Genomic DNA, 121,811 nt, shown 5'->3' with positions numbered 1-121,811 from the left:
TATATAAAATTATTTTATTCAGTTTTTGTATATTAAACAAAACAGAGGTAAGTAAGATATTATTCTTGTGTTCTTGATCACCTATTTAAGTAGAATTAGTAGTTTAATTATATACTAGTATCAGCAGTTCCGAGATTAGTTTGTCTTCTTTATTGCTAGACTTAGTAATTTCATTAAAAAAATATTATAGAAACTTAACATATAAGATATCTGTATCCTGTTTAGTTTACTAAGATAATCCGTTTGAGGTGACTCTGATAATGTTTTTGTTTAGCTAGAATATTCTTATAAAATAACCAGATGATAATATTAGGTATAAGCAGTGTTTATCATAAAATAGATATACCGTAAATTCTGGGTGGTAGTGGGACACTGATAAGCGAAATCCACGATATCATTTAATCCAAGAAAAGTCTTGAAATCTTGTAAACAAGTTTGTGCTTGCTTGTGCTGTGCTAAAGCAATCTATATATGGGTATCTTGGAAGATAGCATTAAACACATTTGCGTTTGTAGTGGTTAGCTATAATCAATATCACATGCTACTTGCGAACTCAAACTCAAAATAACTTTATTCATACAGGTAAACATGAACACTTATGAACGTCAGAAAAGAAGTTAAATTAATTGTAAATTTACATTTACTACCAGTTCGGAAGTCAAGGGCGTAGAGCGGGCAAGAAGAACTGGCAAGAAAGTTAGTGGCTAGTAGATTTATTTGCAACAAATTCTTAAATGAGAGGGAAGGGGAACGAAGAGTCAGTCAACCACAGGAGCTTGTGCGTCGACCATGTGTCTTAGTAGCGTCGTTTTAACGGTTGAGACGTGAAGAGATTTGTTTATATTATTTTGTCCTAAAATGATTTACAAAACCTACCCGTCCCGATCTATATTCTAACATGCTCATCTCTAGACCAGTCAAGCAAGTTAAGGTAACACTTAGTGGTATGGAAACAAATAGTATAAGAGTTAATAGCTTTATTATTTAGGTTACTTTAGAAATTAATTTCTTAACGTACTTATGTCTATATATACCTAATATATTCCAAAAATCGAGATTCAACAAAACCTTTATCAAGGCAAATCACTTAAAACAATTATTTCTAGGGTGAGCCATCTGTGGGTACGCTTTCCTAAGCGAGGATGCAGAGACGAAACAAGTGTTGTAGTGTGGTGATGGATTGACAGGTACCCCATAATGTGGGTTGACTGAGCATCTGCTCGGTCCGAAACAGGGGTTTGGTGCGATAGAGTATCCTTGGACGGTGAAAGCTCCAGGCATGTTGTTTGGTCGGTTCATTCTAAAACAAAAATACAACATTAAAGTCGTTTGTTTGTAAAATAACTATTTTTTATTGAGAGTATGTAAAAGAGGTATCTAAATAGTCGTCAAAGCCAACGGTCTTCCTTAATAATTCGATGCAACCCAGCAATGAAACACTACTGCCACTACTGGCGACGGGTCACGTGACTATTATCAATTTAAAATCAATAAATATTTTGGCTAGAAATACTGCACGAGCAACAACCTTCTTCTTCTTAAACACGTGATATAATACTTTACATGGAAGACCCTTCATAAAGTCGAGCCTCTATTGTATAAATGTTTAAAATGACCTACTGAGACGTATGACAAAATAAATAATGAAGAAATGTACTTACGTTATAGTATTTATGTAGGTAAGTGATTGAAAAGGGGATGATACCAATAATAGTCTTGATCGAAAACCACGCGTAATCAATAGTTATTCAATCTGTAACTGGCGATATTTACACAGCGGCCACATTTATATTGAAGATTTATCGGATTATTATCGCTATCAGATGCCTATTTCATAAAAAAATATTCTATTTTAAGAACAAACTTTGATATCAGTTCTAAAAATAACTTATTTTCAAAATAGATGTTTATCACGCCTTGAACACGTATCGAATGTTCTTTATTATATAGGTAGACAATTGAGAGTTTCTGAACAACAACGAGATCATGCAGAATTCAGAAGTGGATACTCAACTCTCATGATAATCATGTTTGGCGGCGTCCATGCGTCAAGTTGTCTCTCTCCCTAAAATATGGCGAGGAGGCCGATGGCTGGCCATGCGTGATACTCGTGAACTACTTGTGGTGACTGGTCGTACTTGAATTCGTGTATGCGGTGATGTTCGTTATTTTTGACTATGTATTTGCTTGTTGTTCCCACGAGAATGTAAGTGCGTGCTCCTATTTAACCATGCCTCCTGCTGATGTCATGTGAAACTTTGTGTGATGGTTACAGCTCCTTACAAACGTTGTATAATACAAAAAAGAAACATGGCGATTAAAAGCCACTTCTTCTCTTTCGTTCTACGCCCTTAATTTGAGAACTGGCAGTAAATGTAAATTTAGAAACATTTAATGTATATTTATTTTTTATTGACGTTCATAAGTGTACATTGTGTTACCTAAATGAATAAATGATTTTTGACTTTTATTTATAAACAAATTTTGGAAATAATGAAATAATATTTATAACATTCCTATAAACTGCTGTTTTATAGACTACATCCTTCGAAGTCATAGAAAATAGATAACAAATATATTGTATAACTGAAATGGCGAGACTGTGCCTTTATAGATGGGTGGCAAAAAATATGCGGAAAAACTAGTTTGACCTTTTTCTCTTTCTGAGGCCCTTTCCTATTTAGCCACTTCCTTAAAATCTAAATGTTTACATTTCATTCAAAACCTTATATATTCACTCAGGCTAAGCGCGCTCGGGTTACTTTTGTCACCATTACATTAGTGTTTGTCATTGTCACGTCATGTTTCTAAAGTGCAGTGCGCTCACAGGTGTGACAGTGACAAAACTTTTTTGAAATCGAAGCGTCATTTAAGATTAAAGAACTTCGAAGAGACGGTCGTTGTTTATGAACTCATCAGACTTAAAAGAAAAAAAAAACGAAAAGAATACTGGGTACACCCTCTTTGCATTCGCAGGCAACTAAGTGTAAAGCTCTACATCATGTTCTGTAAAGTTCCAGTACATCCAATTATTAGGTAATTTTAAATGATATTTATTTTAACTAAAAATATATAATAACTAAAACTATTATTATAAATTTAAAAGCAAGGACTTATTTAATTATTTCTAGTGTTGCTACTGTATTCCTGGCAAATGTAATAATCTTTCATTATAGTCATCAAACTCTGAAATATATAGGAACACGAAATCTATTGTCTATCGATCGATGTATCGACCACGCCTCCTTTGTGAAGCCTGACAGTAGGCTAAGTGAAAGGCTTCCGAAGATCCACCTTGAGAACTGCTATTGTAGCACGTTCTTAGTGAGATTTGTTTTAGATCTGATAAGAAGTTAAGTGAGCAAGGATTGGCAAATACGTTGTTGTTATAATTTTAACGTAGCAAAGTATCATCAAACTGATGTTAAATTTAAATGCTGTGCGATATATTTGATTTAGATTCGTATCTATTCCAAAACAAAAAATAAAGGCGTTTGAATTTCGGAAATGATTATACAGTTTTTATTCAACGATTGATTCACCTAAGATATATATAAAGAAAACAATGCGAAGACGTCAAACTGACGTAAAACAAAATTCTGCATAATATAACTTATCGTTGATGATTATAAAAGTATCATATTCAAAGTTAAAATTTTATTCATTCACGCCACATACACATGACGTATGTGTGGCACATACATGATCGCTTAAGAACGCTTAAACCTCGGTTTACAGGCCATTGATAGTTCAATATCATGAGCAACTACCTCAGAGATCTATTCTCTGGCTAGCATGTTTTTTTAATAGCCCTATTTAGAAGATGTGTGATGTAGTGGTGTTGGTGGGCAAACACGCCTATGCCCTAAGCAGTCGCGTACATTCGAAGTCTTAAAGATAACACATGTCCGAGTCGCCTTTGAGCATTATCGTGTAAATAAAACCATAAAATATGGAATAATAATTTTATTTTATTACAAAAATGTATATTATCTAGAATCTATTTCTTTGGTATCCTTTATATCTCTTTCGTTCTGTTTATTACTTGTTATTTCGGCATCTTTATCAGGTTCGTGTTTGTGTCTTCGTAAACGCAATTGTCGGCTACATAGATAAGAAAATAGTTGTATTATAGCCAATGAAATTCCTGGTAACAACCAGGCGTCGGGCAAGACAGGAACCGTAGTAGAATATAGTAACGAGTACAGGGGAGATGATATGGTCTGTGTTGCGCTTTCCAAAGCGCCAAGGACGCTGTAAATTTTACCTGTGAACAAACATATAAAGATTATTTTGGCGATAATAGCAAGACGATTATAGGCTCCTGAAGATAAACCACTCCTTATATGGAAATTGTATTCGTTTTTACAACAAACTCCCAAGCGAAATTATAGAATTATCACTAAATAAATTCGAAGCCCTCGTTAAACGTAAATTAATGAATAAAGCTTTTTTTTTAAATTTGACGACTACTTAAATGATCCTTATCCTTGGGATTGATTTGCTCCAGTTAAAACAATTTGTATGACTCAAAACTTAGCGATTAAAAAGATTGGCGGAAAGTTTCTTGCCTGTTCTTCTTGCCCGCTCTACGCCCTTGACTTGCGAACTGGTAGTAAATGTAAATTTACAATTAATTTAACTTCTTTTCTGACGTTCATAAGTGTACTTATTTACCTATATGAATAAAGTTATTTTGAGTATGATTTTACGTTTAGGAAAGCCAATGACATAAAAACTAGTTTAATAAGACTACGACGTGACCTATTCAACTTAATTTACGTCATTAATGTGGGAAATGGCGATTTCTAGAAATTTAAATAAACGACGGAAACGTTCTTTGGTTTTTAGTCAAAAGATGTTTATTAAAATAGCCGATTCATATCGCGTTATCAAGTGACTCAGTTGTTGACAACAATTCATCCAAATATCTGTTTTTATTTAGAACTGTTTATACGAATTATTGATAAAATCTTAGGCCTTCCAAAAATTGTACAAATCACGGTAGTTATAGAAGTATTATCCTCATGTCTAATTAATATTCCTGAAAGTATTTAGTCAAGTAGATGCCTTAACTTAAGTAGACATTTGTCCCTTTACATCACAGCATGAACATCATTCAACTCTCATAAGTAAAACTGTGAAATATTCTTAAATTTAGATTTTATTAAACCCCTTTGTCGCTTTGTACGTGCTGTTTGCAACAACTATTATATGTTCGTACGTTTAACGTTCTAGTCTACATTGGCACGGTGTATGATCTTGATAAATAAGCGCTCCCTAACACAATCACCAATACCAATTACCTACGTTACAAATCGCAACGAAATAATTATTTTTTATAAGTTAACCTATTAATTGGGGCTATTGTGCAAAAGGTTGTGGTAAGTATATTATATATCGTAGCCAACTAGCTTAATTAGCCGTTCAATCAGCAGTCTCTTTACTAAACAGAACCGTTTAACTAACAGCCTGAAAGACATTTAGCCGTAGCGTTTGTTACAACATTTATTAAATTCGCTGGCTAATGCTTAGGCCATTCGTACGACCATGTTATAGAAATAAAAAAATTGAAATATCTGACATAAGAATATTAGTGTTCTTACACTAACTCTTAACCACTACACTGTTCCATATTATTTCATAAAAATTTGGAAAATATCGATTTGTTGTTAGCCGACCCTAACGAACGACGACGAAAGAAAAGGAACTAAATAGAAACAAACAGGATAGGCAAATTTGACTGACATAAATGAAAAGTCAAAAATCGTACATACCTTGTTCGTTGGGTAGAATTTGCTTGTTAATAATAGGTCGCTGCACAACTTGAGATCCTTGGGAAATGATGCCGATTATTGGAACTGTGAACAAAATAAATAAATTAAAAGTTGCATTTTATATAAAGAAAAAGCAGACAATCAAGCTTAATTTCATATCGAAAATCTTAACGAATTATTATCAACTTAATTACCAATCATTTTTGGAAAAAATGATTATATTATTAGATGGCAATTTCATATTTGTAATAATTGCAACGCTACCCGAAGTTTAAATAGTACTTTTATTCAATAACTCGATTGAACTCGATCTAACGATAACTCGAGGAAAACGGGCAGCCTCTTCACCTGATGTTAAGTCATAAGCCCATGGACACTCACATTGCCAGAAGGCTCGCAAGTACGTTGCCGGCCTTTTAAGAATTGGTGCGGAAATACTTCAGTGGGCAGCTGGATCCACATGGTGGTGCACGGCAAAAATGGAAGGGAGTTTTTCTAGCGGAAAATTGAATCTCGGAATCTCGAACGTAAAAATGTTTTATTCTACAACTGTTACAACTCGATAATTAAACGTATAACATCTATAGTTTTGATAGAAAAAGTAATCGCTTTAATAATAAAAATTATGTTGGTTACATATCTAACTCATACTTATGAAAAATAATAAGAAATAGTTCCTAACTTCTACAAGTCCAATAGAAATAATACTGCATAGAAACATTTATCAGTCGTTAAACCACATTGAGTCTGACGCATGATATTTTTTATTGATACAGCAAGTCCATATAGAAACTATTGTCTTTGTTATTGGTAATAAAATCATTTATTATGTTGATAATACCCAACTTTTTTGCAGTATATTTTTAAAATCTTTAGCCCATATAAATTGTAATAGTTTAATAAAACGTGTGAGTATATTTTAATTCACGTTTTGTAATAAGGCAATCTCTTATTAAAGTATGTGTTGGCCTTGTGCTATCAGCTTCATCCGTCGATCGTAGGCTCAAACCCCGGCTGCTCATCAAGACTTTCTACATGTACGTTGTGTACGTACGGCACAGACTACTTGCATATTGCAACAAACAAATGATCACGAAACTGATGCAGAAATCTGAGGTCTAGGTCTAGGTTGTAAGCGACATTTTTAAAGCTGTTATTATGGATAAAGCTGGATACTTAAACAAAGTGGAATGTATTTTGCTAAAACTATTCTATAACATTTGAAATTTGTATTAAATTGCTAAAGACTACTTTTGTAAAATGTTAGTTATTAACATTTTACAAAAATATAAATTTACTAATGATTATCCTAGGATAGTAGATAGAGGCGAAGATCTACCCTCGCCTATTTGACTGCAGATCAAGAGGTCTCAGGTTCTTCAACGGAATCTTGTTTTTCAATGGTATGTAGTATGACAGATTATAAAGAATTTCGTTGTTTTGGCAATATGGGCTACTTTTCACCGTTTGTCCTACTCCGATATCATAACTATATTCTTTCCTGGTATGAGAAAATGGTATTTTTGCGTATTCGATTTTTGGCCCCAATATTTTTCCACCTAAGGATAAGTACGAATCGCTTTCCTGCTTAGGGTACGCAATCCAAAACTCCAATTCCGAATAGATAATGCATCGTATGTGCGGACACACTTGCAATGTAACATACTGCATTCATGGTCAGACTTCATTAGCCAATGGCAGCTTTTATTATACAATTATCTCCTCTCATCAAAAATTATCACCAATTTTTCTTATCAATGATTTCGATATAATAAATATTGATGATATAGGTATGCTGATAATGTTAGTTTTTTGTACTGTTTATTATGATTTACAGCAGTGTTTACCAGTGGGGCAATTTGATTGTTAAAGGGGGGGTGATGTTATTCCAAATTTATTACAATTATAGGAAACTCTTATACATTGTTTGTTTACGTTCGAAATTAAGTAAATATATAACGTTTTCGTCATTAATAATTGTTTTAGGGTTATTAGATGTAAGAGATGCCTATCGTTATTTGTAAGACTGTATTATAGTGTTAATGCAACAGTTTGAAAAACTAAGACTTCTGATTATGTAAAAGATAGTCATAATGACTCAAATACCTATAAAATAATTAGGGTTATTAGTAGCAAATATTTTTAATCATTAAAGTATGAAAGCGAATGTAAAATAAACATTTATAAGACAGCGAAAGAAATATCTAAACATTTGCTTGTCACAGCGCCTTGAATAAGTGCAATTCACTTTCAATGATCACTACGCATCAAATAGTTTCAGATGCTTTGTACGTTGAAATCTTCGTCAAACTCATGGTGAAGTTTTAACAAAAGTACTAAACTCTTTCTGTCAAATTGCGTATATACGCTGTAAAGAAAAGAGACAAAGGATTTAAGACATCTTAGCAGTCCTATCTACCTACCTAACCTTTCCATCTCAAGCAGAAACTTTCTGATATCTGGGATTCTACCTAATATAATCACAATCTGGAAGTCTAGGAACAAATGGAACATTCAACTGACCTGTCCAAGATACCACAAAGTCCATAAGGAATACATATGCCGACGGCAAAACGACTTATTCTTCAACGCGATTTGCCTTTAGACAACTGAAAGAAAACCTTTATACTATAATATCTTGATCTACTGATTCTGATAGTCAAAGTATCCAGATACAAGCTCACGAAATGTAGAAATGATAGCTGATTTAGATTTCGTTTTTCCAGAAGCCTTACTACACATTTTGTTATTTTATTTTATTTTAAAAGTCACACTAACGAAACACATACAAGCACTTACAGAAAACACATCATGTACAAAATCAAGATACATGCATGTGCATCAATGACAAGTGTGCACAACATTTAAAGGGAAAAATACAACGACAAAGAAAATAACATTAAAAGTAAAAGACTAACTAGACCAAAAAATACATTTTGGCATGACTGTAAGCTTGCAAATCTAACCCAAACACAGCTGTCAAAAATGTTCTAATACGGAGTGTATTATACGCACACACATATTACGCATGTGTCTGCGTGATTAAGATTTTCCTCAAAGATATTTTTATACATAAATTTTATTCCTGTTATTTTAAACATCCACCATCAACCACACACTCCCACTCCATAGTGTGGAGAACGACTAGCGTTAGATCGATTTTGTCACAACCATACTTTTATTATGAATACAATATATTACATATTATTATTATTAAAATGAGTTCTATATGAATACGAAAGCTTGATTGCGCGAGTATTAGCCTAAAGCATCTCTACTCCAAGCACAGAGAAAACACGATATGTCACAGACAGACAGATGAAACGTCACTTTATCCGCTTTCGACAAATTAAGAAACACTTTAATTGTAGTTAACACGTCCGGTCAAATCCTACGTACGTATCTATATATTCTATGTATTGTTATCTACGTATACTGATACGAATAAGAACAAATGTGTGTGACATTCGTTTACACATTTCAATTTAAATTAATTTCAAGAGACGATGGCACGACTGGAATTGCAAGAGACGATGGCAAGAGACCGGACGGTATGAGTTTGATTCCATGGAAGATGGGCCGGGTGCTGGTATGGGATGCAACCTGTTCAGATACACTGGCCCCTTCCCATGTACATGGAACCAACAACAGAGCTGGTGCGGTTTGTGATGCAGCTGAAAGAGCTAAATACAGGGGTCTAGGGTTCGAATATGATTTTGTCCCATTCGGTGTCGAGAATCTTGGTCCGTGGGGTCCTAACGCTATAAGGCTTCTTAAGGAAATATCAAAAAGGTTAGTCGACATCACAGGAGACCGAAGAGCTGGCAGCTACCTCGGACAAATATTAGTCTAGCTGTTCAAAGGGGGAACGCTGCCGTAACGTTGCCTAAAGAGACTCCTTTTAAGTATATATTAGTTATTTTATTTTAAGGTTAGTTATTGCTTTTATACCTGTATCTTATAATTAATTATAGAAAGGATATATGTCTATAAAGAATACTTACGTATAAAAACAACAATTGTAGACTTAGCAGCAAATAGACCCGACGTTGCGAGTACGTAGGAAATGCAGCTCACAGTTCCGACCATTTCATCGGAAAATCTCAGGCGTCGCTTGAGTATTGTCAAAATAAGAAGAGTACCTATACATAAATATCAGTTTCATTAATGCGAAAAAGGTAAATATGCCGATATGAATAGTCAATAATGCTAGTATAGATTATTATATATTGTATTATTACCTAAAGGATAGGAGTGTCATCTGATATTAAGTGATATGAAACACACTGCAAGGGTCTCGTTCCTTGATGCTTTCTACTGACCACATTTTAAACCAATGACTTAGACCTCATCCCATCGACGTAATACAAACTAGTTTCTATCTACATTAAGTAAATTTTAGTACAGGAAACTTTAATTTAGCAAACATTGGAGTTATGATGTATACATTAATGTTTATTTTGAAGAAAACGTCAATAATAATATTGTCTTTTGTTAACATAGCTTTTACACATTAATAAAAACACTTTTGAACGAATTGAAGCTATGTATTATTATTAAAAACTAATTATTTACATAATTTTGAATTTTAAATTTTTTCCGACGTTTCGCGTGCTTTTCAGCGTGCGTGGTTGCAGTGACCACGCACGCTAAAAAGCTCGCGTATACGTTTTTAATAATAATACACAGCTTCAATCCGTTCAAAAAGGGTTTTTATTAAACGTGAATAAGTTATATCAGTTTCAAATTGTCAAAGAATAATTGTGTTAAAAACAATTATTCGTTGACTATTTAATTGATATTTAAAGTCCATAGTCACCTATTTAATAAGGGTTAAATAATATCTACAGAGTGAATACTAAGTATAATGTATTGTGACTGTAGCGAGCAAGCACTGAATGAAAGTATAGAACGAAGCTAGAGCTGTAGTTGGCCTATACCCAAGAAGGGCGACTGAACTTTAATATTTTCTGTTGTGGTGTAAATATCTGTTTTTATAAGAAGGTACAATAAAAACTTAATGCAAAAGTCATCAGACCCACTAAAGCGAGCACTTTAGAAATTTTCGTAAAAATTCTTTGAATTTATTTTAATATTTCGACCGAAGTTGTAGTTTTAAAAGATACTTGAGCTCTTAGCGTAATGAGCAGGTGTCGTAAGAACGATTCAACAAGTTACCTAAAACTCACTTGACCCGATAACTTCGGCGGAGTTATACTTAAGCAATACACGAGATTTAAATTAGTATGGCATCATGTTTATATTATTTGGAAATATATACAGGCTAATTTTAAAACTAATAATACGATGAATTTGTAATATTCGTAAAGTATTGTAGAGTTATTGAGCTAGAGTTTGCATAAACAAATACTTTACTAAAATTACTTATCTTTTATAAATAACAGTATATTTTATAACATAGTAAAACGTCAATCGTAATAAAACTATTCGTAATATTTTGTACTTAGTATGGAGTTTAAAAAAATTAACAATAAATCTGATATTCTATGTAGAATTTGGTTGTTAATTAATAAATATAAATTAAAATATTTGGAAGGCGATTTGAAAGACAGATATAGTAAAGATTATATAGAAATATATTTTTTACACATCTGGTAGTCTATGTCTATATACTAATCTCATCAGTTTCGTCATTGAGCTTTAATAATATGTCGAACTACAAATAAAAAAAGGTTTGCTAATGAAACTGAATTTAAGTTTGTTCTAGAATATCAGTCTAAATTCATAAACCACACATAATCAACCAAATATTTTTTCTTATCCAGCAGTATTCTCGTCCAGTCAACTTTTCTTATAGCAGTTTAACTTAGAACAAAAGAGAATAAGCACTATTAGACATCTTTAATGTATACTCACCGGCAAAACTGACCACATTTCTATAAGCCAAGAAGGAACCGAATAATATATCATCCCAGTGGAACTTGTACCTGTAGTACATATACGCCAATAAAACCTCCGCTGAAAAAATAAAAAAAATTACTTAAAAATTCTTAGAAATGTATAAAATTGGCTCTACAATATTTCGGCGCCTGACGTATAATTTTGGTCAGATATGCATTTTACGATAATATGGTTGAAAGTCCAAATTGGACCTTAAATGTGGTTTCGGATCTGTGCGATACGAACTTAGTCTAATGTAAGACAAATGAAACCCAGGCCTGTCTAATGAGTTGTAAAGAGTGCTTTCAGTCCAACCTGCTTTGGGGTTTTTTTTTAATAACTGACCATCTCGAGATGCTTGGCTTTCATCATAAGTGCTAATTGCTCATTCCACATTAATTAATTTAATTAAGAATGATGGACCCTAATATGATTAACGACATTATTCCTCTTGATACTACGTGTTTGCTTGTTGTTCCCACACTAAACAGCTTCTTATTTTACCACATGTTTCTGATAGAGGTGGAACGTTTGGTTAACATTACACATTAATAACAATAACCGCTGAAACACGGGTCAAGGAGCAAGATAATTTTGTAAACAGATCTTGGCAATTTAAAAGAGTAACGGAGACTTTATGTCTAGTTGTTCTCGTCAGTTCGACGCCCTTTGAGAAGTGACAGAAAATGCAAATTTAGAACTACAGTGTAAACTCTATATCGACACTGAAGCGACTCCTAATTATTAGTCATGGTCAACAACTGTCTACGTGCAAGCAATCCCAATTTGTAAACAAGAACGAATTTCTAAGAAAGTTCACATGCATGATGCCGACAGTGGAGTTTATTGCGGTAACTTAAAAAGTACTTTATTACTCAATTTTTGTCGTTATTGAGAGTGGATGTAATGCTATGTAGAGTGTATCATTGTATGGAAGACAAGCTAAACCAACCAAAGCCAATTGATTTCGAGGGGCGATACATGGAGTTTACACTGTACTATTATTATTTCTTTACTCACCGGACAAAAGCATTCTATCTCCTAAAGCGACAATCAACATGAGAAGGATGATCATTCTCCTATTTCCCTCTCTTTTTCGCACCAGACACTGGATGGCGTTGAATGGTAATCGCCAATTAAATACAGAAACTTGGTTTTCTGTATTCACATTAACATCTTTGATTTTTAACACCACATAGATCAGCGATGCTATCTGAAAACACATTAAATATAGTTAAAACAGTTAAAATCTTAATAAAGTGTCAACACTGACATTTTCTGCATATATCAAAATATCAATGGCGCTTCATCCTTTTAGGCCTGAGCCTCAGATTTCAGTATCTGTTCCGTGATATATTTCTAATTGGAGTAGTTGATCAACCTTCTGTGCCTGACACACTTAAGGCATAAGCAGGCATGAGCCATCGAGCGAGTGCTAAATGCAGCTGGGGATCGTGCCTTTTTTTATAAAATAGGGGGCAAACGGGCAGGAGGCTCACCTGATGTTAAGTGATACCGCCGCCCATGGACACTCTCAACGCCAGAGGGCTCACGAGTGCATTGCCGGCCTTTTAAGAATTTGTACGCTCTTTTCTTGAAGGACCCTAAGTCGAATTGGTTCGGAAATACTTCAGTGGGCAGCTGGTTCCACATAGCGGTGGTGCGCGGCAAAAATTGCCTTGAAAAACGCTCACGACCTACGCCTACGACCCCAGGGATGAGAGTCGCATACTGAAGCCATTAGCTCCACACAGTTGAGACGAATATATTATAGCTTTAATAGTTATAAATAGGGTAGAATTTATGAAATTCTCTATTGACTATATCGCTCATGTATGAGCGATGTGATCAGCAACCATCCCCAAAGTGTAAGGAGAGCTAAATCTTCCTCACCTTTAGACATTTTCTTCTATATAACACCTCATGTTAAGTGATACCGCCGCCCATAGATACTTACATTGGCAAGGGGTTCGCAAGTACGTTGCCGGCTTTTTAAGAATAAGAAATACCGCCATCTAGTGACGGTCTCAAATGAGCATACCTGTAGTACAAGCACGAGAGGGAATACTCCGTAGAATCCCAGCTTCCGGTACAGCAAGGGTCCCCCAATAGAGCCGATGACGTGTGCAATTTGAACTGCGGCGCGATGCGTTCCCATTGTCCGCGTTACGTCACGTCCTGTTGCGTGACATACCTGCAATAATTGTGGTTTGAGGTTCAAAGGGGCATCAAGTGTTACAGAACATAGGAACAGATTTTCCTCTTAATCAGCAAGCTAGTTCCAATTTTAATTTCGCTTCTCTGATAACTCTGTAGTTCCAAAAACTTATAACAACTCTCGGTCACACTTTCAAATACTGAGTGGTTTTTTTAAAGAACGGGGCAAACGGGCAGGAGGCTCATCTGATGTTAGGTTATATGGCCGCCCATGGACACTCTCAATGCCAGAGAGCTCGCGAGTGCGTTGATGGCCTTTTAAGAATTGGTACGCTCTTTTCTTGAAGGACCCTAAGTTGAATTGGTTCGGAAATACTTCAGTGGGCAGCTGGTTCCACATAGCGGTGGTGCGAGGCACTGTATGTATAATATAGATGTTGTTGCATACTTAAGGATGTTGGATTAGATGTAAAATTAAGACTATTTTTTCTTTATAACAATTGTTTTAAAAAAAGCACAATGTATTACATAGAAGAGCGTAACGTATATTTATAAGGAACTGAGTATTAGGGAAAGAATTCAGGTGCTAAACAGTGATAAGTGAAAATGGTACACAAGAACAAAGTGTCTTTCCCGACATAGTAAGTGTAAGTCACAACTTAATACATTGGACACTTTCTTATGTTAAATATCTTTATTAGTAAATCAGGTTAGATTTAAATTAGTTATGAGTCTAAAAGTTTAAACACATTTCCAGAACTTACATCACCTATATGACTGAAGGCAGCTGCTAGTAGCAAGCCGAAGTTCCCACCTAAAGATATAGGTATCTGTACTGTATACAGCACTTGTAGTGTTGAGGCACCAGGGAAAGTCAGCATGAGGAGTAATCCTGTCGTCATAACACACATCCCCAGGAGGGGTATGATAAGTAGTGGTTTTCTCCTGCCACTACAGTCACTCCATGGACCCACGAAGAGCAGGACGATGGTAGAAATAAGAGATCCAACAAAACTTCGACTCACATTAACACTGGATACAACTACTTGACTGGCCACCTGGAATTTAAAATAAATTCATCACTCAAAAGAAATAAGTTGAACAAAAGAGTCGTTCCTATGTTTTGCGGCCACAATATCTAGTCTTTAGTTTCTGGCTTAGTTTTGAATATATTTAAACTTAGTCAATAATTTCTTATTAATATTTTCATTATTCGAACATTAATAGTATGACGTTTACATGTAGCTTTGTTCTGGTTATCATCGCTTTGCAAAGGGTTTATCAAATTTTAATGATAGAATATACCTCTGCAGCCCTGAACTCCTCTCCTACGCCATTACTACATATCTCAGGAGACTTTCCTAAGTCTACAGTACACGCTGTTCGCAAGTAGAAATTTTGTAGAGATGTCTGGCCAAGGTTGATAGCTATCATGGCTCCAACCAACGCTGGCTCCAGGATAAACTGCCATCCCTTTGTATTTGAGGAGTTTTCTTCTGCTTCTGGTTTGCTTTCTTTGTTCACATTCAATGTGGACGGGCTGGAATTATAGATTTTAATTTACAAAAAGGTGGTTATATATGTTATTTAGAAGAAGTTTAATTACAAACACACGCACAGAAGTATTACAAATATAAAGATATATTTCGAAAGTAAAACGACTATAATAACAAATGTAACATAATTCATACTTTTAATAATATATAATAAAAAAATGTAGTCTATATTTCATTGATAGCCAACACTTTCAATAAAATATACAAATGCAATGTTGTTTTCCAAAACATATTAATTAACTATTTAAAAGAATATCAGATATTCTACCCATGATATAAAACCCATGGTAATTTTGGAATAAGTGGCCTCCACTTTCTTTAAAGGTCACTCACAATTAAGGTCGACGTAGGTAACGCAAACGACCCGCGAACATACATGCCTCAAAATTTTCTCTACCCTTTTGATGTAATTCCTTAAAATTCCCTTTTATATTTTCATAAAGTCAATCAATACATAAAAAAAATAATAGAGAGACAAAAGACAAGTTTCATATTTGAATTCACTGTGCCCCGTCTCACGTTAATTCGGCAATGCTAATGCCTCGCGTGTTCTACTTTTACTTAATAATATTAGTATTAACAAAAATAATAGTACAAATCACGTTTGAATTAAAAATCGAGTTAGATCCGTGTCGCAACAATTATGTTGTTTTATCCGACTGTGGCGAATTAACAAAGATGATTGTACTATAAGCTACTTTCTATAACCACTGCATAGCTGTCCTCGGCCATTATCCAGTCTGGAGTCTGGAATTTTGAATTATGTTAACTAAAACCGATTGAAGTCAGGAATTTTATATACGCATGTAATAGAATATACAACACAATCATTCAAACCAACAAGTGTGAAATGCCAGGTTATTGCCGTATTGCAACAACTGAATATTTATTTATTAGTATTTCTTCAAAATACCTTAACTTTTCTAACTCCTGTAGTTCCGTACCGTCAACCATATTTCATGTATTTTTTAACTTTCTACACACATATTTCACACAACTAATGATATTCTCAGACGCGTGTATTCAATATCGTGATATTTCCACTAATGTCACAATGATAAGATATGGCTGTTTGTATGTCGGAAACAATGAAACCGGCTAAACAGTGTTAGATCAGAGAAATAAAGTGCAGGGCAGAACCAAGAAGGTGAAATTATACTGTTTAAAATTACAGTAGGTGATAGATCGGTAGATATGTATTCCCTAAATTAATTTTGGATAAGGGTAAACAGTGAAAATAGATATTGAAAGATAACGTATCTTATCTGTCACACTAGAGCTGCATAGTAGTCTGTAGCCGTTAGCTCAGGTTTGGAACCTCATCAATAATAATAATAAAAAAGCCCTTTTTATGTCCATATCCTTCATTCCATTTCAAACATTGTTAGTATTTACTTATAGCTAAAAAAAGCTGATATTTCTATCAAGAGCAGCACACCATCTTTTTTGTTTGTCCATTGCCATTTTAGTTCCAAAGCTTGTGCATAGGTACTTTGTGTATTATTACTAGTTATCGCCTAGCGCTTTGTGTTGATCTAGTCTTCAATACAAATCATTGTATATCAGCCAAATTATAAAATCATAACTATTTATACAACTTTCGCAGGAATTCCTCTTTATGGTGAAAATGAACACCAAGTGCTAACTAGAGCAAACATTACTTTCCAAGTTAACACAGAACTTTATATACGTACTCGATTTTTTTGTCGTACAGAACGACGCATATTCAACTTGAGTACCAGTTTATAATGTTTTTGATGGGATAGTTTTACCTTTACAATATTTTTATTAAGACAGATAATTTTAATGCTAAAATCAAGACACGACTTATTTCCTAGTCGCGATTAACAACAACGAAACTTTGGTTCGTAATGTTTTGAATAAATTCAAAGAAACATTCATTTCTGTTATTTTTATATTCTGTAGTAACATCTACTACTTTTACACATAATAACTGTATATTTACTGTCATAACAATTTGAGAAGCACTAGTTTGGGATATCGGCTGGTTAAAGGTTAATCGAGTCAACCGCCAATTGAAGTACACAGTCGTGTTAGCGTTAACGTTGCTACCATACATTCGCAACTTTTTACACTTGCTCATTTTTATAGGTTAATGACCAGAAAAGTAATCGTTAAACATACATGATAAATTGCAAGATAATATTGCATTAACATCGACTTGCAAGAAGATCAGTGCTTACTTAAGTTTATAAGATAATGTTTTTATTAAAACATATATGTACCTAGAAGGCATGGATGTTTCATTCAAAAGATATTTTGTTCATTAAGCGCAGGACTACTAAATTTAAGTTAATTTGACAATTTACTTACTGTGTTATTTCATTAATATCGTTCGGATCGTTTTACTAGTGTTAAAAAAACGAAAAACCAAATGGGGTTTAATTTATTGGCCAAAAGCATACGTGATGCAACCGACTATAGACCAATCACAATCAAGCTGTGGTGGAATGATGGTGAACAATTCCTCCAACAGACATAATATTACTGATTCAGTATTGAAAACACACATACAGAAACACAAAATAACAATAATCAAAGATAAAAAAATAAAAAAGAATGAAAGATAACAATTTTTTTCTTTTAAAAGAACAAGGTAAGTTTTCAGTATATGAGGCGTGTGTGCTGTGGTTGTAATTGGCCCTGGCCTACCATTATGCTGAGGAACAGAGTTGTTCCCCAGCGCTGGTCATTCTGCCAGAGACCACAGAATCGCCCAATCTAAAGGGAGGTTTCTCAACCAGTCTCGCGAGTAAGACCTGCTAGTCCCAGTGATTTTTATAAAAATAGAATCTCGCTGTTGGCGTGAAGGGCCTTGACAAATGGGCAGAATCCCGCGACTAGCGCAAGGGCGACTCCTGCAAGATTCGGCTTGGGCCGCCAATGTGTCCCAGTGGTTAAAGCAGAGAAGTTTAATATATCCTTAGCAGCATAGCTTTAATAGCGCGTTTCAGGGTTAACGTCATAGCAGTGTTTGTGGCGGTAAAATGTAGGTGTCGCTACAAAGCGACATGCTCCCTCATCAGCCAATCACAATGAAACGAAACGCGCCGTGTATATTCTTAATTTGCCGTCCGATTTTAAAATATTAAATCAAGGTGTTAATTTGATAACGATGTATGTCACTGAGTTTCTGTTATCACTTATCAAAGAAACTTGACGATTATGATAATTATTATTTCGTTCGTCGACGTCATAATGTATCATGCCCCTACGTGATCGACATCACATACCACTTGATGCATTGAAAAGAGTAACGGCGTTATTTGTTTAAATTTAGAAAAAAATATCATACACATTTATGTATTACTATATTTTTTTGTAAATTTTTTTATACATACTTTAAATTTAGTTATTATTAATTATTATTTCTTATGTAATTTTGGTATATTTCTTATATAGTTTGTGTTGCCTAGATTATCAGTGATAAGACGTTGCAGTAATTGATAATTGTTTTGTTAATATGCTGTGTCATTTATTATTGTGTGTATGTTTTGTTTTAGTAAAAGTAAAACAATATTTGAAAACTTTTAACACTTCGACCGCCGTTACTATAGTTATATTTAGCGAAGACTAAAATTTAGAAATGTGTGCCCTACATGACACAAAGTATGAAAATAATTAAAGAACTGCATAGATTAACAGACGTTTTTAATTGTCCGAAAGTCACCTTCGTGGAAATTGAAGTACAGTAAGAAATAGTTCCTCTGTAAATATTTTAATCTTAGTTTTTAGTTCTGTGTTGTTTTCTATGTGTATGTATTGTTTGTATGTGACATAAATATAGTTGCCGAATTGGAGTAATTTGTAATGGTACTTATTTTATTTAAAAAAAACTTTGTTAATGCGCAGAGGCGATGAGAACTTGGAAGAAACTGATCGTGCTTAGTAACACAAGTGCAAAAGATCACGCAATCCTAAGCCAACCAGATGTTCCGATCAAGTGGAAGAACTATCGTCCTTAAAACTAAAATAAGAGAGGCGCTGGGCAGAAACCGCTGGAAACAGATTGTCCGCTCCAGATGTTTCCTTAATGACATGAGCCGGTAGCTCACTGAAGAGAGAAAGAGAACACTTTGACTTAGTTGCGGTAACTAACATTTGTATTATAAGATTAAATTGCTTATTAAGTGATCTAAGAAGTAGTATATATGTCGCAGTAAAGTAGTTAAATCAGAGAGTTAATTGAATATCTAGACAATTAAAAATCGATATTCAATCAGGTCACTAAAGTTCCGTCAGACGAGTGAGTAAACGAAACGTATAACGAGTTTCCTAAACGTTCCTAGGCAACAAGACTTACCTAACCTAACTTACAAAAAAGCAAAACACAAAATTTCCAAATCATGGCGGAGTCTTGTTTTACCATCTCGTTTTACATTGTTAGTCAACACACTGGCTTTCGGTCAGACAGATAGTTAAACGTTTTCGATGCTGCTTTATTTAAATCAAAATGCTAGCGACTTGATTGAATATCGACATTTAATTAACTGTCTAGAGATTCAATTAACTCTCTGATTTAACTACTTTACTGCGACATATATATTATAATAACTTGGTTCCGTAGTATCACCCGCGTTGATTTGTTGTATTTCTATAATAATAATTATACTCCATTTAGCATAAAATCATAATTTATTATACATCTAAACTTTCCCCAGAAATTACACTATCTATATCTCTATATTTATCTAATATATCACTATATTTGTTAAATTAATTATCATTCATCACAAAAAAATATCATCACGTATTTAATTTATAACAATTAAAAATTTGTCTTGTAACAATTTAAAGTAGAGAACTTTTGTCAAGAAGGTATCTAATAGCCACTTCTTCCTTGCGTCTCTATCCTTATGAGTAACATTATTGTTAGCTTCTAGTTCATTCAAACACACAAAAAATACAATACATAGTATATGCGTTGATTCCTACTAGGTTTTAGAAGATTGCATTTCCTCAGTATAGCGTTGGTACTCTGTAACTCCATAACGATTTCAATGTTGAGTTTTTGTTCTGCGCAATCTCAATGCCACATCGAAGTTATGAATAGAAAATTGTGTCGGTTTATACAAAAACGAAGTTATCGTTTCGACGCAGTATCTTGTGTTAACATAGAAACTGATGCTTTCCTCGCTCAACGCAGAGATAAGCAAGGAAATGCTGCCCGCGTTAAAGAGTACACTGCCACAGGGACCAAACCTTTTTTAATTATTTTTATTATTACTGTAGGTTAAGAAAATAATAAATACTGTATATACGATTGTAATGTTTAGATTTTAATAAACGATTTCCGCAAATAAATTGTTAACCGAGATTAATATTTCCGACCTCGTTGATAAATGGATGTATTTTAAATTATTAATATCTAAGTGATATTAGCAGTTATATAAATGGAACTGTTGGTTATGTAAAATGTTGGCTATTATATGTTGTAATTAGACATGTGTATTAGTATGTGATATGTCGGACTTTGTATGGAAAGGACCAATGGGAAGAAGACGAGAGCATCCCAAAAGAAGGCGAATAGAAGATAAAGAAGCGTAGGCAGGAAAAGAAAGAAATCCGTGGATATTTGGAAAAAAATATCAATTTGGCATGGCCAACAATAAGTAAATATTGGGCTTGGGCTAACAATAAGTAAATATAACTTAAAAATAACAGTAAAGAAATAAATGGTACTGAAGGACGTTAGGTTAATAGGATAACAAGAAATAAATGTATATAACAAATCGTAAATAAACGGGCTTTATCAAAGTGAGAATTCATTGCTCCAGAATACGTGATTCGCAAGCCATAAGCGTGAATTGAATTTGTTAAATATACTTTCTATAATAATGATTATAGTAATAAGTCACACAGCGAACGACATTGTATATTGCTCATCGCAGCCTACATACACCTTTGCATTTTTCATGGTCGTGCCAGGTCTAAAATTATAGTCTTGTATCGCGCGCCAATAGGTATAAACGCGATCATTATAATCTCATACAAGTGTTAATTCGAAATTCTAAGACCTTGATATTAATTACCAATATATAAAACGAGTTTACGTTTCAGTTAATTAGAACGTTTTCATACATTTTAAATGCGTTATTTCAGTGGTTAAATAATTGTTGGAAGTGTGTGTTGTACAGTGAATTGTGATTGGAATTTGGAACCTATTTTTAAATGGATTGCGCGGATAAATATGGGTAATTTTCAATTAGACTAAATACAAGTAATAAATTCCATTTGGTTATATATATTACTGTATTCTTCATTCATATTTTATTTAGACATTTTTTATGAACCCAATTGTGAGCTTATTGTGAGCTTTACAGGTAGATATTTATTTAATAGACATAAAACATTTATTTATCACAATTCTTATAAATATACTGTTTTGCATAAATAGTATTTTTAAATTACTTTCTGTTTCGTTGACAATTTCCTAAAACCAATTATTGTTTCTTAATTGAATAATTCAATAATATTGAATTACATTACATTAAATGTAATGTGTCATTGTAATTCTCGGCTAAGGTGGTATGCCACAAAAAAAGGTACACACGCCGATATAAGAAACGAAAACCAGTGGGTTTATAAAAACCACTGTGCATGCTTGGTCCTTTCAGACAGACATTATGTATTTCTCAAAGACAATAATTAGAAGCGAAGAAAATTTATTGAAGATTTCATACTAATTCTAGTTCAAAACTCATATTTGCTATGCTTTTCTATCATGCACTTGTTCATACAAAAATTTTGAGTCGCACACAATATAAACATACTGCCAATTTTTTTCATTGTTTCAAATTGGTATGACGTAGTCTTTATGTGAATTCTAATTAGCCTCCTTATGAGGTATGGCCTTCAATAGACCATAATTATTATTGGAAAATTATTATGATTTGCATTTTGTTATTTAATCTATAAAGGTTATACGCAATAGATTTTGTCCTATTGTACTCTATGGAATCTACAGACTATATTTATCCGTTGAATGAACCATTCCAAATTGAAATGAATAATTTAAAAACTTTATATTTACAATTTGAATTTAGATTATCTCCAGTTTATAGTCTAGATTAATATCGTTGTTGTGTATATAATCTGTTTTGTCTGTATATAGTTATTTGTTTTTATTATTATTGTTGGTAAATATTTAAAATATTTTTTCCTATGATAGAATTTACTAGAGAAAATATGTAAGGCGGTGAATAATTATTATAGGGTTATGGTATGTTTACAGATATATTGTTAACCTTAAGAAACAATTAGAGAACATAAGGTAACGACCATTAAGATACCACGACCATAAAAGAAAACGAAAACGCACTATATATAGCCTTTCAACTAAGTTTCCGCATCGAGAGGAAGTAGCTCTTTCGTTCCGTCAATGACGTGACGTCATAGCATCATAGTATCGATCCCTTTGCCTTCGGTTATTGCGCTTGGAGTAGGACAAAAAACTTCTTTGCGCTAAATTAAAAAAAAATAGAGAATTTCAAGTAAATATAGAGCGGAATAACTATTGTATCACAATGGCAATACCTAACTATAGATATTATTGTCAGCAGCGTTAGTGATTGCCCCATGGAATAAAATGATGGCGCATGCGTGAAAATGGCGCCGACCTCACTGCAGGGCAGTACAGTAGTACAGGGCCGGTCATTTTAAGAACCAGTAGAAGTGTGTTTCTTGATTTGGTTTTTGTATGCTAGTACACTTTTAAAAAAAATATTACGTAAAAATATATTTCGACATGGGAATTGGACTTCACTGTATTAGAACATAACTGTAATTAAACAAAATTATTTTCTAATAACAGCACATATTTTATCATCGAACTTTTATTCGAAATATTTTAACAACATATTTCTAACAGAAGTTCGATGACCATGGTAAAAAATCACAATTAAGTGAAAACTAATTCTCACTTCTATGAAAAAAGGGAAAATATAAATTTGTAATATAATGTTAATGCCTTAACGAATTAATAGAATAATTTCTAACAAAAATTAACGGCCAAAGTTGAGGAAATTATAAAGAAAATAAAGCAATTGAAATGGCGCTTGATCGGGCACATGGCGAGAGATAGAACGTTGAATCACGAGATGAAAAAAGGAAAAGAGGAAGACAGAGCAAGAGATAGGCATACAATATAAAGAGAATAGGAGGCACAACTTGAATAAGAAGAGCTATCATTAGAAAATAATGGAAGCAGTTGGAAAAGGACTATCAGTCACAGGACACGCTGATCAAAACTAGCACATCTGATGTATTAGATTAAGTTACGTTATGTATACGTTATAACTAAAACAAATGTTAATATATATATTATACTGGGTATCAGCAATAAATGCTTAATAATTATTAAAAAAATCCATCTAACTTAATGCATTGAATGAAATAGGCGTAGGGACAGTTTGAATTAGTTATAATATCGTTTAAATAAAGCAGGAAACATATTGACTGATAAATACGGCCCTGTCTGCCATTTGCATTCGGCAACTCTCGGAGGTTCTCGCGCATTTCCGTAGATCACTTTCCAACCCTCGTAGAGATGCCTCTACAATGTTACGGAAAATCGTTTTAACATTACTCCAGTTATATACCACTATTAACTATTTTTAAGTGAAAATATGATTATATAGGATAGGATAAGTGTAGTTTATGGTTGAAATAAGTGTCTGTGATAGTTGTATTGTGCTTACGATTGCGTAGAACGCTTAAGGTAAGGGCTCACCCCTTCAGTAAAACCATTTCATCGCCTAAATATATTCTTTTTTCAAAACCACGCCTTCTAGTGGTAAAGTCTGTGATTTCAGTACAAAGTACGTTCTATGCCAAGTCGGAAAATGTCTTCCGATGAGTGAGTAGGTATACTATATCGCGGTGAAGTGATACCTTAATCTTGGTTTCAGACAAAACGCCATGAAAAACGTAGAAGACGACGATGACTGAGAAAGAAGTGAATAGGATGCTGGGTAAGTTTAGTATATTTGGAGTGTGACCTCCTTTACGTAAACCTCTTTCACAGAGGCAAATAGTATGTGGTTATTTCCTAAAAGAACTGCTATTGCTAATAACGTGTAATTCCTAGGTATAAAACATATTATATATAGTAGATTTTGTATATGTGTAATTCGATTACGTAATAATTAATTAAACAAAGGTTAATTAAACGTCTTTATTACTAGAAAATGATTTCTCGAAAGCAGTTTCACCCAATTGGTTTTAAAGGCCAGAATTGTCATTCGAAATAATCTAACGATGTCAAAAAGCTGTTGATTGCGACTCCACCTACATCTGCTTATGTACATTTCATAAACTGTGATGTCATACAGTTATTTTTCAAACATTACGCCTTTTCTCTCTGTAATCGGCAGCTCATGTCTGAGCGTCGTGGTCAGCAAGAAAGTGTGGAGTGGACTTTCTGTTTCCACTGGTCCAGCGCGTCTCTCACGACAGTGTACAGAGGACGATGAGCCTTGCATTTGATCGGTCCATCTGGTTGGTGAATGACCACGTGATCTTATGCCTTCTGTGTTACCAAGTCCTCATCGCCTCTGCGCATTGTTATTTTAGTTAAAGGAACAGAAGACTTATTACATAAAAATACAGCAATTTCAGATGTGAGAAATAAATATAAATTCTAAGTTCTTTTGTTATGTGTCGTTTGGAATAGATTTTGCTAGTTTATTGGTAACGTACTTAGCCACGCTGTATAGCTACATATATATACTATATACTACGATTACAGCCTAATTATTTTATTTAATGAGCCAAAAATAAAGGAAACCTTTACTAAGCTTAATCACCATTAACTTTCAATAAACTTCTCTAAATAGTGTAATGGTTGCAATTCGGCCTTTAATGCGTAATTTCCTTAAATCTTAAAATAGGTAAACCATATCTCCCAAAGACAATTGAGGCGAAAACAATATGTGTCACAGACAACTAGCTTAATTAGCCGTTCAATTAACAGCCTAGCATTTTAACTTAACGCCGTTTAACTAGCGGCCTGAAAGATTCAGCCGTAGCGTTTGTAACATTTAATAAACTGGCTGGCTATTATTTAGGCCGGAGTGGCCATGTGGCAGAAATAAAAGAGATAAGACATCTGTAAAAAAAATATTTCTTTAACAATTACATTATTTGACTCAATTGAATTGTCACTCCTACTTGTTGTGTTTCATTAAACTTGGGAAAACACCATCAAAGTTGTGGTTTGCTGACTCCATATTGATAGTTTGAAGAATTTTGTTTCGACTTTGAGAGTGGCAGAACTAAATTATTAACAGTCAAGCTAGACGAGTAATGAAACGTCATCGATACAAGTAATTTAGCTAGCTCTGTTCAACTGTCGAATATCTTTCAGGCCGCTAGTTAAACGGCGCTGTTTAGTTAAGAGGCTAGGCTATTAATTGAACGGCTAATTAAGGCTGCGACATATGTATTTTGATGGTCAATAACAGTGTTCATAGAAAATAAAAACTTTTATGACTCTGTCATTTACTTATGTGGTTTTTGTTCTCTTCACTAATCGCAGTATTTTTGTTTGTGAACTTCGATATCAAAGATTAAAATTACTGCTTTGACGTATTTGGAAAGATTAATCGAAGAAAAGTATGTGTTTGAATGTATGTCACGAATTCCCTAATGGGCAGAAAGAAAATTGAATCATAGTTTCACTAATTAATATTTATATAATACAAGGAAATAAACAAGTAGAACATCCTTAAGTTTCATATAAATTGTTTGATTATGTTTTCCGGTTGTTGTTATGTACAAAGTTATATTATATTATAATTCTGCTGTTTTGAATTCCTTTAAATGTTTTATATATAAATCTTATGTGTACTTCAACTCCTTAACTGGACTGATGTTGATGATTTTTTATTTATTGTCTTCAAGTGGCTTCGAATAGTTTAAAAATAATGATTATTTTGTTTATATTGGAGAATGGTTTAAACGTCCAATAAGCTTGTTTTACAGCAGAGCTCCTCACTAAAATTAATACGAATTACCAAACCAATAATTCAGGCAAAAATGAACACAAATAATTCCTACAATATCCCAAGTGCTTTTTGCGAAAACTGAAAAGAACGAAAAATATAATTAATGAAGTTTACAGGGTAAGTCCGCAGGTTTCAGATGAGGGCGTTTGCCTCAATATATCCCTGACCCGATACGAGCTCTATCTATTCAAACGTATTTGCGATGCGCTACATTTTACGTAATCAAAAACCCGTTTTAAAACTTATCATTCCATTTATTATACTTACTAAACCTTAATGTAGGTCGTCAGCAGCCCAGCTGACTTTACTTATTTTTAAGCCTTACCCGAAACAATTGGCATTGAGCCTAGAATCGAACCCATGGCCTTGATTAGAATGTCAATTAATTACCTTTATCAATAAAATTCTCAGTTATTATATAGCGTCATCTGTTTTTGTTTTTGTCTCGATAGGTTCACAAGTGACGTGACTTCAATATGTCAAAAATGTATTGGATACAGGAGTCACAACGTTTTTGAACGTTTTCTATAGCGAATAGAAAAAGTACACACATTGTGTCTGTACTAGGATCGTTTAATAATAGAAAGTGACGTACGTGCTTGGCGCATAAATGTCATAGCATCTTTCTTGCTTTATTTCCTGTACTTATCAATACAGGTTTTTATTTATTTATTTATGTATTAACACTTCGTAGGAGAAATAATAACAATTGACATAATTAAATGTTAAGCAGGGTAACTGGCCTTATCGATTACGAGCGATCTCTAACTGGCAACCAGCATTTAGAATAAAAAAACATCTATTTCGTATATTAATTATTTTACACGTAGTTTATAGTTAAATGGAATCATAAACTTAGTCCAAAGACGTTGAACAAATTTACGACTTATTTACCAATGATAATATGTTTACGAAATAAAATTTAAATTGTAGGTACTACATATATATACTAATTGAAGGGTTATATTACGTAACCTAATTTTGTTTAGTATGCATGTGCCTGCTTAAGAAACGATAAGCGAAGGCGCAAAAGGGTCTGTTGGTTACGATTTATAACTCCCGATTTCTATTCAACACCAATCGGTATTGACATGGTTAACTTATTATAACATTTACGATATTTTTACAAAAATTTATCGTCGGGGTTATTGAATGTTCAATTGTCCTATACGACTAGGACATCAAATTTACCGGTAGTTATTTACAATTAATTCTATTAAGTGTGGGTGACAAGGCAAAATACAAAATACCATCCGTATCACCTCGACGTCCGTCGTTCCACGACTGAGCGTTTCTTGAGGCAATTTTTGCCGCACTCTACCACTATGTGAAACCAGCTGCCCACTGAAGTATTTCCAAACCAATTTTACTTAAGGTCCTTCAAGAAATGAGCGTACCATTTCTTAGAAGGCTATAGGCGGCGGTTTGCATCCTGTTACATAATAATAAGAAAATAAGTACAAACAATAATTCATAGATTTTCTGTATGGAATGTAATGGGAGTCAAATAACGGCACCAGTACAAAATAAGAAGGCCCCTTCTAACCGTAACTATTCCCTCCATTGTCGTAAGTCGAAGCGATAGATTACGAGCAACTAATCCTTTACCGTTGTAAACCTATAAGGGCTGAAGAAAACAGTTTTATTGCATGTAATGTAACTGCTAGTCGCGACTACTCATTAATAAGTAATTTTCTAGGTCCGACTGTGCCTAATAAATACGGACGGCATTATTATCCTAAAAATATTGTCTTATGGGAATCTGAATATTGCTCCTGTGTGTTAAATAATTTAAGGCTAACTTCGTCATCATAATAGAGATTGAAATCTAATGGTCTTGCACTTGGAAGACAAGTGCGTATGAATAAAGATAAGTGTAAACAACGATATCTTATCAAACTTGGATAATCTAGCAAAAGATGATCGCGGTCGTGTTGTGTGTGTGCGCAAAAATCATTAGTTATGTGAAAAGTGCTAGTAAAAAGTCGGATGAATATTATGTCACTGGATTTCAAAGTACGTATGTATATATCAAGAATTATGGCGTGGTTACAACTTACATCCATGACCTTGTTTGTATGCATAATTTTTAATCCTTTTATTAGCTCTAGGTCAACAGTTTACGCCGTTTATGTAGTAGTAACTTGTAACTAACAAGTTATCTATCATTTATATAACACGTTTTATATGATTACGAAATACGATGTATTTCAATGATTTACCGTAGGGGCATTAAAATTAATGTGACAAAAACAAAAGTGGAAAAAAACTAATTAAAATATTGATGTAAGCGACATCTATAATTACTTAACGTAATAAGCTATTGGTATTGTCTACTTATAGGTCACTGACTATGATGGATTCATCATTTTAATTTTTTTTATACATACTAGATGGCGTTGTTAACGTAAAGTTCATTGCAACTCCCAATTAACAAAATAAAATGTTTTTGAAATTTTTAAATACTTAATCAAGGTCTAATTTAACCTATTATTTAAATAAATTTATAATGTCTTACTACGGTAAATATTTAAAAAAGAAAATTAAACTATCAATCATGTACAGGTCATTCACTTTACAACATACACTTTTTTGCGTAATAAATGGAGGTATGTTATGTTATAGAGATGTAATAAACGGAGTAAGTATTCAGAAAATTTCCCGTTATATAGCTGTGGCAAGCCTTTTTCGAAATAAACATTCTACATTAATTCACAGGCATGGGTTTCATATATTTTAAGATATTAAAAACTATTTAGGTATCTACTAATTGGCATCAAATAAAATTTTTAAAACAGCAAGACAGGTAAACGGATTTTGAATTAAACAGTATTGAAGTTAATGCTTTCTCTTAAATAACTTGTGTGCTTAATCTTTTAAATTATAAAATTGAAAAACTTACGACTTGTTTAGATTATTCAAAACAGACGATTCTTCCATTTGGCACAATTAATATCATTTTTGTAATCCAAGTATGACAGTGTGTACTGATACCGATATTAATTGACTAGAACACAAATTATTGCAAGCATAAGTCAAAACAAAAAAGAAACACGAAACTTGAAATGCAATGCCCCCGCTTAGCGGAGTGAAGTTGGAACGCATGCGTACGTCAGTTTCGCGCACAGCGCTTGCGCGTTTGACGTTTATACGGCGGTGGTGTAGACACGATCCAATTAACAACGTTAGTTTTCTTATTTTATTATATTGTATTCTTTACTTTAATATATCGTACAATTTATGGTTTGCTTTGACAGTCATTGATAGAAGAAGATAGTGTTACATGATAGCAATAATGACTAATAATGGCCTTACGTCAGAAATACCAAACAGCATATAGAAAGTGTTTCAGTGTTCCTGTGATGTTTATTCAACAATAAATTTTATTTAATTTGCTTCTTTTTTAAATTAAATTTTCTAAAGTTTTAAATTATCTCGCAAAGTGCAAAGTATCGAGTTTGTACGGTCGCAGTATAATCCCGATCTATTTATATATCATTCGGCATTCCCGTAGCTCCCTGATTCTGTGGATAACTTCATAGCAGTGTATCCCGCTCACTCACTCGTATGTTGCTCATTCAAGCGGAGCGAGTGGCAAAAGGGTCGTTTCGTTTTGAATTAAGAATTAGGGATACCGTGCAGCTGTCAAAGGAAACTATACAATGTGCGATCGGTTTAAAATTGATACTGTAAAATTTTAATCATATGTTTTGCTTCACAGTTTCTTTGCTTGTGTTTGTCCTGTGCAAAAACAATGTGAAAAGTGGTTGTTAAATTATATTTCTTAGTAACTCGTATCCTTTTGATCAAATATAAGACGCGAAATGTGGAGATGTTTTGATATAAAAGTGGAGAAGTGTTGTGATGAAGTGTAGTGTCTTAATTCGAACAGTCATAAAGGATACATTGTGAAAAGAAAATGCGGATCAAGGCGCAAACAGATTTTCGCCCGAATGGTAAATATTGATTATAATAGATACATATTGTCCGTGTACCATTTTTAATTCCGTCCAAATGTAGGTTTATAATCAAAAGGTGGAAGGTACTTCTTTGTTCAGAAATATTGTTTAAAGAACGCTAGGGCCCATGAGTGAGACTAGATACCTAATACTATTTGCAGGGAGAAATTATCAGTACCATGGACCTTCTAACTCGTATAATGCAGGTAGCCATTTGTACTGGTTTCTTGGACCTTGGACTTCTGCCAATGTCGAATGTTTGCAATGCACATGCGAATACCTAACTATACGCCCATCAATAGATTACAAATTTTATTATGTACCGACGCGGATTATAAGGGATAAGGTCTTTAGGATTATCTTAGTGTCCAATGCTACTACTGTTTTTCTTTGAAATTGAAACTAGCAGTCCTCGTTGATTCGAAGATTTTTCTTGAGAAGTGCTAGGAGCTATGATGCTAGGAGTAGGTAGTAAATATATCGATTTATTGTATGTATAATCCCCATTCCGTTCCCGTTCAGGGTTTTAATTATAAAATTGATGTTACGTTGATTGTTGCTTGAAACTCCGTGTTACCATTAAAATGATAATGACTCATTTTTCTGGAAGCGTGCTCAATTGACGTTTAATGTACCAAATAGAATACATAGTATGGTATGTCAATTACGACAAGATTGTCTTTATAATTCTTCAATTCATGCTAAATAAAATATTTCTAGCATTAGTCATGGCGTTGTCGTAATTAAACATGCCAGTCTAAATTTCTGCCCTTCACTGTGCATATAAAAGTTGTCCGTCGGCTATTATACGTCATAAATCATTATATGCCAGGACATGACAGGAACATTTAATTCAATTCTAATAGGATTATATCACAGCTATGAATGAAATTATAATTGGAAAGTTTCGATGTTTTGCATATTATTATTACTTTATGAATGTTCGTACCGCGTATTTTTACTGTCTATATATATTTAATTTATAGTCTTTAACTCAACTACCATTTTTAATCTATTTAGACACGTTACCGTTTAAAAATCATAAAGCGAGCTACATACGACACTTATAAACGTTTATTAAATGAATAGTGATGTTTTTGCTTGAGACAAAATGAATTTGAAAAGTTGCTAATAAAGTTTGGCGACGGTCCATTAGCGAATATGGGCAAGTTATCTTGCAAGTCACTGTCGATTAGCATTTAGGTATTTGAATGGTTTTGCATTACTTACGTACATACCTTTATTTAAGACCTATTCGTATATAGACGTATACGAATCTATCTATCTTTGTTATCGCGATGATTTTGTTAGATCATAACAATGTTGATTTTACTCTTTACAGAAAACTTGAAATACATTATACAATACATACCATTTTAATAATATAATATCAATGAACAATTCAAAGAATGTTGCGCAATATCGGTTTTATCATTTATTATTAATTTTACAAAAACTATGTTAAAATACAAGAATTGTGAAACTTCTAGAACTAAAAAAGCCATAACAATTCAACAAAAACAATTGAAAGAAAGTCGCTAGTTTCTGAAGGCAGTATTTATCAGCCTGAAATGTAACCGGAAATATATATACACCAATAAAAGATGAATTGGGTATCCTTTTAACACTTAGAAAACCTATTGTTTGGACTAACAAGGTGGTTTGTTTAACAAGACTTTCTTTTGTGCTCAATACAATGAGTGGAACAATCGCTTCATTTCACAGCTCCAATGGTTGTCTTTTTATAATATGGGCTACTAGAATTTTTTAAATTTAACTCAAGCCTCAATTTATCAATTAATAGAGTATTGTAATAATATGTGTGTTTACGTTTCATTAATGGCTTAAAAATACGTGTTTTTCAAATGTTATAGATGAGTACAGCAATGTATACTATTACCGAAACATATTTAAGGAATGTTCGAAAAGCATTTGGTAAATAATATTTTATTGATAACCGTACTGTCAATTGTAATATTAATAGGTTTCCAGTATTAACGAAGTCCGTACTTAAGTTATTTTATACCCAATGCGTCTGTGTATAAATGTATAAACACATCTAAAGGTACATATGAGTGTTAAGTCCATACAAGTGCAATATGCATTAATCGTAAGCTTCAAGACGGATATCGATGTGATATTGTCTGGGGACACGACCCCTCGAGTCGATACCCTCTTTTAATAAATTTACTACGATTTCTATTGACCCTTCGAAGACGCTATCTTAGACGGCATCTTATGCGTCTGAAATCAGCTCTGAAGAATATCGTTGTATTTATTTTGTATCATATATTGTAGAGGTAATAGGAAGTAGTAATCTCGGGAAGTAATTAATCGATTTTATGTACGTTTAATGTAATTTTGTTTATATATAATAAATGCTCAATATTTTTGATATTATTTAGTTGTCCCGTTTCTACGTCAAGTACTGTAAGAATTGCTTGAATACAACCATAAATTTTATGCTTTATACTTAGTGATATATTTATATTAATTCTTATGCCTTTGTGTTTATCTATGTCAGAAAGTCGAATGTTTTTGATTTGTACTGTTCGACAACTTTCATAGCATGAGAGTACTCGTGAGACCATAACCCCCGATTGGGGAATGGTACAGATGTTTGGAAGAAAGTTTTTCTAGAAACTGACCTCCACGTGTGTCAATCATGGGCATCACTTTTCCCTCATACAAACATACGCCTGTTTACTTATTATGTCATGCAACACCTTCTTAGTCGTGCGTCATTTATTACGTAAAAATCCAATTGTTCATCCGATGAGCTGTTACACTTCTTAACTTTCTAAGATGCCATAGAAGCTAAATGAACAATTTATGGAACAATCAACAAAAATATTCGTCTGTAAGGTTTTCCAAAACCAATTTGGCCTTCATTTTATGAATTCAACAAATTGAAATTATACGTATTGGTATTTATTATTATAAATAACTAATAGTGGGATACGTGAGCAGTGTTGGTTATAACGATGCAAGATAGCAAAGGGAATGTGAACTCGGGTCGGGTAGGCGTTGAATTACCAATGGAAAATTTAAAAGTAGGTACCCATAACCGACGAGCATTGTGAATGTCATGAAAGTGGATGACGCGTGAGCGGTATGTTTATCAGGACCGTAGCAAGTGGAGATCTGTGTTCTCTGCCTTTCGCTTCGGGAAAAGGCGTGAAGGGCTGAGATGTTTTAGTGTATAGAGTCTTGCTACACCCCTGGGCTCTGAATGTAGTCCCAGCCCCACAGTCCCACATTCCAGGCATCCATGGCGCTGGCATGTGTAAGCGCATGTCCAAAACAAAAAGCATTGTAACGGTGAAAGAAATCTTTGAACCAATCCATAAACATATATGTATATACAAATCCCCCATCTTAATAATTTACTATATATATATAGGCACTACGTATTTATTCGAATATATAAGATGTAGCTATAAGGCAAGACAAGTTTATAATTTAATTCATGATTAAGAGTAGTAATTTAATTCAAATTAATTGCATTATTTACGAAAAGACTAGTTTGCTGAAGTTTGCTGTGTTGGTTCTACCCGGCTGTGAGCCAAAGGTATGTTTATGTGTGCATTACACTGTTGTATGGTGAAGAAAACATGGTGAAGAAACTGACATGTCTTAGACTCAATAAGCCGACGTGTGTCAGACACAAAATGCTGCCTATTAGAAAAAACAAACAACACATTAGACCTAAACATTTGTTGAAGCACTAACAGTTCGATAATTGTTTACTACAAGGTACTTGTTGTAATGAAATGAAGTTAAACCATTGTTCACTTAGTTACAGGAAGAAAACTATTTCAATCTATTTCGGTTGCATGTGCAGACATTGGAGGAATTGGCGAGACTAGACGTAGACATCCTGTCACCTTTGATATATACCTTCGTTATACTTCTGTGGTGTAATAAGATAAAAATCTTTTTAATTTTTTTATCTTGCTTTATTCACATTAGCAAAAAAAAGGTATTAAACACATTGAAAGTATTATCATAACGCATTTAATAGTTAAATAAAGTTTATTAAAATATCACAAAAAGTATTTTTACATAATCAGAGAAATTGTCGTTTTTTCGCGCACACCGCGCGCGCATGGTAAAATTTACTCTCTTCATTTTTCCCTAACGCACCAATCGAAGTATAACTGCAATAAATCAGTGGCGCAACAACCTTTCCAATCTGGGGATCAGATTTCTGTATCTGTTTCATGATCATTTGTCTAATAGGCAAGTAGGTGATGAGCCTTCTCTACCTGACACATGCCGTCGACTTTTTGGGTCTAAGGCAAGCCGGTTACCTCACGATGTTTTCCTTCACCGTTCGAGCGAATGTTAAATGCGCACATAGAAAGTCCATTGGTGCACAGCCGGGTATGAACCTATTACCTCAGAGTTGCACTGGGCCAACTCTGTTCGTTTTATACTTCGGCCGTAACTTGACGCAACCCTAAACATTAGTTAATAAAATGGTCAGTTTAGAACGGTTAACATGACGGATCTATTGTAACGCTTGATTATTGTGTATAAATATATTATTGGATGCTGTAAACCAATCATAATTAAGTCACATTGAAACTTTTCATCATCGTGATATTCGTGCTTGCTGTCCCGTCTGAAACACATAAATAGGGTTTTAGTAATATTTTGATTGAACAATAGACCATTAATCGTGTGAAATGAAAATACTAGTGGTGGAAATTGGGGACAATTCAAACGTATTGCATATGCATCTATTATACTATAAATCCAGCCAATAATATTTGACCTTACAACACAGGTATCGTACAAAGATAGTCTAATTATAATTATTAGATCAGAAACTCGTGACCGTAAGCCATTAATAATCCTGAAGTCAGGAAGCTTAAAAGGTCAAAGGTCAAGTAGGTCCAACGGTTGTAGGTCCAAAAAAGGCGCTCCTAACCGACAAGGTGTTCAAAGGCCAGGTGAAAATTGCATCTGCTCAGTGCATAACTAGTACTGTGGTCGTCATATCAGATTTTGTAATAAATGTTTACCTCGTAATATAAAGAACGTGTTTCGACCTTGTCGCGTATTAATTTTTATTTCATGATAACACTGATTCACTTATCTTTCTGAGTCATACGGTGGTGATGTCTTTATTACTCAAATGGGTAAGCCGAGACCCCATTCTCAAAATATTCACCACATGAGAGACATATATGAAATAATATGATATGATATTAGGTTAATTGGGGTCCCTCGCTATTGCAGTTCAATGTTTGGTTGTGCAGGTGTGGACTGTTTTTACGTCACGATGCGCAAGCGAGCTGTATCTCTGGTAAGGCGCGTGCTCGAGAGCCCTTACAGCATGCTGGCGGTAATAGCGTAAATGCTAGGTCGCCCCTACATGGGTCATAACATTATCTAAACTAACCTAACACAATAACAACTTTATGGCCTTATGATTGTCTGATTCAAATAAATTAAATTATAAAAATGCGTGGCTGTATTCGCGTAGTTTAATGTTTATAAAATGTACGTTAGACGGAGATAGGAAGATAAAAATAAAAACAAAACACGTCTGTACTCACTCAACACCACAGGGCAGTTTTATAAGTATTTTCATAACTTGATTGCAGCATTTACAAAAATCACTGCGCGACAGTGAGGCAATAAAACAATGATTGAAATAACACAAGATGGTCACGCTTTGGCAACACGGAAATTATACGTGACTTGATGAATACTTAATGCATATTTACTACATAATACATTTGGTTACAACAGGTCCATTTGTTAGTTTCTATATTTTCATTTATGTATTTCTCCAATGGGATACATGCCTCTAATAAATTGTTGCAATCAGTATCGTAAGATGCATATAAAAGGGATGTCTTATAATTAGTTAAAATAAATCCATCTTCAACGTCTTTATTAGTCTGTGCAGAACCAGAACTCGTGTAGCAGTATTGATTAATATAATTCTTATTTGCTAGGCCATATTACGTTCAGGGGCGGATTTACAAATTTCCAAGGTGTAGGCTGTGCTGTTTGTGCCGCCCTCGCCTCTACAATTATCCAATCATATCATAATAATCCATCAATTATTATAATATTATATTAATATAATTAACAATCCAATAATTTTTGTTTGATTTCTATTTGGTAGCAAAACCAACCTCCTCAGCCTGCTGGTAAATCCTCCACTGATTTAAGTAAAATGATATGTTTATACTTCTTCTTGCTAAGCTCTACTTATTGTAGACTGTTGAACTATAATGACATAACGGTATTGTCAACATAACAAAAAAGGTAATTCAGGAAAACGGCGGCTTCAAATCCCACGGCAGTTCTCTTTTCGCACCGACTTGAGCAAGATTCATTGCGTATATATAGTTAAGGGGGTGGTTTCAAGTGGACTATGGAGAATAGTCTACTAGAGACTACAAATAGGCTAAAATATAAGTAACATTGTAAACAGTACGCTGTAAGATATGGGGGATCTTAAAATTATTATTTCTGCACTATGCACCAATCGTTTGTGATGAGTAGGGATGGTGAACTGTTCCTCCACCCTAAAGGGAGAATTCTCAACCAGTGTAACCACTGACTGGACGGCCCGAAGGCCCCAGTGGAAGTTCTATATATCATTAGCGGCCGGAATAACTGTATCAGCAAGTTTCAAGGTATGATGTCATCGCAGTTATCGCAAATGACGAATGTATGAATAAAACAAAAAAAAATATATGAATCCTAAGTTAATTTGTTTTTTAGAGCTGCTCATTATATTGCGCTGCCGACAACAACCAGCCCCAATCAGTTTTCAATGGCTATTCAATGTAAAACCAAAGAACTGACACAGTTGACATGTCTAAATTCGAAAAATAAATGTATCAATCATTTGTAAATCGTTATATATACATATATGTATTTTGATACATCAAGCCTTGTATACTTCTGATACTTATATAGACTATCTAACTTCCAGTGATAAGCAGAGAATGAATCTAATAAAGCATAAATCATAAAAATTGCGCAATATGATGCGACCGTGTGATAAGCAGATTTCCTTATTAAATGTTAGAGAAAATTTGAAAAATTCAACCTCAAACTTGAGCCATAATTACTTTTTATCGCATTAATTCCGCCAACGTATTCTCCATAGCAGTGAGTCAGTCGTGGTGAGAAACTCCGTAATATTCTTCTACGTAAGATACGGCGATAATTCTTATACGCCATGACATTGTTGCATATTATATCACTAAACTAAGCTTAGCCAAAAATATATTTAATTTTAGTGTAATCTTTCTTTATTATTGCGTTTAAATTTAAATTATATTTTAGTAAGTAAATAATAAGTATAATTTATAAATTCAGAAAAAAAAAATTTTGAAGTATACAACAATAACATTATGCTGATTAAGACAAAAAATCAATACCTATTTGACTCTTAAAGTGCATGAATGAATGCGTGGAAAGTCTTTAAATATATATTTAATATGAAAAATATTTACAAAAGAAAACGCCATAAAAATGAAGTACATACCAATAAATTTAAAGTTACGCTATACCTTAATTTATTTCCCTAAAAGAAATTAACAAGAATACTTGTTTGGCAAGTTTTCCTGACTGGGGTGCCGCCCCTTGTGTTTAGTCTGCGTCATAATTCACCACAGTTAAAAATATACCTTATTAGCGTCTCCTAAGACACATTTCTGAAAAGAATATTGTTATGATTTTTGCGTTTTTCTATTGTAAAGTGGCCTGAGTCTCGCGATGTAAGTACTACGTACACGCCTATTGCCTCAAGAGTATAATCATACTTCTTAGACCAATATGAATATTATTCTTATATTCAAAAGCTTAGCTGTATTATGATAATTTTTTCATGTGATGTATTTGTCGCAAATAATATTGAACAAGATTTATTTCTGGATAGGTAAGGATTAGTAATAAAATCCTTTTAAAGAGACCTCCATACATTACAAATGCATGAATGTCTCTATACTAGAAGGTTTCCTTTGGTTGGTCAAAAATTGGGTTAGTCAGTGGACGTCGATAAGTTTATCGAGGATACTATACTGGAACCGCTGGGATCAGTTTTTTTTTAATATAAGGGATCGTAGGTTTGCAATTGAAATATAATTATTAACAATGACGACTGGTTCTAAGATAGGACCTGGCCCTTCCTTTGGTGAAATGCAGGTTAATGCTTAACACAAAAATGTATATGGAAAATAGGCTGTTATGAAAACAGTTCCTTACTTTGACTGGCGACACTTGGCTAAATGCCAACTTTGCAATTACTCCCTCTGCGACGGACTGTCGAATGGCAATAAACTGTAAACTCTATCGATGAAGTTTTCGCCATTTCCTGAGTTTTATGAATTTAGAACGCCGTCTAGGAACATTGTAGGATTTATAAATAGACAAGAAAGGCATTTAGAGAATCGGGAAAATACAAAGACAAATTGTATTTGTCAAAGCAATTTGACGTGTTTATGTTTCTCACTATCCTGCATTAAAAAACGTAATGTAAAGCAATTTATCGAAAATTTATTAATTGGAAAGCTGTCTTTCGTGTTAATGGATTTACTACTACTAGTTGAACAGGTTAAATTAAGATTATTATCAAGAAAAGATAAAATGAAATTATATATACTGACAATTACCAATATTAAATTCCATATAATAAGTTACTTGACATCTTTTAAGTTTTTGATCGCCCTCAGTCGAGTTTCACGCGATTTCAACTTATGAATTATATGTTGTTTTTTTCTATGTTATTACGATATAAAATATGCTTAAATGTTTCTATATATAAAGCAAAATGCAGCAGTGCATTTTCTGACGTCATTTGTTTCACAACTGAAAGGAAATGCTAGAATCTTTCAATTAAGCTGACACATGTCATGTTAAGTGCGCGACCCAGTTGTTACGTAATAAATAGTGACATTTATAATAAAAAATAGAGTAGCCTGGTATTTAAGAGCGCTCCCAAACCGAAGGGGCGTATTTAGCGCTGTCTCGACACTGAATCTTAGGGTGAAAGCGCAATTAATTTACTATAATCCAAAAATATTCATCAAACTTAGGTATTGAATAAAAAATGTCATCGCTTGGAGGTTGACCGCTTCCAAAGAACCGATTGTCCAAATCTGACATCTTAGTAATTTAGTATTAAAATATACCTCAGATCTATACGTGTTAGAGAACGTAAGTTTTATTGTATACTAGCTGACCCGGCAAACGTCGTTTTGCCATGTGTATTATTTCCAGGAAACTTTTTTTTAGTTCAATAAGAGTAACCTATCTAGTATAATAAAAATAGAGGTTGACCGTAGAGGGATGACAATTAAGAGTTATATGTATTTTTGTATACTGTAGCATAAAAAATAAAAAGAAAAAGAAATATCTAAAAAATAAAATTTAGAGTGGAAACCCCTTATTACTTAGGGGTTTAAAAGGTAGATAGTAGCCGATTATCAGACTTACTGAATATGTATAAAAAAATTCATAAGCATCGGTCAAGCCGTTTCGGAGGAGTATGGGAACAAACATTGTGACCCGAGAATTTTATATATTAGAGATGACAACTACCAAATTCGCACCAAAAAAATCTAATTCTTATCAGCAGATTGCTTCAAATCGCTTTAATTTCCTTGAAACAATTTATATGACTGCAAAGTCATAATTTAATTTCTGTCCTCAATAGTCGTATTTCAAACCTTGAAATACGATCTGACGTTAATAAGTTGCTCTCATTTCAGTACTTTGAAATTAAATTTTGTTTTTATTATATTTTTAGGTTGTATTATTCAGAGAGCAGCTTACTTATGCAACTTATGCTTAGATGAGATTCCCTATACCCACCGTGGTTAAGTGTTATGGTAAAATTTGGTGGGAAACTCGACTAAAGTTACGCATATAAGCTTATTTAGATACATACTTGTCCTAATACCTATTTGAAGGTTACGGAACATACTGCATACAAATAATATTGAACAAGATTTATGTCTGGTTAGGTAGTGCCTCCTAGAAATAAAATAATACCTATACACTAATTTTTTGACAATAATAAATAATTAATTTTGCTGGAAGCCTCATACATCGCTGTAAATACAGATTCTAATATGTTATATCAAACGAGCAAACTTGGAATAACGCGGTATGAAAACTCAATAAATTGGGATTTCCCAGGAGTTAAATACTAATAAGATTTCAGCTTTTGAGTGAGTTTCTCTTAAAATCTCTTATCAAAACATCTTCGCTAACTCTCGAAATATAATTAGATTGAAGCACTTGAGTCTAATAATAGCACTAAAGAATTCGTGATAGCTCGCACTAACCAGACGTAGTGTGAATATTATAGAATGCGTATCTTAGCTATAAGAGATATATTACGCATATATGTTACTCTTTTTTATAGGTAGCATCATAAATCTGGTATTTTTATATACTACTTAACTCCTTAGCGTTAGATCGCAGTTCGCGTTCGATTCCCGGCAGCAAATGCTATGCCTTAACGGTATTTCTAACAGATTATAAATAGTATATACTATATTGTAAATTATATTATATTTTTTACAAATCAAAAGCAAAATAATCTAATATAAGGTTATAAATATTCCAGAAGTCATTAAATTATGAAATCATACTGTTATATATTATAATAAGCTGTACATAATTATTAAATAATAATAATCCACTGATTCTACAGCCCTATATGGGTCTTGGCTTGATTGCATCCGTTTCTTCGATCATTTAGCTTTTATTTAGGCAGGTGACATGTGTGCCTGACAAGAGTGATCTGTGTCTGACAAGAGTCGTAGGTTTTAGAGTTTGAAACATGCCGGTTTCCGCACGATGCCTTCAATATATGAGCAATCGCTAACTGCGAGCATATAAATAAATCCATTGGTCAAACGCAATGCTCTAATAAAACACTAAAATCAATTTAATAATAATAAATATTTTAATTGTAAGAAGCTGGTATATTTATATCGATCAATTATGAAAATCCGCGCAATCAGCCACACAAAAATTGGCATGCAAATGTCACATTAATTTGCATTAAGTCGTATAATAATGACATATGTCATAATAGTAAGCTATTTATAATTATTTGTTGTCAAACTTACTATATATAATAGTCGTGTTATACATTTCCTGGCTCTTTGATAATTTTGGCTAGATTTACCGTCTCAAAAATTATCTAATGTTGCATAACTGTTATAACTGATTATTTAAATGGAGCCGAGAAGATTCTAATTATCCGTTGAACGATTTGGGTGTCAATTTTCCACTTTCACTTTTCACGTAATTTATGCTAAACACGAGCCACCTGTTCCGAACATCCTTTGATATTTTAATATTTATGCTAAGTCGATAGAGTTTTAATGTTAATTAGGAGATAACCTATATTTTATTGCAGTCTTGTAATCGAATTTATAAGGCATACATAATCGAAGTTAATTATATCGTATAGAAATAGTTTTAAAGCAAGTAGTCCCGTATAAGTTATACATAAGAAATCAGAGTTTATTATTATTGCTATATATCATGCTAAATAATATATAAACAGTTGCGTCTAAAAATAATGAATAAATAGTTTTTTCACGTCACTCCTAATGGAGTTTTATTTTCAATTTATTATGGAGATTTATCAAAAACACCGTTTTTTATTAATTTGAAATTATATTTTCATAAGTATTATAAACATATATATTAATATCGACCTATTCTAGACGTTCATATTTTGACTTGTGTTTTTATTCTAGAAATTCAACGTGTCAGAAATATTTATTTATTTATACTTGGTTACTATATTATATACATAATTTTATAAATAAAAAACAAAAAGTAAGTAAACAGGCGGCCTTATTGCTAACAAGCAATTTCTTCCAGGCAACCCTAATATGGAACAATAAAAAAATAAACACCTACAGCGGTTAAAGTAAAAGAAGTGCATAATTAATCAACAAGAAGAACTCAAAATAACATGCAACTATAACTAAAATAAAATGAATTCCAAAGAAACAATATAAATAATAATATGTATAAACAGACATGTATAATAACTTATATTTAATTAGTGTTTTGAGACCAAAGACTCAACTGTAATATTTGTAATCTTGACATCAAGAGCAAAAATATGCTTGTTTTTATTATGCCAAGTGAAGTTGCCAAGATGCGAGACGTAAACACTGTTTATTTTTAAAACACACAATTATTTTATGAGATTCAAAGATAAAGCGGTCTGTTGAGTTGCGAATATTGAAGCTATAATGATAACAGAATTATAAGTTTCGATTAGGACATTCGGGCTAATAAAAGTTTATAATACAAATAAAAAAGACTATAATATAACTCTGCATTAATTACTATATCGATCTCAACTTCTTCCCTTGCAAAAAAATCAGTACGGCCGTACCATCTTATTCTCGAAACGCTTCAGCCAATTTATTTGTTAAACTTTGAGTATATATAAATATAATTTATATAACTATACAGTATTTACAATTTTCTTAAGCTACATAGTAATTATAAACATAATTAAAAAGAAAATTTTAATAGTTTGGTCCATGTGGCAGTGTACTCTTTAACGCTGGCAACATTTCCTCGCTGTATGTTGTTAATCGTTGAGCGAGGAAAGTAACCAGCTCTGGAGTCACCGGTATTGTCTACCAAGCGGCAACCTCAATCTATAATTGTTTAATACACAACTCAGGGAATATACAATCTAGTAGAGAAAATATAAAAGATTTTTAATATTGATATGGTTACTGTCAGATGTTGTAAGGTTAGCTTCCCTTCCCAGAAGTCCCTTCAGTAGGGACTGAGTAGAATGAATGAATACCAGAAAAACGATGCTGATGTGGATATATCGATATGTTAAATAAAATTGTTCAGATTAATACCTGTAGCTGAGTTTCATCATCGGACGTCGAGGCGAATTACGAAATTCCACCCGTATCACCTCGACGTCCTGCATTCCAAAACTGAGCGTTTTTGAAGGCAGTTTTTGCTACGCACCACCTCTATGTGGAACCATGTACACACTGAAGTATGTCTAAATTAATTCGGCTAATATCCATCAAGAAAAGAGCGTACCAATTCTTAAAAGGCCGGTAACGCACTCGCAAGCCCTCTGGCATTGAGTACCCATGGACGGCGGTGTCAGATAACATCAGTTGAGGCTCCTGCCCGTTTTTCCCTGTTCTATAAAAAAATAACTAGGTTCACATGCTCAAAATATCTTTGTAGTACATATAAAAGATGCCATGTCATCTGCGTTACAGAGCTGTATACGTTCTGGGTTTGCATTTCTACATGTGTTTATTTAGAATTCCACACACAGCAAGATCGTGAATTCTTGAAAATTTTTACATTATCTGTGACCTTCAATAAACAAGGTATAAAATTTTGGAGATTGGTAAATCATGTGATAACGTGTTGTTTACGTTGCTATAAATATGTCTTATGTACATATTTCACCGAAACTGACCTAGTTTCATAAGACAAACAATCCTACTAAACCTATATTGACTTTTTTATGCGACTATTATATTGAAATAGTGTTGGCCTAGTGGCTTCAGCGTGCAACTCACATCCCTAAGGTGTAGGTTCGATCCGCGGCTGTACACCAATGGACTTTCTTTCTATGTGCTTATTTAACATACGCCCGAACGGTGAAGGAAAAACTTGCGAGAAAACCGGCTTGCCTTAGACCCAAACAGACCGGCACAGAAGGCTGATAACCTAGTTGTGACCTATTAGATTAACAAATGATCATGAAACAGATGCAGAAATCTTAGGCCCAAACCTAAACAGGTTGTGGCGCCTTTGATTTATTTTTATTATATTGAAATAAGATCTCGTGTCTTCCAAACCAGGTTATAAACAAATAATATAATAAATTTAAAAAATTCGTTACAATATATTTTAACTTAACTAGGCAACCTATATGTTTCTTATCTCCTAGTTCCTAAAACTGTAACATATACTTCTCGGAACATACCAAAGCTCATTCAGAGAACGTTGATTGACTGACGTAGTTTATAAGTATATGTTTAATACATAACCAATTATTGCACTGGGAATGATTCCTTACTGATAAAGATGGATTGTTAACTATTAATTATTTATTAATGAAATTCGATTGAATACGTCCTTCTATGAATAGTAGTAATCGTATTGAACATTTAATTTTTAAACGTTTTTTTGGTTTGTGTGTCAAAAATAGTCAAGAAATTATAACAAAATAAATAAATAATTACTTGCTTGACATTTTATCTGATGAATTTCGTGACGTTATAGCGAATACACATCTTAGTACCTACTTACTGAGATTGATACGTTCATACAAATAAACTTCAGCTACACAGTCAATTTCGAAATAACAGTAAAAAATATTCTATAATTGATCGATTCGTAACTTACAACTTTTGAGGTCAAGACTCGACTCCAAAGTAAATTCTTTGGCACGACTAAACCTCGTTTTTCATCACGCAATTTTGCAAACATTATTTTAACGATTGTGTAAATTTTAATTGAATTAACCAAACTGTGGAAACATGACCACTTTTTCGTATTTTTGTCTCTTAAGGATCGTTTTAGATATTTGTGTCCATCGCGGATTCAGTAATGTTTATTTAAGAGTCTTACACATCGTACACGCTCGCCACTTCGTCATTTTGTTGCGTTTTTTTTCTGTAGTTCCAGAGATGAGAGTGTATATATGTCGCCGGTATATAACAAAATCCATTTCTTTCGTAGGATTCTAAACGAGAGATAAATTGTAATATTTTACGCCCACATTTTCGCCAATTTATCAATTTGCGAGGTGTCGTGGTACATTTATAAATTAAAGGATTTCCATTCGTAAGATTCGACATATTCAACCAATTAAAGCGCACATGCCGTTTGGTAATCGCTTACTTATTATTTTACGCGTGATTTCGGTAAGTTTATCTATTTGCAAGAATACGACAATTTATCTCTCATTTATAAAATTTCTACGAAAAAAATCTACGAAATTTTTCCTAGGAAATGTCTACACTTGCGGATTTTGTTATATTCCGATGTACACACATATATACTAAACATACTCTACATATTAGTATAGATAACTAAGCTTTAGTAACCTTGACAGTTCTTTGCTTCATAGCTACACACAATGGAATCGTCTATATATACCTACACGATTTTTCGACTTGGATAAAAAATTTCTTACCGACCACATTAAGATAATATGTCTGCAGTATTGTGTTTCTAAACACCGTATAGATTACAATTACACCGCCAATCTCATGAAGATTCAAGCGATTTTTTTTTCTTCACTTAGTAACCGTGAGAATCGTTGATCTGTGTTCTTTATTCATGGCAATCAAACGTGTATTTAATGAGGTTCATTTTACTGTTAATTTGCAAAGCGTATTTCATTTCCTGTTTGTAAACCGCTATCCGACGAAGCTGTTGGCCAAATGGCTTGAGCAGTCGCTCAACGCCTCAGGGCGTGTGTTCAATGGATCTGTACCGATGCATTTTATTTTCAAACCAACTCTTAATGGGAATGCAAAGATCGCAAACCTCGCTGAAAACCGAGGAAATGCTGGTTTCCTCGTTTTAGACCAAACCAAAAAAAAAATATGTCCAATGTTACCTACATGAATAAATTATCTTTTGGTTTTGATATATATATTATTTATTAACACATTCATGCCTTTTGAATGGGATGGGCAGAGACCACGGATCTCCACTTGCTACGGTCCTTACATACTTGTCTCGTTCATACTCAACTCGTCATCCACGTTAATAACATACCATGCTCGTCAGTTATGGGTTCTTCACCTGCCTTTTCTTATAAGTTTGTTTATATACCAAAAAACCGTACTCTGTACCGAAAAAGTACAAGTTGCTACACCTAAATACCAGTTGGAAAAAAGTCTATGTTTTTTTTTTTAGTTTAAGCTAATTTAGTACGATTTACGTGTTAAACATAACATTGGCGTAGCTGGGTTTTTAAATATAGTTTTTGATTTAAACATTTTTATCTCATACAGAAACTGCTACAGGAACAAAAGCTCTATCAAGGGAGCCTAGAGCTTCACAGCGCAATGTAATTATATTAAAAGAATAGTTTACCAAGTATCTATACAACTTTTAGTATGTCTACATAGTCTATCTAAATACGTATCCATCGTGTGTATCGCATTAAACTCTAAGCAAGTTACTTTTGCTGACGTTGCTTTGCTATTATTGGAATTCTGATTCATCAGACACGAGATGAGACATCTTATTTGCACTATCATATACGGCTATTTTGAATGCATATTTATTAACAAACTGTTATTTTTTTTTTCGTTATCCGTTATTCGGTAAAAATATTACCTTTATATTAATATTTCTACGTTAACGTTTTATCTCTAAATTAAAAATGATTTAAAACATTTCCTCTTGTAGTATAATTAAGTGTCACAAGTCACAACCTACTTAGCAAGTCTATTCATTAGTGTAGGGTTGAGAAAACCTGTGTGAAAGATAGACTGATAAGACGGTTTCTCAACCTAGATACACACATGTAAGTACTTTAAGTACTAACTACGACATATATTTCTCCTTTCATAATAAGTAAGCACTAATAAATAATTGCAAAGGCCGTGAACCCATCTCACATTACGCTGACTGATGGGACGCCTCTTAAACCTGTTCAACATAGCTTTAGAAGTTTCAAAGTCCAGAAAATATGGAATTTACATCGTTGGTTAGTAGATTGAACTATATATTGGTCAAATAACCGATTAGGTATAGTATCTACATCCTCATATTGTCTACTTCTTTCTTATCTTCTTCTAGTGCCTCTCCATTATTGGGGGTCCTGTGCCAGATGCAGGAACTTTTAACGTTACAAATCCATGATTTATTCCTTCTACAAACTAATTAATTGAAGAAAGGCTGGTAGTTGTCGTGACAACACGTGGTCCGGGCAACATTTTGTTTAATGTTCTCAATGAGTGTTTTGGATATTCCTCACAGCGCACCTCAAATATTTTACCCATTTTAAAGTCTTCTTAACGTTTGCCGGTAAAATATATTAATCCATCAGAAGATAAACGTTATCTTATAAATACGTCAACGTTATGAACACGTTAGGTCGTTACACTGTTTCTTTAGTCTTTTATCATTAATCTTTTCACTCGTCATTAGTGCTTGACAGTTACAAATAAGTTGTTTAAAAAAGGAATGTTATATCTGCTACATTGTATTAGTAAATTTTCTATTAATGTATTCAATAAGCAAGCTTTTAAGAAAATTACTAGTGTTAGCTTCTAATATTAATTTAATTAAATTCTAAACATTTTTATGAAACATATTCTTAATAATCTTGCTACAAGTGCGCATGTGCAATAGTTACTCATTTGACTCGTTCGGTTGTTTACGAGTTGTTACGAATTGACTCGACCATTTTCCCGAAGTGGGATGGTCGAGTCGGAGGAGGGAGTTGTGATTATAAAAGAGGTTGTGATACATGCGCACGGGCCTTTTCTTCGTACAAGTTTGAAGTTATACAGTTCACGTAAAATCAGTGAACTAAATTATAGTGAATTAAGTCATCATTGAAGTGTTTAATTTCCTACCCTAAGAACTAAATCAACTACCGCTAACACTAGACATTAGGCATTCCGAATATGACTTTTAAGGTTTAAGTAGTTAGATTTACTTTGATTATTTTTTAATAACTTTTTATAACATATTTAGCAGCAATTTCTAATATCTATTTATAACCAATATGGATAACGAGAATTTGGTTGACTACAACTACGCCGTACTATGATGTTCCTGCAGGATATTTCAAGCGGTTAGAATATTGAACAAAGTATGAAAGTACCGACTGCAGCGTCATCTAAGCCGGGGCGCTACCCAAACACATACAAAATACATTCAAATCGGTCCAGCCTTTTAAGAGGTGATCAGTGACACAAATTGAAACGTTATATACATAAATATACTAAACTTAACTTACTTTCACCAAAAAACATAGATCTTTAGAGAACCCGCTGAAATGTTCTTACTTCATCAAATATAAAATACAGCTTCGCAAAATACATATACTTAGAAATTATAGGATGTCCTCTTATCCGCATGGTAGGCGTCTCCGAAGTAGTCTGATAGCCTAGACATAAATTATGGGTGTGCGCCATTTTATCTGTGATCACATGCCATGGGCTATAATAATTTTATGCTGTAGCTATTAATTAAGTTATAGCAGATATAATCTTCTTAATAAATTATGGTTTGGTGTCTGGATTGGTGATAGCAGTATTGTAAATAGCCTTTGGGTGTTTGTCATTTACAAAAAGAACATAACTAATTTAAGACGTTGCAAGCATTAATTCTTATACGTTACTTATATTACAAAAATAAAAATCAGTGGCCCTACAAACTTTTAAGGTAACCTTTTAAGGGCGTCATATTTCTGTATCTGTTTCATGATCATTTGTTAATCTAATAGGCAAGTACGTCATCAGTCTCCTGTGCGTCAGCACTCTGTCGGCAAGCCGGTTTCCTCGCGATGTTTTCCTTTTTCAGCGTTCGAGCGAATGTTAAATGCGCACATAGAAAGAAAATCCATTGGTACACAGCCGGGGTTCGAATTCCATGAGGTCGTAGGATGAGAGTCGCACGCTGAAGCCACTAGGCCAACACTGCCATCGTTTTACGTTACTAGACTTATAAATTATTAAGAGAAATAATTTTAATATTAAAAAAAATGTATGGTGCAGTAATGTGTTCTTCTTTTATGTGTATTTATGGATAGATACATAAATGAGCAGTATTATGCTTCATCCCCGAGGCTTGAACCCCGACTCTGCAATAATTGACTTTTTATTGAGAAAACCAGCATTCCTTAAAACTCAAAAAAGGCGGCATGTGTATGGCTCAAAAGACTGGTCACCAAATTACCCCTAAAAACGAGGACTAAACAGATACCAGAAATATTAAACCAGGACCTCAATTTTTAATAAATTAATACTTTACATACTTTTACTGAAAGTATGCTAATGTTAATATTTCATATATAATAAACAATTGAGCAGAATGTATCTTTATATATTGTTTTATTGTCTTAACAATTCTTATTCTATACCAAACCTTGCGCATACTAACATAAGTTCTTAAGTTGCTCGCTGAAAAGCCTTACCACAGAATGCAATAATACATTAAGCAACTGCATTTTATCCTGTGATCTTGATGGCGGATTACGAAGTGGTAATGCATCGACCATGACGCATTGGCTACGGTATGTGCAAACTGACGGGTCGGGTGAAATTGCCCAGCTCAAGTGTAATCGATAGTCATAGCGATAATACTCTACTAAGATGACTATGTATAAATAAAAGACATTCATCCCACAGCTCATCCTTCATAGGCAATTGAGAAATAGGCTGCCCGACTCCATACGCAAGGTTACCTCTCTATCATCTTTTAAAACTCTTCTGTATAAACATTTCTTAACCTTAATCCTTATCAATCGTGACTTGTGTCTCCTTTTCTTTAGTATTGCTATTCGCTATTCATGAATCTGTAAGATTAGCTTTTTAGTTTTTAGTTTGTTATTGTATTTTTTTTATTACTTAAGATTAAGATTGTAATTTTTATGTGTGTACTGCTTTTACTTATGCTACTAATTCTCACTATATAGAACAATTTTGCTCTCGTAAGACAGTTCTGACACTACAAGGCTAGATAGTGACTCTTTATTTCTGAATACAATCTGGGGTCATGTGCCCCAAACCAACAATTTAAATACCATTTACAAATAAAATAAAACCTTTTTAACTATTTCCGATTCGAATTTAATATACATATGTCCGTCATATTTATAAAGTTAGTAAATAAAAGTAGGCCAAATCAGTATGATGTTACTTAAAATATTTTACTGTTACTGATCGTATGAAAATACTTTCGAAGATGACAACATTACATAACAACTTTGTTATGTAAATCGGATGTGCATTCTTATTAACAGAGACAAGATGTATTACAGATGTAAAAAAAATATTGTAATATGATACAATATGTATCGAATAAAATCGAACAAAAATGTACTTCAAAGCTTCAAACATACCGTTAAAGAAAACCATTTTAGATTTACACGAAACGAAATTCATCTTCTTTAATTAACTCGCTTTCCCGTTTGAATAATAGTTGGTCCAGTAAAACGTAGGAGGATCGGGTGAAACATCAATCTTAAGCACAGAACATGATCGTAGTCGAGTCACCACGCATTCACTCAGTCTACCCTCGTAAATGTGCGCGGTGCGGAGTTTCGCGCTATCTCTAAATAGGCTTTATATTAATACTATATATCGATGTTTTTAGTACAATGTACAATGTTAAAGCGCTAACATCGCTGTACGTGAGAGTTCGTTGTAGTTTATATTTGTATAACAGTTTTATACAAAATATCATAGAAATACACATTATTTAAACAAAAGTCACATGTCAAATAAGCACAAAATCTCTTTAATAAAATAGAAAAACTCTTACTTTCAAGCAATAGTTAAATCTGATGGTTTTTTATAGGACACGATGCAAACTGTCCTTTAGTCACTTTGAATAAAGCTAACGTGCTGCGTGTGTATTTCCATCCTTTAAGAAAATGGTAATCTTTTCTTAATGGCCAATGCCTATTCTCATAGCTGGTTTTACAAAGAGGTGGCTGGCGTTAAAGTCCCTTAAAAATGATATACATATGTAGTATTCAAAATATATTGTTTTAATACTTAACAGTAAAATGAACTTAGCAGTGTAAGCCTAGTGGCTTCAGCGTGCGACTCTCATCCCTGAGGTCGAGGTCGGCAGCAGATCCCCGGCAGTGCACCAATAAATTTCTTTCTATGTGCGCATTTAACATTCGCTCAAAGGGTGAAGTAAAACAACGTGAAGAAAACCGGTTTGCCTTAGACTCAAAAAAGTTGACGCCGTGTGTCAGGCACAGAAGGCAGATCATCCTAGTCTATTACTTGACAAATGATCATGAAACAGATACATCTGAGGCCCAGATCTAAAAAGTTTGTCGCGCCTCTGATGAAAAAATTTACTGGCCTGAATAACGGGTCGCATTTCGTTAGTACTCGCTCGAATCCTGGCCTTAATTGTACCTTAAAGTATGTGTTCGCCCTTATGACCCTACAAATTATAATTGCTAATTATATGCAAATGCCATTTAAAAATCTACATTTTTCATTTCAAAGTTATCTATTTGCATTCCCTTCAAGCATGAAATCGAATGAAACCACAGTGAGCAGGAAGGAAAGTCGATACGAACTCATTACATGGTGACTAAATCAGTTTTTATAATAAGTACTTTTAAGAATGTTAATTAACCCGCAGAAATAATCTATTTACGTAAAAACTTGTCGTCGAAAAAGACGTGTTTGCGAGTCATTTATATTTTTTAAGGGCAAAGTCAACCAAAACAAGTACTGTGTCCCCAGGAAAAGAATCCATAGTGAAAAAATGTTGCTGTTTTATAAAGTTCGGTAGGAGAAGAAAAGAAGTATGCCTTTAAAGTGTAGACTTTGTTCTATTTTATTATTAATTTTTCCTTTTTCCTCTTACGAGAGAGAACACTTTTACGAGTTTTTAATTAGAAAAGTGGAAGTTTGTTTGTGCCAAGAATAATTCCGCTATCGCTAAGTTAGATTAGGGTTTCAAACATATGGGGTTAGAATGGTTATATCGGGGTGCGTGAGGGTTACGCCCTCATTTTGAATAGGATTCCTTTTTTAAACATCTAAAAAGAACGAAGAATTTCCGAATTGATTTCTTTTATACCTTAAATTAAATTTAAATTTTGTTCTATTTCAGTCTACGTTGTTTATGGTCATGGCTTGGCCAGAATTGAAGCTAAAATAATGATGTTTCTACCCCATAGCTACCTATGAAATCGTGTCAAAAAGTTCAAGGTTCACATAAACTGTTGAAATAGATCTTCTTGGCTTCGTGCCCTAAGTATTTCAATAGCTGCGTCAAGGTTCAGAATATAAATACATTAAAATGCACTGTTCTATACAATTCCGCGTTAGCATAATTTTTCATTAATCATTTTCCGTTATTGGACTGAGTTTGTGTGTAACCTTACGGTAAGGCACTAATAAATTATTCTACATGTGCATAACGCTTATATATCATATCTTAGACCCACAAGGTATTATCAGTTGCTTATAACAAAAGAAAGCAGTCCACCATAATGGGTTATAGCGCCATTGGTTGGTTTCTCTCCACTTTATTGTAAAATCAATAAGTTAGAATTTCTCAGAAAGAGATTGATTGTTGGAGAGTCAGAACCGGCAAGGTGCGTCGAACAACGTCATCATATATGGAGATACAGGTTACCATTCGAAATGTCAATAAAAAGTTGCTTGTGTAACTTTCTAAACCCGCTATATCGTCTTAATACATCAATATTCGACACTAGATTTTTATCTAGTAATTTTATATCACCTTTTTTTCTCCTTAAATTTCAAATACGTTCAACAAGTAGTTTCTCTTTAGCTTCACTGTACAGTTGCTTTAAAAGTATATTTATTTAGAAATTGTTAGGTATTGTAACCATTCGTATCCATAAAGCCCACCCAAAATGTGTTAGTGAACTTTGGCAATACAAAGAATGTATACACGCATTTCGCATATAAAAAATTAAATCGTATTTTGTATATGTATTCATGTACTTAAGGCTAATTTTTAAATGATTTTCGTATTTTTTACTATAACTGCTATAAGTGTCTAAACTGGCTTAGTCTTTTTCGATGATAGAACAAACGATCCAGCTTCAATCAGCCAGGATAAACAGTAGTAGTGTATAAAATATTAGTCAATACGCTGTGTCGTAATTTTTTACTTTTAACCTTTTGTCTTCATTTTGGCATACATTAGGCGAATACAATGGTTACTCCAATGGAAAGTACATGGCTGTCATTGGGGAAAGTAAGGTTTTTGTGCGACAAAATCAGTGTCGACACACTCCATAGTTAAAATATGCCTGAATAATTGGTATTTAAATCGAATTTCAACACTTACATTGTACACAGGATGCGTATACTCTGAAAGTATACTGTAAAATTTAAGTTTTTTGGAAAGGCGCTTTGTGAGTAATAAAATATTAATTGAACTTGACACATTTGAGGGGTTAAAAATGTCTACTTTTAAACGTGTTTATATAATTAAATTATATTGTAGCCTATTATACGTTTATATAATAATTGCTTAACGCAATAAAAACACTAGTCTATAATCAAACCACTAAATTATGAGTTAATCAATTGTACGACGAATGGTCCAGTTCAATGCTCTTCCCTCGATTTCCTCGATCAACAGGCCCCATTCAATTCATTCGCCCGCATGTGTTAATTACGCCGCCATTTTGACGAAGTTTTAATATATTTGTTTACGTGCTTGGTCGCTAAACAGATGTCCAGAGTTTACTGTTTCAATATCCGTAGGGGAATCTGAACTGCATTTACTTGGTTGCTTTAGTTTCCTACAGTTTAGTGTAGAACTTGTTGTCTTTTTAGTAGAAAAAAGCAATGAAATAGGCATAATAATCACATAGAATACAATACATACGAGTTTTAAGACGCGAATATCACTTGTTGACATATTCCATTTTCAAACAAATATATAAAAATGTTCCAAATTCAAATAATAAGGAACTACATTGCACCTACTTCGCTTCATAGTTGTAAACAATGGCACGTACTGATGATCTTGCAGTCTTGGTTTTATGCTTCACGCTCTGCTGGCTTGATATCTTCATTAAAATTTTCTACACAATTTTGAACTCTATTACACGAACGAATTTTTAAGTCCTTGGCTGCGAGGTGAACAAGTCCTATGTCCTTCACAACAAAGTGTTCATGTTACAGGATTTTCATTACAGTTTCAGTCTATATTGTGTTTTGACGTTTTTGGATTTCATATAAATTATCGAGGTAAGAAATAAGCATGTTTTATAACGTGAAAGCATTTGCTTGGCTAGGTAATTATTTGTTAATCACTTGATAGGTTTTATCGCTTGTTGCATAAAAGCCTTACATAATCAAAGGAGATACGAGACGTAACGATATATTGATTCACTTTCCAAATACTCTTCACTAATACGAGATTAATTGGCATTATAATTTCTCAATTTAATAACGCACTTTAGCATAACGATTTGTACTAACATCTTGCCTTAACAATAAGTAATAGTTTGATTGCCCCAACCCAAGTCATCCCATTCCCTCCTGTCATGAGAGTTTTTCAAAATAATGTAATATTATCACAATATGTAACATTAGAAAACCGCTTTGTATTAATGTAACCATCGCAGTCTTATTTAGGAGAGATTAACGAACTAGGTCTGGATATCCATATTTTCCTTCCTCACACGTTGAAATCAATATTTATTTAGTTTTTATATTTTATGTGTCGGTGTTTTTTTCCCTTAGTGGGTTTTTAAAATAGATTTCAAAAATTCAACATTCATCTAGTCCACAAACGGTTACAGGAAAACGCGTTTATCTAACTCAATCGAGTCACGTATGTGACCACGATTTCAATTTTCAATAATTCGTCACGAATTTATCGGTTATCTAAGTCGTAATTAACCACCTAGTCATTTAGCAATAACTCTAGTTTCGTTTTATACTTTCATTTAGTAAATTAATAGACTTTCTAACCAATTTTTGAAGAATTTTGATGGTTAAGGTAACATTAGTTAACACACGAATTATCGCGCATAAAACAGATCACACACACTACACAGAAACACATCTACTTTAAAACTGTTATAAAACTACATGGATGTTTCATTACGCCGTAGGATTAATTTCCTGGACCCAATTTTATAATTAATCAAAAGTATGGAAAGCACAAAGCTTTAAAGCTGGTCTGCTTAACTACATACATACAACGTTAGTTAATGAACGAGTATGTTAACGCGTTATAAGCCAAAAGCTAGGGCAGTGTTTCACAACGTGAGTTCCACGCCCTAGAGGGGGAAATCGAAATCGGCCAGATATAACACAACGTGGAGACTTGAGACTGCTGCAGCTAACCGATCTCTGCAGCATTGAAATTTTTTCGAAAGTTTTTCGAAAATTTACTTACTGTGTTTCGTTAACAATTTCCTGGTGAGTTTTTCCTAAAACTTATCATTTAAGTTTCTTAGGTAATTTTTTAATATTACAAATTTTAATACATAAAATAAAATAACACTTTTAGCAAACCTAAGGTGGGGCAAGGCACAAAAAAGGTTGGGAAATCCACCTCCTTCAAACCCTACCCGGTTAAGATAAATTTGTCTAGATTTTTTCTAGTTGGACAGACGTTGGCCATTCTTGGTGGATGCTAAGATACAGACTAAGATACCTACCTTAGAAGCCCATTTGCCCCTCTTCCTAATAAAGTATTTACTGGAAATAACAGTCAAACATGTAAACTATAGTAACTATCAACTTTATGAATATTGAGGAATGAAAGTTGTTTCAGTTTTGTGAACGTGCCTTTCAAATAAATCTAAAATGGCTTAAAAAAGGAATGTCAAATTTACTTATGTTTATTCTAATACAATTATGTTACTTATTAATTTACTGTCCCCAAACACACACAGACTAAATTGTCATAGTTATTGCTATTACCAAGTGTAAAACATTGACCAAAGCATTATTTAAAGTCTCAGCTTAAAATAAATCATTTATATAACGATCATTTGTTTTATGTAACGAAGCCATTAATAAAAGTTTTCATAATTTTAATGAAAGCTATTATAAAAGCGTGTAGGCGGACGGAGGCGAGTAGATAAAAGTAAACCGCCTACACGGTAAAATTGCAAAATAAGCTTTAGACAAGTGACATTTTAAATACTTTCGTGTATTGTTCTAAGAATTAAAAGCGATAATTCAGCGTAGATTTTATCTTCCAAATTGCTTTAAAATCTAAAAGTAAATAACAACATCAACGGAAAGCGATTTTTTGCCTAACATTAATAAGATTAGTTAAGGTAAAAGTGTTTTATTTTCTATGAAGTACGTGGACACGTGTGGGTGAAATAGAACAAAAGTCAATGACGTGTTACGACGGATTGTATCGCATGTCTGTGATTGGCCGCCGTTTACCAATCACACACATTATATTGCACCTGATACACGGTATCGTTGATACTTACTGAATCTAAGTTTAGACATAGCGGTTCCTTTGTAATCTACCTAAGAAACCTTAGAATCTACTGTTATAACAATAATTGGATACAGTTTTAAACGCGCGCCCTTTGTCGCACAGTTAGCCAGTATAACACTAGCTGAACATATAAATCATAAAGTAAAAACCAGTCTGACGTATTTATGCTGCAAGATTTATATTTTAACTATTTATGAAAGTCGGCTTTTTGTTCTCGCTGGGTTGTTTTCACTTTGATTTACGCCAGGTATAATTTCCATAAATTATTGCAAAACATCAATTTCTATTATGCCTGACCATTAAACGCCCAGGCTATAGTTGTGTTGTGCAATCACAGATATCTCAAAGTCGTTGATTAAGAGTTAGTAAAGCCAAGTCCATCGGGAATGATTCTTTCACTCCTCAATGTTTTGAAATCATCTTTATTATTTTGGTGTACCTTTTTCCATTATTACACTTCTTTATGTCTAATACTAAATGATCACAATTGTTAAATGTCAGATTCACGAATGTTTTATCTAGAGTTAAATTTTAATTAAATATTCTAACATCAACCTGCTAATGATTCCGCTGGTTAACCGTATCCTCGGTTCAGCATCAGAACTGGATATGTTAGTCACTATTTGGATATGGTAGGGGATGACTGGGATAACATTGGTTTAATTTTTTAAGTAGAAATATAATTTGGTAGTTGTTTAACAAATATTCTGTAAATGAACAAAAACACAATAATAATAAATATGTATGAAATATAAATCATTTGTAGCAACACAGTTTCCAATATAGTCAGTGAACTCATAGCCTCTTAAACGCAAACATAGCACGTAATGCTCGTTTATTATATCCTAATAGTATATTATAAATAAATTACAACTTCAGAAAACACCAAAAACCACTGAGGTTTAACCTTGGTGGTTGAAGGGCTACACGACAGTACACATTAAATTCTTTATTAAGTAAAGAGTTAAAAAAACTGTACAATTAATACTAAAAATGAAATAAGAACATTACTATAAATAGATAGAACTTCTATTTTGTTGTGCCAAGCAATCACGGTTGGCTAAAAATATATTTTAATATTGCAGCAAAAATGTTTATTGTTGCTTAAAGGTTTTGTAGATTAATTACTTTGGAATTGTGTTTATACAGGAGCACGTAGCTGGCATGTCATGTGTGTGATCCGCTAACTCGTAGTTAGTCAGCACATTGGATTATTACATGAAAGCCTTCATTAGTGACCACAGTAGCAATATTGTAAAACTTTTATTATATAGATATCTTTACATGTTATCTTTGATTGTATGGGTGTTTATCGTTGTACAGGATTATATATTGCCACATTTTCTGAGTGATCAACTTGAATATGCGAAATTCTCAGTGTTATTTTAGCTCCGTCTGAGTTTGACGATTTCGCAACCGTGCTTCGACTGCCGTTTATTTATTTGATAAATACTGATTCAAGATATTTTTTTTTCTTTAACTCATAAGATTTATTTATGTTGGAGCATTAATTTCGTATGGCTAAATTACTTGAATAATTGTTTGTTTTTGCATGTAAAAGATGCACAAAACAATTGTTTATTCAATGCTTATATGGTCAAAAAATTATTATTGATAAGGTAATAAGACTGTGTTAGTTCGACTATGATCAGTTTAGCATTTTGTATTTCAATAAGTGTAGGTTTAAATCATTATTTTTTTGTAACGCATAGGCAAACAAATTAGCTCTCAATATTTAAATAGGAATTGCCCTTTGTCTTACGTTTATTGACATAATAAATATGAGGTAATCACCTCCTGTCATCGTTGCAAAGTGTGGCCCATTATTGACCGGGAGATAGTGATACAAAATATTGGGTCATTTGTACCAGTATGACGGTTCTTCTGGGGTCTCATATGCAATGAAAAAATAACAATTATGGTTATAGCACTGGTACCGGCGGCTCAATCGCGTGGGCGTTAGTCAAACTCGTCGGATTAATTACGAGTGTCAAACGAATTGTTTCACAAAAATTCTAGTATTTTCCGATAGTCCATAAAAAAATAGGAGGCGGCAGTGTCATGCCACACTTCTTCGGTGTGACTTACAGCCCGCTATACTGACGCGCATGCGTTTAATTAATTTAAAAAATCAACAATTTGAAGCCTGGTACATGGCTTAATTTTTGCACAGTTAATCGTCGTCATGGTGATTTAACCGTGTACGCTTTTATGAACTACTAGTTATACTACGAGTTTGTATGTTTACCTAATTATATAATTTTTAAAATAAATTTCACTGGCGAAAGTAGGCGAAATTAATCCTTGAAATCGTCTTAAATGTTCTACATTCAAAACGTCAGAATTTTTCAGATCTGAAGATTCTTGTTATTTATGAAATCGCATTACGATTCAACATCTGATATTGACAGTGAACGCTACAAGATCACTTTCTCGTTCAGACTTGCGTCGTCTGAAAATGATTACGAAAATTATGTTTTAAGTGAAATCCAATCGTAGTGTCATATATATTTACATTATTATTAATCTTGCCGTTCTGTTGGCATGTTTGGCTATTATTTTACCGTGAAACACTTATAAAATTCTTTATATTTTATTTCACATTCAGTTTCTACTGTAGTGACGTTAGTTTAAATAAATGTACCAGAAAGGCTTCGTGGTGACCTCCAATAACGGTAACAGATAACTTTTAACCTGACATCAGAGTTAAAAAAAAACCGTCCAAATATTGCTAATCTATGCATGTATAAACGAAACTCAGTATATATATTACCGTATATACAAAAAATATTTTTGTACCTTACACCCAGTATATCTCATTCATTGTTTTTATTTATTGTACTAAAATGTAGCATTGTTTAGAAAGTTCTATGACATGTTGGTAATTTATTGATTAAGTAATGTTCATGAAAGGGTAAAAAGTGAAATGGATGCCCTTTTCTGGCCTCATCCATATGGATCGCGTCTAGTCTTCGGAATTCATTGTGCTTCAGTATTCTCTATAAATAGACACCGATAAATTGTTCATACAATAGAATGTTGTAAAATTGAAATTGTTAGATAATAGTAGCTTTTGACTATAACATCGCTTCATCCGAATTTCATAGTAATGATAGATTTTTAATCTAAGATTATTAGTCGAGACTTAGCGCGAGTTTCGCCTCCTGTGTGTCAATACACGTTTTTGACATACGCAAGTATCGTTAACCTAAGAACAGTTCTTTTACTCGTTTTGCTTTAAATTATAGTCTTCTTTCTTCTGAATGTAATTTTCGTTCAGACTATTACTAATGAAAACCAACAAAATTTCTATATTCTCATTTTTAAACGACCTTCTAGTATTAAAATGTAATCATACATTTTATATTCAACATAATTTCCGATTATAAGCAGCCATATTTGAAATACAACTAAATAAATCTAGTAACCCAGTAATAATAATAATCCAGTGGCAATCCCTATGTGGGTACATATGGTTGTTTATTACGCTTGGCCACAGATTGCATCCATAATTTTTTTTTTCATAAACAAGAGTAGGTGATAAGTCTTCTATCTGACACATGATGATTGTATGAGGATATGAGACATGCCGGTTTTCTCAAAATGTTTTCTTTTATCGTGTGAGTGTTAGATGCGCACATAGACAGGAAGTACTAATGTACTATGTATACAGGTATCGAACCTTCGACCTCAAGGATGAGAGTCGCAAACTGAAGCCACTGCTTTTAGTAGGCAGTAGCTTAGTAACATATTATATTAAAAAAATTTGCAAATTATATTGGCAAACGTCCTTTTGCAGTTGAATACAAATAACTATTTACTATAATAAAAATAGGAGTTGATTGTAGAGGGGTAACAACTAAGGTTTGAATGTATTTTTGTATGTTATAAAATTAAAAAAAATGTTATCTTATCACTTAGGGGGTCAAAATAAAGATAGTAGCCGATACTCAGACTTGCTGAATATTCATAAAAAAATCATAAGAATCGGTCAAGCTGTTTCGGAGGAGTATGGGAACGAACATTGTGACACGAGAATTATATATATATATATTGAGTCTTAAGACTAAGACGAATTTTAATATTACTCGCAGTAGATATTAAAATTCAGATAATTCTATATTATATTCTATCTTAAAAACACTGCACTACTTTCGTCTCAATTAGCATTACAACGATGGAAATAAAACTGTTACGGTATTTCGTTATGTCAAGTTGGTCATTGACTTGCGAATACCGTTTAGACTCCGACCTTATTGTTACTATTTGATATTCTTACTAGAATTACTTTGTGTAATATAGTACTATATTGAGCTTACTAGCGACACAATTTGTTTATTATATCTTGCTCTTAGAGGAACTTTAATGTTTTGCGTTCAGAATTTATAAAATTATTTCGAAACATGTTAAAGTATACCTTATTCGTTGTGCCGTGTTCGTTACCATGGTTACCATGTTTTACCGGAATAATAGTAACCACAGTATTATCTTAATTCTATATAATTTACCATAATTCGATTACCACCCACATTTGGCCGTTTATTATAAACAACGTAACGGAACTATACATTATTTGACGTAGGTATTATTTCCGCAATAACTTGGGACACTCAACGGTCCGGTTATTATTTCAAAAACTAATTCTTCGTACATTCTTCTAAAACAAATTCTTCTAATTTACGCTCTTGTAAATTAAAATATTTCAAACTAAGTACGATTTTACTTGAAACTGGCATAAAGTTAAAACTATTGCCATATTATAAAAAAAAAGAACTAAGTACGATAATTTTCTATTTGAACTACGTTTATCGATTATACTGCCACAAGCTGCCATTTCTAAATATAAGCCCTTACCGGTAGAGGCAATCTCATGGCGCCAAGCTCAAGTCAAGGACGAGAAACAAAGGCTATTGTGTTTATAGGGATCTAATTGTTTTACAAATGAGCTATTTATACGGCGGACAATTATCATCTGTGTAGGTAATTCAAAGTTGCCCTGCCAAAGGATTAGGCTTAAACTTCAAAATTTCCGTATTTTTTCTTCATTTGATTAAAAATTGTGTTACTTACGTTATAGACATTTTTAACACGGTTTTTTTAAATTTAGAATGTCTCTAAGTCGTATTGCTTCGGAAAAACATTGGTGTACAGCTGGTTTCACATAGTGCGGCAAAAACTGATTTATAAAACGCTCAGTTGTGGAACAATGGAGGTCTAGGTGATACGGAAAAATGTTTTTATGACTCACAGTCGGGTACCTCAGATTTAGTCACAAAATATCAATACGAGTTAGTGTTAGAAACAGTATTTTAGTCGCAACTATTGTAACTTTAACAGCTTTCGTAACCTTTTGCAGAAATGTATTCCACTTTCTACTTTCCCAATGACATGTCATAGCTCATCTTCATAAGTGTATTTGCTTACATTATCTTGACTTCTGTGAATATTAGGGTTATTTATAAGTTATATACTGTCTCAAAAAATATTACAATGTATTTTAATACTCTGACAATTGACAAGAGACAACAAAAGCGAATTAATATTTTTTGACGGACGTAAGAAAACCTATATTGCGTAATTTAAATCCGGATTGCGTTTGTTTACTAATTAATGTGAATTGATTATAGAATAATTATGCAGGCGTGTCTGTATTCAAATATATGACAGTAAATTAAAATTCTAAAGCCCTTTGTATTCTAAGGCGCGGTGGGCCATACAATTGTATTGAAATGTCTTCATTCACTTTCGTTATGAGATGTATAGTTGACGTAAATTTGAAAAGTGGCCCAGATTTATAAAATCTGTATAAATATATATACATCCCTTTTCATCGAAGCGTAAACACAATTTGTTAGAAGGAAACGAAATAATACCTTAGTTAAAAGAGTGCAACGTACCTGACTAAAACAATTATACTACTAAAAAGAAAATTTTCTTTTTCATTTTAATTGCCTTATAAAGAGTGTACGTTTAATTAAAAGTTTATTAATGAGAATCTTATTACAATACATCGTAAAGAGTATTTAATGAATTATTTTTTTAGGTTAATCACTTTTTTTGTAACTTCAAGATAAATGTAATGTTGAATATCTGTAAAGTTTTATTTCATACACAACGGCCTCGCCAGCGTTGAAACGGTTTCAAATTATCTAAAGATTTGTTTTAATAACCATAAAAGATTCCAGAATCCAGGATTACCGTCACCGAGCGCGTCAATAACCAAGATTCCCATCCCGATTTATCTGGCCTCTGGGTAAAGGCGCGGCTAACCTGCTATTGCACAATAAAAACATTATGACGAATATGAAAACCAATACTAGCAACCTAGTTCTAAATTATTTTTTTACGACAAAGAAAAACTCTGCCTTACTCGCCCTTTTGTTTGTGGTTAGAAATTGGTCACGGCTCACTTGATTTTTAAAGATTTTTATTCTTATTGGATCGTTATAACCTCTTACAAATAGATGTTATCCAACTATTTTCTACTACCGACAGATGTTTTGTCATCGACATATTAGTATTAATAATTACATTTTAATACATTTAGTGCGAGATTTGCTGGAACACTACGAGTTTGATCTATGTCAAACATTTATTACTTTAAAATCCATCTTCAGCTTATGGTCTTAACAGGTACAACCAGGTATATACCTAGGATCACTATTAAGACCTTTGGTTTAATCTATGATCTGACGTAGTTTTACATAATGTACTTTGACGATTGTTAATTGTTACAATGAATTCCCAGCGGTATGATAATAGCGCAAAATGGTTACTTCATAGTGCGATAACACAGGCCTTTATAACCATTTGTTACCTTTATCTAAGTGTCAATTTGTAAACTTAATTCTCAGCTAAACTGCTAGGATTGAGTCTTATGTAACTTATCTGATACTTAACCAGCACAAGGTAGTATTTTATTTTGTAGTTTTTGGATATTCAAAGAATCTGGTCATAAAGTTGAGTTCGTGCATTGCATTTTCAATATTTAAAAGTGTTTTTAAGGAGTTCTAGCTACACACGTACGCTCTTCTAATGAAGACCCCTAAGTAATAACGGTTGGGTAATTTGTGCAATGGCAACTAGTTCCATAAAGTGCCGGTGAGCGGCATTTAATGTCTTAAAACGCGCCAAGGAATGTATTAAGGACGGGTGAAATTTCGCATTCTGAAGTCCCGTCTATCAGCCGATAAGGCTTAATACTTGTAATGTCTTGAGTAGTTTCAAACAATAAGCCTACTTAAAGCGAATAAAGGAAGACACAGTTAAACCTATACATTGTACATCGTCACAGACTCATCAGCGCATTTGATGCGAACGGCCCTGACATGGCACGTCAGCTCATTCCACAGAGCCAAGCCAAAATACACTATAAAATAGCAGCAGAAGGTCTGTAATGCTTCGAAGCGTGATCTTTTGGTCAGATGATCTGGATGTTTTGTTGAAAATGAATAAAAACTGTTTCGTTTCTTTGTGATATATACGAATGCCAACGTTCCTAGAATTCATAGTAAATTGAATTGATTAGCAATCAGTGAAGCCCTATAATCGAGACTCTAGTTTATTGAGTGAATATAGAACACATGTTCTAATATCTATTTTGTCTTCTTATATACATTTTCAAATTCAGTGCAATTCATATGTTGATATCAGAGACTTTATACATACACGAATGAGCTCTTAGGCGACGTCTAAAGACTTTGTTAAAATAACTATAAAATATAAATAATATCTTACAATTTACATTTTACTGTACGACAATCCAAATAGATCCGTATAAGATTTCTAACACTTTCTAACGCTTTTTCTAAAGCTTTATAACACGCCTTAAGCGTTGAAATGTCTTATATGGAAAGCTTATAATAATTATTCCTTTCATAAGTCCCTTAAGTTCAAACAGCCGTATTAAGCAAGTTTAAATATAACTAAAAATTCCTCTTCTATTCTATAACACATAATTTGTTTATCGTTGTGTGGTCGACCTTTCATCACGGTTTATTGTAATGGTTTAAATAATCTACGCCTGTTAAAACTAACTAAACGAGTACAGCAAGGTCCAGATTATAAAGATTATGGCCCATAACGTCTGAATTATCGGCTACGGAAACTTCTTAAAAAAGTAAACAAAAGAAAAACGATGACGCGTCTCGTATGACTGTGATTGGTCCCGGCTCGTGTCCCTTTGTATGAAGATGTTGTTGACCAATCCAAGTAAAGGGAAATGCGTTCAAATATTCTTTTGCACTAAAGTTAAAAATCTTTTATGCGTGTTCCGTGATTAAGACGATAAAGGCGATCTAAGTACCCCAAGTGGGTTCTGGCTTGTCTCTTAATTTCACCTCACGTCATTCCAGCTTCTTTGGCCTCTGTCGCTTCGTCGGCAGGTCTGTTTTGGGCGGCCACATTTCTTTTTGCCTACCCACAAACATACTATATTTCAACCTCTCTTTATTCCTATCATAAATATCAAAGGAGTTCTCCATATGTATAAAAAACTGTAGCAATTGAATAGGAAATCGACGAGTCAAATTGTCAAAACTGACATTATCGTATTGTCGATTTAATCTCAAATTCCTGTCTCTAAACTTAAATCGGACGGGTCACGCAAGCTATGGAAGCTTTTTGCACACTGTACAATATTGAAGGTTATTTCTTAGCACGTCGCTCTTTTTTGCAAAGACTAAACCATAAAACGTTGTAATTACAAAATTAAAAGTAGGAAATCCATCAAATTTAATGTCTATGCCTAAGGTAGGATTTCCTTCAAACAACTACAATTTTGAGTTGCCCTAAAATCTTTTTTAATTTCATCAATAAACATTTCCTTATTTTTTGTGAGCATTAACATCAAGTTGTTTGGTAAAGAATCACTGCTTCTTGATGATGAATCAGTTTTACGTATTTAATAATTAAATATGATCAGCTTTAGGTGAACGGAAGGTAGAACTGTATCTATTTTATGTTGCATCAATTTAAATAGCAAAATCAATTTCAATAGGAATACGAAGACTTACGTCTTTTAAATAGTGCTCACGCTATCCGCCATTATTGTTGAAATCCAGTCAAACTTTACAGCTTTGTTCTGAGTAGAATTATTACCTAACTTAGTAAGGTCTGAGAACAATTGTCACACTTCATCGCCGGTAAATCGAGCGCGTTATAAAGAAATTTCCTTGTATTTGTGCTAACAAGGAGTGGTGCAAAATTAGCGGATTGCTCACATAAGTATTTATGGCGACTTTCTTCCATTTGTGTCGCGTATTAAAATAAACTGGCGCCTTGAGGCTTTCTTTTATTGTCGCTTCTATGTTTAACGGTCCGTTGGAGTGACTCATTTATTCGAATATATTTGCTACTTTCTGTTTGAACTGCAGGTTTTAAACTTATAAGCGTAAACGTACACTAATTGAGCCGTAATAAAAGCTTTTCCTCTTGGGGTTCAGTTGGGGCCCGATAGATACTACCGGTGACCTCAAAACTGGTGCTTTTCTCACACAACGAATAAGTATCGCAATACAGAGATAAAATGCGGGTAATAAAGGTACACTGCGACGGGGACCAAACTTTTGATTTAGATTTTTCAGATTACCCATTTTTAATAAAAGATTTACAAAATTAACTGCGTTGCGAGATTTATTGTTATTAATTACGGACAATTAAAAAATTCAAACCTATTTTAATACGGTAATGAATATTTATATCACAATCCAGTTAAAGGTACTGTAACAATGTACTTATAATGTAAAAATATAATATAAAAATTACAATTAAGTAAGATATATGAAAATTCTTGATAAAGTTTACTAATTACTACAAAATGTACTTAAGCTCTTACTCTTAGAAACTTGCGATATCATATATGTAACACAGGTTATTATATTTATTTGTCTCTATCAATTTAGGCTTTGACAGAAATAGATCAGCACTTTAATTAAAAAATGTTATAGATTTAGTTTTTTGTGATAAGTGTGTCAAAGTATAGTGCATATAAAAACTGAACAAAGGCTTCTAGTTAAAATTCCAAAGCGGATAGGATGACAATGTGGGCTTAACAAAAAAGCTTTAGAATATTCAAAAATAATTTATGGTATAACCATAGTACCATACAAAATTGAATCATGCATTCCTTAGGGATTTAGTTGACCTTAGATTGTAGCGTGTTAAAAGTTGAGACTTATTCGGAAATCATTATTATGACAATACTCACATATATCAAGTCTTTTTGTTTAATTATAAATTACATTACTATTTTAGTAAAATAAATATGAATATTCTTATTAAATACTACGTACTAAGTTTTGTAAATATTTTTTTGGATAAATCTTTTATAAGTAGCTATGCTACAACCTTTTAGATCTGGGCCTCAGGTCAGTGTATCTTTTTCCGGTTCATTTGAATTTTTCCTAACAAGCACGACGATGATCGGCCTTCACTGCCTGACACACGCCGTTGACTTTTTTGGTCTTAAGAATACCGGTTGCCGGTACCGTAAAAAGTCCAATTGTGCACAACCGGGGTTAAAACCAATGACCGTAAAGGATGAGCGTCGCACGTTGAAGCCACTAAACCAACGCAGATCTAACGTTATTAATTCACATATCTCTCTCTCTGCTCTGCGGATTAAAAAGTTTTTTTGTCTCGGAATTGAAAAAAATCCAGCAATCCCCATCCTGCTCCACCTTCCGTCAATTGCCAGCTTTGTGCAGCAGGGGTACCTTCACTCGTTCCATCTAGGCCGACTGACTATATCACTTACAAGCGGAATTGTTTAAAATAATAAAATGTGTGCGTGTGCTGGTGTACACACGTAAGAAGTGAAACTTCTTTATGAGCATATTTTTTGAAAAATGATCTACTATATGCACCTTTACAGACATTGCTTAAATAAGATAAAGTTTCACAAAAGTAAAAATTATCATGAAGACATGAATACAAATAATACAATTATTTCATTTTACCTTATTACTACTAAGATTATTACAGAATTTCATTAATTGTAATAGATTTATTACTATCATTGTTATCGTTATTATATATTTTTGTTATTAATGGATTCGAATCTCTTAGAATCAAGTGGTAGGGTTAAGAAAAAGATGGCACGTAACTGAAAAATGTGACGGTAAATTTTATTCCAACGCCGTTAAAGAAGTTTCACTTCAAAAATCATAGAAACATATTTTATCTTTAACCGACATGTTTTTTTGTTACAGAACAAAATATTAATAACTTTATCTTCCCATTAATCAAAATATACGTTATGACAAAATAAATCTTTCGAATGAAACCTTTAGGGTTTACGAAATTACATTGAAGTACAGTGACAAATCTTAGTCATTACATTTTGTACATAGTTAACTTTCGCATTTCACCGGTTTCAGTTTCCCCCTTTTAATTAACATAATGTACTGAGTCATGTATTTAAAACCCCTAATAGATAAGTATAATTCAGTGTCGTGACACGATTTATGATAATTTGAGTTACACCGCTCACTGTCAAAATGTGTTCTATAAAATTAATTTTAAAGTTTACAGAATTTGGGAAAACGTGTTATAATGTTGAATAGTTGTTAAGTTACATTTTTAGTATGAATTTGTTTGTTTCATTCGATTTTGATGTCTCCTATTTGTAGTACTGGGTAACAATATTATAATTTCATACAGAATCCTAACTATTTTGAAAATATTTTGAACCCTATGTAACTTATCAAGGATAAGATAGGGTTCTAATTGTGAAATAATTTTGTAAATCAGTGCAGTAGTTCCTAGGCGTATTCAATACAATAACAAACAAACAATCAAATCATTCCTCTGTATAATATTAGTGTAGATTTATGAATTATAAAATACCTTTATAATAAAACAAAAACTAGACAAATTAACGAACTTCGGATTTTTGAAGCCATTTACCGACAGTACTCGCGTCTCTTTCTATCAAATTGTATTTACGATGCGATGAAAAGAGACAACAATTCTGAAGTTGAAATAAAATCTTAAGAGAGTTAGGGGGTATGTCTCACTGATAGTGAAAAACTATTTCCTAAGAACCAGTCAAGAAGTCGACCTACAGTTATTAAAATGACAATCCTAGCTTAGTCACTGTAGTCAGTAAAATAGAACAAAAATTTCACGGTGCAATCGTTTATCTTATTATAGCAGAACAATTATTTTCTTGCCGGGAATCCAAGCCCGGACCTCCTACCTAACATGTTATTACTACGCAGAAAAAGCTTGTAATCTTAGTAAGATACCAAATTATTACTGTACCTAAAAAGTGACCTATTTCTCACCAGTATGCCCTTTATAAAGGTCACAAGGGTCCGTGAAATCTCGAACATGCAGAATTTATCAAGTGAAGGTAACTGATTAAGTATGAAGAATAATTATTCGACCGGAAATATGACCATGCACAGTACTTCCGCACAGAAGTGCATTTTACGATGTATAATTTTTGAGATAACAGTAATTTTTCAAATACTTTTGATTTATTTATTCGTCTATTAAAACCAAAACAACAATAACATATACAATATTTCCCATTTTCTTAACCTACATAATAATAATAATTAAAAATTAATAAACAGAAACATATACAAATATAAAAAGTTCTCTACACGCAACAGTATATGTTTAAGTTTTAACATTCGTGCCAATGGCCGGTACCATGAAACATTAAAAAACGATACATGTCGCAAAAAAATATCGTGGTACAAGGCAGCGACCTCCATCCGTACTCATGGCCAAATTAGCTTGATATCTCACGGGCAATCCATTGTTCGTGGAACGTTGCAAAAACTGCCTGCAATTTTACTAAGAGGCTATTTCATTATTTATTCACCTGAATTTCACATTGTCTATAAATCGTGCTCTCCTACGTACTAGAATTTTTGTTTTTTACTGTTTTGAACGATTTGATGCTCATTTCTAGTCACAGATGTTATAACATTATCCAATTTGTAATGGAAATATTGCGTACAGAAATAATAATAATTAAGCATCATTTATTCCTTGAAACAACGTTTTTACAAACACTTAAAATTTTATACAAAAATAATTCTATTTCTTTTTCATGGACCTCTTATACGGTAGGCCTTCTCCTACTGGCTCCATCTCTCTCTATCTTGAGAATGTTTCTCCTAATTTCCTCTACCAACCTTTTTTTTCCCTGATAGCCTTATCCACCTTGTTGTGCACCAAAAAATTGATATACTTAAATATTAACCTAAAATGCCATAGATATCTCGTAATAGAAAACGTTAAAACTGTCGATTAGACGTGCCACGTGGCATGAAGTAGACAGTAGTATTTCCCTCTAACATTTATATTTCTATGGTCATAGATCAGACAATGATAAGTACATTTTTAATAGTGCCTTCAAGATTTCATAATAATTTAATTGTCCTGTAAAGTAATGAAGTTGCATCTATCATATTCTGACCTATCGCCACATATTTATTTTAAAGTGTTACCAACCATGACGGCTTCGTTTCAGAATGTTTACTATGCTATCAATGTCAAAATTCGATACATTTTCGACATACGAGAGTACCTAAGGCTAAACTAAGACAGGTTTCTGAAACTCATCCCATATGTCTAATTTATTACGTTTACCCTGAGGGTTAGACTTAAGAGTTGTCATGGTAGTTCGTAAGAGGGTACCAATTCTTAAAGATCGGCAATGCACTCACGATTACGATGGCATTGTGTGTCTTAACATCAGGGGACCTTCCTGTCCCTCACCTGTTATTTAAATAAAAACATTGATATCAAACTTATCAAAATTAACAATAGCGTTTATGACCGGACACAGTAGACGAAGCATGTCGGAACGTCAGGCTTAAAAAATCAAACAATGGCGAAATGCCAACAATTTTCCTTAATTCTGATCTGTCCCCATTTAGTTAAATGGAATAATGTACATCGTAGATGCGTATTGAAGATATTATGAACAGTGTACGTGATAACTGCACCTTTACATGATATAGTATATGTTTTTATATTTAATTAATGTTTAAAAATACATACGGGTGGTACTATTTTAGTTTTAAAATTACATTTAAAGCTAAAATAAACCTATAAACCTGATCTTTAAATGTTCTAAAATAACTAAGATCCAACGAGAATAACAAAACTGCAAAAGATCTGAAGTATTCATTTGATGATGCTATCTTGATGGTGACGCTATCTTCACCCCAGTATGAGTAATAGTATAACAAGAAATATCTTAATCGGTCTTCGGGTATCATAGTCAAGACCAGAGTTCCCCAAACTTTTTTGTGTCGAAGACCCCTTGCCATGTTTTTCCGTGTTGGGTAGACTTACCTGATATTGATTCTCTGTAAATTTCTAACCGTAGTGAAGTTTAGTGTTAAAAACTTAAAGTAAAAATACATGTTAATTTATACATTTATTAATTGAATTTAAATTAAAACTAATTAAAATTAAATTTTGTATCTGTTATGTAAAATATACGTAACATTAAATAAAGATAAAATAAACTATAAATAAAATAACATAAGCAATAAGTCAATATTTTTTAGTAAGAAGGATGAACCTGATGATATTATAAGATACTATGATGTATGTAAATAGGTACTATAAGTGTATTTATTGAGATCCACTATCGGGGACCCCCAAATTTTTTTTCGCTGACGTAGACCCCTTGCCTGTTGTCATAGACCCCTAGGGGTCGATATAGACCACTTTGGTAATCACTGGTCAAGACAAACACTAAGTATGATTCAAATCAATACCATTCTTGACATTCGGTAGTCACACATATCGCTAGATCTTGGCTATATATAAAAGGTTAATTGTTGGTGTTTCCGCTCTTAGATTCTCACTAGGTTCGTTGTGCGTAAACTCCTGGCTAACTAAGCCAGCCAGTCAGCTCCTTCCAGAAGTCTTCTGGGACGGGAGTATTTCTGTACGTTGGTTAGCCACAGCCTCGCATTCCAGGACTCGGTGACTGATTTCTCTGCACTGAAACAGCCTCTGCACAAGGAGCTGTCTGTCGTGCCTAGGACAAAAAAAATTTATTAAGGAGACAATGGCCCGTGATTGTCCCTAAAATTTTTTTGACATTAGTTCTGTTGGGCAATACATAAAAAACCAATTAAAATATACTCATGAAATAAACAGTGTTTAAAATATTCTTATAATAATAATAACTAAAAATTAAAAAAAAGCACCAGCTCTGGTGTCGCCAACTTAAATCTTTTGTTAGCGCCTGTGAACTTGAAGCCCACGGTCCGGTCTTTACTCCAAAGGATATGGAAAATCAAAATCGATGTTGGAAGAAAGACTTATATTTTATTATTTTCGGTCGCGCCATCTTTTGTGCATGAAAAGATAGCAAGATAGAGTGTGGTTAAATATATTTATAATATTATAAATATAATAATAATATGTTATTAGTATTAAATGACTTTACAGGTTATTCATTTTGAATATACTTAAATCTATACTTTATGCATTAGATGACAGCAATCTCAATTGCTTTCCATTTAAATAATCCTTGACACGAACAGACTTATTTGCATCATGCGATACACAACTATAATTACTAATTAACTGCCACAATTATATTTCAGTATTGAGGACACATGACTTACTCAATATATTAATTGTTCTAATCTTTTGTAAACTGTGCAATTGTGGTATTTCCACGTTCATTTAAATATGAATAGTAATATAAACGTATTTCAATTGTTATTAATAATAAAAATCATATTGTTTGAAAAATTTCACAAAAGAATCGTTAACGAATTTAGCATTTCAGTCTTAATTACGTAATTTATTCTTTTTTTTTGCATTTCAATAAACGAAACAATGATAAATAACGACAAAAGCCTTTTATTACAGATACCTTACATTTATATTTCTACCGGGTGTCATTTATTCATAGCTGTGACCTTTTTTGCCAAAGGACCCAAACTCAGCCCTTTCTGTCTGCAGTTTGTCACTCTCTGCTATGTACTACCCGCTGTGCCCTTAAGATGGTCTACCCACCTTCTAAATTATCTTCCTCTTTTATGTTTATTGTAACTTGAGCACCAGATTAATACTTCGTTGCTCCACTTTTCTGTTCCTCTTACCATGTGAGCTGCTGAGGGTAGGCGCTGTCAGAACTCGTATTGCGTCTTGTCTTACTTTTGTTCGTATACAATCTAGCAATATGCGTTATAAAATTGGTATGCAACGGATGAAAGGTGAATACATAATATCATATTATTAATCAATTAAAGGAATTTTCGTTCTATATATAAATGTCTATTGTCTATACCTGAACATATACTGTGCTGAAAGAAAATAAAATTCGAGTATTACCCTTAACGCTGTAATGAGCATGAACTAAATATTATCTACCCACCGTCTGCAGAGAATGCAATGCAGCGAGTCACCGTTTATACCACAGCACTGATTATAAACTACATATGTTTCCTTTTCAAAGGCCATTTCAATAAACATCCGTAGAAACACATGACATTCCACGTAGATATAAGAGATCAAATCTAATGCATTAGGAAAGCAATTTATTGACATGTCGATGAAGCAAAACTCCTGTTAATCCTGTGATCCTAGTACTTCTAGATATCTCACGTCAAATTATATTAGTATAGTAAGAAAATATTACAGGATGTTTAACTGTTTACATAGTAAACTATTAATATTGAGAAGACTCGTCGTGAGAAATAAAATTATCATCAGCCAAAATCGGGTTCAACTGGGAAACCGTATTTTATTCAGGGCCTAGTAAAATTTAGGTAGGTTTTTAAGGAACCCTATCATGTTGGATATCGTGTTATGTTCACGGTACCTGATATTCAAAATTCTTCGTAATCAAACAATCTGTCCTTGTATCTCGAAATTTGAACACTTCCCTTGACTGCCACCTTCTTTTGACATTGATATCCAATTAGGTTTAACACCGACGCAACTAACTAGCTTAACGACTGCCAATAACGTGATTTGCAAGGCGCCAGAGTGTAAAACTGCCGCGACAATGTTTTACACAAGTACATTGAACTAAGGAGACAACCTAGTATAAAAATTTATTATTCTCAACTTCGCAGACGGAAAGAGCTACTTTTTGTAATTCATTATGGTACAATCAGATTTCAACTATTTGAATTTTTTATCTTTATTTCGTAACCAAGCTTGAAATTAAAATAGGTTGAATTTTAATTTAATAGGACGAATTAAATGTAGGCATAACAAATTTATTCTTCTATGGTTATTTTTTGGTACAATAATTATTTTAATAAACACATATAATACCTGTATAGTGTATATAATTTATTCTTGTCGCAGCGCACACATTTATATGCCATTTTTTATACAAGTGTTTATTTATAATAATAAGATAACCTCCAAATAGTAGCGCTATATAAAAATAATTGAAAATTAGTTAAGTGTTTGAAGTCTAATTAATAAAAAAACAATTCGTCTCTAATAATAGTTGACGGATAACGAAATAAACTTATGTCTATTTAAAGAAACTTCTATAACATTAACATTTGGCAATTGACATCTGTCAAAACCATCATGTCGTCAGCGATATTGATGGCCTTTATTGGACTGCCTAAGGAAATGATTCATCGTACTGGGCCAGTTTGAATTAACTAATAAAAACAATGGAGGGGCTATAGTGAGTCAGAATTACGTCACTAGTTTCCTAACTTGTCTAACTGTCCGCTTGTTGTAGGAATATTGACCTACGGTATATTTAAACAAATTTCAGGCTGTTAGCATATTATTGCTAAATGGCCAATGTTGAATGAAGAATCGCTAATGGTCTATGATTTTATTCTATCTTGACATATATCAGTTCGTATTGTATTATACAACAGTATCCAATAATATAGTTACATATTTGTATTATAAACTAAGAATATAACAAAATAATTGAACACGGTGCATGTTTATTTCTAAGAATCAATTTGAAGTTTGATCCCGAAGTGTTGGATCAGGTTAACTCAAACTAAAATTAACTATTCATATAGGTAACCAAGTACACTTATGAACGTCAACAGAAAAGATGTTAAAGACGTTAACAATTATTTGTAATTTAAGCTATTTTATTATACAGTGTTTTAAAGCTGTATATAATTATGATATTCCATGTGGTACTGGTCTATTTTTATCACTACAGGTAGTGATCATATTGTAAGCATTTAAAATGATTCAAATCATCCATTGTGTAAACATGTTTGTGTTTCATTTTCCTGCTCTGTGGATGAGCCAGGTTTCCTTATAGAGCTGGCAGCCAACTGGTCCACCCACGTCTCGTTTTCTAAAGGGACACTAGCCTTATACGACACAATAATTCTTAGTTTTACATTTATAAAGTTTTGCTTCTTCACTAGCAAAAACCATTAAATCGCTGAAATTACGGAAAGAAATGTTATTAAAGATTTCATAAAGAAGCACTGGAAATCTGTAGTTGAAAATTATATTTTTCAAGGTGTAATTATGTTGATAAGCGAATAATACAATGTGAATAAGATATATTTAAGTTAAGCAAAGAATTAAGCTGTCTCAGAAGAATAGTGATTTATTATTATAAAATAATTGATAGAAATGATACTCAAAATGCTTAGTTGTTGGAATTTTAAGCCTTATACTATATCAACGTATTTATAGTATGTCATTTAAACACTACACATACAAAATTACAATTGTTTTAACGCCAACATTTAGAATAAAATATAAGGAAACTAATCCAAACAACGAACTCAAAAATGTACTCCATTTGTAACAATGTTAAAAGCGACCATAATAACTAAATGATTAGTAAGTGACGGACTAGTAAAGTAGGAACAGATAAGGAAAACAGCTGAAATTACTATTGCTATACGTAATGTCGAGCAGAAATTTATTATATTAACATAATTTTGCTTTTTGCTTACGTTAAACCTGCTATTTTCAGAACTAGCTAGTTTTAATGCTTCTTTCAGTACTTTTTTTGCTTCATATACGTCTTTACAAGTTATATATCTACAAAAAGCTTACAAAATGTCAAACCAAAGCTGTAGCTCTAAAAGCTCTGCATATCAATATCTAGGCTTATCACGTTAATGTTGTTCTAAAAGTGCCGTTCCGATGTTTCAGGGCCACCGCCGCGGTTGGGGCTGAAGGCGAGCAGCCCCGGCGTAGCAGACGAAGACTGCAATAGCAACCCCAGCCTCGCCGGCAGTCAACACTCCACACACGATGACCTCGACGCACACTGCGATAACTCTGGATATCTGTGGTTTCTCGACTACAAGTACGTATTATCAATAGTATTTAAAGATAATAAAAGTGTAATAATAGTACAAAGCTCTTGTATTTTTGTTGAACTTTAACTTACTATAGCCACCAATTGTGTTTAACTTACTTACTATAGTCACCAATCTACCAGATTATATATTACACAATATTAACTGTTCATGTTATGTAATTAGTTTTATAACTTAGTAACAAAACATCATAGCTGTTAAATATAGATTGGTAAAACCGAAATTCGGAATTCGTTTACATTAAAGCAACCATATAAACTAGTTCATAATTAGAATCAGTCTGAAATTAAATAAGTGCGTAGAAAGGCATCACGATTTTAGTGACTTTTTTACATTATAAAAAAATATTATATGATGAATGATTCTATGATTTTTTAACTTTGTATCGAGATCTTGCTATTTGCGGCAATGTTTTGAAGACACACTGAAGTTAGTGGTACCTTTAAATACAATCTTTTATGACTATAAACGCGTAATACATTTTTTCACGTTGATATTGAGAAACGTCGAGCTATTCCAATAATATGGTTTTAATCGTTTAGAGAAATTGTATTTAAATTCTTAGCGCTCGCGAAAACCATAGACACTGAGACCTATTTATCTAGTCCGTCCGACTATTAAACAACTAGAATTTAGAAAGTGTGGGCGTTTCTTGGTGTCAAGTAATTGTTTACTGAGAGGTGTGAATAACAATGGGTAACATAACAATGGGCTTAAAATTTTAGTACACTTATATTTATTTAGCACATTTAATTTCACTGTAATATTATTATAAAGTTTTACATACATTTACGTCCATAACAATAAAAAATAGCCTTTATTCGAGTACACTATAGTTACACTAAGTCCATGTCATGTATGTTTTCTTTAGAACTCGACCTCCGACAGAGTGAAGGCCTCCTCCAAATTCTTCCACTTGTCCCTATTGCGACAATTTTCCAATGACAATTATATCCATAATAATATTAAAAGTATAAATTATCAAGAATACTCAAGTAGTGGAGTTCCAGGAAATATCCTTAGGACATAAAAAAAAACTTTTAGGTCTGAGCCTGAGACTTGTTTCTCGTGTTCATCTGTTTCGTGATCATTTGTTTTTTATGTGTTTAGTGCCTGAAACATGACGAATTTTTTGCCGATTTAATCATAATATTTTTCATCACCGTTACGCGTTAAATGTGCTGTTTTAACTGTGGAATATACTGTATACGGTACGCCAGGATTTGAAACTATGAGGGCGCAGCATGAAAGGCGCACGCCGAAGCCACTAGACCAAACGTATTTAAGAAAAGATTCAAGAGTGCTCAGTGCTTTAGTTAAAATACTGATTTAGTCTTTTTATGAAGTGATTATTAGTGCCATGCAGCCAAGATCTTTTTTTACGCTTATTTCCCTGACCGGGAATCAAACCTTCACTCTACAAGAACGTCAACTTTAATAAGATTTACATATATGCCATTTGTGTTCTTGAAATTTAAAACTAAATAAAAAAAATTTTGGTTGTTTTTCCACCCACGTTCCGCCCCTATGACTCGGTTGCTTAGCTAATTTATTCACTTATTTAATCCCTTCTAGTTGCTTCTAAAACGTATTTCTCGAATAAAAATGTGTGTTAACATATATATTGTTACGTTTCAGTCCGATATTCCGAGACGGGTCGTGCCACCACACCTCAGTACTGTCCTCTGTGTCGGCTTCATACAAGGGTATAGGAGACCTCACCTCCCGATTCGAATTCACTTCCCGATATAACGACCTAGCACGAGATCTCGACGCGAACCTGGCTGAAGCAGACATCGAAAGTTTTAAGACCGAAGACATCCACGCCCTCTTGATGACCACGAACTTGCCTGATGATAGAGCTAATAATGTAAGTTAATTAAATACTGTGATTTAATCCTGATATTAACGATGTTAAACCTTAATAATTTTAAAGTATGTTTTAAAGTTCTATTAAAAAATGTAATACAGCCAAAATCTTTTACAACGACATCGAAGGGACATATTTGGTCGTAATAACAATGTTTTATGAAAAACAATAAATTAATATAGTTTTATCATGCTTTTTTTCTGAAATGGATTACTTGACTTGCGATAAAATATATCGTGTAAAATTCAAAATTATGTTCTATATACATTTTCGTCATAAAATGAATTCAAAATTGGCTATGTTTGGTTTCTATCGCGAAGTTATTTAAACCGTGTACCGATCTTTCAAAATGGATACATAAACTACTCAACTCCACTATATATTTTTTCCATTCGCCACACTTCAAGAGACGATGACAAAAAATGGAAAGAAACCATGTGCTTTTTTGGAGGTTGGCGACCGTATAAGGCCCCCCTTAAGTACCTAATAATACTTTTCCCAACCGGGACCTATGATTTTTGTCAATATAACTAAACGATGTCGTAAACGGTTTTGACTGTAACACTACTTTTCAATTTTAAGGAGAATTAAAAGTACATATTTGTTATATAGGGAAAATTTTGTTAATTCTATTTAAAACATTCAATTGCATTATAATTAATAAAATTAGTACCTTTCTCCCTATAAATCCAGTTTCCAATGAAAATGCAATGCAAAAAACTTTACTTTGTTATCTTGTTAAATTAATTATTTATAAGTACTATTTCTATCTTATACTCCTTATATGTGTCAATGTTTTTTAGCCTTATAACGGTTAATTACTACACAACGTTGGTAAATCGTATGTGTCCCGTCTTCGCAATGTTAAAGATAGATTAATAATAGTAACTTTAATTTTTTATTATAATTTAAAACACTTCCCCAGCTGACAATTATACAGTTTACTTACACTAAATACTTCCGTCCTTATTATAGCTAAAAAGTAAATATTTATTTTATCATCAAAGCTAATATAGGCAGGTCTAAATAGCTCTTAACTAATATGGTTAGGTGAGGAAATATTACGCATACCTTTTCTTATGTACCATGTTTTCTCATTTTCACTTCAAATATATAACATTCCTTTCGCAATGTACGCCTACGCATACGACCGCCCTTAAATAATAAAATTTAGCTTTATATACAGTTTTAAAACGTAAATATCACATATGTTAAACGTGAGGCTAAAGTAAAAAAATATCCATAAAATCTATCGAGGTATTTCCGAACTTCGACTTCGCGTTTCTTCAAGAAAAGAGTGTAAATAACTAATTCTAAAAAAGACGACATTATGCGAGCCTTCTGGCATTGTGCCCATGGGCGGCGTTATTATACAGATGAGCCTTCGCCCTGTTTACTGCCTGTTCTTCAAACAAGTCGCTAATACTTTAATAAGTTTATTTTGCTTCGTTGTATCAAATCAATTGGGCAATTAAATTAGTTAAATTAGGCAGGCTAAAATATTCTTAAACACGTTTAAATCTGTGTAGTATTCAAATATATTATTTGCATTAAGTATTCAGAGGTAATAATACGCTTTATTATTTCTAAACACACTAATAATAATATTTATTCCGGCTGATACTTTCTATAGATGTCAGTGTACTGTAACTACAATAAGATAATTTATTATTTATCAAGTTTATATATATGGCTTTATTGCAAGTGAAAGTACTTTAATATATAAGTCTCGTCTCGTATGTAACTAACTCAGTCAACTGTCAATATCTAATTTGACAGTTATCTCACACCTAAATTAATTTATATAGTTAGGAAGTAACATTATTAAACTGATAAAAAACTGTTTTTCTACACTCTTAATTTGATAACTGGCAGTACAATGCCAAATTTAGAACCATCAACCAAATTTTTATTGACGTTCATAAGTGTACATTACCTCAATGAATAAAATATGTTATTTTGATTTTTATTCTTTTCAGTAATAGACGTGGTCAGTCTCTCAATTAATCCATATTTATAAGTTCAACTAGTTTTATTCAATGTTTAGTACTTGCGTAAACTAAAGAATATTGTAACTTTAATTATTTCTTCCAAATATGGCTATAAATAACATGAAATATACTTGACAGTTCTCCCAACGGCTTACAACATTGGTGCGTACTCCATATAAGGATAATGCTTATGAAGGTTACCCGATTTACATAAAGTTATCCGAACATAATTTTGTACACAGGATAATAAATATCTTATATTATTTAGCTAATATATGGATTGTTGAATAAACCCGAACGATCCGTGACCTTTAAAGTTGCAGGGAGCAAAAACATTTCTGTCTGCATTGATTATGTTTAGTTAATTGGCCATACATCGTCGATATTTGGGTTAAGTACGACTTCCCTAAAAATCACTCTGTTGGATACCAATACAATATTTTATTTGTAATCTAGACACACAGTGTAATCAAAGATTTCGTAAGAACTCTTTCTCTTATATAAATAAAAAGGGTAACGATAAACATAGCGTGTATATTTCATCACGTTCATATAACCAAGCGCAATTAAGCATATATGTATTTGTTATAACATTCCTAGTAAAAATAGAAATACACCTAATCTGGCTACAATATTTTATGAAGATCTCATGTATGCCACAAATAATGAATTTTTATTATGAATATTTTGTTTTTGGTCTACAAATACGCTCAAAGGATTATATAGTCCGTGAATATTTGATTAAAATTCATTAAAGTTTTTGAAAATTATAATAATTTAATATTCAGTAGTTTAAAAAATTTAACACATATAAGAAAAACAAAGTCTTCCTCAATACTTGATAACATGTTCTATAATTTATGCAATTGCACTATTCTGGAATGTTGGTTTCATAATCTTATATATTGCAGAGTAACCCTCAAGGAGAAATGTTTGCGAGCATCTCAAGCTCGCTGATGGACAAATTTCGTTTCGACAGTTCCATCAGTGTCCACAGTAGTTGTCAGGTTCGCCTTTCCTTTTCAGTGTTTTATTATTCCCACTAACTCATCAAGCACCATCTCATAACACGTATCAGCTTTATTCGTTGTTAATAACGCCATCTAGCTTACATTGCTGTCATCACGTACTACTTGCTGTTTAAATGTGAACTGACTGTAAAACACCTGAAAGTGTTTACACATTACAACTTCCTCTGTCACTAATTTGAGTTAGGGGTCAAATAATTTGGATATAAAATAGTCACAGAAATGTAATACGTGTTATCAATTAAGTGTTATGAAAGTACTTCACGGTTTTATATTCATATTAATTATCGTATCCCTAAATATTATGATAAATAGCGATAGTTGATAAGAGCGGAATCAAAACTAATTAAGCAAGAATAACAATATGGCTAAAAGTGTGACTTTAAAGTTTTATAACTTTTAACGAAGTCCATTATTATAACGGTTAAATGTTCAAAGTCAAAGTCAAAATGTATCTAGTTGATACGCTCAATTTCACATGTTGCAAGTTGAAAACAATATTACGGTCGCTCTAATGTGAAAAACGTTATTACAAACAAAATATCTCAAATCGACTCTATTTGAAGATTATGTCACTACTCACTACAGCGTATTTATTATTAGACCAGTCTCATGATAAGTCACAGCTCACATGTAAGAAAGTCGATGTACTTGGCTCGCATCAACAAAAAGACTTCCTATTTGGCCCCATAGTCCCACGGGATGTTAACGACTGTTAAAATAATCATTAATGTGTGCGTGAAGTGTGAACATTGCGTCAAGCATACACACTAAGCTTCACAGCTGCAATCATTCCCTGTTCATTGCATGTGTGAGTGTGCTATATTTGCTCTCCCGTGTTATCGTTACGTATGTGTGTGTTACCAATCAAGACGGACCATTGGCCATATATTCTCAAACCTAGACAAAAAATAGATAGCACAACGAAGCTAAAATTCATTACATCATATTTTATCGTATTATTCCTTCATTACATTTATAAAATTAATTATGAATTATTCTAAAACTAATTATCTTCTTAAATCAGCTCCGCGGTGTTTATTTTATTCAAATGTACCGTTTTTAATTTAAAAAAATGGTAAATTTTATAAAATACGGCGAAGAATATTTTCTACACGTAAATATAATTATGATTATTATCCACCTTAATTAAAACCTTATTAAAAATAATTTTAAGAGTTTTTTGTTTGACATAAGTATTTTATTTAAATACTATTCTAAATTGTAATTTATTTATTTAATTATTAGTAATCTTACAGCTAACATACATATTAAAACAAGACACTTATATACAAACAATACAAGACAATATACAAAGCCAAAACAGATTACATAGACAAACAATATATATGAAACAGAAAACAACTAAGTACATTAATAGACAAAAATATATATATTTTTTTAAACTAATGAAACCTGAAATTATCATTTGAAACAACAAATAATACTTAATATTTCAAATTACTGCTGAAACAAATCTTCCCGCCTCTTCAAATACCTCCTTACATCTTCTTTGGTGAGATAAAACCCGAAACATTTTTTATTAAAAATTATGCAGATAATTTTCATAGAAAATGAGTCTGATATAAAATAAAAATTGGTATAGACTTGCCTATTAATATGATTATATATATACTGAGCGCTTTAATTAGTTATTTATAATAATAAAAGTGCAAATATAATTAGCACGTCGATTACGATAACGAACTGATGCTTCAGAGATCCTTACAGTCCGCGTCACCTTAAAAATAGTTTAATTCGCTGCGCGTGCGTTCGCGCGTCAACACTTTGAGAAGTGTAGGCTGTAGCTAATATTAAAATTAATATGCTCGATGCCCCAGTATCGCCCTGGGCCTTCAGTAGTGCTACTGTGTATCATGTCTCTCATTAATTGTTTATTTTATGAGGTCAAAACGGGTGCATCGCGAGACCTTTTAAACGATTGTGTTTGCGTCAGATAATTAAAGGTGAAAAAGTACATTTTATAAATTAGAAAATTAAAACTATATGTGTGTGAGTGAGAGGACGACATCAATATGGGTGTGACGGATTTTGATTGGGACTCCTGTAATGGAGGGTACTATTCTGTAAGTTTAAATAGTATAACTGTTTTATAATATAACAATTGCACTACTTTAACGCTTCGTCGTAACTTTTGCGATTCGTCGTCGACGCTTGCTTATTCTCATGAAAGGATTGATTGTCTCTATTTAATAAAAACTAATTAACTAACATTAACTTGATGCAATGTGTATAACAAACTACCCTCATTTATATCTTTTAAATTTTAGATCTCTAAAACTATGCCTATCATATTTCTGTGGTACAACTGATTGGTAAGCTTTTTGCGCTTTAACCATGATAGTCCAGGAAACCTGGACCACCGCATTGAATTGACCAAGATCTATGCAGGCTATTATATACCCAAAAAATATAATATGAAATATTATTTTAAAGTTAATAACCACGACGACGTACCAAAAAAAATCTTAACTCATTATTTTTGTCATAAAACGAATTCCTAATGATTTTGTTTATCCGTTAACGACATTTGTTTAATTGAAAGAACAATGGATGTCATTTATTCCATAACTATTTGATTTGTGACCTCATTTGTAACAGGAAAGAGAAATAAATTGATAACGCCTGCCCGCACAGTCATGTACTTGTGTCATACAATAAGCTATACACAATTCATTTGTATCCACTTCTCGCCGTAGTTCAGATAAAAGAGAGTAGTTCGAAAATAATTATTTCAGAACTGCGGAGAAATGTTAATAAGTAATTAGTTATTGTATATTAAGATTTTGAAAACTTAGTCCTTTTAAAATTTCTTATAGAAGATTTTCTATACCTTATTAATAAATTTCGCAGCTTATATTACAAAAAAACATCGTTTTTAAAATATTATTCAACTTCCTAAACATGAACTTTTAGCTTTCGTATTTTAAAATCGGGGAATACATTTATTAATTTCATTAAAAAATTACACAAAAACGTGAATTTCTACTTAAAAGTCCTAAAGTCCCTATCTGGTTTTGTGATTCGTAGGTACGTTACAGTAAAACCCATTTACTCCCATCCCAATATAAACTTACATCTCGGTGTTTATGTTCTAGAAAATACGTTTACTTTTATGCTTCCTGGAATAAATTCGTGCACGATGCATTCCGCTTAAAACTTACTCAATTGTATGCTTATAATCGCTCTTAAAACTGTCTTTATATTATAAATTAAGCTGCAAATTGTGAGAACAGCACATTCAGCATATTTTCTTAATCTTAAGGAAATAGTTGAATGAAATAAAGAGATAAATGAAAATAATTCCAAAAGGACAAATTAGGAGAAAGAGGTTGACTTATCCGCTGGTTCTGTTAAAAACTACATATCTATAAATGTAGTAAAAACAAAACTATACAATTTAACAATTGTTTGTATCAAAGCAAAAATCAGAGATGCAGTTGGTATTATTTTTTTCTCGTACTCCGAATGATATACTACACTGCTTTTATCGTAAATATACTATATACCATAGGTGGTGTGGCATTTCATGGAATATGGTCCCACATGAAAGTACATACAAGATATAGTCTATATGAAAACAGGTTTTTAACAATTCATCCTTTTACAGGGAGAAGAATCCGTCGGTTCCATCAACACAATGTCAATATGCAAATCGGAATTACTATTTTCTCCGGTTAAAGAGGGTGCTCATGGTGTCCACTTCAGTGTTGACAGTTTAGACTGTGAATTACCAACTGAGCAGGATCTCATCCTAACGTGTCAAGCCAATAAGGATAACTATACTATAGCTTTTGAGGGAAGTCTCACCATCTACTCCGAGGACAGTGAGTGTGCTGAAACTGCCGTCAATCAAAAACATGGTGAGTAGAGATATTTATTACTAACCTTTAACACAGATGAAACCTCAACTTGTATTCTATAAACCATATATATCAAGCTACTGAATGTTTTGTCTTTATCACTCAACTGAAACAAACTACTTTAATTAAAACAAAACGTACGCTGAACTAATACTGTGTGGCCGGCAAGGCGGTATTCGTATTTCAATAAAGCCTAGAACAATTATTAGACACGCTTACTCTTTTTATGAAGCTTACTTACTTATAAGCATTTTTGAGAAATAATCAAGTCAAATTAAAACCCGAACTACTTTATTTTGATGGATATTATATTTTGTTAAGGTTTAAGCTCATATATACTCATATACAGAAATATCGACATATATTGGAGATACAAACAAACTCTATTGTCTAACATTGCTTGTGACAGGGGTATAGATATAAGGTATTTATAAGATATAAATAAGGGTATAAGATATTTCATAAAAATATGTTACGTTAGTTTTACAATACTTTTTTAAATTATGCTGGTTTTGTTATGATTAAGAAAGCACTTAAAAATATAGCTGAACTTACGCATTGGTTTAATATAATTTTTAACAAGTGGCATCGACTTAAAACATTGGTTTGTGTGTAGATATGATTATATATGTTAAAAAAACTATATTTTCTCATTACAAAATTGTATTTTATTTACATGAAAACCTTAACATTATGTTTATATGAGCGAGATGTGTATCTCGTCCCAATTTTAGTGTAGTAAATTCACTCATGGTATTATATAGATGATATAATTCACAGTACATACACCTACCTAAAATTTGATAAGCTTCGTCTTACGTGAATCATTTTTTGCAGACAAACTGGATAAAGATGATATGCGAATAATATTAGATAGTGATGAAAGAACGCGCAGGAATTTAGAATTATTAGAAAGATGTAAGAAACTAACAAATAAGCTAACGACGTCTATGGCTAGGAGCGACGTAGGTTTAACTACGTGGAGTAAGCTTAAAAAACAAACCAGTCAATTGCCCTTACAAAGGTTCGTATTGTTTTAAAAAAAATTACCATATTAAACAAAGTATTTAAAATATAACGATTGTTTTATGTTTAGGCATCCATCGGGTAATAACAATGAGAATTCAAACGAGTCAACAGATGCTACAAATGATATGAACAGTTCTGTAATAAAAAGTCAAAGTCTGCCAAATCTATACAGGCGGAAACTTATGAGTAGCTCTATAAATTCGGCAGCCTTAAGCAATTCAACGGTAGGTGATTGTGCTAATGAAAATTAATTATCAAAACACGTTATCGGCTCATTGCCTTTAATAAACATTGTTCGTTTTTTAGGTCGATTCCTTCACCGTAAACCAAAGGTTACATAGTACTCCTATATGTATGAAAGTATATGATGTTTCACAAAACCGCTCTCAAGGAAGCCAACACTCAGAGCCCATGAGCACATCGTCGACCGACCAAACCTCCACAGATAAAAGCCAAACGAAACAACAATCCTTTAACTTAGTCAAACTTTTCATGAAACAAAAGAGCGATAGTAATGAAGGAATGGTAACAATGGATCAGCTCGATCGCTCAGAGTGTTGGCCGAGCTCTGGAGGTGAGAGTGGTGAATCTCTGGGAGAGCACAAAGCTGAAATTAATAAATCTATATCTATGAGACCCCAGGCAGAGCTACCAATAGAAGCAACCGAAGAAACGTCATCTTTATTTTATGAAGAAATAAGAACTAATCCCTTTAATAGAGTATACGATGAGGTCTTATTAGAAGAAGAAGAATCAGATGGAGCTAAGTTAAGTGATAGTGAAAGTAATCTGTATGCTGTAGTAAATAAGCCGCGCATAAGGCGAACCAATACCAACCTGATAAATAGTCCTTCTAGGGTAAGACATAACAAAAAGTCGGTATCTTCACATTCATCTGCTACGAGCGTCAGCATCTCAAGTTGCTCAGAATCTGATGGCACCCAAATAACCAAAATGAACAAGATAATACATCGAGAAACTTGTGATACAAAGGCAACATCAACTAATTTTGAAAGCAGCACTGAAGATAAATGTATGCAAACATCTAATTTACAAACGAGCGTTTCACATGAAAGAGAGTTATACAAAGTAGTTGAAGCTTCATTCTTAGAAAAATTGAAGGAAGGCGATTGTGAAAAACCGGTATTCGTATTGTACCCTAATTACACTTTACCTGATATAAGTTTCTTGAACGGTAGACCCAACATTTACCTTAGTCCAGTAAAAGTAAACATGTCTCCAAAAACAGACAGTAAAAGAAATCGAACACAGGTTAAGGGAAAGCGTCCGTTTTCTTGTAACGATGTCGAAATGTTAAAGAAGAAAGGCCTAGGACATATTAAAGACTGGGATTCTCTGAACTTCTTATTACCTCTTGAATGTAGACAACTATTGTCAGAGGTACCCGAATTAATGCAGCACATGAAAGAGAAAGAAACTATTCATAAGTGCACCGAAAAATATTGTACTGCAACTCCTGCCTCACGGCTAAGAAATAGGCCAATGAGCTGTGATTGCAATAACTTAGCGAATGCTACAGCCGTATCATCTAGTTCTAGTACTGCTACGCAACCGTCCTCTGGTTACAGAGGGTCTTCTACTATGTTAACTGATTCGTCTGCCCAAAACAGTCCAGCGCCAGCTGGAAACTTTAACCCTCTGTTTGTTTATCGCTACGATAGCGCTACAAGTTCAGAGGCTAGTGGGGTCCATAATGATCCACAAAGATCAAATCCAACTGTGCCGAAGCGATCTCTGTCTCTAGCTGATCAACATCGTTTAGCAAAACAAGGTGAGCCTGTACCTCCAAGGCCACCCCTACCAAAAAGTATTCTAAGGAAATCTTTAGATAAAACCAAAAAGTCAAATGCGCACACTAAACGTTACAGCATGTTTGAAATGGAAGATCTTGTACAACAAGATCCTCTAGTTTGCGCAACAGCAGCAGTCGAGCAAAAAACAAAAAGGCGGTCTCTTCAAGAACCTTATTACCTTCAAAATCAAAACATAGACTGTAGGAAGAATAATGATTTAGCTGCAAAAAGATTATCGCAGCAATTTTTAGATGCTGCTGAAAAAGATATCGATTACAATGAGTACTACCAAGATGAAGGTGTTGGTACGGAAAGCAGCCTCGAATCAGGAAAATCAAACGAATTAAGATATCATAGACCGCACACTCCGCCAATGCCCAAGCCACGAACAAAAAAGTTGGAATACATAGAATTTCCACCACCTGGGGCACTCATTAGCAGCGCTGATTTACAGCAACTTGAAGAGTTCTTAAAGCAAAGTGGTGTTAACTGTCAAAACATGGACGAGTGGGATCAAACTCAAGTACAAAAGGTAAGAAGTCAGGTTACCAAGTTCTTACAAATGAAACGGTCTCAAGAGGAGAATCAGAGGTCCACAGACTCTAGCGCCAGCAGTTGCAATAGCAAAAAATCAGTAAGTTTTGCCCAGAAGTCAGAGGTGAAGAGTGACGCTCCACAATCGAAAGCCGTGGAAGAGCTAAAGGTAGTTAATCCCGTCACTCCACCTAACTCGCCTAACATTTCAGCTGTGGTAGCACTACGACTTTATCAGGTAAAAACCTAATGCTTTATCATTTAGTGCACGGCAATCCCTGCTATGTCCAGTAAGTACTTTTCTTTTTTTAGCTTACGTCGTTATTTTGCAATTGTCTGTTTCGTTTTCTTAGCGAACCTATATTTTCTTATTTTACTAGCTCATCCATGAATGCCATAACGCAGCCATAAATCATTTCACATAATAAAATACTAACTAAACTAGTAACATATGTCAACAATAATGAATGTTTTAGGGCAAAAACCTTGCGGAAATGCCAATTTGTGAAGAGGCTGAAGTAAGCCCAGATGAATTCGCAAGTCCCACGCGACATGATGGAAGGGCTAAATACGATTTAATAGATGTATCCCAGAAACGAGGTTGGTACATTTCTTATAATTGCAACACTATTCCCTTTATTCACAAAAACTTAATAAGTCTAAATAGCACTGTTTTAATTAAAATTATTTTTCGTCTCCTTCTGTCACATGTTTCTTTCTGTGTTTACGCTGGGGTGTAAAAAGAAAGGTTAGTGCATCGATAAATTATACCAAGACTATACGAATTACATCTTTATTCTGGAATTTTAGCTCTAGTCTCAAATGTCACTGATGCTGTGGAAATGTTAATACAACACTTTTCATCTGCTACGGATCAAGCTGAACTTGCTTTCCTTGGTGATTCGAAACAGTCTCCGACATGCGCCAAGATTGCACTGAATGCGTTATGTCCTGCACTTTACGCTATATTTAGAGATGGTTTAAAAGAAAATATCGAAACATCTTTTGGTGCTGTCAATAACTCTGTTTGGCAAATGGTGGAATCTACTGCAAGACAAGGTACGTTCAGTGATGATAATGATGTATAATGAGTGATATGATACAGCATATTTTGTAGAATGATAGAAATTTATAGAAAATGCGTTTTCAGGTCCTATCACAAAATCCCTCAACGAGTTAGTTTTGAGAATAAACAGCGAGGACGCAGTGACGGAAGGGCTGGTCAAATTCAACGCATTCATTTTAGGTCTTCTTAAGTAAGTGTTTTTGTCCAAGAGTCCAATACATCTGCGGTAAAAATATTAAATATTAAATTTCATTTTAGTGCACAGTCCGTTGACGCATGGGTATCGTATGTAAGAACTCGGGAGTCCATACTAGCTAAACATTATGACCCTGATTCTCTCATACTTGCCGGGTGCGTTGGCGAACCGCGTTGCAGAGCATTACTGGATACATTGTTGGCCAGCCTTGAACCTCTTCGTCTCTTACCTTTCTCCTTGGACCTCATGTTTGAAATGCGTGAACTACATAGAAGCTTCAAGCGTATCGAAAGCGATATGAGGGCAGCGAGTCGGGTAAGAATCCAATTCCTAAAATCTCTGTAAATTTTTTCTCTTACATTTCTACTAATATAAACTTATCTTCTTTAACTATCATTCTACATAACCATAATGCATACAAAATCCCGCCGCAGACATAGCTTTATTTGCATTTTATTTATTGCATGTGCTTTTGAATCACAAGTCACTGCGATCTAAGATACGTTCGTGCACAGCTTTCATAAAATGCAAATAAATGCGATATCGAAGCTTCGATGTCGGCCCCAAGGACGTATATCAACTAACGGGTAGCATGTTGCATGATGTTAAAACTTTGGTGTATTTAACAGCCAACTACGATTAACACCCCGCAACTAACCCTGAACCAGCTGAACTTACTGAAATTGGTCCGTTCGATGCAGTCCAGTGGAATGAGCGATGATTCCCAAGCAAGCGTCATAATGCGAAACAAAGATCCTAAAATTAAAGAGCCATCAACCCCTGACCTTCTCAATGATACGGCAAATATAAAGACTACTATAGAAAAAAATAGGCCAAGGTCCTGTGTCAATCCGACTCCCCTCGGTTACGACATGTGTCCGAATAATAGCAGAATTGAAGAAAACAATAGGCGATGGTCGGGGGTACAGTTGGGTTCTAAACTGATGCAAGCTTTCGACCGCTTGGTACTTGACGACAGTGACGATTACACAGATAGTCTAGAGAACAAAGTGACCACAAAACCCTCCACGGTCGAAATGAAGGTAACTGGAGGGAATCTATGTGTTGACGCTTTTTTATGTAAATCGTGTTATTTTTCGTTTCGCCTTTAATCACGCTTTCTACGTATTATTTTGTAGATTTTAGTTTCGTACCATTATTTTATATATTATATTGGTTGCTATGTATGAAGTTTATTGGTTTTGTAGAACTTGTCGTTTATGTTTGTGCAATAAATGTTCCGCTTACTCATAAATAGTATGAATATCAGGCAACCATTTTGTGTACACGAAACATTGTTCTTCCATTTGAATATTTACTTGTAGAAAATAAATGTAAAATGTCGTTCTACACGAAATGCCTCTTCAAATGCAGTTTGGTAGAAATGTTATTGAACTTTTACATTTATTTCCATTATTTATTAATTTTATTATTATAAATTAGTAGTAAAACTGTATATATAATCCAATTAGTAAAATAGCTACGAGTAAAAAGAAATTGTTAGTTCTGTTTGTTAGTAACGAGTATCTTGTAGTCCCTGGTTATACCAGGAGGGGTGATTCAAAATTGCTCTGCATTACCATAGCATATGTGTCTTTTGTATTAGTCTCTAGGATTAGCAGGAAAACTAAAGCTGGCTATACTGCATACTTATATCTCGTTTTATACTTTTGTCCAGCTTGATACCAGCAGTGAAGAGCAATGGCGACCCAGCTCAGTTAATAGCTGTGGCAGTGGCAACACTGCACAGGGCAGCAATAACTCTGGAGGCAAGTTCCGGAAACTCCAGCTTAAATGGGAGATGATGAGCAATGCGGAAAGCCCTGTTACACCACCCAGTAAGTTTTTCTATCGGTTTATGTTTGTATATGCGATTTTTACCTTCATTTTATCAGCTAGAAAACTATTATGTATGTATGTTGGTATGTTTTGTATACGTATTATGTTCAAATGATTTAAAATCGAATTTATAAACAACATATCCCTCTAAGTGGGTCATTCGCTACACTAAATTCGCTAAACACCGCTAAAATATTAAAATATTACAACTTACATTTCTCAAACGAATTATTTGTTATCATTAAACACATTTCTGTTAATCGATTGATAACATGCCCAACGTTTATTCAATGATATGACTTAAAATTATCGAGTTGTCCGCTTTCTGCGTATGTTTTTTTTTATTCTGTACAACTGTCTGTCTTAAATCTATGTCAAAATTTTAAGTTTATACAAATTTTGATAATCAGTCTCTATAGTGTAAAGTCGAGAACCTTAATATTTCATTCATGTACTTCCCATTCCTCATAAAATGCTATGAAACAATGGACACTACTATATTGATACAACACCAAATGAAGCACTTCCTATGTCCTGTTAACACTTAAAATTGTTACAATTATAGTTTGTGTACCTACAGCACTATTAAAATTTCTTCACTGAATTAAAAGGATTAATTCTAAACTCAGAATAGTCGACCCACTTACAAAGTAATGTATAGTACAGTATTAGATTCGAAACATGAAAATGACTTGATGATATTGATTGACTATATCCATTAAATGTGATCTATATATTCTAATTTGTCGTGATAAAAAGGCCCAATTATAATAAAACTATTAGTAAATAGTAGTAGTAAGTTATTCACTCACTCGTCACTTTCATCATAGTGTAACCTCAAATTGACAGAAAGAGACAACAGTTTTTTTACTACACTAATCTAGCGTGTCTGAATAAATTTAGGGTTCATAAATAAAGCACTAGTCCTACAGTCGAATCTAAATATTTTAAATAAGTACTGTACATAACAGAAATGTAAATAAAACTCTAATAATAAATATCGATACTTTGTATTTTTTTCAAACGTTAATCTTGCTAATTAAGATCATATTTAGTAAATTCTTTTTACACTACCTGAAAGCAGACTAGATTTTATTCATGAATTAGTCATTTCACCTTTACGTCGTTTCCTGTTGGCATCAGAGAGAGATCAAGAGCTATTTTCGATAAGCGTACGCGACCTTAGTTCACATTCTATGAATCTTTCAAATCTCATAATTAAAGTACGTTATATTTTGTGAAAAAAGTCAAATTTTGCTATCTGAATAGTATATATATTATATAAACATGAGAAAACAAACATAAACTTGTTTTAGAACTGATATTATTTTCAATTCTCTTGTTTAATTACTTAAATGTCATTTAACGTTAACCCACCTTGTTTGTGTTTAACGAGGATAACTGATGCTATTTTTCTCCTGTTGTTTTACTGTAATAATAATAATAATAATAATCAATGGCGCTACAGCCTTTATAAGTCTGGTGATCAGCCTTCTGTGCCTGACACACACCGTTGAATTTTTGGTCAAAGGCAAGCCGGTTTCCTTCACCGTTCGAGCTAATGTTCAATGCCCACATAGGAAGAAAATCCATTGGTGCACATCCTGGGATCGAACCAACGACCTCAGGGATAAGAGTCGCACGCTGAATCCACTAGGCCAATACTGCTCATATGTTGCATGCGTTGTTTTGCTTTAGTGATATAAATATAGTGTCTTTTTTACATTTGGATGATATTTTTGTTCAGCGACGATTCTAGCCGTATCCTATGTTTTAAACTTTATCCTAAACATTTTAAATGAAGTTACAAGGTTACGGTTTAATAAGCATACTATACTCACAATACTTTTAAAATGAGTTCAAGATGTTCGGATAAAAAATCTATTTCGGTAGATGCAATGCCCCCGTGCTTGGTACCAAATTTAAATTGCTGTTCTGTATTTCACCATTGCATTATCGATCCTTCATAATATCAATGGTTCAGCGGTCTAATAATTATTAGCAAATTCAACTGGATATCCAGCTCGAGAATACAATATACCTTTGCGATTTAAATGAAAATCCACTTTAGTCATGTGTGTCATGCTTCTGATGACCACGTACTGTCTACGTGTACTCACGATGCTCATGACCAGTTTTATAAGAGATAAGCCCCTAAGATCAGGATAACCTGTTATTATCAATACCACTAAATGTGGATATAAATTGCAAAACAATAAACTTTAACTTTGAAAAGAAAACGAGTATAATTTCTAAGCTTTTTAATGTTTTCATATAATACATTGGAAACAAATACATACTGCGCATGGGCATTAATATGTTAATATATATATTTGTCCACTCATTATTTTATAAAGACACTTGCAAATAAAAACATAAACACTTACACATGAAGAGCGATAAGTTTTATAAAAACAATCCAATTCAGCTGAACGATGAAGCCTTGTCCAAAAGCTTAATCTATGTACATCAATCTAGTATATCATTTATTATTTTTCCTTAGGTGAGACATCCCCGGCGGCCGCACGTGGTTCTAAGATTCCACGACCCGTGTCATCGCCCGTCCGACCGCAAGCGCCCGCATTACCATCGCCAGCTAAAAACACGCTTCGGTAAGTAATTTATTTCTAACATTCCGAATCGGGACTTAGAAGAGAAACTATACCACTATACATTTACCGAAATGTCACTAACGTCACCGTCAATGTCAAACATGTTTTTGACATCACATATTAGCGCTGAAGACTATTCTAATCCTAATATTTCGACATTACTATCTCAATACATTTTTAGCAATCAAATGATTACTTAAAAAATACAAATAATATCCGAGAATTCAATAGAAAATAAATTGTTCTCAGTAAATGATTTTTTTTTTACTGTATACTGTAAGGTTTTTGTTAACTTGTAATTATTTTAATGCATGCGGGTAATTTGAAAGTTCAATTTGTTTTAAAATGAATTACCTTATTACATTCTAAATTATGCAGATTGTTAAAACTAGATAATGAAATAAAAAATATATTTGTCCAAATTGTGTGTATAAATCCTCTAATCATGTCCAATATGCAATAAGTACAGGTTTTTTTAATATAAATATTATTCATCAGTGGAATACCAGTAGCTGTTCGCAAAGGAGCGTCTCCAACCATATCCACTCCACGGACACAAACCACACAACGCGGTGTTGGAAACAAAAAACCACCGCAAGCGGCAAACAGGTAATAACTTGTAAACTAGGAATCAGCAATTCGACTTATCGCGAACTCCTATGTTAATGTCCAATTTTACATACGGGATACACATTTTGCGCTACCCTTTTTCTTTATACCATAAGATTTTTTTATTGTAGTAAAGAATTGTAAAAAAGAAATAGAAACATATAGAGAAATTAGATTCCTCGCATTCCTGTATCTTTGCAAACTAACGCCGGGTCTCTATAACACCGTAATTGTAATCGATATATGCATTCAATTATATATGATTATTATCATTGATACATAGAAAATTCTAATAAATTTAAGAAGTTTTGCCCCTGTGGCAGTGCACCTTTAATGCTAGCAGTATTTCCTCTCTGAATTGCGAAAGTTTATCGTTGAGCGAGAAAAGCTCTAGGTCACTCGAACTATCTAATAGGCGTCAAATTAAATCTTTAATCAGCGCCTTTGTACTTATACAAGTTAAGTAAGAGATAAGTTAGTGAGTCAGTTACTTATTCTATATAATATACGTCCTGGTGGTCAGAAAAACTGTGTACAGTTTGTGTTTCCATCACACCAACTTCCTTTATATTAAGATCATTTATACAATAAATAAATAAATATACATGATTTCTGATAAATTAAATCTTAAATCACCCAATCTTCACCAATTGATCACCAATAATAAAAAAAATAGTGAAATATTTATACATGTATACTGCAATTATCTAGACACCATCGCAATCATTCTCTAAATGTAGAAAGTTCACATGGAGATATACTTAGGGAATATTACGTATATAAAATTACTTATTTACTTTAGATAGACCAAAAACATGTAATATAAACCTCACAGTTATTAATTTGTTCTCATAATCCTAGTGTTAGTGACAAGAGCGCGATGAATTACGAACGAAATCAGTTAAAATTTTGTAGAATTATTATTTATATTAGTATTATTATTGTAGAAATAAAAACAGCACGGCTTTATTACAATCGACACACGATAGGTATTCTTTGTAGTCTATGGTGACGGTTTATGCTTTAAGCACATTATAAATTATGCACGCATCTACAGAGTTATACCTGACACGAAAAGGAATGTCTTCGAGAAAGCGAGGACCAATCAAAGAGTCGATAAAAATGCTAAAAAGGCGCCGTACGTATCATATTTGTTGGGATTATACTAACTACATTAACAAATTAAATATTCCGGAAATAACAAATAATAGCACGATTTTGCATGTATTTTTGCTTGGGACTTATAACTGAACGGACGACATATTAAATATTAAATCACAAGTAACTTACGCATAAACATACTGTAAGCTTCATATATTTTTAATCACTTTCGTGTCTGGAGACCGATAAGGACAAAAATGATTTTCCATAGAACCGCTCCGTCCTCCCGATTGAGTACTTTTACATTGATACGTCTTGAACAATTGAAGCGCATGTAATAATCAGTTTCGGATAGAGTTGAGTTATATAATATTACTACTAAGATACATATATTCAGTTTTCGTATGACTATGTAACTATATCTAAACACAATCACCGCAGGACTTCCCGAGTAGACCAAGCACAAGGACCGAGTGGTGTGTCACCTCGCCCTTCGTCTTTGCCGTACGGTCGCGCCGCCCCACCTGCAGCCCCTAGACGAGCCGCCTCATCTTCCGCCGCCCGCGGGCATACACAACAGAAACACAAGTGAGTCTTTCTTTCTTAAATTATTGAATTAACAAATAGATACAGAAATAAAAAGCCTAGACCTAAAAAGATTGTAGCGCCATTGATTTATTTTTATTTTCAAACAGTAAATAAATATTTAAAAAAAAAACTGCCCGGCCCTTCCGACTGCATTTCGACTTCATCATGGTTTATGATTTTAAGGTCATATGTCGTTTTTGAATTGACGTTGACGTGTGACGTTGAAATGACGTTACGTAGTCAGGTATGGTTTCAGATCAACGTGTCTATAAAATGGCGTTATTAAATTTGTTGGGGAAATTAATCATAACTATGATGACATAATGTCACTAAATTTATCATACACATCAAGAAAAACTAAACTTATTTTAAATCCTTATATACTTCATACTATAACTATTTATTATCTATTTCGTACGGCAATTTTTATTACTCAACTGGCCGCGTAGTCCAGTTTTAATGTTATCAGATTGTCGTCTGACCCAGTTTTGGTAATAAATGCATTCAGTACAATTTAGGCCCAGAACAAATTATCTAAAGCCCTTTTAAATCTTTATATATATTATTAATTATTTATAATACTCCGTTACCTTAAACATACATATAACAAAACAGAGTACATAAATTATTTGGCACCGAGCGGTCTTTTCTTGTATGGATAAATAAAAACATTTAACACTATAAAAAAACTATAAGTAAAGTTTTTTTGTTTTGTTTTGCGATTAAATACCTAATTCTCCATTACAGGTACGTGCGAACGTTATGGCATCGACTGCCTTCAGACTCCGGTCATTTGGCGTTCAACGAAGGTGAACGATTGCGCCTCATCCTGGAGGTGGATGACCAGTACTTACTGTGCTGTCGGGGCGAACAGAAAGGCCTCGTGCCCAGGGATGCCGTGCTCCTAGAGGACTTCTGATATTGGCCTGCCTAGCGCGACTGGCAGCCGTATTGGCGACCATTGAAGCTTGCCAGACATTAGGCAAAATCAGCGCCAAACGGCTGCTACCCCGAGTGCAATAAGCCAGAACAGTGAATCGTGTGATAATTGTGATCTTAGTACAGTAGAAGTGGAACGAGATATTGACGTTACCTTTCGAATAGGTCTTTGGGCGGGGATCTGCGTTTTAGAGTTTTTTCTTCATTTTCTACGATTCTTATTGGAATCTCTTTTATTTAATGACCATTTATTTTGACTTGACATCTATGACAATATTATTTTATATATCGCAGTTTCCCGTTCTGAGACACTTTTATTCTTTTGAAATCGACTTCGCACATTGTATGTATCTATAGTAAAATCTAGTCTTACGTTTAAGGCACTTATATACATCTGTAAATATATATTAACTCAAAACGCGGGAATATTTACCTGTAATGATACTAGAGTAACGCATTTAGGAATTTATAATGACATATTGACGGTAAATATTTCCGCGATGTGAATGTTAACTCTAGGGACATAATCTCCGAACCGGCCGAGGGAAAGACGCTCTTTTAATGTTTTAGATAAACAGATATTGGTGTCTAAATTATATCATAACGTTATCGTATCGGTGTTAGTTCGTTTAGCAATATTGGGTCGATTGAATCCCGGGTACAAGTCGATAAGCGGACCGCGGATAACAATGCTTTCTCATTAACAGCATGCGGCCTTTCCATCTTACCCTCCTTTCTAGTTCGGGTATGTTCAGGTCGATATGGGCTTTAACTCGGTTGTGGAACTAAACGCATGGCCTTTCCAAATTTCCGTTCCTCGTGTCCATATTTCTACGCGGTGTTGGATCATAACATTTTTCGAATTGATCGCATGCGCCTATCCATTTTCATATCCCGTCATCCAACATTGTTCATTCGACCCTCGTAACATAAGTGTATTGTATCAGATGCTGAACATTGCAAGGTACCGGTGTGTCGATATTTAAGATGTCATTAACAGAATCATTTGATTGATACCCGTGGCCTAGCATGCGCTTTCGCCAAATATGATAATAATATTGTGATAGTCAATCATATCACTGCTTAATATGCAACTATTGAGAGAAAGATATTTTTGGTACGTTCGTATTGCTCAAGAGGTTAGATGTAAATTTTAATATACTCTAAATGTAAATGTACTCGAAATTCCAGTTATACGTATAGTTTTGTAAATATTGTTAAACAAAAGGTAAAAATTGAAACCTTTATGCACGATACAGTTCCTCTCGTAGTCCGTCGTGCTGTTGAGTCACAAATTGGCGATTGTAGTTTATTATTGGTGTGTCGTAGAACGAAATTGTAGTCGAGCGCGTCTTTCTCGAGGCTGGAGCTAACCTCTTGCCGATGTTCTCAGAGGCACGACATGAGCGTCGCTTGACAATCATTGTACATGCCTTTGAAATATTCCGTTAAATGTTTTCACGTGATCTAACATTTGGCGAAATGTGTGAAAGGCAAAAGGACTGTATTATAGAGTGTAATTTATACAATAATTAGTTTAGGGGTGTTGATTGTAGTTTGACTTTCATATGTTGTGCGAATTTGGTAATATATAATTGAACATTGTCATTACTCTGCGCTTGTGACTGAATGTGTTGTGGCCTTTGGATGTATTGAAGTTTGTCGTTGTGTGAGTGAGCTTTGCATCAAACCATATTAATCGGATTGCTTCCACTAAATATGTATAAATAGATCGATCAATCCAGTAACCGTATAGATTAGCTTAATAACATGCCTTAAATCACAGTTCTATAGAGTGGAAATATAATAGCTCGCTTCTATCGCATTGAAAATAAACGCTTTGGAAGTTAGCGTAATTTAAATAGTAAAGTTCTTTAGTGATAAGTTTTTAACAGTTTGTATGAAATGATAAGTTGTGAAAGTAAGAATTTCCTGCGCGTTTAAGGTGTCGAGGTGAATGGTGAGAACTCTGCGTACAAAAGATTAATTTATAATTTCATTGAGTAATTTTATTTGCGATTTGGGATCAATAATTTTTGTTGTGTTTAAATTTTATTTTCTTATAAAATTAAAAAAAATATATACATAAAAAGAAACTTTCGTCAAGCGAAAGTGTCGAACGACTGAGAAATAATTCCGAATATATTAAGTTTAATTTCGAAAATTCTGTGTTCCGATCATTGATTCATTATCCATTTGCGTATGTATTATTTAAAGATATTATGTTAAGTGCCATAATTTAATAAATTAACAATTGAATATTATGCATAACCATGTACACCAATTAAATAACTATATAATATGAATAAAATGTTGTTTTATTATATTAAAAAATCTAGGTATTTAATTAAATAAAATATAAGATTGGTGAGTATAATTTATTTAAGATGAAAACTACATAACAAATTTGCTAGAGATCGTGTTGACTTAAAATTAAGACAAAAGCCACAGAGCTGATTTTAAGCTGCTGATAAGCAATACATTAATTAGTAAATTTTATAAAATTGTATAAAAACCATTTTTTTGAAGAAATAAACACTCTTAAATCCAGCTTGGTTTCTACTATCAGTGAGGGCTCTGAGACGAACTAGAACTCCCGCATTTCAAAATCCAATACATTTTGACGTACAGGAGTAACATGTGAATGAGATTTTGAGGCTTTTAAATTCATATAAAAATTTAGACTAAAATGAATGAATGAATAAAATGAAAATGTATTTCACTTTATCAAAAAAAAATACATTTTAAAATAATTAAGAATTATAATCACGCGATTTAATTTACAGTAAGCCTTTATAGATTAGGGCGTACAAGATTTTAATTTTCAAGAGTATTCTTTTAAATTTAATTTAAAACCCTCATTGGCTTTAAATTGCATCCGTTATCGTTTTGCGATCGTTTTATTTTACACACAAAAAGATGGTCGGCTTTCTATATCTGAGACATGTTATTGATTTTTTGTGATCAAGACATGCCGGTTGCGATGTTTTGCCTTCACTACAATTGAGCAAATAGAGTGAAAATTCCAATGGCGTAGATCTGTGATTAGAAGGCTCGACTTCAGCCACTAGGCCCTCACCGATAAATGTGATACACGCGAAAAAGAAGACAATTATTACAATTCCTTTGTAATAAATTGGGCTAGAAGAGTTCTAATCTTCTGTGTTACCTACTGTGACCGCATAACTAACAACGTATGCCTTAAACGCTTGAAAAACATTAAAATATGTGCTAAATCAGCAAAGATTGGAGCTACAGAAGTGAAAGAGCGTAAATACTAAGTCGCCATAAGTAGAGCGAACAATTTTGATATGATTTGACTAAATTGGAATATATAAATAAAGATCCTGTTTTGTAGAAAGACAGGAACAATTCCTCTCTTTGATATACAATTTAAATACATCCGCGAAATCTATTAAGTATGATTGCTTGATCACACCTTTATACATTGTTTTATATAATTTATTGCCCAAACAGTCATCGCAGCCTATGGACACCCACTAAGGGTGGGTGCGCTGTTCGATTATAACAATCGACGTTTACTCGTCTATTGGTGGTCAATTATTAAGTATTATGCACTAGTATTTCATTGGTTGCTTTGTCTAATAATATTATGCTTACAGTTACTTGCTGTAATAATCTATTTCAGTGTATCTGTGTACGAAAACTTTGACACTTTAAAATTATGTTACGTCTAACACTCAATAAACAGTAAACGCTGGGCGATGAGTAATTGAAGAGCGTCTTGAGCAGGCGGAACGTGGCTGGGCACGAGCGCTGACAAGTCTGAGGGATCTGCGGGTCTTATCGGTGCGTAGGAGTCTTTCATCAACCGGCTTTTGTGGAGATAGGGCGCGAGGTGTATGAGGGGTACGGGACCAACGAGCAGAATGACTTCTTGAGAGGGGTCGGTCCTCTTCCCAATCTTCAATGTAGTAATCGTCCTAGAAATATTATATGTAAATAGAGTAATAAATATTATGATTTCTGCCTTTTTCTATCCCACTAATAACTTCTAAAATAAATATTTAGAATGCATTTTAATAACAAAAGTAAAATTTTCGGGTATTTTAATAAGTAAGGGTTGGGTAGGAAATTGGGGATGGACAATAAAAAAAATAGCTAAAACATATTTATATCTATATAATATAATAACTACTTGGATACGAAATTGATTTTGTAGTGAAACGTTTCTGGTGTAAGGGCAGTATATAATATATATGTACGAAAGTACGGCGTAATTACATAACATAACACTCTCTTCCCTTATTTTAATTTAATTGATGAGCTTTGTTACAACTTGGATTTCATAAGTCGGTTAAATATAGAATATTATTTCAGTGTTCAACTAAAAACGTTAAGCTTCAATATAATAGAATTTTCTTGCATAATGTTCTTGAATTAGTCTGTACGAGACAAAATTATTGTGCTAGTTCTGAGTTCTGATCCGCTACCTCAAAATTCCTAAGCGGCAGTCTTGGCTTGACCAGTGCCATGTAATTTTATTATACATGATTAGGACTAATTAAAGCCGTTTTCGTGTCAGGACGTGAAATCTGATCAATTTTAAATAAATAATAATGAGTGACTTACCAAAACTCCAGAAGATAGTGCTAAGTGCGATGTTTCTTTTTATGAATGATATCCTAAATATTTGAAAAGCAAAATTCTACATACGTGTAAATCTATCTACATATCGTATTTTACTTTGAACAGATTTTTTACACAATTTTCAGTTTATTTTAATGTGAAATACCAAACCAGAGGTCATATAAATATGTAGCATATGTAGTAAATTTTATGTACCAGGCGTTAATGAATCTAAGAGTGTAGAAAGAAAATAAAACACGCGAGTATTAATATGTTATTTTGTATTAAACTTGACAATTACAAATTTTAGTATAGGTAGCTGTAATGTATATTTGATTCTGCTTACTTCAGATGACTATATAATACTAAATGCGTTTAATTTTATATATTGTAGTATGACACCGGAAGTGAATTTAAATACATATTTTGTGTTATAGAGACCAAAATGTTAATTACTTAATTTAAATGTTAAGGTTACATTTTTAAATGTAACTAACTAGACACCGCAAAGAAAATGTGATTTTAAAGCGTCAACATTTAATCAGTACAGCTAAATCTATAATTAATTATAAATACATACAAAATATTCCTACATATAAATTATCTCGCATCAGTCAAACTCCAATATGCGATGCTTTCGAAATATTTAATTTGTAATTAGCATAAATCAGAGATAAATACCGAAAGCAAAGCAAATTCCTCTGTAAATTACCATTCCAGAATCAACTTTATCATTTTATACCTAACAATATATCTAATGAAATAAAATTACATATATTTTTATTAATACAATGAACAACGTGAGAGGTACAACATAAGTGCTTAAAACTATAATTAACATAACGGGGACTAAGCTTCTAATATACTGAAGTGCAATAACAAAACAATTTGTTCGCTTTTAATACAAAAATATTGTTGGTGTTTTCGTGGTTACACAAAACTAGTTTGACAGATGTAGTGCTAGTGTTGCTATTTAATAAACTAATGTTTAATTTAAAACTTATTGGATCAAAATCACACAGTTCTACATTGGCACTCTTGTTTGCTAGAAAGCAAATGCTCTATGAAAGATTAGAAACGATTAAAAAATTAATATTGTATTTATACGGAACGTATAGAATTTGGACTGAAAATTAATATCGGATTCGACGTGCACTGTTTAACTGTGTTGCTCATTCAGATTCTCGTCTGCCTTTGGAGGCTGCGCCGGCGGCGGTACTGGACTCTATGAGAGAAAAACCAAATTACACTTATCAATTTCAATATTCGTTGATAAGTCTTATTAACTTCACCAAACAAACATAAAGTTAAAAGCTGGAAACCAAAAACCAAAAAGGGAGTTAACGAATCACACCACACATGGTACCTTAACCGAATCAATAATATGTGTATAAATATTCGGGCTGAAACAAATGAAGTCGACGTTATGTAAACTACATGAAGATGATACCTCCACCAACGGAAAATACAGGACAAAAGAAAACAAGAAACCCATCACACTAGTCTCACCTCCTGCCGTGACTGCCCACAACTAGGGAGAGGGGAGTGACCTCCGACCTGCTTTATGTAATCTTTATCGTCGAATATTTTGATGTCACCGCCTCCTGGTCTGTGTTTCACGTTGTCGAGAGAGCCCACTTTGCTTTGTGCTTTGAATTCCAACTTTTGGTTTTCGATCTGTTTAAAGGTGTGCAAATAATATAAGGTGAGTGTGATACATATATTAATATAATACATATTAGTGGTTATTAGAAGCCTTTTTTCGCTGTGCATAATAAATATATTAATTTGTTCTCACGGCAAAAACATTCAAGTGTATTCATGTCAAATAATAGTAAAATCACTTGGTGTTTTGTGTGGGATTTGATTTGATTTGTGTATTGTTTACAAAATCCATAAAAAATGCGTGTGGTGAGCAATAATTAAAAAATAACAATGATCTTGTTATAGAGCGATTTAAAACATTTAATATTTTATGTAGGTCTAATTGTAGTAACCATAAAAACAAAAATTTTACTCTTTAAGTGTAGTATATCTAGCGTGCATTATCTTTATGCATTTAAATATACGTAAATATATTAAATATACTAAATATTTTTTTTATAAAAGATGTAATATTCTGTGTTTGTGTCAATCATTCCACTCTATTTTCTTTTTGACATTTCAAGACTCAGCGTGGTGTACAGCCTCATTGAAGTCCTAGAGACATTCATTCTCAAACATTTCCACCATCAAACGGTTGACTTGAATCAAACTGACCTTACTGCGCAAAAAAACAAATTTAGGTCTATTCGATGCCCTCCATCTTGGCAACGCCCATTTTATGAACTAGAAACAATTTTGGCGTCCAATTACGACTAAATTTTGATTACCAATAGTGCGCACACGCAAACGTCAAGCTTTAAAGCAATTTGTGTAACTTACTTCTCTTTCTCCAAATTTTGAAATATTCTATGGAAATAATTTTAATTAATTTTGCTTCAGTGAACGGCAAATAGTGCTCAATTAACAATAAGATTCTGTTTAATTGTCTCTACAATTAATATCCGATAACTATATTACCTTGATGGCTCCACCGCCTGGTTTGTGAGTAATGTTAACAGTAGATGCAACTTTCGGTTTAGCTTTTTCTTTGAAGTCCAGTTTGACGGTTTCTATCTTTTTGTCGCCACCTCCTGGTTTGTAGGACGTATTTTGTAGAGAACCTATCTTCGATTTGGCATTCCATTCCAGCTTTGTTGACGTTATCTGAAAACATGAGTTATATAAAACTTTTTCCATTACCTGGCAATTGGAATTTCTCCATTTGACAGTTGTAGCACGTTTATGCATCAGTGATCAGACTATTGTCCTTTCTTCCTTTTCACAGAAGTACTATTTGTCATAAACGAGCATAACACAGACGGAGCTTTAAGAAATTTGAATGTGTTAATAGTAAAAAATTTACCTTTTTTACGCCACCACTAGGAGTGTATGCCTCATTCTTAGCTGCGATTTTTGGAGCTGCGTTGTTAAAATCAAGTTTTCGATTTTCAATCTTCACTTTTCCTCCGCCGGGTTTGTATGTTGTGTTTTCCAAGGATCCAATCTTGGACTTTACAGCTTTAATATTTGGCGATGGTGCACTTCCGACTTGTATTTTATTCATCGGTACTTCTGAAAAAAATATTGATTGGAATAAAGTTAAATCACTATAATAGTAATTAAGCCACCAATTAGTGTTATGTTCGTAGTCATTAAGTGAACATAAATGTATCATTAACTCACTTTTCTTGTCAATCGGCACAGGAGTTTCCGGTGTCTTAGCAGTAGCACTCTTGCTCGAAGATCTAGAAAGGCTGGGTTTTAAGCTGCTATTAGACTTTTCTTTAGTTGGCAACTTGCTGGGAAGTGCCTTGTTTGGTGATCCTGGGGAGCCATTTAAGTCCTGAGGAAATTAATGTTATGCTGTATAAATATTGTCAGACAATACACCGAGATGTATTTTTTCCGAACAAAATGTCTAGAAAGTTAAAAACTAAACATTTTATTTCATAGAAATGAAAGATTAAAAATTATTAAGGTAAATGTCGACGATGTACATATGCTTGCGTACTTACATTTCCTTGAGTGGATTCGTCAACGCCACTGTCATTGTCTCCATCTGAAATCGTTGTGAAATACATTGAGAGATTATATTAAAATAATATTATTTTTGAATAAACCTAAAAATATATATATACTTATGTTACTACTTAAAATTGAGTCACTTCAAAATAAGGTAACACAAGAATACCTTTCGGCCTCGACTTAGGTGCAGATGCTGCTTTTCTCGGCGTAGATCTTTTAGAATCAACTGGCGTTTGATTTGTACTTAGTTCCACTGGCTTCTTTTTTGATGGAGTGTGAGATTTATTATCAGGTATTGGAGATTTAGATTCCAACATAGGTGATTTCGACTCTGATCTCTGGGAAGTTGGACTTATAGTTTTATTAGATTCAAAAATATCTGATTTAACTTCCATTTTTGGTGTCTTTGGTCCTTGTGGTTCGGGAGTAACACTTTGTGGTTTGTTAGGCAAAATGGGATTTTGTAAAATATTTTTGGGCTCGGGCGAATCGTCACTTCTTGTCAATGATGGCGAGCGATCAGAGAGATCAGTTTTATTTTGTTGGCCATCAATCTTGCCCACACCCAATTTGTTTTGTGAAACAACATCGTCATCGTCATCATTTTTTTTCTTTGTTACTAAATTGGATAGTGAACCCATAAAAGATTCTGTCATCTTGGATGCAGCTAAGCGCGTTTCTGGGCGATCAGTTATGTCCCGAGCCTCATCATTAGAAGCTTCTGACCGTACGCTTTCTTTAGATCCACGAATATTATCCTTACTACCAGCGGTCTCTTTTATCTGTCCCAGACCAGGGTTTCGTATATTGAAATCATCATATCGACCACTTACAGCGCTTACAGATTTACGTCTATCATCTTCCGCTTTAAATGGACTCGGTGCCCCCGGTGCTGCTGAAATGCTGAAACTACGCCCTTTTGCTGCACCAGCCATATCGTTATTGCTTTCAATCTTGTTGATATGTTGACTTTCATTATTAATATTTTGATTATCCAGATTGGCTAGTTTGTTTTGAGGTGTGTTAGAATCAGAAATGTTTAGTGAATTTTGCGATGATTGCCTTGAAATTTGACCTGAGTTCTGTCCAGAAAGCGTATTTTGCCTCAACGATCCGTTTGCCTGTGGGTTTATATTTGGCCTTACCCCTTCAGGCGTGGAAGCACCAACGAATTGGGGTGGCTGCCTAGGGCCAAACTGCAAATTATTTGGAACTGGTGGTCTTTGAGGTTGAGATTGCTGTACCCGAGGGCCTTGTTGTGGTGCTATTGACTGAGGACCAACTGGTCTATATTGTTGCACCTGTGGTCGAATAGAAGGTGATCCTGGTCCAGCAGTAAGTGGACTCCTAGGCGTAGGAGCTCCTGGTCGAGGTCCTAATGGTGAATTTGTGACTGGACCCCCAGGAAAGAATTGTGGTCTTTGTTGAGGGCCAAGTGGTCGTGGTGATGGTGATGATAGGGATGACCGAGAATCTGCTCTATTGAGAGGTGGTCGGACAAATGGTGTCTCTCCGCCGTTCTGAACACCCGGAGAGCGTGTCTCTGCAGGTGCCTTTGTAAAAATATATTATATTAGTCCAATACATATTATACGACTTATGTAAAATATAGTGAATGTTATGTTCATTGTATCACTATAAAAACCATTTGTAAGCCAAAAAAGGTAAAGAATGGTACCGATATCTCTAAAGTTTCGCTCTATCTAACTGTTTATATACGTTAACACAAAAATGTTTTCGCTTTTGTATTATTTGTTTGTATAACTTTTAACTTATATGATATGTATGTTTATGAATTATTAATACTCTATTAGCACGTTAAGGCTTACTGTCAGGCAAGCTTTTTTTGTAATTTCTTTATACTCAAATAACATTCTATGGGAATTATGATTACGTTTGTATGTTTTTAATTCTATATATATGTTACGCAATATATTTGCAGTTCCTAATAATGTATACAATAAGTATCACTGTAGTGCCTGTTGGGAGATCTTGATAACTACATGAATTATTTAAACCCAAAAGAGTAGCATGAGTGTTCGAGACACCACGATCACAGATTGAAACGAACGCGGCCACTAGGTCAAAGAACGACTGATTTTAAAATGCAAAGTAAAATACGAATGAAATGAATCTAATGAAATGAAATTCTGTTTTTGAACCTACAAAGTACAAGATAGTACTTACGTAAAAAGAGAAAGAAATCCTCAATTGGGATTATATAAATGTTCGAATAAAGTATAAAAATTAGAGTTACAAAGCTACCTGTTTCATATATTATGGATGCCGTATTCCTTGAAGTATAACTTATCTTAATTCTACGTAATTTACGCGTTCAGCAAGTGTGTCATAATTTCTTTAACTAAATTTTCACACTCAAAGAAGCTGGCAAAATAAGCCTTTTACATAACAATGACATAGTTACATATCTAGCTAATACAAGGAATTAGGTCAACATGGGAATTCGGTAAAACGTGTACGCGTATTTGAATAACTGAAGATAAATCAATAACTATTGGTAGCACGTTACAAAAATGTCGATCGCGTGACTTATGGAAAGGTATTATCGCTGTTATGTAATGTATTCCAACAAAATTACGAGAAACCAGTTAGAAAATGTACAACATTTATACATATGTTCACGACAAAATATAATTCGATTGATAGAATAATTTTCAATATAACATTGCCTGTTTTTTCATAAACAGTTAGTATTTACTTTAGACGTTAGTTAGATCCTTACTGAATTGAATGCCATATATAAACTAACAGTTGTCTCATACCTTGCTGATACTGTCGTAGAGAAAAAAGGTAGAATGGGTAGTCCCGTTAAGAATTGCCGTTTAAATTTGGGTTTTCCCTATTCAGGTATCAAGACATAAATCTCTTTAGTAAAAGCCTTTTGAAACCACAATTAAAATTAATGACTTGCGTGAATCGCAATGAAAATTTACTAGCCACTCAAGGTTAAGAGCACCCTATACTTAATTACCGAACAATTCTTTTATGTTCGTGAACACTAGATTAGTAATACAGGTGTGCCTTATTCTTTAAGCATATTTTTTCTACTTTGTGCTGAGTATTTTTCGTGTCCAAGTCGTCTTGGCTTACCCGATTCGATGGCTCCATACTGTTAATAAATGTTGGAGCACTAAAATTGTTTTATCATATCCACGCGTCTCGTCGCCTATTTGCGATATCTCCTTGAAACTATAAAACAATAAGTTTTTTATTATTCTGAATTCACGCAAGCGGTGCTATTGATATCGTGCATGGCTGACGTATACACACTTCTACGTAAATTGCTGTGAACTTTTTGGCTTGCAATTTCGCTACTTTTCACAAACGGTTAGTTTTTTTAGAGACTTACGTATATGCTTACTTAGCTAATGACATTACAGCAGTATAAAACGTGAATGCAATAATGTCGATTGACGTGTTTAGTGCGTATGTGTCATGAAAACAGCGAAATTTATAAACAACTTAAATTTAAATATAAATTATTCAAAGCGATATAACTACTTTGAGACCAATTTCTGTGTAGGTTTATAACGCATGATGACATGTGACTAATCATGGTTTTCAAACAAAAAAATGTAATACACGTAATATATGAGTCACATTTAATCCAATGCCGATATATAACTCGTAATAGTAATAAAAAATATATAAATTGACGTCATAATTAAGACTTTAATCGTAGTTATAATAACAACGATTATATTGATATGACTACTGGACACCTCTAAGTTCTATTGTTTATTGTTTAATTTAAATAGCCTGTGAAATCTAATTTTTAAACTAGAAAAGGCGATTGATGTTTTAATATATCAAATTCAAATTCCACATAGTAACACAGTAGAAGTACGCAGCTAATCGTATCACTGTGTACCTTATTTCTAAAAGCGTAATAACCTTGTAAAAATGTTTTAAATTCTAATAATTTTTTAAAATCGTTATCATGGGAAAAATTCTCTAGATAATTAAATTAGCAAATTTAGCCTTGATAACAATCTAGAACATCGAAGATAATACAGAAATAATGTATTGCATAAGGATATTCGTAGGAAAAACCGCGATTCTCGTTACTTTCATAATTAGATACTATAAAACTATACGTAAATTATATTATAAATATACCCAACCTTAACAGAAAATGATTATTTACTAGAATGCAAAAGGCTTTAGCTTTAGTGGCTTGCGTTTAACAACCGTGAGGTCGTGCATTCAACCCCGACAGCGCAACAATGCACATTTTCTATTAGTGGGCCTATACTCGGAAAACATTACTGACATATCTAAATAATAGTTAGTACTTTGATAGACCGTACAAGGCATTAGTCAGGGATATTTGTAATTTTGTAAACAAACCATTAGTGACTTGAAATGAGCAATAAATTCGAATTGGTCAATTTCCTTGTTGCTAATCCTATGTAGTGGATTAAAAAAAGAATTGGCAATTCTTATCACTCACAACTGTTATCTTTGTTTTGTTTTTGCTAGCTTTATAAGCAATATTTCTAGAACGTTCTTTAAAAAAATTAAATTACTGAACTGTTAGAATGCATAAATTATCTAGCTCAGATTAAGGGATGAAATAACAATATGAAAACTTTTTACAGGAATGGGAAGACTCGTAGCTAGGTATCTATCTATTATAATCGGATATCAAGGCAGAATACGAAATACCATCGGTATCACTTCGACGTCCGTCCATCGTTCCACAACGGAGCGTTTCTTAAGGCACTTTTTGCTGCGCACAACCTCTACGTGGAACCAGCTGCTTGCTGAAGTATTTCCAAACTAATCCGATTTAGGGTCCTTAGCATACCAATTCTTAAAAATAGCAACGCACTTGCGAGTCTTCTGGCAATGTGAGTGTCCATAGGCGGCGGAATCATTTAACATCAAATGAGACTCCTGCCCGTTTTATGTTTTAGTTTATAAAAAAATGTTCGGAAAAACGTGAAACCACAACCCAGGACCTTCAGGTTAGTCGCTATATAGTACTTCCCCAGCAGCTTCTAAACAAGTGAATGGAAGAAAATGTAAAAAATACGAATTTTAAATTATAACCATTTACTTTTTTAAAGACAGCTGCAACATTTCGAGCCACGTGTACTACAAGTAAATCCTAGCAATAGCGTCACTGCTTGGCGTCAGCGTGCTGCAGTGACGTAGTCTCAGAGTTTTCTTGCCAAATGACTCAGATACAATATAAAACTTCGAACCGAAATGAGGACCGCACATTTCCGAGCCAACGTTGAGTGTGCTAAGAGCTCCAATGTTTGTAAACGGCGTTGAAGTTATCAATACGCGGTTAGAATCATTTACATTGAAAGATCGAGAAGGAAGTGAGTGTTTTGTGTATTTTATTGATTGAGTGCGGTTTTAATGTTGTAATTGATTTTTTCCGCTGTTGTTTAAGTGCTTGGCAACTGGATTTTTTTCATTATGATTTGTGATAGGGTTTTAGTAAAACGGAATATAATTGTGCCTTGTTGACATTAATATTGAATAATAACATTAGGTTTCTAATCAGTATTAACTCAAAATTTATCAATATTAGAATTTAGCTTATAAGGTAGTATCAAGTTTATTTTTAATGATTACTAAAGCATGTTTATTGAGGTTAAATCCGAAAATTTGCCAATATTGCAACTATAAATGCAATTCAAATTCAGAATAACTAAAAGAATATTGTAACTGTGTTTTTCCTGATATGACTACTGTATGTATTCTGGTAGTAAATTTTTCTTAAACTAATTAAAAGTTAGACATATTATTCTTCAACAAAAGTAACAGCGCGAATTTTTTAACCAAAATAACGGCTAAATTACTTGTTACAGACGAAATGCATTCAAATTCCGAAAAATCACCAATTCCTAAGGCGACACTGCCGCTTCTCCACTTAACACCTTCCGGCAGCACCGAGAAGAGAGAGGCAACTCCCCCACAAAGGATTGACAACCCCTGGCATCTCAGAGTTCAGAATAACATTCCCAACACGCCTCCACCACGCGGTGACAAGCCGAACAACTTCTTCCCCCACCGAATTGGATAGAAAGAATAAATCTTAAAATTGGTCAAAGTAATGCAAAATGGCAGTTTGCCATTTTTAAATAAGGAACACAAAAATAAGTTTGAAAGAACATTTTGACACTGGTAAAGAAAATTTACGACTACTTTTGTGATGTTCGTAAAATCGAGGCGCTTGGAGATTCTTTGTTTAGATTTTATTCTCTTTTAGAGTTTCGCTTTAGTATTATAGTTTATGTAATATTATTTTAGAGTGACATATATTTCCATGAAATTACAAATTTGAAAGCAGACATTTTGTAATTTTAAATTCACCTTAAATATTTGTAAATAGTGATTTTGTCCAGTAGTAACGTATTTATATAGTTTAAAAATGTATATTTATGCATAACAGTTAGTTAGTAGTATTTAGTTATTACTATTGTAGTTATAATGGAATCTCACTGTTAACAGTTAATTAGAAATAATTAATCGTAAAGACGACAATAAATATAATTTTAAATACTAGACTATTATTATTTAAGAATTAAAGCAATATTGTATTATAGTATTATGTAAATAAACTGAAATCAGGTTAAATTTTGTTTGCTTCATTTCCTGTTTACTTTATTTGGACAAAAAAACAACAGAAGTAGTAAGAAGATACACGTTATTCAAGTATACATAATATTTTTATTTGTATCGAAATTAATAGTAGGATTATACAGTCGGGTTGGGTCTTAACTGGCATTCAATTACATTTTTAATAAATAGGTAACAGACTGAAATTGATACTAGAATCACAACCCTTTGTATTACGAATCCTGACAAGTTTCTTGATACATAGATTTTGCCTCTATAGGGGTTGAGCTGATCCTGGAAACATAACGGTGTGGCTGTTATGTTACCAAATATATTTTAAAAGGTCAACGATCGTAAAGCTCATTGACACAACCTAATTATCAAAATAAACATAAAGCTATTAACATCAATACTGTGAAATTATTTTAGGATATTCTTGCAAAAAATTCTAATATAACTTTTAGTTTTAGTTAGTCATATTATTTGAGTCACGAACGAATGTACTGGTAAATCTTTTTACTTGTCTTTGGAAGTATTTTAACTAAATTTATTACTAATAATGTACGAGGTGATGTTGATTATAGATGTTTTTAAACTACCATACGTCAGTAACATTTTTATACGTCGTAATACGCTTAAACCATTAAATAAATCATGACGCAAAGTGAAATTGTAACCTCAAAATTACGTCGAAAAATACGAAATTTACAAGTAAAAACAATAATACGATAAAATATACAAATTTTTAGTACATGCTGTGTATAAATTAGCATTCTTACTATATAATAGGTCACACATAATAAGTAGGTTAGTTTACAATTTAAAAAATTCGTGGGTTGTGTGACTTCACCTAATTTATCAATTCTAGAAATGGAGTAATGTTGTCTCATTCCCAAATCGTATGTACTTGAAACACGAAATTATAAAAACTCCAATGTTTCGCAAAGAAATACTACTATACAATATACTTTGGTACCATGGAAAATTTCTAAAACTTATTATATTATCAATAACTTAGTGAATAATTAAAAATATTGTAACATAAAAGTTTTCAGCGGGACATAAGTTTTTCCAAATTATAATAACTATAAATGTCCATGTTCTTATATAAAAGTATTATGCATATTAAACTGTGTTTAAGGGGCTGCCAAATTTTGTTTTAATTTATTCAATGAATTACCAAGATGTAAAAGAAACAAGGTGATTTGGTGACTCATTTGTGACAAATGAATGTTTTTAGGCATTAACATAAGAGTTTCTCGGCTTTTTGTAATAATTAATAAAAATGTATGCATTAGTTTAAGTGGAGTTGACGGAAGCAATTAAACCTCCACTTATCCATAGGATTTTCCAGACATTCAAATACCTACGTCACTATATATATACTTTTAACTCAAGTAATTCCGAACATGTACTTTTGATATCAGATTGATAATTATACCAAAGATTGATAGTACATATCATAATTTCTACCTATCATTGTCGACATCAAAGAAAAGAACGTTGGCACGATTTGATTACTCACGTTTATTTATTTATTTTATAAGAATTAAATATAGAAATTATTATATTTTATAATGATACGATCAGTCTGAATTACTTGGATTAAAAGAATAGAGTAGGTCTAGATTGACCTAGGTCTATTGAATGTCATTCATGTCATGATGTAATTTCTATCACCGGGATACACTTCCTAGTCATACTAATAAGCAAAACATTAGAAAGACAGGCTCCCAACAGTAATATCACAACCAATACAACCGTTGTAGGTTAATAATTTATCTTTGGTTTATATATGGCTTGGAAAATATAATATAAATTGTAAGTAGTTCTAAAGTATGTCCTCCTAGTTCCTCTGCCTGGCAACAGTTCGTCTTACATTTATCTGTGACGAGTCGATCAATAAAAGATATCAACAGAAATATAACAAAATTATAAGCACAAATCATTGATATTTTTTAGTATCACTAATCGATAACAATAAATTTAAATTGATCATGATCAAGTGTGGATCAATATTTATTATATTGTTAATGGATGGAACGTGCCTAGAACATTCTACGAAAGCAAAAGCTGTGTACTTGATCTATTATATCTATAACTTACCTGAGATATAGCAAAAGACTAACACTATATTAGGATATCCAAGAGCTAATACAACGTCCAAAGAAGCCGGCAAAGTCTGATCTGGTATATGTTACGGGCTCTATTGGCGACTGAAGTATGGATAGAGCTGCGAAAATATAGACACGGCAGTTTGATAAAAAGCATATAATGAATTTATTGTTTAGTCGATTTAAGTTGATTTTTTTATTACTATAAGGAATGTATTGTTTTCTAAAACATAAATAAAAAAATATCCTAACAACTAACTATTTTTAAGGCTTGGAAAAATACAAAGCTTTTAATTTTATTTATAACTTGTCTTTGACAACGAAATGTCATTAAAAAATATGCGATTAATTACATAGCTTGAAAAAATTTGTTCTAAAAAATTATAATGTAAAAATCGACGTTTAATTAGTCGCTTAATACGGAAATTAATCACCTGACTGTCATAGTCTAAAATACAATAAAGTTCAAAGAATACAAAGTACGTAAAGATATGATTATTTTATATCATTTTAGCCATAGTCAAAAAACTTACAATACTCGAATAATTGCAAATTTGAATGATTATAGACAAAGATTTTAACAAACATTCAATATAATATATTTTTCATAATTAGTAAGTAACTGTGATAATATAATTTTCATAGCTAATGAGAGATATTCGCTTAGTAGGGTATTCTTTAGAATGGCCTATTTCTTTCAAATGGCAATCAACTTTTGAAGTGAAACTTCTTTATTGGCGTCGTAAAAAGAATTACCGTCACATTTTTCGGTTACGAGTCACATTATTATGTCACGCGTCACATTTTTCGTTACGCGTCATCTTTTTCTTGTTGATTCGAAGCAATTCGAAGCCATTAATAACAAAAATATATAATAACTATAACAATGAGTAGAGAGAGCGTAATAATCTTAGTAGTAATAATGTAAAATGAAATAATTGTATTATTTGTGTTCATTTCTATGATAATAAAAGCCTTTTGTTAAACTTTATTTAATCAATTTCTGTAAAGTTGCATATAGTAGATCATTTTTCGAAAAATAAGGTCGTAAAGAAGTTTCACTTCTTACGTGTGCAAACGCACACATTTTTTAAAAATAAAATGGAACATCTATAGTTTCGTAAGGCCACGATAGGGTGCGTCCTGCGCCCTGAAAACCATGCGCGCGCATTTACATTAGGAGAATCACACAACCTACGCCTCAAATATTAAAGCGTAGAACGATGAGACAAAATCGCTCTTTTCATAAAGCCTAGGCAAGTCCCATATCTTTGACTGGGCATGCCAATTGGTTTGTGCCAATAGCACTAACACGCAAAATGCAATAATCATTACTGAAGACCGAGGAGTGAGAATGAATCGTTTTTCGTTTAATTCTGATTGGTCAATCTCATTACAAGGAAACACAGCTTTCGTATTCCGTTTTATAATCTAGTACAAGATTATCTATGAATGGTTAAATTATATTTGTACGTTGAATAATCTCCACTTAGTAAAGAGAAAGTAATCTTTAAAACACAAACAATGAAAGAAACGTAAAATGTATTAGTGCATATTTATATTCTTATTATACCGTTTCCTTAATGTAATATAATCTTGAAGCTCTTACTCATATAAATAATGAATGTTTCTTTCAGTATTTTACTTATAACTAAGCCTATTTTGTATTTATTAATAGCAATTACTATTAAATTATAATACTATATAGTCTTGGCTCTGCTTAGACAAGTTGAAAACATTATCTATGTTTTAATTATTTTTGTGACATTTCATTTCGGCATTGATTATAATTGTATCCTTCTTTCAGGAAATACACAGGTTTTTAACATCACGAGCCTGAAAAACAACAATTATTGTACATGTATGATTGTAAATTATTTGCAGGGATATGGTGTAGTTCGAATCAAGATAGGTAATGTGGTACAATGAATTTCACATATTCTGCCACACATAATGGCGTACAAATTTGTATTTGTATTTATATTATGTTGTCACTACGTCATCATATTATTTAAATAATTTTTCACTCAAATAATCATTAACAGTAATATTTTTATCCCTTAAAACTAGTACATTAAGTCGATTTTTATAAGTTTTAGTCGGAAGATCTTTGAATCTTTTTGGTAAATTAATATAAATTTTGTTTGCCATAATGCAAAAAGTGTTTTTCCTGTATAATTCCAGATTAAATTTGGCATAACCAATTTCTCCTCATGTCTTCTTTGGCAGTGGTCCATTCCCGTGGACATAAAAACATTTATGTTTTTGTTAACGAAGAGATAAAATATTGAGCTTTATATATTCTTCTAAATATTGAGCTTAAATAAAGGTACACTGTTGTGAAGACAATCTTCTTCACAAATATCTCCATTTCCATGGACTGAACTATACATAATCCATATAAAAGGCTACCGTATGATACCGGGGGTTAACAGTTCCCTCATTTGTTCTAACAGATAAACGAAGTTTTCTTTTTTGTTCTGTAGTTTTTCAATATATGCTTTTTAATTACAAAATTTGTCCAGTATCATACCAAAAACGCTCTCGTTCACATGTGTTTTTTTTGTTAGTTGTCTGAAAATAATTTATTAACTTTGGTCACGTTTATTTTCAGTAAGTTGACACCACACACGAACTCTATAATTATTTTCGTTTCATACAAATTATTATACCCTATTTTAATATTCTTACAATTTTCATGCATATACAATTATATATTAGATTTGATTGGTGGAACACCAGACTGTAAAATACATAGTAATCATTACTTTGAAGTGACTCATAAAGACAAAATTTACAGAAACTATACTTACGCCGCCTTGATTACAGAATATGTACCTGTAACAGAAGACAAATTATTTAATGATATCTTCCGAAATTTGTTATAATATTAAATATAGATAATATATTAACTAACTAAAGGGAAGTAGAAGTGTTAAATAGGAAAAAAGCGAAAAAAATGATCTTATTAAATATGCTAAACTAATTGTAACTTTTTCACTGTATAAAAGTTATTTAAAATGATAATATTTCGAAACATGAACCTATTCCATATAAGCCAAACCCTAATTCGCAGAGGCTGGACGTTTAGTTTCTGTTCTGAAACCTTATATTTCCTGACACCACAATATTCAATCTTCCCACGCCCACAGGCCCACAAGATGCTTTGCTTTTTTAATACATCAATGATACTGTTAATTTGTAATTTTTTGTCTTCGGGTTTTTAAGCTTAAATTGTTTTCTTAATAATAGACATTGTATTGTATCGGTATATATAAATAGACTAAGCTTTGTCCTACAATTGTGAATAAAGAATACAGAATAATAATGTTCTAATAAAAGAGAAATGCAGGAAAAACCTGCATCAATAGAATGGCTATTTACATATTTCAGTAACTGTAGTCATAATAAAAACTAGTGTACAATGGATGGATAGACAATAGTCAACGAAGACTGGAGAATATAACGTAGATTATTATTTTTATGAGAATAAATTTGCCAAGCAATTTAACAACTGACAGCTGTCAGAGTCTCTCATTACCAATTAACATAGCCACTAAGATATTCTTAATTAAAAACCTTTATAATTAATAACAAGTTCACTACGCCAGTTGTAATTTCAAATTGTGTTTCAATAGTTTATCAATTTAGTAGATTATATAATATAGTATTTAGTAGGTATGTAATATAGTGGATTTCTCTCATACGATAAAAAGTCAAAATAAATATATATAATATCGTTACTGTGAAAAAGTCTTACTTAATCCAAGGCATTCAATTTTGAACTATGATTCACTCTCAATCTTACTATTACCATGTTACCTGCAAAGTATAGCGAGTATACCACCCGTACCAAACGCTTCAAACATAATTCAAGTGAAAAAGATTTGATAATAAATAACAGAGTACTACACTACTAAAAGACTTTTTTTCATACCAGGAAGTCCAGATAGCATTGATCAAACAATTTCTTAGATTAGTCTATTCCGTCGCCGCATACGGAATATCGAGCATCGCGGTCGCGGCCAGATATGTATAAAAATTGGAATAGGTCAATAGAGATTGCGCGCGAAAACGAATAGATAAACAAATTAATAAAATATAGTATTGTAAAGACAATAATATCTAATAATATCTTTAACAATACATTATTTAAAAAATTATGAACGTTTAAATTTTGATGAAATATTCCAACACGCTTTTATATTAAAATATGATCACTTGTTGATTAGAGAGAATTGAACTGAACTTTGTACCATGAAAATATCAGTCGTATTTTATATTTTGGTTGTTTTGTTATTTTGGTTATTGTTGAGTTTTATAGTAAGATCGAACTATAAAGATGTCCAGCTTTTATTTTTTTATGAGAATAGACAAAAATAAACTTGCTTTATTGAAATTTTTGCAGTTAACTGCAATAATAGGTTTCCTTTCCTATGAGTAGCGTAGAGAATCGCTCGAAATCGAAAAGTTTGAGTTTTTTGATTATTTCGATGATTTCAATGAATAGCTCTTTAGTTGGATCGTCGCGTGGTTTTAAATAATATTGATAAGTGAACCTTGAAGGTTACAAGTCGTTCAAAGCAGGAAGAATCTCCGTTGCGTGTCGTCTTCGATTAGATTTTCGTGCGTGAGACTTCGCAGGCGCTTGCCTTAAAATGCCTTATCAGTGAATCAATGTTCTTTATTTGTTTGCACTAAAAGTATAAAAAGTAGGTCAAAGAAGGATGAATGAAATATTATACTGCCACATACAATCACTGAGTCGAAAGACAATAAAACATAGGCATCTAAAAACAACAAAAATTGTAACATTGGTAATAAGCGAAACTAAATTAATTAAACTCATTACAGATGTCTCACTCATCTATTTACTCGTGGTGAAAATACAAATAATAAATAAAAGATAGGTAAGAGCTAATAAATCCAATTCAAAATATTTCAAGCGGGATATAATTTAAAAATCTTACTTTAATTATTTAATTTATGACGTAACACTAGCTATAATCCATCATATATATTGTTTTGATTCATACTAAAAGCAATTATCCACTTATTTTGTATTTTTAGGAAACTTGCGACATCTATCGCAAGTTTTGGACGTTACAATAATATGCAACATTAAAAAAAGCGCCACCTATCGTCAACTTACAGAACTATTATAGACTAAATGGTTGTTGCCACAACTTTCATCTTTCTATCTTTTAACAGTTATATATAACATAACACTATCTTATATTACATTACATATATTTCCGATAGATGGCGGTGTATTAAAAATCAAATCTACATTTCGCCCATGAAATTTCCTATTGCTACTGATAGAGACTGCTAATAGAGAAATTAAAATTGAGCTTCGATGCCTGAAAAATGTTATTCAACGTGAAAGTTACTTAAATATCAAAACTTATAATTATAAAAGTAAGTTAGTTAACACTTCTAGCCTTTCTACACAGTTTACGATATATTCACTATCGCTTATGCATCCCCAAGAAAACAGAAGTAAATTATTTGATTAAAAAAATTACCCGCGACGCAACATATACGTCAACATGGAGACATTCCAAGATAGAAACAACATTTGAATGCAGATGAGCAAATAATTCCTAACATTAAATCATCGTACTCTATCTTTTGTTACTCATAATACATGACTAAAAGTATAGCAACAACAAAAATAACAATATAGTAAGGTAAGAACCTTGCCATACTAATGGAACTCATAGTGCATGTTAATAATTAGTGTGCTGTCAAATACATCATGCATGTTAATTGTATTAAGAAAAATGTAAACCAAAGTCGAATCAGCTTCTGAATACATTATACCTACAGATGTAAACTTTTATACCACAAAATACATTCTTGAAATTTAATTACTTAATGACTGCACTAGAGATATAAGAATGCTCCAATTAGATAATAAAAAACATATAGATTGATGTATTAGATGTAAATAATGAGGACCCAAAATCGTTTTTGTTAATTCGCGAATAAGCGGTATAAACAATTTAAAAATCAAGCGCTTTAATTGTTAAGATAATACTTGATCAAGCTATAATTACTGACTACAACAAATTTAAGTTACGGTTTACTTAAAATATTTGAAAATATACGTTAAGATATGCTAAATCTCAAAACTGACCTTCGAAAGTTATTACATCAGCACTGGATATAGAAAACGATTTGTTTACAGACTTATCGCAGGTCAACTCGTGTTATGAATCACAAACGAACCGTTTTGTAATGGCATAAGGTTTACATAAACGTTATCTTGATAAGATCTTCAGAAGAGGATGGAAGGCATGAATTACCTTTACGACTTAAACTATAATAAAAAAGTTAGCGCTACTAATAAACGTAATGAACATATAGATTTTGCTGTCCAACGATTCGTTGTTAATAAAAAAAACTCTACTAGGGTGATATCCGAAAATACGCTTTATGACATGATTAGGCGCATGTATATAAACAAACGAAGATTTAATATAATTTATTTTCTTATATAACACTAATAAGACATTATTATTTAATACGTAATAACGCAAAAGTACGTTCGAAGTAAGTTATATTTTCTTCAAATGTTTTTGTGTTTAAATATTTTTAATTTTTTTTCAGTAGTTTATTTAGGCATTTGACCGACGTCCGCATCCTTCTTATTTTTGAAAAAGAGGTCCGTTTAAAAAAGATCGGTGAGGTCGTCAAAAATATTCTATTCTTTACATTCGCCGTTACAGGCAATAATATTACTCTAAGACTTGTCATTGGTCTTTAAACCTATCAGCTGGTTATAATTAATAGTGATAGCTGTTTTAATTGCCATAATAGAATATGACTGGAGTAAGAATTACACTATTTCAAATGATGATGTAATACATTTATCACCGGTAGGCAAATGATTCTTTGAGAGGAAATTTTTTAATTTGTATGCGAAGTCACGTAGCTACCGACCTATCTCATCTATATAGTAACTGGGACGCATAAGGCGTCAACACACTTAAGTGAAATGCGAATGGAAATATAAATATTTTTTATAAATATATATAGATAGTCATGTCTGTGTCCCAAAGGGGTAGGCAGAGACTACAAACCTCTACTAGCTACAATTCCTATTTGACAGACATTTGAGCGGCGAAGTTTTATGTTTAATTTATTCAAATAATTAATATTATTAGTTATCTAATATAACCTTGGGAACATGAGTATTAATTGAGAAATCACGCTGCATGACAGAATTGTATATTTATACATATATTCTTAGATTAAAATATCTTTGATATATATTATATATTGAATACATGAATCTATCGAGAACATAGAAAATGAAAGAAAACCATTGACAATTTTTTTAAATTTAACACGACTTTGTAAATAATTTTTTCGCGACTCTTACTAGTCAGGCCATAAATACTGTTACATAAAAACTTTTTTTTTCATCATTTATATACACACGTATATTATTTTAAAAACCTCTTTCGATTTTGCGCCTTTTCACCAATTTTTGCGTTTTCATTATAAAATGATGATGATCAAAATGATGAAGTGTACGCTCACAGGTCTAAAGAAGCTGCTCAAGCGGTCGGAGAGGGAAAGGTATAACGTGGTCTAATTCATCCGGTGGTGGGTTAGTGATGGTTTGGTGGGGTGGAAAACAATTCAGCCTTGGATCATGTTGTGAAACCTCTCAGCAATTCCATTCTGCAGCTGGTGGCAAAGCACGAACTACCCAAGTCTGGCTTGAAACCAACGTTCCGGACTTTAACAGAGCTGAACAGTGAGTCATCTATCCCAGACCTAAACCCTTTTGACTTCATCAAGTCTAAAAAAAATAAAAAATTTTTTTGCAAGTAGTGGTAAAATTTCTCTTGGAAACAGTGCGTAAATCCATAGATTCGAACCAAACAGATAAAAGCCAAAGGTGGCCGTCGCGAATTTAATATTT

At 33.0% G+C, this 121,811-nt stretch overlaps 3 protein-coding genes across 14 annotated transcripts; 1 reads left to right on the top strand and 2 right to left on the bottom strand.

The window, feature by feature from the left end:
* Positions 1-3,951: 3,951 nt before the first annotated feature.
* LOC123714127 (proton-coupled folate transporter-like) lies at positions 3,952-29,457 on the bottom strand. Of its 2 annotated transcripts, none has more exons than XM_045668279.1 (9): positions 29,321-29,457; positions 15,141-15,375; positions 14,600-14,893; positions 13,720-13,872; positions 12,699-12,891; positions 11,655-11,756; positions 9,782-9,919; positions 5,778-5,861; positions 3,952-4,267 (listed from the first exon to the last, which is right to left on the bottom strand). In XM_045668279.1, the coding sequence occupies exons 1-9, from the start codon at positions 29,356-29,358 to the stop codon at positions 3,990-3,992; spliced, it is 1,515 nt and encodes a 504-aa protein (XP_045524235.1). In that variant the 5' UTR covers positions 29,359-29,457; the 3' UTR covers positions 3,952-3,989. The 2 variants fall into 2 exon arrangements, with proteins under 2 accessions (XP_045524235.1, XP_045524234.1); XM_045668278.1 differs by lacking the exon at positions 29,321-29,457 and adding an exon at positions 16,305-16,469.
* Positions 21,368-99,270, top strand: LOC123714125. 9 transcript variants are annotated; one of them, XM_045668271.1, is made up of 20 exons: positions 21,368-21,606; positions 24,322-24,384; positions 75,690-75,846; positions 77,498-77,729; positions 80,632-80,727; positions 84,380-84,632; positions 85,470-85,656; positions 85,729-85,885; positions 85,968-88,247; positions 88,486-88,609; positions 88,820-89,068; positions 89,160-89,265; positions 89,334-89,586; positions 89,901-90,314; positions 90,950-91,109; positions 93,614-93,722; positions 94,221-94,331; positions 95,389-95,469; positions 95,874-96,020; positions 96,768-99,270. In XM_045668271.1, exons 2-20 carry the CDS (start codon positions 24,354-24,356, stop codon positions 96,937-96,939), a joined length of 5,319 nt encoding a protein of 1,772 aa, XP_045524227.1. In that variant the 5' UTR covers positions 21,368-21,606; positions 24,322-24,353; the 3' UTR covers positions 96,940-99,270. The 9 variants fall into 9 exon arrangements, with proteins under 9 accessions (XP_045524227.1, XP_045524228.1, XP_045524230.1 ...); XM_045668272.1 differs by lacking the exon at positions 21,368-21,606 and adding an exon at positions 23,986-24,131; XM_045668274.1 differs by lacking the exons at positions 21,368-21,606; positions 24,322-24,384 and adding exons at positions 29,535-29,602; positions 30,140-30,374 and having other exon boundaries at positions 85,968-88,007.
* Positions 99,271-101,809: 2,539 nt separating this feature from the next.
* LOC123714042 (microtubule-associated protein tau) lies at positions 101,810-113,953 on the bottom strand. Of its 3 annotated transcripts, XM_045668081.1 has the most exons (9): positions 113,865-113,940; positions 108,270-108,368; positions 105,325-106,711; positions 105,149-105,192; positions 104,817-104,976; positions 104,497-104,705; positions 104,112-104,297; positions 103,059-103,226; positions 101,813-102,774 (listed from the first exon to the last, which is right to left on the bottom strand). In XM_045668081.1, the coding sequence occupies exons 2-9, from the start codon at positions 108,285-108,287 to the stop codon at positions 102,709-102,711; spliced, it is 2,238 nt and encodes a 745-aa protein (XP_045524037.1). In that variant the 5' UTR covers positions 108,288-108,368; positions 113,865-113,940; the 3' UTR covers positions 101,813-102,708. The 3 variants fall into 3 exon arrangements, with proteins under 3 accessions (XP_045524039.1, XP_045524037.1, XP_045524038.1); XM_045668083.1 differs by lacking the exon at positions 103,059-103,226 and having other exon boundaries at positions 101,810-102,774; positions 113,865-113,953; XM_045668082.1 differs by lacking the exon at positions 113,865-113,940 and having other exon boundaries at positions 108,270-108,373.
* Positions 113,954-121,811: the final 7,858 nt, after the last annotated feature.

The sequence above is a fragment of the Pieris brassicae genome, chromosome 9 (genome assembly GCF_905147105.1).
Source record: "Pieris brassicae chromosome 9, ilPieBrab1.1, whole genome shotgun sequence".
In the NCBI taxonomy this organism is placed as follows: domain Eukaryota; kingdom Metazoa; phylum Arthropoda; class Insecta; order Lepidoptera; family Pieridae; genus Pieris; species Pieris brassicae.
Note: the sequence above shows the minus strand (reverse complement) of the source record. Positions and strands in the feature narration are given on the sequence as shown.

What these genes read in the sequence shown, in the direction of transcription:
- LOC123714127 (XM_045668278.1), bottom strand. Translation starts at nt 16,345, where the DNA reads ATGGTTGACGGTACGGAACTACAGGAGTTAGAAAAGTTAAG. An exon ending in CAGGAGTTAGAAAAGTTAAG is followed by an intron (nt 15,376 to 16,304) that starts GTATTTTGAAGA and finishes CTATAATTCCAG; the next exon opens with CCCGTCCACATTGAATGTGA. An exon ending in AGGAGTTCAGGGCTGCAGAG is followed by an intron (nt 14,894 to 15,140) that starts GTATATTCTATC and finishes TTTAAATTCCAG; the next exon opens with GTGGCCAGTCAAGTAGTTGT.
- LOC123714125 (XM_045668269.1), top strand. Translation starts at nt 30,338, where the DNA reads ATGCGGATCAAGGCGCAAACAGATTTTCGCCCGAATG. An exon ending in TTCATTTTAGGTCTTCTTAA is followed by an intron (nt 89,266 to 89,333) that starts GTAAGTGTTTTT and finishes ATTTCATTTTAG; the next exon opens with TGCACAGTCCGTTGACGCAT. An exon ending in AAAAATGCTAAAAAGGCGCC is followed by an intron (nt 95,470 to 95,873) that starts GTACGTATCATA and finishes CAATCACCGCAG; the next exon opens with GACTTCCCGAGTAGACCAAG.
- LOC123714042 (XM_045668081.1), bottom strand. An exon ending in ACCTAAGTCGAGGCCGAAAG is followed by an intron (nt 105,193 to 105,324) that starts GTATTCTTGTGT and finishes CAACGATTTCAG; the next exon opens with ATGGAGACAATGACAGTGGC. An exon ending in ACGAATCCACTCAAGGAAAT is followed by an intron (nt 104,977 to 105,148) that starts GTAAGTACGCAA and finishes TAATTTCCTCAG; the next exon opens with GACTTAAATGGCTCCCCAGG.